At 47.0% G+C, this 141123-nt stretch overlaps 29 protein-coding genes across 29 annotated transcripts in view; 18 read left to right on the top strand and 11 right to left on the bottom strand.

Annotated features, from left to right (window-relative positions):
- The window catches only part of H6S33_008233 (uncharacterized protein), a gene marked incomplete at both ends in the record, with an annotated part of 4340 nt that extends 1209 nt beyond the window's left edge, over positions 1-3131 (top strand). Inside the window, 3 exons of the mRNA XM_044839597.1 lie at positions 2-1708; positions 1775-2530; positions 2592-3131. Of these exons, the coding sequence (XP_044688424.1) occupies positions 2-1708; positions 1775-2530; positions 2592-3131 (3003 nt within the window). The remainder of the gene's footprint in view (position 1; positions 1709-1774; positions 2531-2591) is intronic.
- Positions 3132-14714: 11583 nt separating this feature from the next.
- On the bottom strand, positions 14715-17901 carry H6S33_008232 (uncharacterized protein; the record flags this gene model as incomplete). Its single annotated transcript, XM_044839596.1, has 7 exons — positions 14715-15297; positions 15376-15668; positions 15786-16370; positions 16429-16537; positions 16611-17151; positions 17208-17558; positions 17661-17901. 7 exons carry the CDS (start codon positions 17899-17901, stop codon positions 14715-14717), a joined length of 2703 nt encoding a protein of 900 aa, XP_044688423.1.
- A 5904-nt stretch (positions 17902-23805) lies between these two features.
- Positions 23806-24564, bottom strand: H6S33_008231 (uncharacterized protein; the record flags this gene model as incomplete). The annotated part of the gene is made up of 1 exon (XM_044839595.1): positions 23806-24564. One exon carries the CDS (start codon positions 24562-24564, stop codon positions 23806-23808), a length of 759 nt encoding a protein of 252 aa, XP_044688422.1.
- Positions 24565-26674: 2110 nt separating this feature from the next.
- On the bottom strand, positions 26675-27103 carry H6S33_008230 (uncharacterized protein; the record flags this gene model as incomplete). The annotated part of the gene is made up of 1 exon (XM_044839594.1): positions 26675-27103. The coding sequence occupies one exon, from the start codon at positions 27101-27103 to the stop codon at positions 26675-26677; it is 429 nt and encodes a 142-aa protein (XP_044688421.1).
- A 623-nt stretch (positions 27104-27726) lies between these two features.
- On the top strand, positions 27727-28170 carry H6S33_008229 (uncharacterized protein; the record flags this gene model as incomplete). The annotated part of the gene is made up of 1 exon (XM_044839593.1): positions 27727-28170. The coding sequence occupies one exon, from the start codon at positions 27727-27729 to the stop codon at positions 28168-28170; it is 444 nt and encodes a 147-aa protein (XP_044688420.1).
- Positions 28171-31209: 3039 nt separating this feature from the next.
- On the bottom strand, positions 31210-31755 carry H6S33_008228 (uncharacterized protein; the record flags this gene model as incomplete). Its single annotated transcript, XM_044839592.1, has 1 exon — positions 31210-31755. One exon carries the CDS (start codon positions 31753-31755, stop codon positions 31210-31212), a length of 546 nt encoding a protein of 181 aa, XP_044688419.1.
- A 3916-nt stretch (positions 31756-35671) lies between these two features.
- On the top strand, positions 35672-37064 carry H6S33_008227 (uncharacterized protein; the record flags this gene model as incomplete). The annotated part of the gene is made up of 3 exons (XM_044839590.1): positions 35672-36154; positions 36227-36691; positions 36792-37064. 3 exons carry the CDS (start codon positions 35672-35674, stop codon positions 37062-37064), a joined length of 1221 nt encoding a protein of 406 aa, XP_044688418.1.
- Positions 37065-41719: 4655 nt separating this feature from the next.
- On the top strand, positions 41720-41905 carry H6S33_008226 (uncharacterized protein; the record flags this gene model as incomplete). Its single annotated transcript, XM_044839589.1, has 1 exon — positions 41720-41905. The coding sequence occupies one exon, from the start codon at positions 41720-41722 to the stop codon at positions 41903-41905; it is 186 nt and encodes a 61-aa protein (XP_044688417.1).
- Positions 41906-45917: 4012 nt separating this feature from the next.
- H6S33_008225 (uncharacterized protein) lies at positions 45918-52115 on the top strand (the record flags this gene model as incomplete). The annotated part of the gene is made up of 4 exons (XM_044839588.1): positions 45918-45924; positions 45981-46064; positions 46166-48889; positions 49258-52115. 4 exons carry the CDS (start codon positions 45918-45920, stop codon positions 52113-52115), a joined length of 5673 nt encoding a protein of 1890 aa, XP_044688416.1.
- Positions 52116-59570: 7455 nt separating this feature from the next.
- Positions 59571-62210, bottom strand: H6S33_008224 (uncharacterized protein; the record flags this gene model as incomplete). The annotated part of the gene is made up of 9 exons (XM_044839587.1): positions 59571-59751; positions 59841-60214; positions 60275-60369; positions 60456-60604; positions 60675-60918; positions 60997-61166; positions 61243-61667; positions 61728-61781; positions 61836-62210. The coding sequence occupies 9 exons, from the start codon at positions 62208-62210 to the stop codon at positions 59571-59573; spliced, it is 2067 nt and encodes a 688-aa protein (XP_044688415.1).
- A 3236-nt stretch (positions 62211-65446) lies between these two features.
- H6S33_008223 (uncharacterized protein) lies at positions 65447-68117 on the bottom strand (the record flags this gene model as incomplete). Its single annotated transcript, XM_044839586.1, has 7 exons — positions 65447-66111; positions 66171-66572; positions 66638-66956; positions 67030-67302; positions 67355-67414; positions 67493-67727; positions 67795-68117. 7 exons carry the CDS (start codon positions 68115-68117, stop codon positions 65447-65449), a joined length of 2277 nt encoding a protein of 758 aa, XP_044688414.1.
- Positions 68118-73236: 5119 nt separating this feature from the next.
- H6S33_008222 (uncharacterized protein) lies at positions 73237-74477 on the top strand (the record flags this gene model as incomplete). Its single annotated transcript, XM_044839585.1, has 2 exons — positions 73237-73441; positions 73507-74477. 2 exons carry the CDS (start codon positions 73237-73239, stop codon positions 74475-74477), a joined length of 1176 nt encoding a protein of 391 aa, XP_044688413.1.
- Positions 74478-79698: 5221 nt separating this feature from the next.
- Positions 79699-79980, top strand: H6S33_008221 (uncharacterized protein; the record flags this gene model as incomplete). The annotated part of the gene is made up of 2 exons (XM_044839584.1): positions 79699-79758; positions 79813-79980. The coding sequence occupies 2 exons, from the start codon at positions 79699-79701 to the stop codon at positions 79978-79980; spliced, it is 228 nt and encodes a 75-aa protein (XP_044688412.1).
- Positions 79981-84988: 5008 nt separating this feature from the next.
- Positions 84989-86218, top strand: H6S33_008220 (uncharacterized protein; the record flags this gene model as incomplete). The annotated part of the gene is made up of 1 exon (XM_044839583.1): positions 84989-86218. The coding sequence occupies one exon, from the start codon at positions 84989-84991 to the stop codon at positions 86216-86218; it is 1230 nt and encodes a 409-aa protein (XP_044688411.1).
- Positions 86219-86292: 74 nt separating this feature from the next.
- H6S33_008219 (uncharacterized protein) lies at positions 86293-89775 on the top strand (the record flags this gene model as incomplete). The annotated part of the gene is made up of 1 exon (XM_044839582.1): positions 86293-89775. One exon carries the CDS (start codon positions 86293-86295, stop codon positions 89773-89775), a length of 3483 nt encoding a protein of 1160 aa, XP_044688410.1.
- Positions 89776-91022: 1247 nt separating this feature from the next.
- On the top strand, positions 91023-93458 carry H6S33_008218 (uncharacterized protein; the record flags this gene model as incomplete). The annotated part of the gene is made up of 1 exon (XM_044839581.1): positions 91023-93458. The coding sequence occupies one exon, from the start codon at positions 91023-91025 to the stop codon at positions 93456-93458; it is 2436 nt and encodes an 811-aa protein (XP_044688409.1).
- A 565-nt stretch (positions 93459-94023) lies between these two features.
- Positions 94024-94587, bottom strand: H6S33_008217 (uncharacterized protein; the record flags this gene model as incomplete). The annotated part of the gene is made up of 1 exon (XM_044839578.1): positions 94024-94587. A coding segment is annotated over one exon (564 nt), but the record flags the coding sequence as incomplete, so codon positions are not given.
- A 146-nt stretch (positions 94588-94733) lies between these two features.
- On the bottom strand, positions 94734-95729 carry H6S33_008216 (uncharacterized protein; the record flags this gene model as incomplete). The annotated part of the gene is made up of 1 exon (XM_044839577.1): positions 94734-95729. A coding segment is annotated over one exon (996 nt), but the record flags the coding sequence as incomplete, so codon positions are not given.
- A 1216-nt stretch (positions 95730-96945) lies between these two features.
- H6S33_008215 (uncharacterized protein) lies at positions 96946-98175 on the top strand (the record flags this gene model as incomplete). The annotated part of the gene is made up of 1 exon (XM_044839576.1): positions 96946-98175. One exon carries the CDS (start codon positions 96946-96948, stop codon positions 98173-98175), a length of 1230 nt encoding a protein of 409 aa, XP_044688406.1.
- Positions 98176-98249: 74 nt separating this feature from the next.
- H6S33_008214 (uncharacterized protein) lies at positions 98250-101732 on the top strand (the record flags this gene model as incomplete). The annotated part of the gene is made up of 1 exon (XM_044839575.1): positions 98250-101732. The coding sequence occupies one exon, from the start codon at positions 98250-98252 to the stop codon at positions 101730-101732; it is 3483 nt and encodes a 1160-aa protein (XP_044688405.1).
- Positions 101733-102726: 994 nt separating this feature from the next.
- H6S33_008213 (uncharacterized protein) lies at positions 102727-106242 on the bottom strand (the record flags this gene model as incomplete). The annotated part of the gene is made up of 1 exon (XM_044839574.1): positions 102727-106242. One exon carries the CDS (start codon positions 106240-106242, stop codon positions 102727-102729), a length of 3516 nt encoding a protein of 1171 aa, XP_044688404.1.
- A 297-nt stretch (positions 106243-106539) lies between these two features.
- Positions 106540-108660, bottom strand: H6S33_008212 (uncharacterized protein; the record flags this gene model as incomplete). The annotated part of the gene is made up of 1 exon (XM_044839573.1): positions 106540-108660. The coding sequence occupies one exon, from the start codon at positions 108658-108660 to the stop codon at positions 106540-106542; it is 2121 nt and encodes a 706-aa protein (XP_044688403.1).
- Positions 108661-113054: 4394 nt separating this feature from the next.
- On the top strand, positions 113055-114228 carry H6S33_008211 (uncharacterized protein; the record flags this gene model as incomplete). Its single annotated transcript, XM_044839572.1, has 1 exon — positions 113055-114228. A coding segment is annotated over one exon (1174 nt), but the record flags the coding sequence as incomplete, so codon positions are not given.
- Positions 114229-115141: 913 nt separating this feature from the next.
- On the top strand, positions 115142-115353 carry H6S33_008210 (uncharacterized protein; the record flags this gene model as incomplete). Its single annotated transcript, XM_044839571.1, has 1 exon — positions 115142-115353. A coding segment is annotated over one exon (212 nt), but the record flags the coding sequence as incomplete, so codon positions are not given.
- A 56-nt stretch (positions 115354-115409) lies between these two features.
- Positions 115410-117755, top strand: H6S33_008209 (uncharacterized protein; the record flags this gene model as incomplete). The annotated part of the gene is made up of 2 exons (XM_044839570.1): positions 115410-115821; positions 115855-117755. 2 exons carry the CDS (start codon positions 115410-115412, stop codon positions 117753-117755), a joined length of 2313 nt encoding a protein of 770 aa, XP_044688400.1.
- A 2617-nt stretch (positions 117756-120372) lies between these two features.
- Positions 120373-122240, bottom strand: H6S33_008208 (uncharacterized protein; the record flags this gene model as incomplete). The annotated part of the gene is made up of 3 exons (XM_044839569.1): positions 120373-120507; positions 120575-120990; positions 121925-122240. The coding sequence occupies 3 exons, from the start codon at positions 122238-122240 to the stop codon at positions 120373-120375; spliced, it is 867 nt and encodes a 288-aa protein (XP_044688399.1).
- A 3242-nt stretch (positions 122241-125482) lies between these two features.
- Positions 125483-127222, top strand: H6S33_008207 (uncharacterized protein; the record flags this gene model as incomplete). The annotated part of the gene is made up of 11 exons (XM_044839567.1): positions 125483-125492; positions 125553-125559; positions 125622-125741; positions 125795-125891; positions 125947-126079; positions 126142-126223; positions 126282-126461; positions 126553-126634; positions 126690-126750; positions 126813-126901; positions 126962-127222. 11 exons carry the CDS (start codon positions 125483-125485, stop codon positions 127220-127222), a joined length of 1122 nt encoding a protein of 373 aa, XP_044688398.1.
- Positions 127223-132601: 5379 nt separating this feature from the next.
- H6S33_008206 (uncharacterized protein) lies at positions 132602-133474 on the top strand (the record flags this gene model as incomplete). Its single annotated transcript, XM_044839566.1, has 1 exon — positions 132602-133474. The coding sequence occupies one exon, from the start codon at positions 132602-132604 to the stop codon at positions 133472-133474; it is 873 nt and encodes a 290-aa protein (XP_044688397.1).
- Positions 133475-133995: 521 nt separating this feature from the next.
- H6S33_008205 (uncharacterized protein) lies at positions 133996-138401 on the top strand (the record flags this gene model as incomplete). The annotated part of the gene is made up of 3 exons (XM_044839565.1): positions 133996-134061; positions 134483-134509; positions 134571-138401. The coding sequence occupies 3 exons, from the start codon at positions 133996-133998 to the stop codon at positions 138399-138401; spliced, it is 3924 nt and encodes a 1307-aa protein (XP_044688396.1).
- Positions 138402-141123: the final 2722 nt, after the last annotated feature.

Raw genomic sequence — 141123 nt, 5'->3', positions numbered from 1 at the left:
GGCGGCGGTGGAGGAAGCGGAAACAGATTCTAACATATTTTTTCTACTATTACAAGAACCATGGATCTCAACAGAGGGATACCCACCAGAATCAAACCTCTTTTACCTTTTTACAGCCAGCAATACCAATACAAAATGCGCAACATACGTCCGCAAACATTCCAACCTCAAACCAAAACACCACTACACATATGATAACTTCATAGTATCGATTACGGTAGAAATCCAGAACAAGAAAACCCAAATCCTAAACATATACTCCCCAGGCCGAAGTGGCCCCTTCGCCCAAATAGCAAGTACAATCCAAACCCTTGACAATTGCCTAGTAATGGGAGACTTCAACTGCCACCATCAAATGTGGTACGGAGTAAATTCACATGAATACAGAAACAACATTCGAGCAGACCGCGTCAATGGTGCTCGGCTAAAACAATGGATAACGCGACAGAAATTGACCCTCCTGAATGAACCAGGAGTCTACACGCATTTCCCCAGAGACAGAGGGAAAAGGCCCACAATCATCGACCTCACGTTCGTAAAAGGCCCGATACTTGACCACAACCTACGATGGAGCACTGAACCCTACGGAGCGGGCTCAGACCACGGGAGAACCTCTGTCCATCTACACTTGGAAAAACCACCCTTTGTACCAAGACGAATGTGGCGACAAACAGACTGGAAGCTATTGGATAACCACATATCAAACCTTTCCCTCCCCGCAGAGGCATGGGAGACCAAGGAACACACGGAACAAACGGTTGAATTCTTCCTAGAGCTGGTCAAGTCAACAATCAACATAGTTACGCCACTCTCGAAGGAGGGGGTAAGAGCTAACTCCTGGTGGTCAGACAAACTGAAACAAATGAAGGCAAAAGTAAACTCGGCAGGAAGGAAGGCGAGAAATACAAAGAACCCAAACCATGTGGAGGAACACCGGAAGGCATGCAGAGAATGGACAGTCATGATCCGGAAGGCAAAAGCAGACCAGCGGGAAAAGACGATGAACGAAGCGAAAGGTAGTGAGGTCTGGAGAGTCCTTAATGCAGGAAGGAGAAGAGACACAATCATACCAACCATACAAGGTGAAGAAACGTTTGCGGGGAAGTGCCAAGCTCTAAGAGCCCAACTTTTCCCCTCAAAACGGACGCCCCCCGATCATCCCCCCCTAAACATTAGACCCCCCTCTTTTGACCTAAGCAACACTTTCGACATAGTTACCCCTGAAGAACTCAAGAAAGCAATCGACTCCTGCCCAGCGCATTCGGTGACCGGCCCGGATGGCATTCCCTACACCTTTATCAAAGCAATAGTTAAAGCGAACACAACTCTAATCCAAGACATGGTCTCCGCTATGCTTCGGCACGGAGTACATCCAGCGGAATGGAAAATAGCAAAGTGCATCCCGATCCCGAAACCCGGCAAGGCAAACTATCACGAAGCAAAAGCATATCGGCCCATCTCCCTCCTACAATGCTTCAGCAAAATCCTGGAGAAAATAGTGGCTCAAAGACTCTGCATCTCCGGAGAAATCCTATGCACACTCTCAGCGAATCAATTTGGAGGAAGACCAACCATCTCAGCAGTCGACGCCCTCTTAAGAACCCAAACACCAATCCAACAAAACCTATTACTGAAAAACAGCACCGGAGTCGCCCGGCGGGACAGACCAGCGATCCTAACCAACGACATCCAGGGAGCATTTAACTGTGTAGATCACCTACTCCTCGCAGAAATCATGCACCAGCAAAAATTCCCCACCTACCTAACAGAATAGTGCAAGGAATTCAACACCGGCAGAAAACTACAGTTCCAATTCAACCAGGAGCTAGAGGAACCACAGCCCTATGATTCCGGAGTGCCGCAAGGTAGCCCCATGTCCCCGGTACTATTCATGATTTATGCCGGAGTAATCCTGGACCCAACACACAGCCCGAAAGAGATGGACACTACATACATCGATGATGATGCGCTGGTGCAAATATCCAAAACACCAGGCTTCATAATTAAAAGAATGGAGAAACGTATGAGAGAAAGACTAATAAAAGCCGAGCCACTCCAAATTAAATACGATCTGGATAAATCCGACCTGATCTTCTTCCGCCCCACCACATCATCCATACAACAACCACGACTTCCAGTCAAAATCAATAATACCGCTATATACCCCAAAGAGAGGCTGAAATATGTAGGAGTCTGGATAGATCCGACCCTCTCCTTCCGGCCCCATGTCGAAGCAGCGATTGCTAAAGGCCTGAAAGCCCTCCACCAAATCCGAAACACTGCCCGCCTGCCAGGCATAACAGTTAAGACAGTGCACCACCTAATAACACAAGGCTTCCTTCCAAGCCTGCTCTACGGATCCGAGGCTTGGTGGACTGGCGCAGACCACATTATAAGATCCCTCGAACCACTATACAATGAAGCGGCCCGGGTCATCACCGGCCTACCACGATGGACCAAGAGAGCTAAACTCCTCCGAGAAGCAGGCCTACCCCCCCCTAGAACATCTCCTGACATATCGCTCAAGAAAGTACGGAACCAGAATACTCTGCACCGACGCAACCCACCCCAACAATGAATCCCTGATCGAGCTCCTCCCATACAGAGAAGCAAATATCAAAGGAACAGGCCTACACCGAATCGCCTCCCTCTTACTCCCATATCAAACCCCCGGAAATGCGAGAGACAAGTGGAATCAAAATAAACTACTACGCGACCACCTATTGGAAGAATGGAATACACAACCAATACCGAAATATCACCACCGGGGGGAATTCCGCCCCCCTCCCAAGATTGCGAAACTCACCCTTACGGAAGCAAAAAAAGTATTTCGAATCCGGTGCCAAACCACCCGAATCGACAAACACGCAATATATACAGACCCCGAACCATGCCAGTGTGGTATGGAAAACTCAGCGAAACATACACTTATGGAATGCCCAGCATGGGCTCGAATCCGCGCCTCTTTGATAGAGAAGATCCCAGGAGCGATGACCTGGGGAAACTGGATGTTTACAAACCTGAGAACGGATCTTATCCTACAATTTGCAAAAAAATCTCAACTCTCGAAATGGTACGAGTCGGCGGAGGCGGAGGCGGACCTGGAAGAGGGGATGGAAGAAAATGATTAGGGACGGGATTAGGAAGGGCAGTTTTCTCTTACCTTTTAATTTTGGTTTTATTTTTTTTTTTTTTTTTTTTTACTTTGTTTTGATGGATCTAGCGCCCGAGTCCGCTGAGATAAGTTATTTCTCCTTGTCGTTGGGTTTTCTGGTTGAGTGTCGTTCCGGAATCTCCTTATTTTTGCTTGCGTTTGTTTGTGTTTGTTTTGTTTTTGTTTGTTTGTGTTTGTTGTTTTTTTTCCCTTTCTTTTTGTTTTTGTCCGGTTCGTGTTTTAGGCGGTTGGTTCGGCGTGCGATAAGTCTTGTACTTCAAAGCAATATAAGCTTCTTCTTCTTCTTCTGTATTCTACTCCACGAATATTATTCTTGTTCTACGCTACGTCATAGGGTTCAGTTTGGTTATCAGACCCAAACAGAGCCGCCCCATAGTCCATAGTCACGAACATCTTCTACTACGTCTTCGTCTCGGTTGTATTCCTTGGCACTATAGTCCATCATCCATAGACCCACGTTATAGTGAGGTTGAGGTTGCAGTTACCCTACTGCTAAGCCTGTTCCACTTTGTGATTGCTTGGCGCATTTTACAAATTAAAATAACGAATTTCAACCTTGAATAATTTTTAACCAGGTGAGATATCAAAAATCTGGTTGGTAAAATTCTCCTTCATTACTAATACTTCAATTTTACCAACCGGATTTTTCATAATTTGTTTTGTCGGAATGTTATTCAATCTCGACCTCGCCCCAATTTTTTGACTACCTTTATGATTGGATGCACCATAGAAGGAAAAAGATTAAAGTTGCTGAGAAAAGTCGAACTGCATCTATTTTAATCCATGTCATGCTCTTTAAATTCATATACCTGTTGATGGGCCACTTAGGCCCAGCCCAGGCGTTTGTTAAATGGCTGGGCTAGGCTAGGCCGCGGCTTTGATGTGCTAGACAAGGCTGGGCTGGGGTATTTTGCGGGCCAGATGAGCCCATTGGCAGGCCTCCTGTCGATCAAGCTTCAGTATAAGCAAAGCGTGAATGGCGTGGCAGGTGCGGGCGAGAAATGCTATTCTTCAGATGGTTAAGTAGTCGGAAATGAGATAGATGATGTCAGGGGGTAGTGACAATAGCGGGCAAGGTGGTGAGGATGACATATTGGTCGTTAACTTTGAACGGATGATATATCTGGTTCAACGGGGCTCTGAAGTGGATGTTTCTAGTGCCAACGCAACACGATGACTAATCTAATATGTTCTCAAGGGGGCGAGTAGCGAGTATTCCGCAGGGTACGAAGGGTGTAGTAGGGGTCGGTGTGGGAACTCGCAATATGGGTCCGAAGGCACTCTGGCATCGGTAAGGGTCAACGGAACAAGGGGAAGCGAAGCGGTGGTCTTCTTGAGTAAAGAAGAGGAAGATAATATTGTATAGTAATAGACAGCGTAGATACAGAAGACGTTGCGTAATAAAAGAAAGAAAAGAAGAAGAACAAGAAACGAAGACGAAACCTCCTTAATATACCCAAGGAAATCCTAGCGATGACAAATACAAAGTGACTCACACGCTTACAACCCACAGAACTCGATAGAATCAAATAGAACCCTTCTGACTAATCAAACTCCTCGTAACCCAATGTATTCACCAGTCGATCCATGAAATATATACTGGGGTATAGCGAAAAGTGATCAGAATCTGATAAGACAAATACACGTATTCACCGCAACATTCACTTATCAGTTTCTGATCTCTTACCCTCAAAACCCGGTACTGTCATACCCATGTCTCAAAAGTATGTGAGACATTTAGAGGCGGATTGATTGGTTGGTTTGCACTATTTGAGACACTGTTCGAGACATTATCAGGGTTAGGGATTTTGAATAAGCATCACCCATCCTGAGCAGCCAGCGCGACTAAAGGATACATCTAACGGGGACTATGGGCGTAGGGACTATGAAGCCAAGGAATACAACCGAGGCGAAGACGTGGACGTAGGAAGTTCGTGGACTATGGACTATGGGGCCGAAGGGTACACCTAAGGCAAGAACGGAGACTGTGGACTATGGACTATGGATGGTTGTACCTGGTCTAGTATACCGGGTAAACCCTATGACGTAGCGCGAACCAAATAGTATTCGTGACTGTAAAGTACAGAGGTTGCATAAAGAGAAAAGAGAAAGAAAGAGAAACAAGAAATCACGAGACAACGCCCCCCTTATATATCCATACCCTATCCCAATGCTGACTCATACCCTCGCGTAACAGAAACAAATAGAACATAATAGAAACCCACTTCACTAAACCCAACCACACTGCATAATCCTTCTCCCTTGTACCCAGACAACTCACATAGCCAATCCGTCTAGCTGCCGTTACAGACCACTCCCCCCTCTACGGCCTACCTCCTGGTAGGCTTAGGCTTCCGTGGATATCGTTCGTGAAATCGTTTGACAATATCAGGCGAGTGTTCGACATCCGACAATGGCTGCCACGAAGCTTCGTCATAACCGGCATACTTAACCAAGTATTCAAATCTTCCTCGACGATCCCTGGAATCCAAAATATTCTCGACTTCCCACTCCTCCTGTCCTTCAACTTCGACCGGTGGTGGTGGTAACTGTTGTTGTCCTGGTAGGGGATCAATGGCTTCCGGCGACAGTAACGAAACATGAAATACAGGGTGGACCTTCATAGAACGAGGAAGTTCTAATTCATAGGCATAGGGATTGACAATTCGTTTAATAACATATGGCCCAATACGCTTCCAATCGAGTTTCTTCGAGGGTCGTTTGGTAAGGACATGGCGGGTGGATAGGAAAACCTTATCTCCCACACGATAGTGAGGAGCGGGAGCCCGACTGGTATTGGCCGACTCTTCTTGAATCCTTTGCGCTCGGAACAACTCATCTCGTAGAAAATCTAATACCTCCTTCATCTCCCGTGCGATACCATTAGCCTGATCCTCTGCTGTCGTCCTACCATGTTCCAAAGGACCGAACGTCATTCTTGGATTTCGTCCTGAATTGGCAAAGAAAGGAGATATCTTTGTTGTTTCTGAAGTGTGATTGTTGGTCGCAAATTCAGCCATTGGTAACCATCGAGTCCAGTCATCTTGTTGATAGGAAACATAACTCCGAAGGTACTGTTCCATCACGGCATTAATCCTTTCCGTCTGCCCATCCGTCTGAGGGTGGAACGCAGTAGAAAACTTTGGTGATATTTCCAGACGGTCGCAAAGAGACCTCCAGAATTCCGCAACGAATTGTGTCCCTCGATCGGATACCATAGTGTCGGGTAACCCATGTAATTTCCAAACATTGTCAATATACAGTCTCGCTACTTCCCTTGAATCCGCCTCCTTTGTTGTTGGTATTAGGTGTCGCATCTTAGTTAACCTATCCACCACGACCAAGATTGCATTGTATCCATCGCTCTCTGGGAGGTCGGTAACAAAATCCATTGACACATCTGTCCATGGTCCATCGGGTATTGGCATAGGTCGAAGTACCCCATAAGGTGCATTGCGTGGTGCCTTGCTCCGGGCACACACACTGCAATTCCTAACGTACTGGTCGACATATTTTCGCATCTGTGGCCAGTAGTACTCTCGATTCAGGAGTTCCAAAGTCTTCGCTCTACCTGGATGGCCTGCCGATGGTTTGTCATGATGTTCCTTTAGGAGTCTTAGCCGAAGGTCGTCGACATCCGGTACATAGAGTGCGCCACGGTAAAGTAGCCGACCGTTATTATCTTCCGTACATTCGGCAAGCGAGATCTTATTCGAGTGACGGACGCCGTTCCGAAGCATCGCGAGTACTTTGTTCGGGAAACTGTCAACTTGGTAAGCATTTAAAAACAACTCTTCTACAGTGGACATTCCTTCAGCGGATTCATTTGAAAAAGAACCCGCGAACAAACTTAGCTTTGCATCTAAATTTTTTCGCTTCAACACCACTTGACTCTGATGGGTCAACCGCTCATCCCCTTCTTTAGGCAGGTCACGCGACCTCCTAGTCAATGCATCTGGTTTCGCCCCTTGTTTTCCTGGTCTAAATTGAATGACGAAATCGAAACGTGAAAGAAATTCCGACCAACGGGCTTGTCGACGGTTTAATAACTTTGTTGACATGAAATATTCAAGGTTCCGATGGTCGCTCAGAACTTCAATTGGGAATTGTGCCCCCTCTAAATGATGTCGCCATTCCTCAAAACATCGTACGATCGCCAGGAGTTCTTTGTCATAGATCTCATAGTTACATTCCGCAGGGGAATGTTTCTTAGAGAAGAAAGCGACTGGATGTAGAATTCCTTCGTTGTCACGTTGGGACAGGATTCCAGCAGAAACATAGTCGGATGCATCGGTTTCTACCACGATTTTCCGATCCGGATCAAAATGCATTAGTATGGGTGCCGTTATGAACATCTTCTTCAATATCTGGAATGCCTCCTCCCTCTCATCCGTCCATTCAAATTTAATATTTTTCTTGGTCAAAGCCGTAAGCGGAGCAACAATCCTTGAATATCCTAAAATAAACCGTCGATAGAAATTCGCAAATCCCAAAAATACTTGAACATCATGAAGGTTCCTTGGTGTAGACCACTCCAAAACATCGACAACTTTCTTCGGATCCATTCGATTCCCATCCGGGGTGAGAATCAAACCAAGATACTTTGTTTCTTGAACCATAAACTCACACTTCTCAGGTTTAAGATGGACATGATTCTCATCAAGTACCTTCAAAACCTTTTGAATGTGTTCCTTGTGTTCCGATAGAGTTTCGGAATAAATCAGGATATCGTCCAAATACGCCGTTACAAATTGGTCGAGGTAGGGGCGTAGAATATCATTAATCCAATGTTGAAAGGTGGCGGGGGCGTTGGCTAATCCAAACGGCATTACTGTATACTCGAAATGTCCATATCGAGTTCTAAATGCCGTTTTCCATTCGTCTCCCTCCGCTACCCTGATCTGATTGTATCCCCAACGTAGATCCAACTTGGTATAGTACTGTGCCTTCGAAAGTTTAGCCAAAGTTTCCTTTAACAGTGGTAACGGGTACCGATTTTTGACTGTGATCGCATTGAGACCTCGGTAATCCACACATAGCCGGAGAGTCCCATCACTTTTCTTTACGAATAGTATAGGTGCTCCTGCCGGTGATTCACTAGCTCTGATAAATCCCTTTGGTAGATTTTCATCGAGGTATTCCCGTAGCGCTTTTAATTCAATCTGGGACAGGCCGTATATTGGCCCATATGGAGGTCGTTTACCTTCCTCCAATACGATCTCAATATCATGGGACTGTCGATGTGGCGGCAGGACAGAAGCATCATATTCTTGGAACATGTGGAGACGATGGTGGAACTCCTTTGGTACTAGTTGCTTGACGTTGACGGTGGATTTCTCAACTGCTGAAACGACAATAGTATGATGTTCTGGTAGAGGGATCGATATTCCATGGACAGTGACTGCAGTTTCATTGAGTGAACAGTGTTTAATACAGTCCCGAGAATCAAAAACAAGTAGATTATCCTTTGGCCGAATGGTGACATCGTGCCGTCGCATCCACGGTATTCCCATCACGATCGGATAATGTCCCAACTTTGTAACGAAACATGAAGCAATTTCTCGGTGGCCATGAATATCTAGTGAAACATCGACAATGTGGGTAATTTCTCCTGACTGGATAGGTCTTCCATCCATAACATCTACCTGGCGAGGTTTCCTAAGAGGGGTCATTGCAAGATTATTGTAACGTACGAAAGATTCATCGATAAAAGCATATCCTGATGCTCCAGTATCAATGAGAGCGTAGGTGGGAATGAAGGAGTCGGAATTCTGAGAGACCGAACAGGTAACAACAAGAGAGTCTTCGGACATCTTATCCTCAGACACAGCAGCAGCAGGGAGAACAGAAACAGGTGGCGGGGCTGGCCCCTTTGGTTTGCCATTTTTTACCAAAGGGGCTGACCTTTTAGCGCCGGCTTTGGGGACACATTTTCAATTGGCCTTTCTCGCCAATTACTAATGGTACGGGGATCCTGAGAGCGAGGGGACAGATAGCGAGACTTGGAGACATGGCGAGGTTTAACTGTAGCGGCAGAGACGGAGATACGAGAACGAAGACCGGCAATAGTGGCATTGGCTTGGGCTTCCCAGGCTTTTGCAGCAGAGATGATGTGAAGAATTTCGTCTTCAGCATCGGCGAGGTTCTCGTCGGCAATGGCGAGACTTTCCTGGTGTAGGGCGAGACGATACCGAAGTTCTTCTTCTTCGGCCTTTGATTCTTCGAGCTCGCCCTTGAGAGCAACGATAACTTCATCGCGGCCCTGGATAGTCTCGGTAAAGTCTTCCTGGCATTCGGACAAGGTTTGCAATAGATCGGCAGCCTTTTCGTCAGCTGCTTCGAGTTCCTTGGTGAGATCGATAATGACCTCTTCTTGAGCCGTGTTGATAACGGGTTCGGGGATTTCGGAAGGCTTGGTGAAAGCCTCCAAACATTCAGCAATGAGATTATGGGCCTCGGTAAGTTCATCACCGAAGTCTATATCCGCTGGGAGAGGACCATATATGGTCAAAAATTCTGAAAGACGCTGCAACAACGTATCTTGAGTGATGTCGGACATGGTCGCGACCAGAGCTAAGCGAGGCGGTGTTGTATTGGTTGGCTGTAGAGGATGCAACCTAAGTCTAACGGGGACTATGGGCGTAGGGACTATGAAGCCAAGGAATACAACCGAGGCGAAGACGTGGACGTAGGAAGTTCGTGGACTATGGACTATGGGGCCGAAGGGTACACCTAAGGCAAGAACGGAGACTGTGGACTATGGACTATGGATGGTTGTACCTGGTCTAGTATACCGGGTAAACCCTATGACGTAGCGCGAACCAAATAGTATTCGTGACTGTAAAGTACAGAGGTTGCATAAAGAGAAAAGAGAAAGAAAGAGAAACAAGAAATCACGAGACAACGCCCCCCTTATATATCCATACCCTATCCCAATGCTGACTCATACCCTCGCGTAACAGAAACAAATAGAACATAATAGAAACCCACTTCACTAAACCCAACCACACTGCATAATCCTTCTCCCTTGTACCCAGACAACTCACATAGCCAATCCGTCTAGCTGCCGTTACAATACATTATTGAGTATATTATGAATATTAAGAAAGAGTGCAGTGGCTGGGAGGAGGTGAAACCTCCCAAAAAACTGGGGCGGATTGAAGAATTCTTGGAAAATTGAATATCAAGCAGAAGAGTGAATTGGCTGGGAGGAGGGGAATTCTCCCAAAACTATGGGAGACCGAAGCACTTACCTCCCTACAGAAATCTACAACTCGTGATCGTGAGGTGGCCTACTGCTAGTATATATATGTACTTGTACAAGCCTTTTCTACACCGCCACCTCTACAGCAGCCCCACCATCTCCACATCCCCCGCTTCATACCTCATTTTTATAATACCTTTTTACCTCTTTCCAGCTCAATAAGTACCTCTAGCAGGCCAGCAGTCATGATGTTATAGGAATTACGGGATGCTGTGCAAAAAGTAAGCACAGTGAGGAAAACGAGTTACGGGCAGTGATGGAAGTACAGTCGGGTAATGAAGGGATGAGCATAGAAAGGTATCGAGTACTGGAGAAGCACGTGTTGCGACCAAACTAGTATTAGGCTATTGTGACAGCACGCTTACTATTAGAGTGACTTACCTAGAATAGAGTAGGAGTGGGGCTTACAGCTATTGGCTATTCTACTTCGGGAAGTAGGTATAGGACTATTTTGGTCCGACCGCCCCCACTGGCATGCCTTCGAGAACTCAGCGAAATCGTTTCATTGGGTGAAGGGAAGATGGATCAGGATTAGTTATAGGATTTCATTATGTTCGCTTGATATTTCTTTAATTGTGGTTGCTGGGGTTAGTCATCAGGTTTCTTTTTGGGATTTATATCTGGAGCTTCGTCCCATCTCTCTGTACTTCTCTTTCTTTCTTCTTCACGCAACGTCTTCATTCTGTTTGTTAGCACTATATTCTATTTTCGATCGGTACTCAGTCCGGTCCCCCGTCCAAGTCCATAAACGTATCCGAGTCCATACTAGCCTCGATACTTACCCTAGAATCCCGTCGGAGAACCCTGCCTCTTTAGAAGGACAATAGTAAGATACAGCTCGGTTACTAGCATTTGCAAGTTCAAGGTTACATGTCAGAATGTAACGGCGTAGTGCGAGTAAGGAAGAAGTTCGGGAAGGAGAGTGATTAGTAATCGGGAGTTCGTTTGTTGTTTCTCTTTTAGGATTTCGATAGTATTTGGGTTTTCCTTCTATGAGTTTCTATTACACGAATTAGTCATCAGGTTTTGGAAGCTATATATTGTTGTAGTTTCTCTTTGTACTTTCTTTCTTTTCTCCTTATCCGAACTTCCTGTTATATAGGAATATATTGTATTTTCTGTCTTCGAACCTTTACGAATCCAAGTCGTTTAACCGCTCGGTTGTGCCCCTTGGTCCCAGTCCTAGTCTTGCTCTCACTTAACGTAACGTGAAGCGTTTGATCCTGTTCTTGTTCATTTTCTTCGATATTCTATCATTAGGAAACTTCGTCTAGTATCAATCGGTATCAAGCCCGATAACTCCGAACCCTGAACCTCGTCATAGTCTTCCCGAGTCGGCCCATAATACGGAATTAGGCGTGAGAACAGGACTATTCGGGGGCGCTTTTCTGTCCGGTTTATCTTTAGGTCGATTGCATTATTCTACTAGCATTATCTTGTTAGTACTAGAAAGCGGGGCTTCGCAAAGGTTCCAACATGTATAAATAGGAGACAGTTCTGCCTCGACTTAGTGGTATCATCAGCCATCAAGCAAGTGGAATCCGGTCTACAATATTAAACCGTTTGAAAGCTACAGAACTATCGCTTTGCATGGGCATTTCCCCAAACACATGATGGTTGGAGCAAAAGAAGCTTTCCCAGTAGAGCTCCTTGATGTTTCGCCGAGAAATCGTGTTTCGAAACAGTTGTGATGATTTTCCCTATTCGAAGATGTTAGAGCTAATCAATTCAACAGAAATGTGAGGGGTTGTGACAATTTGTTGATGAATTCATTTCACAGCTATAAATAATGAAGTACTTGTAACCAACAGCAAAGAAGACTGAGCTCGAGGGAATACGCAATCTCTTGGCATGTTGTTTGCAATATGGTTTTTTACAATCGTAGTTGCCAAGCTCAAAACGATTGCAATTGAGTCACAACACGAATCAAAACGAGCGGTTACCTGATCACATGATTTGGTAAGTTGATATAGGGGTATTACTTTAGACACTGTCTGATAGCTTAATCCAAATAGTCCAGATTTATTAAATTTCGACCGCCCACTGTTAGGGGTGGTAGCACTCGAGTGTGCAAGGAGAAGTGTCGATCCATGTTCATCCCGCTGGTTATGTGCCAATGCGTAATATCTGCTTGACGCCTGTGACATAGGCGGCTATGGGCATGGGGCCACGGGAGGATATATAAGGCCTAAATGTTTCGGTAGTAAAGCAATTAAATAAGCAGTTCGTTTTCTATTTTATCAATCACCACTAGGTCAAAGCACAGATTGAAAAGTACTCTCAGCCTTTTACATTATTATAGTTTCATATGATACTTACTGCAAAACTGCTCCGGTTCAAGGCGTCCTCAGCCACAGGCGTCCCCAGCCATACGCGAGGGGGATATTGATAACGTCTTGGCGTCTTGGCAGTCGTCGTTCTTTCATTCCCATGAGTACCGAGAATCTGATAAGATAAACATCCATCCAATTTTTTCCAATGCAAGACCTATCTTATCAGATCTCCTTAGCCCTGGCACCCAAGTGCTTCGCCTATCCTAGCAGCGCCCTTGACCCTACTGGATGCCGTCGCAGGACATGTAACAGGCACTAACATGTATGAGTATTAACTGGTAGTGTAGAGTGGGTAGAGCGGCGAGACATGGTGCACCCTCCTGTCTTTTTTGTTAATTCGTACACGAGTTCTCGGCAAAGGTACTAGAGCAAACATACTAGTGGGAGATGACGTCGGGGCAATATCAAAACCTTAGCGAGTGATAAGCATTGCGAGTGGGAAACTGAAAGTAGAGCTTAATTGTACATTGGGGCTTGGTAGTTGAAATTTATTCACAGTATGAACAAATACACCCGCAAGGTCTTAACGGATGATGTTCTAGCCTGTACCAGCAACCTCGGAATACTAATTGGCTACCTTCCTCTTTCAGTATTCTTGAAACTATCACTGTCCGCCATTCAAGACCAGATTCAATTACTTACCCGGACCATTCCCTTTCCCGACGGAATATAAAAGTAGCAAGGTTGACACCTCCATTGTGGTAGTTAGCCCCCTGAATAACTAAATCCTCAAGCGTCTTCCTTGGATTCCTGACCTTACTGTTCAAAAATCCATAAACACAACTTGCTTCTTACGGGTTTTATCTTGCCCAATTAGACTCTTGCGCTTAGATTCAAGGCATAGCCGATTATCAAGTAATGTATCTGCTACACCATCATCGGAAAATTACAGAGAAAAAAGTACTCCCCCGGACCTAAGATAATACGTTTCAGGTTTAAATTCGTGTGAAGCACAGGAGGTAAAGGCCATCGCTGAATTGTTTGCTGAGGGTACTTGCGTTCCGAAAATCCATATATGAAACCCCATCTGTTAATATATCTTTAGGAACCAGGCCTTGACAAGAGTTTCCCCGAACCTCCAAGATTTTACCTCCCCCCAACTCTATCAAGAAAAATCTGGGTTGGGCCTAGCTTGTAATTAACTTAGTCCAATAACCCGGAGGAGAGAACGCCAAATCTTTCTAGAGTATAGCTTCAGTACGTTCCTTGTATCAAATCTGAAATGGAAACTGCTAATCTCGGGCCAGAGACAGTTTTCCGTGCTTCAAAAGACATTTCTTTAACATTGGTCTCGCTGTATTAGAATTCACTAGCCAGTAATCCGGTTCTTTAACTTTGGGCTCTATATGCCGAATGATTCTTGCAATCACAAACCTTTCACTTCTGGCCGTTTACCAGATTTTTGGTCCTCAAGCGAGGTCCATCCCAGAGAACAGACTCCTCCTATCTACTTCTATTTGTCTTGATGGGGCACTTCTACCCAATCAGATTTCGACTCAACAGAGTATTAACACTGATTTACACTCCTGCTTCTGTCCTTTCTCTCCCCATAGACTGCGACACGATGGCCCCTGACGAATTTTGTAGGGCTCACACCAACTACACTGCAGAGTCAATAATAGCACCAAAAGATGTGGCGCCGACCGATTTGGCCTTCACAAGGGTCACTGATATATATACCTATCACTAGGCGTGGTTTTGGACAGGTCATATGTGGCTTGGTTATATATTTTTACATCGTGTTGGTTTATGAAATTTAAACACGTCAATTCATTCTCTCTTATTTATATCAAGAGGTATTGCAAGAAATGTTAGATCCCAATATTGATATCTTCCAAGCCAGAAATGAAAAGGGAAGATAGTATAAAGTAAAGAGAAAATAGTACAGACTATTCATTCTCTTGGAAATCATAGAATCGCTGGCCAGTCCAGTATCTGGGCATCAATAAACCCGACTTTGAGCAATACACTCCTTGAGATACTCGCGCCGCGTCTGCTTTTCCGGCTCACCGGGGTAGCTGAACGGCCGGATATCAGGTTCGGGAACAGGAGTTTGATTCACCCTCAGATCAAAGAAAACGCTTCCCCCAAGAATCATGTTTCCTTCGGCAATTGGTTTTGCATCGCCGACTTGGGCAAGCCCAGGGCCCTCCGCGTTCACCTCGTTGGGATCAATGTAAATCAACACTTTGAAGCAATTTCGACTGTTGAAGAACTCTTTGTTCAGGTCCAGATCCATTGTCCTTCGAGCATTCAAAACAAATGCCAGCAGACCTCTTTCGAGGAGGTCTTTATCAAGCGTTTTCCCTACCTCCTCGAAAGACACACGATTTACAGATATCTGAGTGCTTGGTGAGGAGAGAAGCATGTGGTCTGCATGCATCTGGGCCGGAGTACCGTAGAGGTAAAAGGGTGTAAAGGCCAACTCGAAGCTTGCATCAAGAAACTTGTGATTTAGAGGACGCCGCTTGATAACCCTTGTCAGCGTGACTTGGACACCCTTAGCGATGATCAGTGTCTCGTCCCTAACACATGTATTATCGTCAGTCGGGAGTGCAGCTTGTTATATATCACCATCATCCGAGAGCATAGCGTTCGATTACCTTTCTTTACCGAGCCACTGAACTGTTGCCATAAAAGACTTTCCTTCTGCAACATTTATCATAGCCACTGGTTCATCACTGACGAGAATGATTGTTCGGTTCTCAGTATCTTCATTTCTGGCCTTGACATAGCTATCCATGTGCCCAGATGGGATATCCGCAGTTACAATGAGCTGTTCGCGGTGGCCGGCCATGTGGAAGAGATGTTGGTGCACAAGATGCAATATATCCGTGCCTTGCATGATGAATCGTTGAATATCAGGAAGGTCTGGTCGGTTGCGTTCTTGACGGACCTATGTATAGGCAAACAGTCAGCTCAGACTGGAATCCGCGTGGAAGATGGCAAATAAAAGGCTTTCCGAATCTTGAAGAGTATGATTGAAGTTTTTATTAAATACAAAGATTCTTACCTTCGCCTGCTCCTCCGCGACTCTCTCAAACTCCGCCATTACCTCCTTGAGAATAGTTCTCTGAAAGGTCAGGAACGGCGATGTCAAAACATTTCTCAAGATGTACAGGTCCTGAGGAAGCTCCCGTCGGGACTTGAAGTCGAGGCCAAGACGAGTCTTATAGTCCTCGGCGCATTTTCCATACTGAGAGTGATAGAACTCGGTGGATGAGATGAAGAACTTCGTCTCGTTAATTGGTGGAGCTGTCTCTCCCCCTACTCGGAGCCTGTCGACGATACATGCATTGTAAAAGTTTGCTTCTTCGACATCCTCGTTCCATTTTCCATCCTTATCTTTGAAGTTGCAAGCAAAGGAATTGATGACCATTTCGGACCCAATTTCCCTGAGAAGCTCCATTGCCTTTTCATCTTTGGAGAGATCCCAGTTCTCTTTATCGAGGATATTTTTGGAGATGTATTCCCTCTGTGCTTTGACAGCCTCACTACTTCCGTATCTCTTGACCGCTTTGCGATCCTCTGTCGGTAGCATGTTGAAGGGTACAACAACGAAGGTACCAGTTTCCATTGTGGCGAAATAGGCAGATATCTATCAACGGGTCCTCACGTTAGTCCCTCTTAAAAAGAAATGATAGTTAGTGAATTACCCTGGCGCTTGAGAAAACGGCTTCGCTTAGCAAGCTTCCATATCCGCTTTCATTCAGCTGAATAGAGCAATGCGCGACGTATGTAGCTGAGGCTGCAGCCCCGGGCTTGCTGTATTCATACGAGATAATCTTAGCGAGAGGTTTGGGCATCTTTCAGAATCGGAGCGATGTTGAGGACATACCTTCCTTCAATGCCATAGATACCAATATCTCCCATTCCGGCCCCCGAGATGTAAGGACTCGACCACGTGACTAAGAACCTCATTCTTTCATCACGATAGCATAGGGCTCCGGCTGGATAGGGAATGTAGCCAGTTTTGTGTGGGTCCAAGGTGACAGAGTTAACATGAGCCATTGCTCTCAAGTGTGTTTCAGTGTGATCCCTGAGTCTGAGAGCACCAACGTATTCTTGCTCATCGATAGGGCCTTTGTATGGTACACCCAACGGGGGTACCATAGTCTTGAAGTATCCACCCCAGTCAGCATCAACATGGATCAAGAATGACATACCCTCTGCCTGCAGGGTTTCACGCAGCTTCACAATGTCTTCCACTGGATCTACCGAGCCTTCCTCCGTTGAGCCGGTGACTGCAACTACAGTGTAGACAGCCTGCTGATCCTTCAAGCAGTCTCGAAGCTGCTTCTCGAGTGCGACCATATCAATCCGCGCTTGATTATCAATCGGGATGTTTTTCAGATTTCCGGATCCAATCCCGAGGACAGCTGTTATTAAATTAGCAAATGCTATCTCAGAAGGAAAGAGAAGTTAAATTACTAACCGGAGCCCTTAGGCCAACAGTAATGTCTTGTACTTGATACCATAACCTGAGCAGGTTTAATGATATTGAATTTAGCTTCAAGCGCCCCTCTCCCAATGGTTTGAATGCTGTATCGATCCATCACGTTATCGAGGAATGTTGATGTTATGAAAAACTCATCTCTAAATCTTTTGGGAATATCTAGAATTGTTTCCGGTTTGAGATTCTGAAGCTCCCAGGGCGTGAGAGACTGGAAAAGCTTCTTTTCACCGTCACAGGTTTCCACCTGAAAATTGGTAGCAACCTCGGTAGGGAGAGCATTCTCATCGATAGCCCATCGCAAGGAAAGTGGATAGAACTTGAGGTTACGAGCTAGAAGGACAAGAGGTAAGTAAGTTTGTTATAGTATTCGACGAATGTTCCTACTGACCAACCCTAGAGTAGATATCTGTTAATAAAGCTAAATATTATAACCTTCTGCACTTATGGAATCTTCGAGAACGTACCAAAGTGACTCAAGATTTGCTACAGTTCCGCCGGAAGTAATATGACCCCAAGCTACATTCTCCTGGGTTTGAGGGCCATCTCCGAGAGTTTGAAACCCAACTAGCCTGCAGAGATCCATCCCAACCTCCGACTCGAGCAAAGTTGTGAATGGGCTAGCCTCTGCAATGATGTTGTTCTGGTTACAGAGCATTCCGGTCAGGTAGCCCATGATGGCGGGCATGCAGGGCTCATGAACCATATGCGAAGTATATCTGGGTGACCAAAAAGGCCGCCTACACTGTCATTGGGCTGGAATAACTGTCTTCGGGATATATGCCCATCGATGACATAGTTGATGAGGTCTTTGAATTGACTGGCGTTCTCTGCCCTTGGTCCTAGAAACAATCCGCTGATGGCTTGATGCCGCGCGTTTACATTTGTATCCGAAGACATACTTGATGGCGGATTGCCGATGTGAAATCGATCAAGATACTTCTAATGACAGGTTACACTAGGTAAGGTAGCGAGGCGAGAAAATGAAGGGCACAATGGCAACTCTACTTGCGAGGAGAGTGAGAAGACTGATGAACGAAAGTTTCAGAGGTAGTCTGTTTGGGCGCATCGTGCTTTAAGGAGCCCAGCTTCGTAGAATAAAACATGGGGGTCGTGGGGTCCTCAATTCTGAGATCAATGTGCGGAATGCCTATTGCAGTAATGATTCTGCTCATTTTCACGTGTACTAAGAGTGGGTTAATTTTCAGGTCTACTCTACTCACCGGTTACACGACAGAACTTACGTAAATAGACGATTGTGTATGTAGGTTGTGGACCATGCACTCCCCGACCACATCCTCTATTAATAGCAGAATCCGGAAGGAGAAGCAAACCTTTAGATAGAAATATTACTTAGCTGCAGGCTTGGCAACGAGTAATTGCTTTTAAAGATCGCTCCACTCCGCAGAGAAACGGAGTATTAGCTGATCGAGCGGTGATTGAAGAAGAAAGTTCATGCAGAAGAAAAAACTTCATGCAGAAGAAAGGTTCATGCAAGCTCTGATGACAGCTTCAGTGGCCGAGGCATATTCCGGATAGCGCTTGATAGATTCCGAGCATCGGATTCACCTAAATATGATATATTAATACTTACATTCCGTGCTATTAGCAGAGGAGCTATGGCGCCAATTCTCATGTGATAATTATCAGATATATCTCAAGATCGATTTCGGCTGAGAATCAATCTCTTTCAAGGCGTCCGAACTTGGGACGAGTTTCTTTCCTAGACTCAGTATGTCTTTAGAAGGTTAAGTCTTCGTAGTCTTTTGGCGTTTCGGACACAACTGCTATTGCATGCCCTACAAAAAGATAGCCTTGGCGAGTTTTTTCTGTGTATGCAATAGCAGTTGCGTCCGGAAACGCCAAAAAACTACGAGTAGAGACATAATTGGTGTGCATGAGGTAATTGAGACAGAAGAGATCTTGCAGATGGGTACTCATATCGGGAGTTCTCCTCTATAAAACCTTTCGCATTGGCGGGGTATCTCTCTTTCACATGTTATTACTATCATATCAATTGTCAATCCAGGTCCTTATATCTGTGATCGACAATGTTTCTTTCGGTTCCAGCTTTCTTTCACAGATGGAAATCTAATTAGTATATACCTATCCCTTGGACGGATGAAAGTGGTCAAATTCGCGACCTGGACCGTGCACCATTTAGTAAGGGAATTGCCTTGCTTTTTACGGTTTATAACAACAACAGAGCCAATCAAGAATGAGCAACATTTACCACAGAAAGCTAGTGATAGCTGAAAGAGGTAGGTCGCGAATTTGACCACTTTCATCCGTCCAAGGGATACCGGGCCCTATGCCGAGTCCTGTGCCGAGTATGTCATGTGTATTTTAAAAGTTTTGATTGCATGGCTGTGTTTAATTTGGATGTTTGTTTTTATCGAGCTATTGATTATGGTGAGTCGACTGAGAGGCAAGGTTATGTTGGAGGTTATGTTAGATACCGTTTCTTTTAGTTGTTATTGAATTCTTCTGTTCGGCGATTGTGATTTTGATATGGTTTGGGTTTTTTTTATGATACTGTGATTGTGATATATCAACGGTATCCCAGTTTAGCAGAGCAGCGCAGAGGCAGTACACCTCTCTGGTGACACTCTTCATTATTCTTTACTTCACTACCCTCACTAGCTAAAGGCCGGAACCGGCTTGTATATCCAGTAGTCACGATGCTTATATATATAAATTTGAGTTATTACAGCTCAAATTCCTGACCCGTCATCGACATCCAGAGGCGTATAGGGTGTGAACAATTGTGATAAATTCCTTTTGATAACGAACGGCTAAGATAATTGGGCATGACTTGATTGACTTGGGCTGCGCGTTCCAAGGATCGGCCTGAGAGAATGATATTGATCAGTAATACACAATAACGACTGATCATGAGTATGAGACATAATTCTACGGAACAGATGATCATATAAAAGGTGATTAGAGTGTTTTAGTCCTCCCATATTTCGGTCATTTTTCAGACTCGCAGCCTGTAAAGGTGCAAAACCAGAAATGATCTCCATCACCTTGAGCTTGATATTGGTCTATTTTTCACTCTTACAGGACTCGGCGCAGGTCTTGGCGCAGAGAGTCTGAATTATGGTTGTGAAATGGAGAACCAAAACCCTCTACCTATTGTCTTCGCACCTTGGATGCAGTGTTACCACCATCGGTAAAACTACGAAAGTGCCTACTGTAACATCGACGCTGCGCATACCCGCTGACACAGAATCTAGGTCAGGTCACGGGTATTGTGATACCTAATGAAATTGTGGGACAGGAGGTTGAGGGTGACCCTGTCAGCCTGGTGTGCCCGGGGGTGCCGGAAAGTGATGCAGCGATCAAATAGTCCATATTCCTCAACAACCAAACTAGCTAACAGAATGTGGAGCGAACTTATGGTACTTTAGAAGCTGGAGATTGTTGTTATGGTAAGAGGTAATATGAATAGCCATTGCTTCTCCTTTTATTACTGTCTCTTGTCACAAGTTTTCCTTTTGCAGGCTCAAAACCCCAAATCAATATGCAATCACTTGAAAAAAATGCAGATTCTATTCTAGAAACTCGTGTATCATGGGTATGACTAAAATATCCATCCTGTTCAAGCATTGTGTTGTGTTAAAAATTGAAATTCTGAGTGTCTTTCCACGTTGCTAAGTCAAACGTTGGATCACTTTCCGGCACCCCTGGGTACACCATTTCCGCGAATTACCGGACTGTCTCTGGCAAGCAAACATTGACGAGCCCCAGCTTTATCTGGACTTCATTCAGACTGTCAGAAGCATTCGGAGAACTTGCCGTAGTGGTGTGCACGGTTGCCAACCTTGCGCTCTACAGAAACAGAAATATGTATATGCCGACTTAGTATGTATGTCATGAAGCTTTCTTTCACGTGATTATGATGATATTGATGGGCACGGCTCCGGTTGTGTGACGAGAGAGGGAAATGTGTTATGTAAGTATGTACATACCCCACACTTCGTGATGCAAGCAAGCTGCGGGAGTGAGACATGCAGGGATGAAAGCCTATTTTGACACCACTGGACTGGCCGTGCTGACCGATCTACTGCTGCATGCTTTTTCCACAGGCAAGGAATTTTGTGCAACTTGCGCTTTCTCATACGTCGTCTAATATAAGCGAAAACTAAAATGTACCAGATCATAGATGGGGTAAATCAAAACTCGTACCTTACTAACCTCTACAAAAGGAAGCACCATTGCATACCATACAAATACGCCCGCGCCAAGTCCATATGCAAGCTAATCTATGTGCGCGGCAGTGATGATATGGAAGGGATCACGTGATCTTGGGCGCAATGGTGGTGGTTACATCAACATCAGCTGCAGTCTGGGCTCAAAGTATACATAGACTCGAGAGACATACGAGTCCGCTTATACCCACTCAGATCTCGAATTCAAGGGAGTTGAACTTTCCCGAGATTTTATAAATTCTTACTTAGGTAGTATAAGCTCTCGATCCTAATTTTGTGTAATCAGTAAATAAATCGTAACCAGAACCCCATGTAGAAATCCGTTATAACGTCATGATATTATTAGGCGCTGAAAGGGCAATCTTTTTCCACACCTACATTAATTTCAGCCCATACACGGGATATTGCTCTGAGAGGCAACCCATCAATTTATTGGTAAAAGCACGACCCATTGGCGGAACGTTTAGTGGATAGGTATGTCCGTTGTATACATCAGCAAGATTGTACATTTTAAGCAGCCTCCCAACAGTCTCCTGAGTCTCCTGAGATTCTCCTGAGACAACAAAACGGTTTTTGATTCTCTGGAGGCTCAGGAGATGCTTTTCGGAAATTGTTCAGTTTCCTGATGTAGCACAGAACATGTGACAGGCTAGGTGGGCCGGGTCGAGGCCCTTTCTCTCCCCGGGTATACCTATTGCGCGCGGGGCCTGACTTTTCACTAAAGGTACAGATATAAACCGAAACACCAACTCAGGGCTAGGGTTAGTTAGGGTTAGAAACCCCAAATTCAGCACATTTGTTGATTGCGGAATGGTTGCATAACCGGCAACATATCGAAAATTGTTACATCAATAACTACCGTTTGAGTGGTTCAAAGTTTTCTAGTATTTCTCGAGACCAAGCTGAGCCTTATCTTGAAATACTTTTCCATCAAAGTTATCCGTCTTGTGTGATCTTGCAAGAAAAACCTCTTTAGTGAGGGGCACGAAATAGGTTATCTAAAGACTAAGTCCTCAAACCTTTTAGCACAACAAGGTAAAACTGGGGGCTGACAAAACCAGATTATCCAAGACTAGGGCAGGGGGTTTCGAGACAAGTCTCGAAACCGTTTTAGCTTTTTTTTCCGCATCTAAATATCACCTCCATGTCTACTTCCAAAGAGTTAGAACTTTTGATCTCCAGTAATTGGCATTATTTCAGAGTTATCCTAGCCCTATGATCAAATGACAGAAATTCTCCAGGCTTTGACGAAACTAGACCATTATCTCGAGACTTACGAGACTAATTTTAGATAATACAAGGCGAGGCGAGACCTTCCTAAAGCTCTTCTCGTCTTATCTCGTGCCCAACACAAATCGAGAGAGTAAGTAGCTTGACACATCTTGTCTAGTAGCATCACTTTGCAGCAGCTTCTTCATTGCCCTTTATATTTTGACCTAACGCATATCTGGGGTAACCTAAAATATTGGCATCCCTTTTCAATTTCGGGGAAGGACTTGATGTTCCCGATTAGTCTCATTGGAGTGAGTTACTTGACCGGTGGTGTAGAGAATCAATTTTAGCTTCAACCTATCCGTCTTAACGTGGGCCTCTCGGGGGTCGTCTTATCCATCAAGGTTCATGAACTGGTCGCGTACTTCACCATTGGACAGGTTAGTAAACAGAGTTGAGCAACCTGACAAGGCACAAAAAAAAAACTAATTTCCTTTGCCGTCAAAAGTAACCCTTGCCAGCACACTACGTATCAACGAGGCGACCCAGCCCTAGCCCTATCCATGTCTTGCCAGCCTTAACCCTTACTTTGAGACTTTAGTGAGATGACATGACCTAGCTATGGTGGACCTGTGGTTTGCGTCACTAAACTTGGTTGATTTAATCTAAATACAAAAATAGACCCTTTCAAACGCGGGCAGAGAAATTGGATATGGACTGTGGGTGCGTGCGGGTGACGGTTTGTGATCGCACCCGCATGTAGAGTAAACCCTAGGCCCTACCACAGATCACGTGCGGTGCTAGCGAATGATCACAGCGCCAATGATAGAAATAGAAATCTGTTCTGGATCCACCAGAAGAGTCAGGTACCCACAGCTTGGCTGATTAGGCCACAGCCCTCCAGGACTCGGTGAGTCCTTCAAAGGACCTTGCCAAAGTGACATTCTCGCCAGGTCTATCAGTTGGGTTGATTGGGATGATCCAGGTATCACGACGAACAGGTCTAGGCTCTTGTATCCTTTTACAATTGTGGACGAAACCTAACCAATGAGTTAAACAAAAAGAAAATTCGAAACCTAGCCCTAGCCCTAACGGCACAAAAGGATACACGCCTAAATACTCCCCCGGTCTGCTGAATTCCATAACAGATGAACTCATTTACCCCACCGCGGGTAATGATTGTCAAATCCCGTTTCCTCAGTGCGACAAACCTTCCAAACCTGGTACGATATCTCATACATCTTCCTCTTTTTCTCTATGTTCTCCACAACCGGTACGTAATGCTCACTCAGCAGCTCGACAATCTCCTTCCTATTCTCCCCCATACACTTCTCTATATCCCACTTCTGGACCCTCGCCCCGTTCTCCAACAGGGCCCGCACTACCTCCGTCCGCCCATGGTTGACTGCCTGCATCAGCGGCGTCTGGCCATACATGTCGTTGCAGTTCATATTAAACATCCATTTCTGCGACAGCAGGGCGTGCATCATCTCCGCATCTCCACCCGCGGCTGCCCAGATCAGTAGTTGATTGCAGTGGTAGGTTGTTTCCGGGTACACATGCATGCCGGGAGCGATGCAGCGGCGTACGGTGAAGCCCAGGCCCCGTTTGCAGGCAGAAGCAAAGATGAGTTGGGGGTAGCGCTGGAAGTAGGCATCGACAAATGGAGAGAGGAGGCTGTGGAGCGTGCGGCATATCCGGGAGAGGGCGGAGAAGGTTCTGATGTCAGTTTCGAGGTAGTGGGAGATTTGGAGGAGGAGCTCGAGGGGGAGCGTCGGGGGGGGGGGCGGGTAGGAGGACATGGGGAGCAGCGGAGTGGGGTTGCGACGGGAGACCACTGGTGGTGTGATGTTTGTGAAGTGGATGATTAATCGTGCATATAATATAATTGCTTCTTCAGCAATCAATTCCATGATGAGGTCGAAATGGTCAGGACCGGTCCAGAAAATAGCTTCGAAGTGGACCAAATCACTTTGAAAAATCCAGGACCGGACTGGACTGGACCGAATCATGATGGACCGGTCAGGACCGCATAACCTAACCTTAGACAAATGATAGTAACCAAATCCATTTATTTATTTTTTCAACCCTGTTCTAGTCGAAACTTTCTTAGACTCACTGTTTATCCCCCAAACCACCTTGATATTTTAGGCAGAAAAGGGCCTTCTGAATGGACCAAATATTACTGGGTGTACCAGTCCGTTTTCAGGCATGGACTGGACCGACTATTTACAGAAACTATTGATTCCGGACCGGAACGACCATTTATTGAACCGGTCCGGACCGTATAACTCGCGGACCATATCAACCTCTTAAATTTTAATCCCACCTCTGTATGTGCGTTATGTCTAACTACATACCAAGGTCTCTGGAGACTTGGTTAGGTTAGCTGTGTCTGCATCATTCCAGCTAGAAGTCGGTAATGTTAAGCAAATAACTTCGCAAGCTCAGAAGATGTCAAATTCTAGCTAATATGGTGTGAGATTGAATACAATACTTATCATAGTGCGTTTATAAAGGATAACTGAATAACTAGTGCCCTATTTGGCACGGTATTTTCGTCCCGTTGCATGCCCCTTTGGAATTTCATGCAAGGTCGATTATCTCACCCAAGCCTATTTCGACATATCTGTATCAAAATTGGTCCATAAAGGCGAGTATCCAATACCTATCCGTTCACTCAACCAGCAACGATTACGCTTCCCTATCTCATAATCCACCCACTTCTCAAGAAGGAGTTTTCAACCTATCCTCTTCTTGCTCGCATCGTTGATACCTGATTCAATTTTCACCTGAAAGGACCCACATCGTGTCCGAGGAGGACCACAATAGCCTACTCACAACCCTTCAACGCAAGGATACTAGGAGGCTTTACACGCTCATAAGACGGATTCACCAGTGGATGCATGGCTTCACAGGTGGGTCAGAGGTATTGGACACCGCCAAGTGCATGACCCTACGGTACAATTTTCGAAAGATAGTTTACCTGTACCGGAAGGTGACGCGCGGGGACTGGGCTATCCCGATATCTTACTCTTTTATCCTCTATAGGAGATGGCTACAAAAGAATAGTGTGCCAGGAGGGATGAATTATCACAGGTAATATTTTACCCTCCCACAGAGGTAATATTCAATTGTTGAAGAATAAAAAAGAAGCATGAAGTATGGGTTGAGCCTGCATGCATATATGCGCTTATACAGGACCTATCCACTACACTACAATTCGAGATATAGCTACTATTAGAGGAGATAACTTGTAAGAGTAGAGGGGAAAGTTACCTCTGGGCGGAGATAATCATAGCTTTATTCTAACCAAATTTGGAAGCTTGAGCCGGCATCAGATTTACCTTCCTCTGGGGATAGATGAACAGGAAATATTCAAAGAGGCCCATACTACCCCGTTTCACCCCCGGTTAACCGGCGGGGCAGATGATTTACCTGTCTATACCCGAATAGTTGTACTGTAGGGATGAGGCGGTAGCTGGTGGGGCTGCAGGTTGGGGGCACTTAAGTGGTGTCGAGGCTAGTTGTCGATTAATGAATAAGGGTGATATGAAGTGCTGGAAGAAACGGGTAAGGAGAGCGTTCGAGACATCAAGCGGTTCTACCAGGATCTTGTAGATCTGTTAATCTCAGTATTCAACTATTTGAGGCTCCAACTCAGCTAAAGGTATTTCATGAGAAGGGTCAAATGGAGATATACTAATACAACTACTCAAGCATTTTCCTACGCCCTTACTCTAAATAGGATGGAATAATACATTGAACGCACTTCCAAGTCAAGTACCCAACCGCATAAGTAGGAGGAGTGCTATATATGATATAACTCTTGATGTATTGAGATACGAGCTATGTTACAACTTGAGTAGGGATACCATATCCTGGTAGTTCGATTAGATATCTCAGGTCAAACACGACATAAAGTTATCAATATCTGTTCTTGTACAATTTATGCTTCTTCAACAGTTCTTTCATCTCATCATCCCGCGTCTCATGTAGGACACGATGCACGGTATAATTGGCCTATGCCCCCTTCTCCACCAACATCGACGCCATCTCCAACCGCCCATATGCCACTGCATAATATAGAGGTGTTTTGCCGCGAGAATCGACGCAATTCGGATCGGCCCCCACGTCCAGCAAAAGCCCCAAAACCTCAGAGGACCCCCAATTCGCGACAGCACTGAATAGGTCCGCACCAACTTCAGAATGATCGAGATTGACGCCCTTCTTCAGGCAGTGGTAAATGATGTGCGGGCGGTTAGAGATTGCTGCGCAGTGGACGATGCTATCTTTGTATTCGAAGAGATAGTCCGTGAGTATAGTATCACAAACGGAGTTGTAGTAGCGGCATGTCCGGGACATCGCAGAGAGGGCACGCAGTGGGAGGTATTCTGCTACCACTAGCAGCAGCTCGGGAGGTAAATATGCTATCGGGCGTGGTGAGGGCATAGTAGTGACAATTTGCAAGCGTTGGGCTGCTGGGAGGCGGGGAACTGAGGAGCGGGGTTATTTATCACTGCGCACGGATCAGTTGCCCAATCATATGGCTCCGCGTGGCTTTCAGCATAGGACTAAAATTGGCGGGAGCAGCAGGTCACATGATCGTTCTTGAGCTCGTGATTGGGGTTTTGTGATTTGTGTGATCCCCATCCTATTGCAGATTTAAAGAAGCCTAAATAAAAGTCTTTTGTTGAATCTACCAATGAAAGATGAAAAATGCCACTATAGGATTGTTTGATGGTAGTCCTGTTATATAATTATTATGTCATCCATAAGAGTAATAGGGTTATCAGAACGTGATTTTCAAATGCTAACAAGGAATATTTGAGTGAGATGGATATCAATTTTTGGGCTTTATGAGGTACTCAACTGTGGCATCTTCATATCCTTATAGCTGTCTCCCAAGAATGCGGACTTGCACATACAATACGGCTTCTGTGTGTTTGGACCACAAGGTTATGGAATCCAAATCCGCATACGAACTTTGAATACTCGCTCCATACATCACTCATCCATCGTCACGTCCATAGTTCAGCCCTATATTTTTCCTTTCCCTTTGTATTCTCATCTTAATGTTTAACAATAGCTCCTCCATCTCCCGATCTCCTCTCAGCCGTACAATCCTCGCCAGCCCATACTTACCACCCAACGGTGTCAGCCCGCACCAACCTGCCCCCGCAGCTAGCAACACCCTCGCACCCTCCACGTTGCCACATCTCACAGCCCTCCCCAGAGAGCTATACCCAAAGGGATCGACCTCTTTCACCGAGGCCCCATACTCTAAGGCGACCTTCAACGTTTTACTGCACCCATTCTGCACCAGTAGTGCGAGGATATCCTTCGGCATAGAGCAGTTGATTTTGAGACACCGGCGCATAGTCTCAGCGGAGTCTGACAGGGCGGCCCAGACGAGGAGTTCGCGGTCATTGGAGACGATGAAGTCGTCGATCGCACAGGTGATGAATTTGTTGTTATTCAGCGAGCGGCAGGTACAGGTCAGGGAGCAGAGGGAGTAGATCGGAAGGTCCTTAATGATGATATTTAGGATTTCTAAGGGGAGGAGATTGGGGGCTGTTATACCCCAGCGACGAACGCTCTCCATTCAGGAACGCAATTCTATACCGGAGCGTTCGCCGATAGAACCCCCAGCCAGGAACGCCACACCCGCGCCTACCAACTTAAACCTTGTGTTCCAGCCTTGGATGCATGTATATTGGGTCCAAACCAGTAGAAGAGGTTCCTCAAGCACCATTATGTATTTGAGTATATATGTAGTGTATTTATTTGGATAATTCCTCAGTGACTTGAGATTCAACAAGCGGCTGCCAAAGACAATACCGACATTCACGCTGACACCAGCATTTACATGACCGAAACTCGAGCTGGTGCTACCTCTCAGTACCAGTGTTGTCCGATATAACAATGCGTTCATGATTGGGGGGCTAAATTGATACCCCATTCGTGAATAGGATATCCCATTCACGACCGTTCCTGACTGGGGAGCGTTCGTCGCTGGAACATAACAGGGCCATGATGCGATGCCTTGGTCGTAGGTGTGCCAGGCGGGGTTTGACTTGCGACGGTATATATCCGTGCGTGCCAAGCCGCTGAATGAACCCAAGCCGAGACATGACCGGCAAGATATGCACCCCGTTCGTGATGGGCGTTCAGAAGTAAAAACATTAACGACGGTAAACTTAGCTTGATCATAGTAATACCTGAAAATAGAACTCTGTGCCTTCTAAACAGTGGTCGAAATGTTGTGTTCTAGTCAACCTGACGATTCAGCTGATCGGAGGAGATAAGCCAGTTGACCGGTCAAAACAAGAATATTCTCCGATAAAATGAAGCATCCCCGGGTTGACTATCTTCCTGGGTTAAGGGTCAATCAAGGAATATCACAACTTCAAATACAGCCCGTATATCCCCGACCCGACCAGTACGGGCGTGAGTTAGTGGATATATTCTGGAATGAATTGTCTTTATATTTTTGCGGTAGCGTACTCGGCCCTGCAAATCTCAAACGGTATTTCCGGAGATGGTATGTCATCAAATCCCACGGATAAAAGGTCGCTACTGTCAGTCAACGTTCATGTACAGGTCACGTCAGAGTGCGTCTCAGTAAATTGGCGCATAAGAGGGGTTGAATTGTGAGACCAGTGCATCAACCTTATTCCAGTACCCAAACGTTGAGAACTATTTGAGTCATCCAGGAATATGTTAGACAATTTGGCGACCCCCCTGAGTTGACTCCGGGGATAATACAGTTTATCGGAAAATATTCCTGACTTGACCGGTCAACTGGCTTATCTCCCCCAATAGACCATATCCCCAGGTTGACTAGAACATTGACCTTAAACCTCACGCCTCCGACGCCGCCACCGAGACCCAGGAAAGTCCTTTGGCTATCATGCTCACCGCTGCAACCCCACTCTTGCCTCCATCAGCAACCCACCAATCCCCACATTAATGCAACTCGAGAGCTTGATCCCAAGTTGCTTGTATTAATGATGGGGAGATCGGCCGGAAGTTAGTCCTTCCTTCACTGATGAAATCGAGAGTCTTCTCTAATGACGACTCAACTAGAGTGTTCTCCTACATGTAATACATATCAAATTCATTATCTGGTAACTCCGCCGAATGATTCCTACCTAACCCTTAGTGTATCATTATCTGAATACCACATTCATGCTGCAAACACACCACAATCTGTACCGGCGATATTCTCTCAGCCTGCTGTCATTCGCATCGACCCGGCCATTACCGAAGTGGAGGGCGTGCTAGCTGGCGGGGCGCGCACGTTACGAGATGGGATTAGGTGAGGCCGGTGGAGGTGGAGAACGTGAGAAATATAAACTTGACCGCAAGAGGAATCCTCCCATGTCTTTTTTTTCTTTCTCAATTCTGATCTATCAAGCTATTTTACAGAAACCGGGCACTCTTATATACTACTATTGTCTTGGCATAGTAATGACATAATAAATACTCACTACTCGGAAGCGTGGAGTTCGCTCCGAAAGAGAGAAACCGCGGGAAGGGTTAGGGCTTCACATACGCTCGCTGTAAATGATACGAACCTTTTGCTGTCACGTCATTGGTCACGTGCGGAAGGCTATCTCTTCTCCTTCTGGCCCGGCTTTTAGTCGGTGACTGGCCGACAACTGAACCGACCGTATCCTGCAGGCCTCTAGATCTTCTGAGGTCTTGGCACTGGTCCCGCAGGAACTCCAAATAGGTTCAGGGTCAGGGTTGCTTCTAAATGGGTGTTCGTACTCAACACAATTTGTATCTTTAGTCCTTCAGATGTCGGAGTGCGAACTCGGGAAGTGGGGGATCAGACAATGTACGATATGGACGGATCCTTCCCATGCCGGCTAGGGATCTGGGATCCCGGCAAAGCATAGCCTCCCACCAAGGCGAAATGAAGTAGTTCTTTCGAGCACCAATGCCTCTGGGTTGTTCTCAGTGTTTGCAATGGGACATCGGTTTGGCGGTACAAACCGGTACAGAACTAAATAATAATGAAACCTTAGTACAGTTTGAGCTTCAGGCGATAGTGCCGGTTATACGGAGACATGCAACCCACTAAACCGGTACAAACCAACTAACTAAACGGTACGCAACATTGTTTTTCCGCCGCCTTCGGTAGAACCTTTGCCCCTCCGGAGCTCTAGCACTGGTTGTTCTCAGGCAACTTGCACATACGGAATCTCCTATGTCTGGGTGATTTCTATAAACGGCCTTTACAGCATTAAAATTCGTATCTGCTGAACATCAAGTTCACAAGACAACCAATACCTAGGGCTTCTTCCCTAAGGGTTGCGCAATTATCAGTGGAACCCAACAGAGTTTATTGCCATTTCCTTAAGGAGGAGGGAATAAACTAAACTAGGCTCGGAAACCATATCGTTCAAACTCCAGGCCCGTCATGTGACCAGTTAATCCACAGCCATATATCATAATACATTCCAGAGACATTGTCGTTAATCATTTCGTAGAAGGTTCATCTCGGCGTTCATCCTCTGCAGCGGGTATTCACACCCCAAGCCCGCGCCCTACATAAGACCCATCTTCGGTTTCTGCAGCCCCTCATCGTTTCCCCATCCTGCCCAACCCCTCATCACCATCCTGAACCATCGCCGCCGGCGGATCGCTGCCGGTGGACCCCCGGCCCACACACTCGCCCCTGAATATATCAGAACCTCCATTGCCTCAAAATCGCGCCCCAACATTGCCTCCACCAGGGGCGTAGGACCCAGGCCGCCGTTGGTACCGTTAGGATTAACATCTCTTCGCTCTAGGAGTTTCCGCATGAGCTCTATCTCACCTGCTCGCACGAGGTCGCTCAGGAGGCCCCTCTGGTCGGCCGGCGAGATGGTGTAGCGTCCAGGAGCATATGGGAGCGCGGCTTTGAGGAGGTCATATCTGCGGGTGCGCGCTGCGCATGGGAGGACGCGTGAGGCCCGGGCGGGGACGTGGAAGATGAGGCGGGGGGCAAGGAGATGGTGAAGGGAGTGGCAGGTGAGGGAGAGGGAGAAGAGGCTCGGAAGGGGGACGTAATCCGCGATGAAGATGAGGAGCTCGATTGGGAGGGTGTCCATGGTGTTTGTATCTGTACTTTAATTATTAGAGTACTGGGGAAATGGCGGGGGAATATATATTGTCTGAGGTAATGTGGCGCTGTTGTGTGGCGTATTTGCGGGCAGTGGGATTCCCATTACCGATAAAGACAATCAAGTCGGGCGTGTTACAAACATGGGGAATTATGAATAAACAGTTGTTTGTGGGACTGCATATATACAAGTAGTAGGGGAGCCCCCGGGTGTTACCTCCCCCCAGGTCACTCTTTGCCCACAGGTGTACCCGCGCGTGTATTCTAGAATTTAAATTCCCTCTACTACCTATGATTGATCTCTCCGATCGGCCGAGACTACATGACATTGATACCTGCTGTATTCCATTTAATGGTGTGAGCGCCAGGTATAGGGTTAGGGTTTCCCAAAGGTTTTTACCCGACCTATTCTTTTACATTATAGTAGATTTATATTACAGTAGATACAAGTACATACATATCGATTAGCGCCAAAGAGAATGGAACTCATGAATGCCCCGGCCCTACATTGAACGCGCCCCCGTAGAGAGTAGGAGCATGTTCAATGAATGGTGTGTGCCGCAATTGCAAGAGAATTGATGATATTCACTGTTCCTGCAGCTGTACGTAGATAATAGTATATCTTTACTCCAAGTGCAGAGCCTATCATCACCGGAAGGGGCCAGCCCAGCTGAGCCCCAGGATCACCACATAGATTGTGCTAGAAGTATGAGACTCCTCCACTCCTCCTGACAACCGATACGATTAGCTATCCGCTTCATGACACATCACCTTCTTAATTAGATACGTCAGGTTAAGGCTCCGAAGATCATAGAAACCATGCTCGATTAACAATATGATGAAATGAAGAGACAACGTGGGGCACAGCGTCCTGTTAGGACTAGCTAGTCTTGGCCCTGGACAGTCCATCAGCTAGTTGTCCCCTTCGGATCCAGTCACCCCACTTCCCCCCTCGATACAACTCCTCCGGTACAGAACGTCCATGAGCTTAAATAGCTATAGTCCCCTCCCCCTCCCGTCCTAGACTCCTTTGCATGCTCTAATGCGCTCTTACCATCCTTCAAAGGAGCCTTGTTGTCGTAGTATCATCGATGTCGAACAGGAGGAAAGGGGCTTCGTCCAGACAGGGGTTCGGGTCGTGGTAGAACAAAGGGGGTTCTTGTACTCCTGTCTTTCCTTTTATCTGTCAACCTGTTCTCTTTTTCCTTCCCCCTCTTCTTCTCCTTCTTCTGCTTCTTCTCCTTCTCTTTCTCATCACCACCGCCGAGTACGACTGTGAACTTATCTATCATCAATACAAGTCAACAAGACTAAGCATAGGGTCTCGTTTCTGTCATCAACACCACCATAGCCCTACCTCCGCCCCCAATCCCACAACACGACACGGTGATGGTACTCAAAACGTCCCGGCACAAGCTTCGCAGACACCACAGACACCTAAAGCATAAGGGTTAGGATTCCGCGCCCCATGGGACATCAGATATTCCGCTGTTTTCCTGGCAAGCTACCCTGCCAATACCATCTGGTGCTTGCGATTAATCCGGCGTAGCCAGCTTACGGCGTTTTCTACAGCTATAGAATCATCTCTCACGAAAGAAACCGTCCTGGAATGGACCGGCGCAGCCTCAGTTGACTGTCCCATTGGTTCTCATATATACTCTATCCCATTCGTGGATGCCCCTTGATTTCGCTGGGCGTGAGCTGAATATAAATGGCCGACAACTGAACTGGCCGAATAGAAACCGATTTATACTGCAGACCCATCCTGAGTTTGGTAGGAACTCTACTAGCGGTGCCGACAACTCTATGGGCCATGTGACCTTATTTGGAGCAAAAGCTCTCGGAATAAGCAGAAGAGCCAGCAACATGACCCATTGAATTGTCGGCATCTCAAGTACAACATATGCGTTTAGGGTTAGGGTTCCTTCTACAGAGGTTTTCGTACCTTGTATGAGGAGTTCTACTTGCATACAAAATCAGTTTCGCCCAAGCCACGAACTGAGCTGGATCAACTAGTGAGAGAATAAAACCGAACTGGATTGTTTTGTCAGACTGTTCAAGAAACCCGGTCAGAATCGGTAAACCGAAGAACCGTTAGAAACAATGAACTCACAGCACCCTCCCGAACACACTCTTCGCCCTGACCAATCAAGTATCTTACATGTTTTGTCTTCCCTGGTGGTTTCCCTGACTCCGCTGTGGATGGGGATTCCTTGCCGGCAACCACGACTATTGGGGCCAAGCTGAATGCTCCACGACTACGGCGCACGCATATATCAGTTTATCTAGGCTTTTGTTTTCTTCTTTTTTATTTAATTCATTAATTGCATTCAGACTCAGGCGATAGATAGGAATATCCCATGGAACATCGAGACATGAGGACTTATTGATATTACTATTGACGTTAACGTTATATTACTACTATATGGTCTACCTGCCTTAATCTATTCACGACTATGTTACCTAGTCTTCTCCAGGCCTTTGATTCTGTCTCCTCACGCCCCTCATCATGCCATCATATCTCAGATATTTTCTGGCATAGCTTGCACCTACGGGACCATGTTGCCACATCTTCATCCCGCGGTCTAAAAAATGATTAGAGTAACCTTCGTTTCATAACATCTCCGGAGCTGGACTGGGTAGTAATATAAGCCCGATGAGTGCTTGGAAACCAGATTATGGTGGTATCGAGACCCAGTCCAGTTCGGGAACATTATGAAAGAAAGGGTCACAGTTATGTGTGGGGGGCTTGAACAGCTGTTTCTATGATATTAGGCCAGCAGAGCTTCATAACGAATAGGGCAAACCCTCAGGCCATCAACTCCCAGGTCATTGGTGTTCTGACCAAACGAGAAAGACATCCTAGCCACCATATTTATACCTCGGACGACCGAACCGGCAGGGTAGCTGGTTCGGGTGCCTCAGGACTGAATGGGATGGTGTTTTTCACTTCTGTCCGATACAGTTCACGCAAATAGTAAAACACAAAAGTCACGTATCGTTCTAGAAGATGAACAACACCCATCATGCGGATGTTCACCTGCCAAGACATAGAACCACGGTTGAACGGTTAAACCGGTTCAAACTCTCCAGATAAATAGTTGGTCCAGTTAGTACAGTTTGACCTTGAGGATCGAGTAGTCGGTGCGGTTTTGTCTTGTACCAGAACCGGTTTGTGCCGTTGGAAACCCCGGCATTGCTGTATTCAAAAATCATGGGACCACGCCCAAAGCACACCAAAATATCGAATTTTTGCAGCTCCACCCTGGCATCACCACGAATGGATATACTTTGAAATTAATGCCATAGGTTATGGAGTGTCTATATTGCCCATACTCAGACTTTTGTCCAAGAATCTCGAATTGCCTGTGCTGTAGCAAGTCGGAAGGTTAATTTAGGGACACCCAAATTCCAACCACCACTGCACGAGATTCTTTACTACCGACACACCAATTATATATTTTTTGATAAAAGCACGCATTTGGATTCTCTCAAAGATTCTAGAGGTCGTTTAGGTAGCATGCCTTTGAACAAGAAACACTGATACTAGCAAGATTTCGGCTACCAAAAAAGGTTGGATATATAGAGAGCTGTATCTAACTAACGAATTCCCACTTTCCCCGACGACACGCGGGTACAACGCCACTACCGATCTCGCGTAACCTGCATGCGCACACCCGCATTCGGAGGAGGGTGTGTGACAGCAGGATTGATATAGTTAAGGCAACCAACGAAAGGTAAGTACTCCAGCTCCAGTTCTTCCCCACAACACCGCGGCGTAATTAGTTAGCCTTCCCACTCCACCTGGCAGCTCTTTGGCCTGGCGAATATATACATATATATATATACTGGACGAAAGGAAAATAAAGAATAATTTACTCTCGACCCAACTAACCGACTCGAAGATGTACACACTCCGGTTCCACGAAACACTGGAGGGGGGCTCATCGATGTATCCCCCTACAACCCCGCCTACCGCCCACGGGCAGGCGCTGGGCCCTGAAGCTGAGCTTAACACACACTCATACATGGGCGGCTGGGGCTACGCTGCAGGGGGTGCGGCTTCCATATTCAGCACCCGCAACACTAACCCACTATTTACCTCCGGGCATCCGTTCCTCGGCCCCCTGGCTCAGCACTCGGCCGTCGCGAGATCTGCCATCACCTGGGGAGTACCGATGCAGCAGCAGCCGAGCCAGCTCCTCTCTGGGACAGCTATGGCAACCGTCTCGTGGCCCCATACCACGGTCTTGTATGTCCAAGATATCCATACTGCAGTTCGTGAGCTCAGGCATGCCCAGGCGAACACTGCCCCCGATTTCCTCAAAGTGTTCAACCGGGGGTGCCCTTCACCGTTGGCTTCTATTCACTGGGTTGACGGAAACACGGTCAGTTGGCCCCTCCCCCCCTCCTCCCTGTAGATACCATCTCCTCCAGGCTCCCGGCGCTCACGAAACCAGAGACACCTCCGAATCTACACTATAGACAGCCAGAACACGATTCGAGAGGCCGGCCACAGCAGCAGCAACCCCACATGGTCCGCCTGGGAGCTAGATCAGATGAGGATCCGACCACTCCCCGAATCCAAACTGGCCAGCGTCATGGTCCCGGGCGCCATCCATCTCTACTACCAAGACGACAATGACCGCATGGTGTACTACCAGCGACTCAGAAGCAACCAATGGAGATGGAGCGAGGGTCTCACCCTCCCCGTCTTCACCAACGCCGCCCCCGGGACGCCCATCGCCGCCGTCGCATGGGGGGATCTCAACGTCCGGCTGTTCTGCCTCGACTCTGGCTGTCGCATATTCCACTGCAGCTTCGCGGGGAGCATTCTGGGGTCTGGTCGGTGGACGATGGAGTTGGTGTGCGTAAGTGTCCGGGAGGACTCGCCGTTGGCGGCTATACAGTGGACCGATAACCAGGTGATTACACCCTTAATTCCACACCTTCGTCCATGGGCAGGGAGGGGTAGTAGGTACTGACTGTGGCGCCCCCGGGAGGGGGGGGGGGGGCCGACACTAGAACGTATCCCATGTGCGCGTATATTATATCGACCGCTTCGACGGTATCCAGGAACTCTGCTGGGACAACTCGCGGTATCGCGTGGGCTTTCTGAGCCGTTACCGGGTGCTGGCCGCGCCGGGGAGCTCGCTGGCCGCCACAAGGGACGGTAACTCGATACGTGTTTTCTACCAGGCGCCGGGAGACGAGGCTACGATTTGCCAGCACGTCAGTAGCCATATCAATCCCAATTCGTGGAGCCCTGGTCCTGCGCTGACACCGCGCGCCGACTGATGAGGGTGTCGTGGTTTTCGAAATGGAGTAGTAGGGACAGAGTGGCGGACTTATGTAATGGCCACAGTTGCCACTAGTTAAGTGGAGTATATTACATTAGGCGAGGAGCTTCTCTCCTTGAGATCATCATCAATGGCAATAGTTATTTACACACACTTCACCCACCCACTAACGGAGGGTGGTTGGGGCGTTGTTTTCTACTGAGGCCAGCTCCAAAACGGGCCTTTAACTTAATTAGTAGTTAGTACAGTTCTTATATATGAGGGCGGTGGCATTACCGGTAAGCTCGCGTGAAAAAGGTTATTTAAACACGACCACCTTTGACTGACCGTGCTGAGTGGATCGTAGTAAGTTCTCTATCCAATCGTTCATCATGATGGAATACGGTAGAGAAACTCTTGTCCTTTCCTTTCATGCAATAAACCCATCATGCAGCGGATATGTCATGCAGCGGACCTCTTGATAGTGTATTTCCTCTATCTCCTTTGTCCGCATTTTCTATTTCGTCTCATGTCTTCGTCCTGTTCAGCTTAGGTATTAGCAGCGTACTTTCAATCAAGCAATATCATTTCTATCACATCATGCTCTTAGGATGATTGAGCGGCCCCGGTACAAGCATTACTCCTTTTCAATAAAAATCCGTTCATGGGAGTGCATCTATATTTAGAAGTAGCGATTGGCACTGAATAAGTTTAGAAGAGACTTGTTTCCATGGTCCATGGACCATCCAAACAGGTCACAGGGGTTGACGCCGAAGAAGATCAGCTTTAGGTTTAGAAGAGCGCATCGGAGCAAGGGAATACTTCACTAGTATTTTGTGTTCTGGCCCATGCACGGAACGCGCCCCGTAGAGAATATGTTCGATGAATAACGCATGTCACCCACCTTATAAGCAAATGATAATTCTACAGCTGCAGGAGAACCGAGGGTGAAAACGTCATATATGGAGTCCCTGCTAGTCATAAGATCTTTACTTCAAGTCCGGAGATATAGCCGGTTCTAAGTAACAATAATGATGATAAATGTTCTCGGTCATATCTAGATTTGGTCTAGCTAATATGTCCTCGAACCAAGACGTGTGACTAAGCTACTCTAGACTAGGGTCCGACAGGAGATCTACCCCTAACCCTAGTTAAGCACTTGTTATCTTAAGAAGAGGCTAGTCTGGCTTTAGGACCACCGCATGTTGTCGTTATGACAAGTGGCATGCGTTGATTGTACTTAAGAACGGAGAGGGGCCAGATTTCTCCTCTTCCCCTGACCATCAATACAATTAGCTATTCGCCCAACTTCGTCTTCTACATCAAGTCTCATTCTGACATCTCGAGAGCAACCTTGAATTTTCATACCGCCTGTTATGTTTGGTGTTCGCTCTCCCAATGTTCGCTTACCTTACCCCCGGCGCATCAGTTATGGTGGGCTTTAGTTATGTTCTTCTATCTATTACGGTCATTGGCAGTGTTGCTCAGTAAAAGAGCCGTGCGTTTAAGCAAGTCCCTTGAAGTACATACATAGTACGTGGAGATAAACTGATGTATTTATTTTGATGAAGGAGAGGTGGATCTTCCTCTCTACCCCTTTGCGAAGCAACTTCTAAAGACACATCTGTACTGACAAGTCTGAGCGGGGGACCCGATGACGTTCGCTGTCCGGGGCTAAGCGATCAGATCACAGCTAAGCCTTTACCCTTCTCCTATCCTATCTATCTCATTCTCTCCTATCTTCTTCTGTTTATCTTCTTTTTATCATATCTGATCAACGGTTTGGGGCGAAGAAGGAGTACAATAGATTTGTTCTGTCCTACGTGGTTCTCGGAGACAAAGGCTCAGGCTCCAAAGATAGAAAGAAACCAAGCTTGATCGATGATGGGATGATGAAATCAGGAGAGAAGAGTCGAGGCATGAGGAAAATAAGTCTGACTACATCGCATACGGTTTCCTGCTGTGACCTATCCCAACCTACACTGCATCTAGCCGCCGTCTCCCTACCCCCGCCACCCGGCCTGCGCCACAGGGGTTAACGTACGACTACATACCTCATCAATAGTACAAAACCTCCGATTACAGAACGACCATCATCCAAAATCGCTATAAACTCCCCGTCCCCAAGCCCCTCCGCGTAATCTAGTGCACTCCTCCCCTCCTCAATAAGAGACTGAATATCCGCTCTTTTTTCTCTTTTTAACGCCACAAGGGCCTTACCACTGCCCTCAACAGCACAAAACGGCAAATTCCTGAGGTCAATAGTTTTCCGGCGCAGTCTTCGTTAATGGGACGTGTCTGGGGGCTTGAGGTTCTGCGCGTATGTGACCTCACATGCTCCGGGCGCTCACCTAGCAGGCTACGTCCAGCCTATGCGATCGGGGGATTTCAATTAATTCGTCGTTACCAGGTTAAGGCACGTTGTGCCGTTCAGCAATCATCTCTCAGAAATTAAGCCATCCCTTAGTCAATTGCGTCTCCCAGTGGTCGGCATTGTATTTATTCTATCCCGCTCGCGGATGCTGCCCTGCCACCGAATGTTGTTTTGGTCGATATTCACAGGTCGCCTGTCGATCCAGGGGGATCAGTCAATAGGCTAATCCATTGGAGAATCTCTCCCAGCGGACTGATACGTTTACCAGGATTGCGACTTGCCGGTTTGACTGAAAGTTCAGCGAGATTACATATGTATTATTTCGCAAAGTGGGGGCGCAAAGTGGGCCTGAACTGGATCCAAAGAGTGAATAAGGCCAATGCTTCCTTCTGCCAAAGGGATATAGGCAATTGAAGTGTGAGTTTGGAGAGCACTTTTCTCTACGAGGTACTTTACTACGACAATCTTTGAGTAACCGCGTAACTGCACTGGGAAGGAAACCTTAAAATGGATTATATTCTGTATGCACCTTCTTTGATGCAGACCTTGACTGCTCAGTAGTTACTCATCATCAGTGGATAAGCACCTCCCGAGGTCTACAACAAAGAAGGACATAGGGAAAAAATCACCGAAATGTCGGATCCCTCCGGATTGTCAGTCTACTGCGGAAGTCACGATTCCTCTGAATTGTCATGACAGGTGGGTGAGATCTCTCAGTGGACCAGTCCACTGAGAAATCTCCCCGGATAAGCGACGTCTCTATTTGGCCCAGAGAATTGATATCCCATCTAAAGGACACTTTGGATATTATATTTTCGATGTCTGCTGAATCAGTACCCTCCTCTCAGGATATTTTGGAGGATAACAGAACTCGTCGTACATCTTACAGATATGAGGGCCAGCACTCCGAGATTTGGGGATCGTTCGGTAATAGCCTAAAATGACGTTTAAAGGGTAAAACCCCGCCCCAATGACCTGTTTGCTCGCGTTGTCCGCTGAAAACGGACCCTTAATTGCGAGTGATCGGGCGTTGCAACGTATGCAGGCTCAATCCAGTTCAAACACCTCAACAATTAAAGACTACACTGTGGAGTAACATCCCCACCCTGACCAATATATCACAGCAAAACCCACCACAACTGTACCACCGCAGGGGCCGGGTCTTGCTGGAATTATTGGAGAGGTGTGAGCGGGAGATGTTAGCAAACCACAGATATTGAGAGCCGTTTCGCCAACTAGCGTGAGAGGTGTTAATACTAAATGGAAATAGCGAAGAGCGCCCTGCACGCATTATGGGGACCTTGGCCTGCATTGTATGAGGAATACTTGTAACTAATCGTTCCAAGTATTGGTATTCAATGTTCTTAAGGACATATTCTTAAGCACGGCATTCAAAAGGTCATATGTCATACTCATATGACCATGAGGTCTTAATATCGCTCCGAAACAATTACTATGCGGCCAAGCTCCCTCACCACGTGCACCTAGTCCTCTCCAAGCCTTTCTGTTACCGACTTGTGCAATCCAGTACATGATAGATTTCATAACGTTTTCGAACTGGACAGGGCCTGCATATGGGGCCAATTCCTGCTTGACAACCAGATCAAGGTGGTATCCAGACCCAGCACATTTCGGGAAACGTTCAGAAGTAAAGGTCAATTACAAGTCGGAATTGTGTATGGTGATATCTACAGCTGTTTGCATAATATTAGGCCCAGCCGAGTGCAATAGCACAAGGTTTATATCATCGGACTGTTGCCTCTCTAGACAACTCAGATAGCGTCATTAAGCAATCTCGCTGAAACTATAATTTAAGATACCCGAACGCGTATCTCCATTTGCTTATTTGCTTCTCCTCCTTGACTTTGCAAGATTTGTTCTATGTGTATATATTGGTGTTTGGTTGAAACTAATTTCAGCTTGGTCCATTACTGCGCAGCTTACAAACCCATCGTCGATTTGGCATGCTGTTGTGTGGGTGGGATGCAATAACTTTCCACACCATGCGACGCCACAATGCGCAATATTTCGCATTGAGAGGAAGGCCTGTGACACAAGGAGAGATCGAGATATAGGTTACCAAGCTGGATAGCTCTCCTACCATAATCTCGCGGCGCAGCACCCATCCACATCTGTTTCCTGAGGATGTTTGAGTGATAATCACAGGAAGGGCTCTTTTTTCGTCAGAGTATATAAACCCCGCCTGTTATTCTCCACTTCCCCTATATCTGGAAGCTCTTTGACCTAACGAACAATTGGAAGAAAAACAGTTCATTTAATTCGACCCAATCCACTCCATAATGTCTACACATCAGTCCAACGAAAACCCCTACGGCACCAAAAATGACGATGAGATGTCCTCTGACCCATCCATGTATCCTCCTACCGACGATGAGGGGGAGCTAGACACTCTTTCCGACCCAGCAGTAAACCCATCTGACGCTGACCCCGACGTCGAGACACTCCCATACCCGCGGGGTAGGTAGTACTTGAAGCGGGGTACTTAGAGAACTCACCACCCTACGCCACTTGTATATGCATATATGAGATTAACCAAGTCATGGAATACCGCAAAATCTCGAGTTATTCGGGGGGTTGACAAAGCCACCTGCTAAACTACATTTAGTTTAGATCCTGTAAAAGAGGGCTGTTTTCTTGAAGATCGCTTCCTCTAAAGGTGAAGATCCTCAGCCCTTTGCCTTGGCAACCCCCCGAATAACTCGAGATTTAGCGGGTTTTCGTTATAGCCGGCCATCTGGACAGAAGCTCTTGAAATTCTTATTGGTTATACGACGTGCAAGGTTTTCTGTTCAAACTGCGGTTAGTGTTCTACCAAGTGTGATGCGAGTATAAGTATATGCAAATTTATGCAAATGCTGCCCTCCCACACCTACTCTCCGCGCTCGATGCGTCTCTTGGCTTTGGTGTTGGGAATTAAAAACGGGGGTGGTGAGGCTTGGCACGCGAATACAGGTTTTATCCCATACTCCGGCAATGCTGCCCCCCCTATAATACAGGAATTGAATTTGTATGGGAGATCTATTATTACAAGAGAGATAACATGCAGGATCTGCTAGTAAAGCCACAAACAATGTGCTTTTTCTGGGGGGGGACAGCATTTTGCGCGCCGGTCCACTCTAACGCCAGAATGGGTTTTTGAGCCTTATGTTAGGCTTATATAAGTATGATATTAGCCTTTTTTTGACATTTCGGCCTTATGTCTTTTTACAGTCCTTATTAGGCTTATATAACGTATTTTTGTAAAATAAGGCTTAATTATCTTTATTCGTTGGATGAGAATGATGGCCAGATACAAGTAGGTATATTTTTACACTTATTCGCCATAGTAAATTTCGGAAATAAAGTTTTTATTAATACTGTATTGAATATATACATCGGTTAAGACAATCTATTTAACCATCTAGCAGGTTTGCTTCTGTATGGGATAGCTCGGTGTTGATAAATACGTAGAGCGCGGTGTTACCGGCCCAGAAAGATGTTTACGCCAATCTGTTTTATCGTGATTTTCGACTATGCGCGACGGTTTCTGCTTTTATCTGTGCTTGGAATGCTGTGAGCGGTGTCAAGAGGTGCTGTCTTGTCGGCTTCTGTGCTGTCGATCGTGGTGATATGAGGTGCAGACGGTTAGATTGGGAAGACGAGTGATTGCTCATGATCGGATGTTTGTACGGACGTAGGCTGGTGGCGAATGTCGCTAGACAATCACTCGGTCCGACCCCGACCTTAAACCCCCGACATGCAGAGGAGATAATACCAACAACCGGCAGCGCGACCCTCCTATTTTTGTCGCGAAACCTTCTTATTTTGGTTGCGCAACCTTAATGAATTATCAATCAATCAATCATTGGTTACATAACCTCAGTCCGGATCATAGAATATCACTCGACCGACCCACTTACTACGCTCCGATTTTAATTCATTTGCTACGGTCCGACACCAACCGACGTCGACCTTACTGTCAGACAGCGCGCCTTCTCTACTTTCTATTATCCCCGATCAGCCACACTGCGCACTCTCCTCCTTCAATCCACCCCGAACTCACCATTGTGAACCAACAGATCAACGAGTAGTGCGGAAATACCTTGAAAGTGGAAACTGATCAATGAGAGAAGATGTCACCGAGAATTCGGGAATCTAATTAGGCTACAGTTACGCGTAAGAGCTATCGGCCTCCTTGAACAGGGGAGTGCCACCTCGCCAGCGCGGGTGCCATCTCGCCAGCGCGGGGTACTGCTTCTGCTTGGGAGTTGATGTAATTATATTAATGAAGTATCTGCAGAACTGTGAATACTTCTATCATTGGTGGTTGATCAAGAGAGGAGTGCCTATCTCGACTTATTAGAATTCCCAACGTACTCCACACCTAGCCTCTCGCTTAGCCTCCTATCTCAGCCACGCCTCTAGCCACAACATACTCGTGTCTACTATTATGAGAATACTACAATCAACTTGATTACCTACATCTAGTACATGCATTTATCCAGCCTCCACCCTCTCAATACTTTCTCCCAGAGGTACCCACCTCTTTAGTAGATTTCCACCTCCCCCATAGACGTCCAAGTTGGTTATCACTTCCCATAGGTGCTCATACTCCCACTCCTTCTTAATCAAGTTACCCACATCTCTCCGTAGATGTTCGCCTCCCCCGTAGCTAGCCAAACATGCAGTGTTTACTTCTTGTGGGTTTTCATTGCTTATTTAGCCGGTGTATAGCGAAACGTAATGTTTCTATACTGTGGTTCACATTTCGTTCGGAGGGATATATATATATTTTTTTATCCATCGGCAGCTGTAGTTTAAACACCTGGAACATTCTGTATCACCAACCATGCAAGAGCCGCTTATGTGAACGCAGAGAGAGATATATGAGCTGATTATTAATCAGCGCGGAGAGTGACGCTGAGAAGCGACGTGTATTAATCGAAGAACGCGGCTCTGTTGTTACATCTGAACAGTACTAGCACTTACCCTCAACACCCGGTACACTGGATCAGGCCAGTATGTGGGCGCACTGGTATTTACTCCCCACGGTCTTACATAAGTGTATAATGGATTTTGGAGACCTGCCTGAGTTCGGTTGATATGATCATTTTTTAATTTTTCCCCCTATGCCCCGGTCCCTACAATTGTATCGGTGCGCTTTCCAGTATTTAAGCTCTCCCCAATCTTTGGTGGGGTGGGCTGGTTGCAATCCCCGCCTTCCCTACTCACTTGCCCACTTCCATGGTATCGGAGCCTTCTTAAAGCTAGATGTTGTGTGGGGAGGTGGTGGCAACGTATCTTAAGCGACGGGATGATGTCACTTTGTATAATTAGGTGGCACTACGCGAGGAGGATAAACTGGGAGGAAAGGAGACAGGATCTTCTCTTCTCTTCAAGACTCGAACAAAGACTACAGTTCCATTAGAATCATGCAGAGCATTCAAAACCAACTGGCAGCTGTTTGTTACCGCCCCCTTCGCGCATGCATAAGGTCTGACCCCCTTTACCCGCCCACAAAGTGCCTTGTACTTGTTGTTTGAAAGAAACATATTCTTTTCCTACTAATACTTCATCAGAATCATCATGCGCATCCTAGGGAACCTGTCTGCTAGGTGATGGTTGGTATCCCGACTCGTATCGCTTGAGTTCAACACTTCGCGTAACGATAAAGAAGACTGGGGCCGGAGCGCAGTAATAGGCGGGAACTGTGGAACTGGGCCCAATTAAAGCTTGGTGTTGAAGGACCCTCTAGCGGAGTTACTTCATAAGGATTCGCACCAATTGGAGTTGCATTTGCAGCTACCCCAACCAGCGGTTATCAAGGTTTTGCAGAAACCTGTCTTCAATGCCGGTAGAGCCCAGAAAGGGAACAGAATTTATCTCAAAAAGATTTCGCGTAACGATGGCCTTCAGAAAGCCTTCAAATCGAGGAGATGGTCAAAGGTATCCGTGTAACGAAAAGCTTGCAGCTCGAGAAACCGTTCCGCACAACGTTCAGGTTCCAAACGGACCCGTCGCTAAACCGTTGATCTCATTGGAGCCTCAGCCTTCCTGGATCCCTGTAAGGTGCCGCCGACCACCTGCAGCATGACATCCCGGGAACGAACAACTCCCCGCCCGTTGCATTCAGCTCTGTGGCGAGAACTCACTATTGGCCGAACCTATTCGGAAGGGCGCGTCGCGACTAGAGTAGATACCCGCGCGGGTAACCCTGATCATATTTTAAAATGTCTATTTATCGGGCGATCCTGTGCATGGAATCTACTTCTTGGCTTCCTCACTTCTCTCCTGTCTCCTGTGTTTTCGAGTGCTGCTTCCTTCCACGTATACTTCTTTGCAACTCAATCACACGGTAACACTGCATTGTTTTATCAATTATTTCCAGCTACGCAGAAATTGAAAACATTCGTAATAACAACAACGACTCACGGCTGAACATCACTCGACTTAACGATCCTTCAGCAGAAGGAAGGAAGTAAATACTCCGAAGCAGCCATGGCAGGTTTGTATTAACTCTTGTACACGTGAGCTTCTTAGCCTTTACTCACGTCTCGATAGGATACATGGATCCTGATGATACTTATTCGAAGGTTGGGGGAGAATCGGGGATGACTTTGAAGAATGAAAATTACGGTGTTCAAGGTACTTTCCCTCGGCCCATAGGCGCTGGTGCTTCGAGCCGGTAGCCGTCACGCGTCTGTAATAGAACTGCGTAACTCACCATATGAACACTGAACATCTAGGACATGATCCGGGTGGACCTCGAAACGCGGCGAATAAACTACCCCCGCCTGGTATGATCTCCGGAGGACGTAACGCGCTTATAAATGGGAGAACCGGCATCCATGGCCAAGGGGGGCGGACAGTTGCCAAGGAATGTCTTATCGACAGCAGGGATGGTCTTATTAACTCAAAGCAATGTAAGCCTTCATTTGACATGTTCAGACTTTACCACCATCCTGACGAAGATCTACAATATCGCATAGACTTGATCGAAAAGCCCGCGTCTACACGCCCTACATCTCAGTCCTCATTGCAATACACTTCAAGAGGGAACATGTTTGCAACGATTGCGGTACCGGTCTTCCTCCTCTCATCCATACCCGTTGCACGCGCCGCTGATAGCGGCGACGACTTTACGAACAACCTATTCAGTGACCTCGCGCCGGTTCTTGCCTTATTTGGAGAACAGGTAGTTAAGCAGTTCATGAGCGAGTCCTCTGGCTGGGCGGACAACGTTCTTTTCGCCATGGCTCCTTTAGGTGTCATTACCGGTGTCGTGAGCGCGATCAGGGTAGCGGGGCATCCATGGCTAAAGGCACTCGTTGGACGGGCAAAGGAAGGTCTAGCTCAAGCAGAGCTTGAGTTGATGTCGTCAAATTCGCCAGATGTGGGCGAGATGTGGAATGGCCAAGCCGTCGTTCGGGTGCTGGGTAAACCGTCGATTTTCCAGTTCATATATAGTCCGGATACTATCGCTTCGGGCACCGCATCACCAAGCACCGTTGCCTCCGACCCGCCACCACAGACTCCACCGCAGACACCACCGGGAATACCACTACAGACGCTACAGGGAACACCACCACAGACACCACCGGGAACACAGCCACAAGACACCTCATCGCCAAGCGTGCCAACCGTATTGGATAGCCCTGAAGCAGGAGGCACTGCGGAATTAGACCTTACCTCAAAAATCGATATCTTGAGCGATAGTAATGCATTTTTCGAACGCCGAAGAGCGGAACCAGCTCCCGAACAGCCGAGTGATCGAGGTCACGAATGGCACGACAATATTGATATCGAGATGCGTCCACTCCTCCGTCTCGCTGGGGAACTAGCTGATCCACAAGAAATAAGTAACGAGGACAATCCACCAAATATCTCCCTTAATGCAAGAGGGAGGCTTATCGGTGACCGCGAGAAGTGGTCAATGGCCGCTCTTGCAGTCGCAGCCCAGCTCGCAGTACTCATTTTTGACTACTTGATTTCCTATCATCCGCGCTTAAAGACTCGATTTTTGAAAGACGGCGTAAGTCCATCTCCGCAATCCTTTCCATGTACGATATTTGGAACTGTATGTCTCAGTCTGGGCATGCTTGTCTGTTCCTACGTCGTCGACTCTGCCTCCACGGAGGAAACCTGGGTTCTCAAGGACAAAACCTCCAACTGTAAGGTGGCATGGATACAAATGGGAGGGACCGTAAATGATCAAGAGTTTTCCCCCTATCTGATCTTTGGGCATCAAGGCCAGCAGAAAATCAGAACGTCCCATCGTTGCCATCCTAGAGGCCAGTCTAAGCTACGGTTCTGGGTCCTGGTATCCACGTGTGCCAGCATAGTCGGCTTTGTTACGCAATTCATAGGCCTAAGAGGGATGAATTGGGCAGCTACCATTGCGCAGCTAGCAGCTACTGCCTTTGTGACTGCCCTAAGGTCTTTTGCCCGCCGGCGGATGTCAAAGGAGCCTATCGTCTCAAGAGCTGTGAAAGGCTACGAGCTGGACTGTATGGCTCGTAAAGTGAGCGATTGCCTTGGTTGGAAGGTCATTTCCGAAATTCCCTATAGTATTCCGGCGGAACAGCGTGATAGCTTTGCACATAGTGTGGTGTTGACGCGCAAGCGTCTGGGTCGTCTCTCGGGTTGGCCTGCAGATGTCCAGGACGTTGCAAATGCCCTTTGCGCTTCAATGGAACAAACTCTCAACTACGTCCACCAAACGAAGAACATGAAACTACGAAAAAGTGCAAGCGAATCCCTGGAGTTCCGGTTTACATTGGCAGCGCTCGCATTGAAGGAGGAACATCCCCCACGCTCTTCTCATGCTTCCACCTCCCCTCCGCTTCCTACCTCATCTGCTCCACCTGCAACCACGTCTCACCATTATACCTACTTGCCATTTCAGTTTACAAGGCCAAGCCTTGTGGAACAGTGGAGAATGAGCGACGATATGAGAGAGGAGATTTCCGCTGTTCTCTCGTTATGGAAACTGCACTCTGTCGAAGAGGAAAGCTTCTACAATAAAGGATATATTTCACCTGATGGAAAGGATTTAGATGATATCCAAAGAATAGCACAAGTCCTTCCATGGCCGAGTCTTGCTGTGCATCGAAGGGCATTCGGGCTATGGATGGGCAGGCACGATATAGAAGTAGTAAGGAAACATCCTCAAGATATTTCTAGGGACGCAGCTTCCCCGATCCCGATACACCGCATCATTGGTACATCTAGAACTGGGGAAGACCCACATGTGGCCATACATCCAAGCGAGTCAGTAAAGAAACTGTTTGCCCAGCAAATATTCTCGACGTTTCTTTCAGAACTTTTAACTTTCGTCAGCGAAACCACCGGGCCAGCAGGGCGAAATCTCGATCAGTGGAAGCTACAGGGGCTGCACCATGGCGCGACATCGCAGCTTGCGGGATTAATAAGCGAGACTGGTCTTGGAACCCGGGAAGAAATCCATATGCGTAAGTTTGATTTATTTCGTTTTATGCTCCCAGGTCCGACAATTGGGTTGAGCACACAAAATGCACTGTAAAGAGTGATTGAGAAGCGACAACAGGTGTCGCAGAGGCCGCATTCGGGTGTAATTCGAAAATATTCCAAATAGATGTGTTCGTTGGCGCTCTGTGGCGAATGTATCTCATAGTAGTTCAATTTACGGATAATATTCCCCCCCAATATACTACTATATCGTTTCCCCCTTTGGGAGGATTCAGATAGCTCTAATCCTTCCACTACCTTTCCCCCGCTATTTTCCCTTCTGGAACCGTTCATTTACTTGTTAATTGTTATATACAACAGTAAGGGCACTATCTAATTCCTCTTGCTATAGTTTTGATTACTCATTTCGGGGATCACAAACTTCTACCGCCACAAAGCCATCACGAAAGAGCACGCGAGGCGCATTTTCGTATTGAACGCGCCCTCAGAAAGTCTCGTCTTGATAATAAGTGGGATCTCACTGCTTCACATATCCTGAACCTACTCAGTGCTTACTCGGCACCCCAACATTCCTTGACTACCATAAAACGCGACAATTCAGTATTACTTACAATACTTGACGATTCTCCAACATCGCATATGAAAGTTGACGAACCTGATGTCGCGTGTATGGCGCGACGATTCATCACAAGATTAGCGTCTTTTCTCGATCCGGCGGAAGGAAACCATCTTAAACGACCCAACCACTCAAAGGCTTTATTCTTGCAATGGTTGAGGGATATTGACCTCAATACCTTAAACTCACTTCCCTCACCCGCTCCTGTAAAAGAATGGGAGCTTGAAGATACTCCTATAATCGATGCGCTGATTGGTAACGCCAATAAATACCTGGATCCTAAAGATTCCGAGAAAGCTACCATTTTACTAGAGAAATTTATCAACTTTGAGAAAAAGGGCGATTTGGCAGATCCCCATTGTTTGACGTGGGAGGAGTTGAAACCCTTAAGGAGGCTTATGGATTCTCAGGATGAGGCGGAAAGAGTGGCGATTATGAAGGAAGCAACCAAATGTGGATATGTCTCAGTGCTTGAAGCATTGTTGGACTTTAGCCCAAGCCTACAACATCCAGAAAGTAATTCGTTGGTCATAGCATCCGCAAGAGACGGCCCCACCATTTACCACTTCTTGACCCAGCTTTTCTGGTATTTTCCACCTGAGTACCGCCAGTTCCAGACAACGCAACAACCGATGCTACTATTTAAGGCCGTGGAGATCGGTGACCGACACCTCACGAGAGAACTAGCAAAGCACAGTATGCCCGAGTCAGCAGATCAATATCGACAAACATGTTTGATTCTAGCCGCGTGGAATAATCACCAGATAATTGTAGAGGATTTATTGGAAGACGGTGCCAAAGTTGACGGCTGTGTGTTTGGCCGTTATAACAAGGCTCTGCTGTTAACCAGGTTCAACCACCGAGATGAATGGTTGCGGCACGAGTGGATCACTGATAGCTTTACGAGCTACGTTAATAGCAGTCCGAAATCGACAGAAGTAGTAAAAGGGCCACGACCGGGGAGCGGGGCTAAGGGAGATTATCGTGGCGTCGTTGAGGAGTTTCTGGGAACGGGAAATATTCCTATGGCAATTGCTGCAATCTCAGTCCGAACAGCACTACAAGCGGCAGCAGAAAGGGGTCATCTTTCCATGGTTAGATATCTCGTCGAAAAAAAGGAAGCCAATGTTAACACAGGACACTATGGGCAATCCTGGCGTTCGGCCCTGCAGGCAGCGGCAGGGGGAGGCCACCTTCAAGTCGTGGAGATGTTGATCAAGGCCGGGGCTCAAGTTAACAAGCCAGCATGGGGATATTCGGGGCGAACAGCATTGCAAGCAGCCGCTGAATACGGTGATCTCAAGGTGGTAGACCTATTACTTGGGCACAACGCGAAAATCATTCCAACACCTACGTTTTCTCCCGACGGTGGGCTATCCGCATTAGCAGCAGCTGCAAAAGGCGGCCATCTAGCGGTAGTGGACCGACTACTCGAGCGCATCCTCGTGAATGGCAGTTTAAATCCAGAAGAGTGGGATCTGGGCTCAGCGTTGATTGCAGCTGCGCAAGGCGGCCATCTAGCTGTGGTGAACGGACTAATCGAGCGTAACGCACCTGTCGGGGGGAGCGCCTCCATGTCCTTTGGACGAACTGCGTTGCAAGCAGCTGCTGCGGGTGGAAATCTACAAGTCCTGGACCGCCTACTCGCGCTCGACTCAGATATCAATGCAGCGGGTTCTGGCTACGGCGGTCGAACAGCATTGCAGGCGGCGGCTGGCGGTGGCCATTTAGCAGCAACGAATTGGCTACTCGAGCGCAATGCAGATGTCGACGCACCGGCCTCTGACTCTGACGGTAGAACAGCCTTGCAAGCGGCGGCTGAAGGTGGTCATTTAGCAGTAGTGGAGCGGCTATTGGAGCGCAGTGCAGATGTAAATGCAGCCCCCGCCAAGGATAATGGAAGAACCGCACTACAAGCAGCTGCTGGCGGTGGCTATCCAGAAGACGTGGACCGAGTACTCAAAGTTGTGGACCTACTACTCGACCGCAATGCAGACGTCAACGCACCGGCTTCTGATTCCGGCGGTCGAACAGCCTTGCAAGCGGCGGCGGCAAGTGGTCATTTAGCAATAGTGGAGCGGCTACTGGAGCGCAGTGCAGATGTCAATGCAGCTCCCGCAAAGATTCGGGGACGAACTGCTTTGCAGGCTGCGGCAGAAGGCGGCCATCTCGCAGTCGTGGAGCTACTACTGGCGCGCGGTGCAGATGTAAATGCAACTCCCGCCGAGCATAGTGGGCGGACTGCTTTGCAGGCGGCGGCTGGAAACTGTCATTTGGCAATAGTGAATCTGCTACTGGAGCGCGGTGCAGATGTTAATGCAACCCCCGCCAAGGACAATGGGCGAACTGCTTTGCAAGCTGCTGCGCAGGGCGGCCATCTGGGAGTCGTGGACCTCCTGCTGGAACACAATGCGGATGTCAATGCACCGGCCAATAAGTTCATGGGTCGAACAGCCTTGCAAGAGGCTGCTGAAAATGGTCATCTGGCAATAGCGAAGCGACTACTGATCGAACACAACGCAGACATCAACGCGGCTCGTGCAGAGATAGAGGGGGTATCTGCCCTAAACGCTGCTCAAAAAGGGCGTTACGAGGACATTTATAATGTATTCACGTCGTTTGGTGCGCTTTAGTGCCCATGTCTTATCCCAATTATTTGACTATCCTAGTAGTAAGTTCAGCATTCCACTGATGGTTCAATCTCCGTTTTGTATCTCTAGGGCTGCCCTCCACTCCAGCCGAATTATTACTGATAGTAATTGGATTGGTAGGTTATATTGCATTTTACAAGATGGGGATGGGATAGCTAGATTATAGATAGTACTTGGCTCTATACGTGGCGCGCAGTGTTCCGATAATCTGCGTTATCCGTCATGTTTCTCTCTACCTGTAGCATTCTGCCTACATCTCCTAATTTGTCCACAGGCGAGAAACTACAACTGTTTTATTGAGAAACATTCGTTTACCGTGTCGAATATTTGTTGCATGTATCGGTAAAGCTATTTGGCTGTTTTGTCTTTTTCTATCGGTTAGCGTTTTTAGCAAGTTTGCAGTCACCTTATGTAATGTTTCTTATGTTCTGTCAATGAATGATGATGTATTCAATGCGTTAGAATAGACCTGGGAAATAGAACTAAACATGAGGCCCATTGATATTTATGCAACTCTTACAGTAACTAAGAACTGAAGAGGTCATCCTTGACCTGGACCGATATCTACGAACCGTTAATGCGCAGGATTTCTGTTGAAACATCAAGCGGCGCGGTAGCTGCCAAACGAACTAGGTCAATGTCTTGAAACTACATGTAGAACCAGTGAATCCAACGGCGTATCAATCTAGCGGTGTAAACCGGTTTAGATATTAATGATAGTGAGATAGTTGGCTGGGACGGGCTTGAACCCAAACCGGCCCAAACCATATCCGGATATATCCAGGGGCTGATCACCATATATCACTCGGAACCATTAACTCTTGGCGACACCCAATATTCTGATTGGCGAGATCATGTCAAAGCGATTATTAACATTACATAGCATGTAAACCGTGCAAACAGTAGAAGAACTTGTATTACCCAAATGGTAATGGTACGGTTCTCTGATAAACACGAATCGGTTTGTATCATTGGACTGTTGGTGTAACAGTAGAACCGGGGTTTCCATGCCATGCCTGCAGGGTATAGTTGTACCTGCGTCGTTACGTCATCGCGATCTCGCTTATCGCTTATCGGTTATCCCTTATCGCTCATGCACGTGCTGAAGCAGCTTGAGCCGCACTGCAGATCTTGAACATCCTTCAGCCGCATGTCTTGTATTAGTGTTTTGGCCACAATGTGCGGGATCGAATAGGGTATCCCATCACTGGGGACGTTCGAACCACGATACTCGCGCTGAATGTATGATCATAGGGTTACGGTTCCATGCGCAACATTATAAAAAATAAATTACCAAAGATACCGCCAGCATCTTTATTATGATTAAGATATTACCTTAAGAGCTGGGCTTTCTCAATTCAAGCAGAGGAAGGAGATATGGCCAACTCGACTCATCGGCCTCACTAGCTATTTATTTGTTTCCGTTGGTATTAAGGACTAAGAGGCCTCCGCGCCTGACTGCCTTCCTGCGCATGCCTGACTGCCTGCTTGCCTACCTCCGCGCGCTGCCTACATGCTAATTCGACGTGGATTTGGTGCACCGTCACGTCAGGCTTCGACTTGGGCGTAGATTTAGTACAACTAGTTGACGATTTGGTATTATATGACGATTTGGTATTATATGACGATTTGGTGCTTATTTGGTTTCGATTCGGGCATTGATTTCCGTCGCTTAGGAGTCTGTAGCAGCGTCAGTACAGGCGTCAAATACAGAGGTAGGTAAATACGTATCTAGGCGTCGATGTAGGTAGGAGGTAGGTGTCGAGAGGTAGGTAGGCAGCTAGGTAGGCGGGTGGACAGGCAGATTGCCAGCCGGGTGTCGAGGTAGGAAGCTATGTAGGGCTCGTACTATATAGGTTAATATATACCGGTTCAACATAAAAGGGTGTTCTGCTCCGTTGACTAAGATGCTGATTTTGTCAAGTAGGCGCCCTATCCGTCAAGAAGAGGAACAGATCGACACTTTGTCCAAATCCGTGGGGTCACGAAAAGGATAAGCAGCTGGCGTAAGTCGATGCAGTTTTTTTTTAAATGAACCGAGTGATATATATTATGATGCACTCGGACCAAGTTTGCAGTCTTTTTTTTTTTTTTTTTGGTTTAATTCATTAATTGCATGCAACCTTACAATTATGGCAATATCGCACTAAGCCCCTGAACTTCCCATATGCCTCCGCCTCCTCTCGCAAAAACCCAAAAACCAAACCCCCCAAGTTTGCAGTACTCTGGCACACCTACAGGTGCTGTGACACGAGCTGTTATAGCACTTAGTGCCATTTCTGTATTTGGAATCGACTGTAGTTCTCTCAAAAAGCTATAACAGCTCTGCCACGTCCCCAATAGCTAGCTGTACCAGAGCCTATGCTCGCCCTTGATGCTGTACCATGACACCAGGCGCTCTACCACACCTCCAGGAGCTCCGGGACCGCCTCTAGAAACGAATCATCCCATCTCCCGCCAATCAGGCTCTGGGAAACGAAATAACTGATTGATTTCTAGAGGATGTTGTCGAAAGTAAATATTTTTAGTTCATTTCTGTTGAAAACGATGACAGGCTTCGGTTGATTGCTTTCAGATAGTCGAGTGATATTCCACGATGCACCCCCGACCAGCTCGGATATCTCCGGGGTTGCGCTGGGAGGATTCCTGCGTTAGGTTAAGTGGTATGACCGTTCCCACATCAATGGATCCCTCAACCCTTCAATAATTGAGAGGTTCATATGTTGAGACCTTTTGCGATAGTACAACTTAAGACTCAAGGGTTCGCCAAATAACGAAGAGTTTCAAGGAGCATCAGATCAACGATGTTGGTTAGGGGAGCGATAGTTATTGATCCGCGAACTATCCTTTCGGAAAGTGTTCAGCCGCCGGTACTCCGACTTATAATGTACGAGTGACATTATAAGCTTGGCATAAATTATAGAGGCCTGCAACTAGACTATGGTAAGCCTTGGGAGTATGGTTGCGGATGCCAGTGCAGGAATAAATCTAGTTACTAGACTATTGTTAAAAGAGAGGCTTCATAACGACCACATTCCCTTAACCTCTTAAACAAACAAAAAAGAAAAAGTCAGTGAGGCGATAGTATCGAGTGATAGTTCATGAACGACCGCATCGTACATGTATTCCCATTTTGGAGGCAGTTGACGACCACCGGTAACCGACGAGCCACACTAACCCCCCCGTTAGATGAATAGGCACGCGACAAAGAGACATCTTTACCGTTATAATATTCCTTGACAGGAATGGGGTTCTGGAACTCATAAGGATCTGAGTGCACTATCGCTACCGTGATTAAGGTGTTCCCAGGGCAACAGGAAATGATTGATTATCAACAAAAGCGGAATTCTAATGACGGCACTGGAGCGACAGGGCAGTAAACGAAAAAGGAAAGGGAGAGGGTGATGGAGAAGACAAAAGAAGAATTTCGCGCTATCGGTGATCGTCGATCTATACTTTATACCTACTTAACTGACAAGTACGACTTCTCTCAAACCAAACCCAAACCGGCTTGGTGGGGTTTTATTAAATCGGAAACAACAAGGCCTTTGTTGGGCACTTCGTGATACCAGCTTTTGTGTTAGGGCCTAGGGTTCACCTCCAGAACTACCAGCGGGTGCGGTCACAAACCGTCACCCGCACGCACCCACAGTCCCTATCCTATTTTCCCGCCCGCCTATTACCTGTACTGCCCGCCTATAAAAAGGTCCGATTTTTGTATGTTGTAATACAGGCAAGCAAGTTTATTGACGCTCACCACACTTTATTAATTAATCTTTCACGTGACAGACAACGTCTGGTTCTGTGGTGTGCATCAATAAACTTGCTTGATTTAATCTAAATACAAAAATAGACCCTTTATATAGGCGGGCAGTACAGGCAGTAGGGCGGGCAGGAAAATAGGGTAGGGACTGTTTGTGCGTGCGGGTGACGGTTTGTGACCGCACCGGCTAATTTATCAGGAGTACGAACCCTAGGCCCTACCACAGTTCGAGACAAGACATATCACTGTCAATGCCGGAAGGAAAAAAAGATGAATGATTTTGTTTTAGCTATGGTTAAAAGAAGAACTACATGTAGATAAGGGTAATGCGCTATTAAAGCCGGTTATACATATGGTTAAGCGCACCGACGAGCTATCAAACCTAAACAATGTTAGCGTTAAGAATCGGGATTGAAGAGAGGATCAGCCGATGATTATCAAACCAGAAGCTTCAGGCCTGAGGCAGCTCCGAGTGCATGGGTGAATCCAAAACCCCTAATGATATATGTGTGCCTCGCTTAGCAGATAACTAATCGCTTTCCCATAGTCCAACAATAAAGTGATCGCAATTCATGTGAGTATCCCTTGGGCCTGTGAGACACGCAGATTCCAGGACTTCCTACTTATGCGTGGTTTAGTGATTAAGCATCGGGCTCAGTGACTTTGCCACTGAAAATCAATACTGAGACAGAAAGTCCTGGAATCTGTGTGTCTCACCGGCCCAAGGGATAAGGGTGAATCCCGGCAATCGGGCTTGTATTCAGCTACATTCACTTTGAATCCACGAAAGATCTAAAACAGATATGAGCCCCGAACGCCCTAGAGGGTGTACTCGGCATCCTGTATAAAGATAATGATGGTTTTGTCCAATTCCGAGATGTCAAGTAATGAGGATACCAATTCCGTACGAATTTACCCATATAAAAAAATGATGTATTAAGAGATGCATTTACATAATTGTACCTGCGTCGATACGTCATCGCGATCTCGCTTATCGCTTATCGCTTCTCCCTTATCGCTTATGCACGATCGCGATAGGTACCGCCATAACTCGAAAAATTGGCTAGATCAAAATTACTTGTACGGGAAACTTCTGGTGCAGATCGATGCCATTCAACCAATCACTCAAGTGGCAATCCCTGGACGGAGATAGCCAATTTTTCGAGTTTTGGCGGTACAGCGACTGGTAGAATTAATGCGGAGACAGGGGGAAGCGAGCGCCGTGGTGGGCCCTGGTGGCAACAGTGGAGTGAACGATCCGATTGGTTGGTTCTGACAACGTAGTAAGTTCTGGCGAGGCCGTAGACGTAAAGGTTAAGCAACAAGATGGTGACCGTCAGAACAGCTGACATTAGCTATGGGAAACGCTGCTACATCCAAGGCCTTCGAAGGGCTGGATGGACGTATGAGAAAATCGCAAGAGATCAATCAATACCTTATGGGACTGTGGCCCAAATATGTACCACTCCTTCTGCTCCTCAAAGAAAGAACAGATGCGGTCGCAAAGTCAAACTTGATACTCCTACCCGTCGTCGCCTAGTATTTACAGCAACCTTAAACGCCGAGAACCGCTGGAAATCCCTATCAGAAATAGCACAATTAAATGGTCTAAATGTATCGGAAAAGACCGTGAGGTAAGCCTTTGCAAAAGAGGGTTACCACCGTCGGTCTGCTCGCAAAAAGCCATTTTTGAAAGCAGAGCAAAAAGAAAAGAGACTGCGGTTCGTACTTGCACATCAACATTCGACTAAGCATGACTGGAGACGTGTAATTTGTACTGATGAGTGCTACATTTGGCTCGGAGGTATCCATAATAGTGGAAGGGTATATGTTACACGTGCAGAAGGGGAGGAGTAGTTGGACGACTGTCTTATACCAAAATTTAAAAAAGAGAACTCAATCATGATTTGGGGGGGTGTTCTGGGTTGAGGAGTTAAAAAATCAATTGTGGTTTGGAAACGGGAAAATTGGGGTACTATTACCGCAGAGACATATATCAATTACATTTTGCGTCCAGTCATTTGGCCCATGTGGTATTGGCAATGTCAATGGCAAAATAATGGCCATTCACTTTGGCTTATGGAGGATGGCGCAACAGCTCATACAGCTACCATAACAAAAGTAAGTATCCCATACTCATTTTACAGAAATATATACTAAAACTAGATAGGAACACCGGAAATATTACAGAATACCATCATTGTTATGGCCACCATCGTCTCCATATTTAAATCCTATTGAAAATATATGCAATGTTCTCAAAAACAGGATTCATCACCGGAATCCAAGGCCCAAAGGTAAAACTGGGTTTTTTTTTTCCTTTTTTCTCGTTCAACTCATTAATTGCATGCAGGTAAAACAGAGATGAAGGCGGCTGTTCTAGAAGAATGGGAGAAAATTACTGAGGAAGAAATCTTAAGATATGTAGATAGTATGCCACAGAGGATACAAGATGTAATAAATGCGGCTGGGGGTCATACTCGTTGGTAGAATTGGTATTCGACCTCCACCGTCAATTTTTTTTGATATTCGCCACCCTATGTCACACCCCTGCTCGCTCCCCCCTGTCTCCGCATTAATTCTACCAGTCGCTGTACTAGATTGTTTTGGCCACACCCGATTGCCACAGTGCAAGATCTAATAGTGTATCCCACGAAAGTGATAAAGCAAAATCAAATCAGATACTGGACACACTAAAACCCCCCACAAACACAAAACCAACTATCCATTAACGCAAATACAAAAGAAAAAAAAAAGCAAGGGAAAAGGCCGGCGCCGGCATTACAACTTTCCTTTCCAACTCCACTCTGGTCGCTCGTCCTATTTTTCTCTATTCCCCTCCTGCAACCCCCCCCCCCCCCCCCTCTTTTTTTTTTTTATTTTCCTCCTCCGGCTTCCGCTAATATCCAGCCCAAAAACACATATCACTCTCTTCACCCCGACATACGACGTTTCGTTGTGGGTGTACAGTAATTTCACAAGTGTGTCACTGCGCTTTCTCCTTACCTCAACGCTCCGCAGCGGCAGCTACGCCATGCCTTTCGGTCATCAGCTATCACTCACATTACCACCAGAAAGAAACTCAAGATTCAGCCATGGGAATTGAAAGATATCCGGTCACAAAAATAAAAAGGTTATGGCAGTGAACACTGTACGGTGTATATTGTCCTACACCCCGCCCCATCTAAGCTGCGAGAAAGGTCTTCGTCACGCACTTTTACCGTATTTATATATGCGAACCGTATATACCGTGTGATAACCACACCGGGAACATGTCACCAGCTCAGAACAGCCAAGCCCATAACAAGTACCATACCTACTCTGTCTATTGACAGGTTCCACAGACGTTCCGTAGCTCCCCCGATAACATAGGCCTAGGTAATTATCTTACAAGCTAATACGCCACTCATACAACTGCTTGGCCACAGCTCGCAATGCTGGGTAATGCCCTCGGAATTCCAGAAGTACTCCTTGCAACATGCATGCACTTCATCAAAACCTTATTTTCCGGAGGTTGTACACCCGGGTATGGCAGGTTTGAAACATGGAAGACAGGTTTACTAATTGCGGGGTCCCCCGGAAAATACGGATATCATAGATCTCTCCAGATTCAATTGCGCGTGTGAGTAACATGCACAAACTAGCTATGTGTCACTATACAAAACAAGACCAGGCTATTCGAAGTACAGGTAGTCCAAGAGGGGGTTTGAGAATGTCTTGCGGAGATCATCAAGTCCCCATCCTTGCGCAGTTCCAATTGTCGTAAGGACCTCCTTGAATTGCGGGATTTGAGTGTCATAAGCCACCTCCTTTAGGTGCTGCTTCATTTCCATACCACCGATGGTAGTGTCCTCCCTGAGATGAGATTGCGTATAAGTAACTGTGTCTATACCCCTCCGGCCACATATACATGACGGAGGAAGGAAGGAAGTGAAGCTACTTACCATTCTTTGGCCCAATGTGGTCTAACGTTAAGCGGTTTACCATCAGGTGTTTTGTACGCGCTCCAAGCATCAGCGAGCTTTTGGATAAACGGCTCCCAACTGCCGTCGTTCCCGGCTGCAAGATTGCTAATGACCTCGATGCATGCCGTCCACCTATTCCCGCCCTGCGGGGCCATGATAATCTCGCTGGAGCGCATAATACGTAGCTCGAGGACGATACGTAGCGCGCCGGTTTGCAACTTGTCCTCCTGTGTAACGGTCAACGCATCCCACCAGGCGCGCTGGACAATGCTCCAGTCAGGCTCCTCGGGATCGGTCGAGGAAGCGGGGATCGGGATGCTCAGTTCGAAACATCGGACGTGGAAGTTTTGGATCTAAGAAGGAAATTTTAGTATGCGTAATGTCTGAGAATATCCATTGATAAGGTACCGTACCCCGCGTCTGAAGTGGAGACCGTTAATGAGAGCTGTTTTAAGCGTCTTCTTGAAGAGACCGAAGGGTGGTGGCATGAGGGCCATGGCGCTTCCACCTATTCAAGGACAGTCAGTACATACTTCTGTAATTGAGCCCCAGGGTAATCGCTCGTATGAATCTGTGAGCAATGACACAGCTTACCATTGAGTACTCCTTGCTGCCATCCGGGCTGGCTCGTGAACCACGGCATCGAGTTAAGAACATCTGCAGCCGAGCTCTCCAACCACTGCAGAATGGTACCAGCCGGACTCGGGTATTCCACCGAACCCTTCGTCTCCGTAGTATTGTTCCTTCCAAGCAAGTTATTTCAGCTCAAAGCAAGATTCAATCACAAGGCGGATCCAAGGAGCGATGACATACCAGCAATTAACCCATACACGGGGATTGTACGGATACCAGAACCACTCAGAATAGAAAGACTTAGCCTTCTCGATAAAAGCAGACTCAGCGGTCTCTCTTTGGTCTTCTGAGAGATTGTAGCTGATGCCCTCGGGGATCTTGTAACCCAGCGGAGGAGGGATGGCAGATTGAACCGCCACCTTCTCGGGCGCAAGATTTGCGTAGGTCATTTTGTCAAGCTCGAGGGTGATGTGAGTAACAATTCCTTGCTCTTAATGTCAACTCAAGTGTGAAGGACAGGAAAGAATTCGGGGTGGTTGTTTCAAAAGGAAGTGGTGCATACCTAGAAGACCAAACGCGCCAGCTGCAGCCTTAAGCTGCTGTGGATCAGAAATAGCTTGAACGTCCCCATTGGCGTCCACGTATTCAATCTGCCGAACAAGGTCGCTGAGTGTATCGTGTGTAATTCCGGCACCGTGGCAGATGGGGGCATTGGCGCCACCGGCCGTAATTCTGTTCAATCCAGGATTAGCCAACTATACCCTTTCGACTGGTGCGATGATGCTTGGTATAGTTATTATATACGTACTCTACCATGATGACATTAATGGGCAATGACCATCCACTCTTCAATGACCACCTCCGGAACGCTTCATTACTGACAGCGGCGCCAACTCGCACCAGCATCTTATCGCCATCTGATGCTGCTGTATATGTCTGAGGTATCTCAATCTGGTTGAAGTCGGTCGGCTTTCCATCGATCGCGTCCGCAGTGATCTCCGCAGATGAACCCGTCGCAATTTCGAGGCTAAGCAAGGAAACGAGTATGTCGCCATTATCAGAGTACATATTCGACCATGTGTGTCGGAACCCGGCAGCTCGGACACGCTTGCACTGCTGTTTGGCCATCTTGACGATTTGCTGCACCTCGGTGACTTTGGTGGGGATGCAGGTGATGCTCGGAATGTTGCTGACGGTGCTGCCCCAGTTGTCGAAATCCACATCGGTAAGAATCTAAGTGTTGAGTTAGTAATTGTCTGCATACGATGTGGGTCCACTAGAAGTCAAGCATACTGTCATCTTCTCCCCTCCATCCTCGACTCCTATCACCGTCATGGATCCCGATTTCTGGGTACGTGCTTCCATATCAGCAAAGCTCACAAATCATAGAAGAGTACTAACCTGGGCTTCCCTCAGCACCTCCGCAGAGAACAAAGGACGCGTAGCTCCCAAAGGCGGGATAAAGTCATCCCCCGCTACCTCCTCGGCCGACTTCCCGGCCATGAAGTCCTTCACCTTATTGCGCAGTGTTGGGTTCAGACGTTCAAGGAAGTCAAGAAACTCCGGAGTATCCTTGATCGAGAGCAGCATGTTGCGGACATATTCTTCACCCTCGATCTTCGACCGCTCGAGACGCTCTAGCGAGTCGAGAAGACCAGGGAGGTGACGATCCCAGGGATCCTCTCCGACAACATTGTTCCCGTCCCGGAGAAGCTCTCCTGTAGTAGGAAACTCTGTATCCTGGTCATGTCCACCAGTGATATTGGAAGAAGACATGATATGATATGCTTAGTCTACTATTGTTATTGATATTGAGGGTAATTTGGATTGAAGCGAATATGTTAGTGGGAGTACCTTTGACTCGTAAGGTTTCCTGCGGGCTATCGATTCGTTTTAACTAAATATTAGCACACAGCTACACTCTCGCTGCTTCTCGCCGAAGAATGGCTGCGGGGAACCCACCTCGTCGTCCATCTGATTGATTTCAGCTCTTGAATCATACTTCAGCTCTTCAGCTCTTGAAGTCCCATCGTTCAGCATTCATCGAGATGCAGGAGGCCAGCCGATAATCATTGCTGCACTGCGATTATGGGGTGCCCTAGACTCGTGTATTGCGGGGTAATGTGCATTAGGCGATATGCATGCTGCGGCTGAGTCCATGCGATTCAGAACACGACCGGATCTGCATATGCAAATGTGGGCATCCATCCCAGCTTCGGAAGGACAGATGTTCTAGATTCGCGGTCTGCCAGATCGATCTGTAGCACGTCCGAATTAAGGCGAGTCTTCCCAGTCCAGTTCCAATGTTTATTATTCCTGTCGCGGCTTTGCGGTATTATCTTCTGGATGTATATATGAAACATTCGCAAAATCTCTCTCATGCATTAGCGTGATCAATCCAGGAAGTGAATGACTGGAGCATACAAGGCAGCGACCTGCGAAGTTTTGGAACTTCAAGTACTGAAAAACGCAGCAGAGAGCTTACCCTAATGTTTTCACACCTCAATTTCGATATCACATCCATTTTTATGAGCGAGAGAGATTTCGCAAATGTCTCATACATCCAGGGGATACATGGGTACGAATCGCCTGTGGTTTATATAGCTCAGTGCGTTAACCTTAACTGAAATACTAGCTATTGTATCTTGAAATTGACGATTCCAATCACAGCTGAGTTACTGCCACCCCCCACTTTTGCTCCCACCTCTATGCAGCAACCATAAGCTGGTCGTGTCGTTAAGCTTTTCAATCTCAGCCTAACTATGCTCATCGCCTATTTCGTATCATTATCACTCTATGCGGTCTTCGACATAGAGTAGCTACGTACTCATACACAGATGCCGAGTTGCCCCCGCAGAAGTCAAGGGTCAACCACGTACATGTATGTGTATTAGGACATGCTACTAGTCCAAGAATGCGGCATGTGAGCCCTATGATGGAGTCGGTAATAGAATCTGCTGCTCCCTCTCGATCACTCCCCCAACCGTTTCTTTCTCACTACTCTACCATATATCAATATACGCTTAGCTAGATACATAATTGAACTCGTAACACTCCCCCCGATGCCGCCAAAGAAGCCCAGGCCAGACCCTGCACGAGACACGTGCATGTCTCGGCGGTACGTACTGTACTCTAGAGCCGCCCCATGCAGAAACGTTCTCAACACACCCCAGAGAGGGGAAAGGGACGAACACAAGGAGGGAGAAACCATTTGCAGAGAAATGGAAATTGGATAGGACGAGCTGAGAGATAGCCCATAGGATCAGACGAGCAGAAGGAAGGTGTTTGAAGGAAACACTCCGCGTTTTTCACAAGTTACCACTTTCATATTTTCTTAAGTTACTATTTCGTTATTTTCTCTGTTGCTACCATGTGCGAGGCGGAGGAAGTGATTGGGAAGTTCTGGGGTAGTGCGATATTGTCGTAGACTACGGTCTGCATACAATTATTGAGTTACAGTCAACTGCAAAAGTCTTGATTTTCCTTTTTCGACTTGCGTCAACCTTTTTTCAGAAAAATCAAAAACTTAAAAAAACCAAATCATGCCCCTGAAGGTTAGTTCAAGCCAAATCTTTCATATTTAAAAGGTAATTGAAACAAGAACAGTCCATGAAAAGATTAGATCATTTCAAAACACAATAGCTCCCATTTGGCACGTTGTCAAAAAAGTAATTTGAAATATTTCTCACAGTCTTGGCATTTCATGGGCGAAAATGGCTAAAATTCGGCTGGGTAAGCCATAAAAAAAATCAAAACCTTTGCAGTTGACTGTAAATTAAAAAAAAAAAAAAAAAGTTCTCTGCACGAAGTCGCACTCGGTACCGGTACCGAAAACCCTAACCCTGGGCTATCAACACAGTAGAATCCCGAATAAATTCACTTTTATCATCTAAACTATATAGTCTTCCTTATAGTCTTCCTCATCGTCACCAGGAATGTTTTCTATTGGTTGCGTACTATTTCTAATATTGGTTGCATATCATTAGACAAAGAACTACTCCCGAGATGCAAGGGAACTGGCATTATTTTAAAAGGCGTGTAGCTATTGCAATTGATGGATATAAAAGAACAAACACTGACAGAACTATAGCTATATTTTATAATACCAACGTCGAATTTCCCGGATACCATTTTATCATGAACTACATGTACATACTAAAGCTACTCATTGAATGACTTAGAGTGCATACTGGAGCTAATATATCACAAATTACCTATAAGGAGAGATGGAGGTGAGGTTTATAATTTAGTGCGTGCCTGTACGTTTGGATGACCCAATAATCCAGAATGACAGCAATAATCTAAGAAATTGCTATCGCAGTACTGCCCACACCTTCATTTCCTCACCACATTTGGGCGACCGGAGGCCGCACTCCGCTTGTAATATATAATCCGGCCCAGGATCCCGCATGCGTATGTCAGCTTCACATTCCCACCGCCCGCCGGCTCCTCTTTCAGTCCATAGAATGAGATGTCCGACCCGGCTCTTCACAATCAAACAGTGCCAGTCTATTATACTCGAAGAGTATAACTCAGATGTTTCCCCATCGCTCAAACCACCTCCGAGAAGCTATATGTACTCACATATCCACCTAAAACACGCTCCGCACCGTACATACTGTACTACGGCGGCACGAAATTGCGTAACCAGGTAACCTCAGTCGTGCCATATCGGCATCGACGATATATCTCCGCACCCACACCCGTACCCGCACCGGTTACACCGGCTGGGAACACCGCATCATACGAAATGGTATCGCTAAATAACGTGGCACTCGATCAAAGCGATGAGACTGAGCTTGTAACATACAAGTACATATACAATTAATCATCGTTCGTAAGAAAAAAACAAGAAATAAGGACGACAATCGCAGACATGCTCGTCTTAATACTTTAGCAATCGTACCTGGAAGATCCTGGATCACTCTAAAGCGGAAAATCTCTACGTATCTACATTCTCGCCCAACCCCGGACCAAACACAAGACCTCCCATCATCTCGAAGTTGGTATCATCAACGGTAGGGCCAATGCGGTGAAGGTTGGGGGCCATATGGATGACCGTATCCATAGCGTTGGGCTTGAGCCATACTCACAGCTTGTGCTCGCATCATCTGTGCTTGCTGAATTGATGCTTGGACTCGCTGGGCCCTGACCCTTAGGAGTAACTCCACTACTCTGCCATGCCCCCCTGTTGTTGCATAAAACAATGCCGATTGGTTATAGATATCAACGCGGTCGATATATGCTCCTTTGGCTAATAGGGCCTCCACCACCTCAAAAAATCCACCTTTAGCAGCCCAGGCTAATGGTGCCATTCCCTGCCTATCCACCGCAGCTACATCCGCACCTCGTGCTAAAAGGACCAAAACCACCCCCTTCTGACCATGACCGGATGCAGTAATCAGTGGAGTATTTCCGCCTTGGCACCTTTCTTCAATACCCGCGCCATTCTGAATAAGGGTTTCAGCGATGGCTTTATACCCTTTCCGGGCAGCGACGTGGAGTGGTGACTGTCCAGCGTTCTCTTTGATATCTACGGGTATGCGCATTCTCGTGTGCTCCTGGACAAGGACCGCAACAACATCCTGCTTGCCCCCAATCACAGCGCGGTGCAGTGCACTCATGCCATTGTGTGCTCTGGCCTGGAGGTTTGCTCCATACTGGAGGAGTAACTTCACTACCGCGACATGTCCCATTCTGGCTGCAACAAGTAATGCCGTGACCCCTTTCCAATACGTGACGTTCCTTCAAGACCGATTCCCGATCCTAGGAGAACCTCAACCGTTCCCAAATGCCCAGCGGATGATGCCCCTATCAATGAGGACGCCTTTTCCTGGGTGTTCGCTGTCCCCAGGCGCGCCAAAAGTATCTTTACTATCCCTGAAAGACCTTCGATGGCTGCCACATTTAGCGCGGTGAGATTATCCTTATCTTCTACGGCCAAGTTGACGGGATAATCCAACAGAACGAGTACCATGGATTCATCCCTTTGACCGATGGCAATGTGAAGGAGTGTGGTTTCGTTGTCCCACTGCCGTTCATTTACAGCCCCCGGAGTCTTCTTTAGGATACGCCTTAAGGCGGGTACATCTTTAGAGAGTAGTGCGCCGAGTGCCGTCACCTGGCTTGATTCTGGTACTACTTCCATGGTTAACCACAAGAGCCCGAGAGCACATTTATGAATCAGATCAGTGTTGACAAACCTGGGATACCCCTCCCCTGCCGGAGATCTCGTGTAGGCAGTGGCGTTAAATGTGGCGTTAAACGTGGCGTTAAAAGTGGTGTTGAAGCTAGCGGAGTAGGCGCCTGGCTCTCCACATTCTGGCTAAAGCTGAAGTTCCTGAAATGGTCAAGGAAACTCTGATATGATCGCTCTTTGTTATGCTTGAACTTGACCATATCAGAGTGGTCCCCATCGGCTACATGAACCTGCTCAGTCCTGCTCGGGAGGCGTAGAATGGCGGATCGTCGGTCGACTCTTAGGAAGCGATCGCCAGTAGCTGTAGAAACGCCCTTTGGAGTCTAACTAAAGGTCAGCAGAAGCTACTACATAACTATGGACGGGATACGAGTTGGAATGTATAATCCCACATACCGTTACTACTCTCCTAGTTTGTATGGCCTCGTAGAATGTAATAATTTTGATATCATCGCAGCAGTTGACGAATCTATCCAGCTCCGCCTCGAGCTGTGAGTTTCCCGACCGCAGAGATTGAACGAGTTGTGTTCTCGGGGATCCCTCTTTGAGCATGCCAAGTAGATCATCTACTGAAAGGCCTTGGTGTGGCGTTCCGAAAAATGCAATAGCATGAGTGTTCTTGAAAATGGTGCCATGTATTCTATCGTTCTCTTTGGCTTTGACAATGGCCTAGCAAGTCTTAGTTTTGCTTGATGATGAGAAAGAGCGAAGCCATAACTACCTGAGCAATAATGACTCCTCCGAAACTATGTCCGATAAACACGATGGGTCTTGCTTTCTCCTGAAGCGTTCCAACGAATTTAGGTGTTAGCTGCAAGTGTCTGGATAGGGTCAACGGACCACACTACGGCCTGCTCACTTCCTGTGTCCTTCTAGCTTTTCTTAACTCATCTAACAACGTCAGAGCATAGTCCGATATTGTATGCGTACCACTGTCGGTCAAGTTCGTATTGCATCCAAAGATCATCGTCCTGCAGGATGGGAGGTCATCGCATAGAAAGTCCCGAAGCCACATGCTCTGAACACTTCCGGAGCCCCGTTTCCTTCGCCACGAACCATATGCGTGGCCATTCAACCCAGAAACCGCCACAATGCTAGATAACAGAACAGTTTCAGCATTCCGACAGACCATTGGGCGAAACGGGGGAAGGGAGGAGGTACTCTGCAGTAATAGGCAATTCTTCAGGCTTGTAGAGCTGGGTCAACTCATAGAAGTCTTTATCAATGATTATGTTAACCTTTTTCGGTCTAAATCTGTATGTGAGGACGATGGAGCCGTTATGGCCTAGATTTGCCAGGGTTTCCGGAGGAAAGTTAAAGAACTGGATAAAGGCCGTCTGAGTATTGTCGTAAGGCGATGGGGCAATGCTGGACTCGTCGGGGTCGATATGGTTGTTTAGAAACTTTTCCCGGAGTATGGATAAAACTTCGCTTATATCGGCATCCGGGGGAATACTTCTCACGCGAAATACTTGGCTTGACATCGTGACCGTGTTTCACGAGTAACACCGTATTATCAACAGGCTTTTGAGGGAGCGGCTGTTTCTTTGTGAAGTAGGCCAAGCCGAGGTCAACCAGGGAGCTGGGGCTTGCACGCCAGTCTAATATTCCCTAGAAGAACGAGTGAGACTGAATTCCGACCAAAGCTCAAGGAGCGGATTGGTATATATATGTACTCCGCACTTAGAAGGCTTTAACTCAGAGGTAAGACAATTGGCTGCATGAAAAATCGACTGGGCTTTGAAATTCCATGAGATACGAGGCGATCTCGGCCTCGTCTTTTCACCTCTCTTGTGTAACCGGCCACCGTTCATTAATGACCTGTCAAGTAATTTTGATGTACTCCGCCTCCACCAAACAGAGACTAGCCATCAAGTCTGCAGTCAAATGAACTGAGTGATAGGCTCGGTACGCTTGGGGGTATGAAGTCTTTCTGACCCCGGTGAGATTATGGGTTGAATTTGTATAGAAGATCTATTATTTGATAAGAAAGATAAGAAGATCTGTTAGTAGAGCCACACCAAATTTGCTTTTTTTTTTGGTGGGTCAGCACTTTGGTGACGGTTAAAGGGATTGGCCCAATTGGGCATTATTTTACCTACCTGAATATCTTCTTTCAGCGCATGAGAAACGATAGAACGCACTTCGCACTCGAATAAGTGGGTGGAGTGGTGTGTATAGGGTTCTTAAGATTGCCCTCTACACCCTCTTAGTCGTATCTTCTGTGCGATTGCTGGTGCCTTCTACCCCGCCCATGCGGAGGATGTATCCCAACGATGCTGCGCAGCAAAACAGCGAACTCTTAGTGATTGCCAGATCACTCTGCGCATGAGTAAGCACTGCGTAGAAACCAGCGACCGTATTTCTTCGGCGATTAGTTAGCATGTACTTGCTTTTGAGCATTTACGGCGGTGTAGCTGGGGGAGAAGTGCATGGAACGATAGGTTCCCCACGCATTATACGACCTTTCAAACACGACTGGGTGTGCATATGGAGACGAGGGAGTCTCCGGGTTCGGATGGAACCTCGAACTTTGATTTGACAGAGGAAAAAAGTGTTCCAGATTCGCGGTCTGCGTCTGAGGCTGAGGCTGAGGGCGCCAAACTATTACTGGGCCATCTCAGCTCCCCGGGCCGGGACTGGCCAGCATTTTATCCCCTGGATTGGGCCGGGCTGGATCCGAATACCTATGCCGGTCCTGAGACTGGTCTATGAAGAGCTCGGAAGTCTTGTGAAGGAACAAGTTTTCGTAGGAACGAGCGTCTTGGTGAGAAGAGATATGTTCCTAAAGGAGAGGGTGTCCAGAACCGATTATTGGGTGAGAAAGATGATAACAGAAAGACTGTAAGTTAAGAATAGCATACTTCCTGAAATTCAATAAAACTTTTCAATTCTACACATAGCCCTAGAACCCCTCTAAGAGGATGCTCGTAGTCCTGTTTTGTTATCTAGGCTGGGCAGTAGTTTCCTGGTACCTGAAGTCCTACTGGAAAGTTTAGATAAAGCAGCGTTAATTTGATTTCTTCCTGGGCCAGTGTGGGGCCCATTGTGCCCGGATATAATTGAACTGGGCTACCTAATGATCGGAAATATTCCACTCACGTTCATGGTCAAGTGGAGAGCAAGGACGGAATTGGCCTCGCGCTGGGCCTGCAGGCCCGGGCCCTTCGTTGGGCCTCTGGGCCAGGCCATCGATTTTTGAAGTCGGGCCGGGCCGGGCCGGGCCTCTGGTATTTTCAGGCCCGGGTCTTTTGAGTAGGCCCGGGCCATTGGAACATATCACCCACACGCTTCATTCATGAATAAAGAGGCGACTAGGTGGGGGCAGATGGGATCGAGGCAACTCAGTGTTTGAGATCATCGGACACTAAGGCGTTCAAAAGGGAATAGACAGGAAACCTGCATCGACTTCATCTATACACACTTAATAAACCTTTATTTTCTTCGTGCAACCTCGTTCTTTATCAGGCCCGGGGCCTGCCCGGGTCTTTCTTGTTGGGCCAGGCCTCAGCTTTCGAGACTCGGGCCGGGCCAGGCCAGAGGCAGTTTGAGGCCCGGGCCGGCCCATTGCCGTCCTTGGTGGAGAGAAGGTTACGTTTCCTGTTTGCGAGAATCGAATGAGGCTCAACTGCACGTGGTGGATCGACAAATCTGAAGGCCAGTTCAAGGTCTAATTCCACAGATCCGACCGAGATTTGTGATTACTAAATGATTTAGATGAACGCGTTAACCTTAGCTGAAGTAGCTTATAATTGATGACCACTCCAATTCGTCATGACAGAGACGGAGAGCCTTAAGCATCTCTAGCCACATCATGCAGCATAGTCGATGCCAACCATTACGAAGGTGGCCCGTATACACCGCAGCGCTGCAATTCTAACACCCTCCCTGTCTACATCCACACAAGCATCAATACCCCCATAACACGAACCCATAACCAGTGGCAACCCCCTGATCATTACCACCGAGTGATCCGCCATGACGCGAGTGATCGAAGATGACTCGGGTATATAAGCTCCCCGATACGTACTATACAGGAACCGAAAGTACAGGCAGGCATGAACGCAGTTGCCATATATGTCTCCGCGAGCTGTTTCATCGCTGTAGACGTGGACGTGTGGTGTCGGTCTGTAGGCATGTCGCTCGGTATCAGGGGATCTATTTGGGGGGGGGGGGGGGCGTGTCTGTCTACGGCTTGCAGAGGGTACATACTACTGGCATATCGGGAATTGCTGTTATGTAGTTTCCCGATGGAGGGGACGTAACCGGAGTGCAGATTGAATACATACCGGCAGGTCCTAAGCTATTATATTAGTGACGCGCCCACAGACCGACCCGCCAGTCCTGTTGGAAAGCTAAAGCAGCGATGCTCTATCGATCAAGGCAATACTCAATTCTCCCAGTCATGGTACCCTCTATTAGATACTCGCCGTAGAAGGAGCCCGTATATATCATTCTTTCATGTGTGGCGGCAAGGGTAAATGTGAATAGTGTTGTTGCTAGTGATGCATACGAGCCAAAAAGTCTCGAGACTTTGTTTTTTTAGACGATACGCGAGAAGACAAGACCTGTAGGTGGGCAAGACAATCAATCTCAAGAGGTCTCGAAACATCATGAGGTGTTAAAAAAGGGAGCATTTTCGAGGCGGAGGGTCTAGCTAGTGCTTTGATTAATACGTGCATAAATTCAAGAATTATCTAAACCCTAACCCTAATGCTGATTCTCATACATGGCCTCTGGTGCTCGAGCTGCGGTCTCGATACTTTGTGCGATACTTACCCTATAGTAGATCTCGTTAACCACAAGACCCCGCTCTTCTCAAATGCAAGACATGACAAGATTAATGGAAGTCTCGTCTTGTTTTGTGTTGTGTGTGCATCACTACATATATACATCCCCCGCGCGCGCGGACAGAGGCCTCCAGGATTCTATAATATATCAGATATAAAAGAAAAAGCCGCAGGTGCTTATGTATGTACCGACAGCAAACGCACTTTCCATGAGGAATCATAGTCCGTTGAGCGGGCGGGCAGAATGACAGACCGCCAGATGTTTCAGCGATAGAGATGGCCGCTCACAGACTAATGCTTTCACTAGCCGGACAAGCAGTCTATGCCAACGTACCAATTTACAAAGCCTCAGTACTCCCAATCATCTCCATGAGCCGCTGCTCTTTAACTCAGAGAAACGTGTTCGCCAGCAATTAATTGCATAAACTAGCAGTACCGGCGGCATCTCATGCTCAATCATAACCTATAATGTGTGGCTTCCGGCACTGCAGCGGTATTGGGGGTGTTCAACGCCGACATTCATTCTGCTCCTGCGAGACTGGTTTCCATCAGGTCCGGCCATCTAGATATTGAGTGAACGGTAACTAGTACTCGACATGCGCTTCAGCGCACGTTCTTTCCCGTGTTTATACCACATTTTACACAACACTACCTCCAGCGTGGCCCTTTATCGATTCCCGTGCTATAACATAACCTCTTTCCTAGCACGAGCTGGTGGGGTTTAAATAAACCCTAAACAAATTTACCGTGCAGTATTTAGCTTAAACACTGAACTGCTGATGCTAAACACTCCAAAGGTTGAATTCGAAGTAAACGGCAAACACTTCATAATAAACTTCACAACAGTTCATGTTAAACGCTCAAGAGGTTTCAATAAACCTCAAACAAACAGCACAGAGCTTATGTCAAACATTCTGAGGCTTGACTACCACCTCTACAGAGTTTATCACCCGCATGCCTCATGTTTATCCAAATGGGCTCTGTTTAAAGTAAAAAGACGATTTTTGTACCGTACTAGACATATGCATCGCGCGCTAACGGAGTCATAATGCAGGTTGTGCGACAGCGATAGCGACACCCCTGCCCGTTTGGCGGGGGGGTAGGCGGGACCATGGCGCTGAGAAGCTTAGTTCAATAGCCTACAACAATTAACCAAACCCAATTTAATTTTGAAAATTAAAACCTCATACTTGAGCCCTGATTAATACGCTAAAACACCACGCAGAGCCGAAACCCTGGTCTTATCCCTCCCATCGTTGTGGTGTAAGGTGATCCTGAGGTCGCACGATCTTTGATATAACTATGGCTACAAGTAGTCATCGATCTTAAACCCCGGTGTGTCGTTTACAACGTTCTCAGCGGGAACAAGTCTTTTTTTTTCAAATCCCTATCCTGCGAGATACCTATATATATACACTTTGGATACTTTGAAGAAAGCTGTTAGCACCCCCGAGGTGAAGCGCAACCAACCCAACTCCAGTGAGTACATGTAGTTGCGAAAAACTCTCCAATGAACGCGCCGTACAATGTAGAGCTGTACTGAAATTTCCACAAAAAGTAGTACATGCATGCTAGATATTATTGTACTGCGTTCCATATCTGACACTACATGTATGTACATACTTGCCATGGTGTAACATGCTGAGTCATTCAACATCGTTCTTTTCTGGGGGGCCTAACCGAGTAAGTCGCCCCACCCTAGCTAGCTAGCTAGCTAGCACTCTACTTGAATCCACCCACTACTTCCTACATCGACGGCCATCACCACCCCACCCCACCCCACCAGGAATATATAGCGCCGCTATATATCAGCATGTCTCACGCCGACCCAACCCCGGAAGCCCCAAGCGCAGCAAGCGCAGCAAGCCCGGATTTCGTTCCCCCGCCGGCGGCCTTCCTTGCCGAACTCCAATCGGTCACCTCCCAGGAAACACTCATGCTCAAGCTCCAGTCGGACAAACTCGATTGCCTCCGGACCGTCTCGAGCTATGTGGACCGACTCTTGCATGATTTCGAAGGTGTGTATCCCCCCACGGGTATACGTAGACAGCGCGGAGCGCTATCCGCAGCTAACCATTGGTAGGATCGGCGGGGAATGTGTGGGCCATGTACTCGAGACGGCTGGCCGACTGCGAGCGTTCTATCAGGCAGGAGTCTGCGCAGTATGATACGATGACGAAGCTTGTCGCGGATTCGCGGCGGCTGAGGGCGGAGATGCTGCGGAGCCAGAGCGAACAGCGGCAGCGCGCGGAGCAGACAGTGATGCTGAAGGAGATGGATCAGCTGCGTGATGATGTGCGGAGGGGGGCTCTGGCCGAGGTGGAAGCCCTCCGGAGGCAGCTGAGTGAGGAGAAGAGGCTCCATGAGGAGGTGCGACTAGCAAGAGATCAGCAGAGCTCTGAGCGGACTGATAGGGAGAAGGAACTTGGCAAAGTGACATTGGAGGTTGAGCGGCTCCGGGAAGACCTCACTGAGGAGAAGAAGCTGCACGAGGAGACACGATTGATGAGAGACCGGCACATTTCTGAGCGGGATGAGAAGGAGAAGGAACTCCGCAAGGTGACTTGGGAGGTCTTGAAACTCCAGGCGCAGCTGAGTGAGGAGAAGAGGCTCCATGAGGAGGTGCGACTAGCAAGAGACCAGCAGAGCTCTGAGCGGAATGATAGGGAGAAGGAACTTGGCGAAAGGACTTTGGAGGTTGAGCGGCTCCGGGAACACCTGACTGAGGAGAAGAAGCTGCACGAGGAGACACGATTGAGGAGGGACTGGTTTTCTGAGCAGAATAATAAACAGAAGGAAGTCTGTGAGGAGTTGCACAAGGAGAATAAAGCGTTACTTGAGGAAATATCCCAGGGGAGGGAGGTGCGCGAAGAGACGAAGAGCGAGATCGAGAAGCTCCGTGCGGAGCTTCTGGAGGAGAGAGAACATGTTCGTGAAGAGATAAAGGTCGAAATGAAGCTACAACAGGCAGAGCAGGAACGATCGAGACGGGCGCTACTGGAGCAGCAGGCGAAGCAAAGCCGAAGAGCCGAGCAGACAACCGCGCGAGATTGATGAGGGCGATAAGACACTTTGGTTGTTTTGGATCGAGCGGCGAGTGGGTCTCTTTGTTGACATGACTCGGCGGGAGTGTCACGCTGCGGGTTAAGAAGGGAGCGAGGCCTTGCGCGTTATGACCTGGATAGGTGTAGCTGAGGTATGAAGAAAGTAGGGAGGCAGGAAATGATGCGCTATATATGTAATCCTGTGGCTTAGCCGCTTGTTCTTCGCCGGCCATGGTCTCTTTCAGTAACTCGTTTCCCCTCTAACACTTCCCGTACTAGCTTTGCTCTCCATATACCTGCGTGTAGTATTTAAAGGAACCAATTAATTTCGGTCCTCGAAAAGCAAAGTACCTCTACGCCAACTCATAGGGTAACCTACTATACTGGTCGTGAGTACATGTGCGGTAGTAAAGTGTTGGGAGATTGAGATCTTTATATCTTCGTCTGGGTTTAACAAGTGCGAGACAGCTGCTGGAGCACACCCCCCCCCCCCCCCCACACGCACATCAACATAGCTCCCGCTCGGGCAAAACCTGCAAGATGCTCTAGTGTAGGGGCTCGGGCAGCGGGCAGTTATGTTGGTGCAAACGGACCGAGAATGGTGGTCATGAGTGTAACGAGTACTAGTATGCAGTTCGCATGATGCCAACAGGACACGAGGTCACATGTTTTGAAGGTGGTCTGTATTTAGAGTAGACCAGAAGGGAGCAGCCAGGAGGCCTTCCCTCTTACAATCCTCATCGTTATCATCAATAACGAATCAAGTTGATTACATCTATCCAGCATACTTCATGTGATATTAGATTTCAAAGAGGATCCGCAACAAACGCAATTTCCGGTAGTAGTAGTAGTAGTCGAAATTGCATACCGGGAGCTAGATAGACATGTACTCCGTTCATAGACTAATTCTTTCTGCCGGACAATTAAGCGGCCTATGCCCATCCATCCACAGTACAGTCCCAGTAACTACCCCCAAGTTTCCGCAACCGCTGCTACTACCAACTCGGTAATGCACCCGCCGGCGTACACCTATATTACATGACCTAGCACCGACATCTCAATTACAACGAATTTGAGGCTTCCACTGGAGAGTTGTGGGCGGTGTTTAACGCCGAGATTCATTGTGCTCCTAGCGCGATCGAAACTGATTTCCATCAGGTAGACTAAATTATAAAGGTCCGGCCATCTATATATCCAATGAACGTTAACTAGCACTCGAGCCCTAGTCCTACAGCGCACGCTCTTTTCTGTCTTTAGTATCAATCTTCTACTCTACCCCCCCCCCCCCCCCCAAGGCTCTTTATCAATTATGTTTCTAGAACAACCGATTTCCCAACACAAACTGGCGGTTCTATATATGGTCAACTCCATGACCAACAGCCCCCTCGCGGAATGACCCCCCGAATCTGTGGACTCGCCTCCCTTCGATCGGAGATCAGCTCGCGCGCGGCTGTTTGGTCCCTGTTTGGCACCGTCAGTAGTGAACACATGGACAGCTGACTAAATCAAGCTATCACTGTTTGTGCGGGCTGGGAGAGGGGCGGGGATAGTCTCGTGCCCAGCCTGTGTTTGCTTGATTGTGTCTGCACGCGGTGCGACAACAAAACAGTCTGGGAACGAGACTAGGGTGGGGATGGAAAGCGGGTGATATGGACGGCTTGCGTCGTCATCAGAGATCAAACACATTGATCACTCAGCGCTACATAGCTGGGGTTGACCCGTCCTCTGTAGTACACTAAAGCCTCCGTGAGTAAATAAGTAACTTTCAACTAACTGACATTTAGATTGTAATATTTGGTACCCCCCCCCCCCCCTTTTTTCTTCCCCCATCCTCACGACATCTAAATACCTGATTCTGATCCCGACCCCCGATTCTGCTTCCACAGCGCTTTTTCCCGCGCGGGTGGTAGAACCGGTCACGAGCTATCACTCGCAGTATAGTAGCAATAACCACCCACCAACCCTCACGCCCACTTGCGCCAGCTAACCCGCAACTCTAACTCTACCACCCCGCGCCAAAGCGCAAATTAAAGTCAGCACCATATCATCTGCAATCAGGCAGGCAGGAATGCAGCCGCGGAGATAAAGATGTAAAAAAGAAAACCTGAGACATCGGCGGGTATATTACCTATCTAGCGCGGAACGGTTCGAGGGGTGCATGATTAATTCAGGCTGGGGGTGGCGCGTGGGGTTGGGGTGGCTTCTGACGTGTAGGATTGATGATTGAGGAGCTGGGGGGGGGGGGTTGGTCTCTTGGCTATCGTGGACAAGCTGTGCGTACTGGTGTGTGCGTGGCAAACGCGAACGTGTTTATCTCCTCGCTTGATAGCCGCGCTTCCAACCATGTATGTAGCCGCATCATAACTACAGCATATATACTCGAGGTCGACCATCACAACATTGCTGCGCTTCAATTTGAAATTAAACCACTCCTTGCCTGCCTACCTACCTATCCACACAAAGCAGTAACAGCCACCTTAATCCGAGTCCTTATCCCCGTCGCGTCGCGGCACCCAGGAGGCTGGAGCGCTGATTATTATTACCAAACCGAGTGATCGATGATGACGCGAGTGATCGAACATGATTACGTTTTTTTTTTTTTTCCTTATATTTCTGTTTGCTTTGATTCAACTAAGTGCATGCATGCAGCCCTTACGGCTATGTATCGGCAATAAACGATCCCTACAAGGCGCACGTGGTGATGCATCCCCGATACGTACGGGAATGGAAAGGACAGGCAGACGGACATGACTGCTTGTGATGTATACATATGTCTTTGCGAGTCTCTATATATGTATCCCGGTGGGTAGCGGTGTCGAGTGATAACTGTATACGGAGACCTCTCATGCATGACAGCCAAGCTCCCACCATCCCGAAACACCACCGCACAGACGACAGCGCCCCGAACACGTCAACCAGAATCGCAACGCACCTACGTACAATGCGCCAGTCATCGAGCCGAGCGCCATCACTTCCTACAACAGCCGTCCATGGGCACAACGACAACAGGCTACTTGGTACGTGCGGCGGGACGGAATCGCGTGAGCAGATCGATAGGCTACCTGGGTGAGAGGTGCCGAGTGATGGTGTATGACGCGAGTGATGACCTATGATCCGGCTTGGCTGCGGGCGGGGGGGCTAGCTTTTTTTTTTTTTTTTTTTTTTTTTTTTTTTTTTGTTTAATTCATTACTTGCATGCAACATTACAGATAATTATGGCAATGTCGCACTAGACCGCTAGCTAGACTACCCATCGATCTTCCTCCCCCGCCTCTCACTATCAAGCTGAAAAACAGAAGACAGAAATACATTATGAAGCTCGTTACTCCCGGTCTCTTACTAGCTAGCTAGCTAGGTAGCTAGCTGGTACACCGTCTGTGTACTAGCCAGGGTATTGTGCGTGGTACTAGTACTGGTTGTGGAGGACCTGTGTTTGCTGTTGAGGTGTGTATATATATGGGGGGGGGGGGAATCCGCCGCGCCGCTCGACGGGATCGGAATGAACAGGGCTGAATTACCACAGGCGCTGTGCCTGCATGCAAGCGGGGTTTCGATCGGTTTCAGCTCGCATCTAGCTGCTCCCGGGTTGGTTGGTTGGGTGCCATATCTCTGTCTGTCAATCAATAGCTTAATTACACCCGGCGTCACACCGGGCTGCCACCAGGGGGAGGAGGGGTGGGTTTGCGGGTTGGAGGTAGCTAGCTAGCTAGCTATTGATCCCCCATGCATGGCCGGTTGTGGACCCACCAGCTAGCTGCAGTTTGTGTTGGGAAATAGGTTACGGTATAGCACCGTAATGATAAAGGGCCCCGCGGGGGGGGGGGAGTAAAAGGCCTAGGTGATATAAACACAGGAAAGAGCGTGCGCTGCACGAGAGTCGAGTGCTAGTTAATTCGTTCATTCAACCTGATCGAAGTCAGTATCGCAGGGGCACAATTGATATCGGCATTAAACACCCTACCATATCTACCGCTGCAGTGCCGGAAGCCTCGATCGGATTGGTTATTGTTGAGATGCCGCCGGTGCTAGTTCACGCGAGTTGGCGGGGAATGCGTTCCTCCGAGGTTCAATAGCAGCGGCTGCAGGAGCTTGGGGGGGGGGTACTGAGGCTTTGCGGATGGATAGGGGCTGGGCGTACACTGCATGCTTGTGCGCAGATCTGGAAAGAACTAGTCTGTGAACGGACATGTCTATCTCACGATACGAAATCTCGATTGTCGATGCACTACTGGGAGTGCGTCTGTTGTGGGTGAGCAGCCCTACCAGCGGCACCTCTTTGAATCTAGCATTACAGCATCTTGCAGGCTTTACTGATCATGATACCTGGAACCACTGAAATATTCTAGCACACACAAGCCGCGCGAATCGAGTTGAGTAAGGTGTTTTTACAGGTCGATTCGAGATTTTCCTCGGTCTTGCTTGCAAGTCCCGAGCCGAGCCGGCTCGTCGGCCGCATAGTAAATAGCTGCTGACCCTTCAAGCGGTTACTCAGTCGGAACTATGCAAGATGCCGTGCGCGTGAGGATCATGCTCTTTTATTATAGTGCTCAATCCACATTATTCTTCTATGAATTCACTCCATTATCGTTATGGGCCATGTCCCTTGCTTGACGCCCAACGGTACCGGCGGGGGTCGTTGTAGTCGACGGGATGATCGTATATATGTTCACGATTAGGATTGTGAAGAGTAGCCGGTGATGAACGAAACGAAAACCGCCGAGTGAACTAAACATAAGGGGCGCGACCGACTATCTCAGCACTACAAACCCTCTGTTTGACCTTTAACATCGAACAGTACGTCCGCGAGAGAAATCCTTGCCGCCGCGCGCCAAAACCCTTAAAGCCGATGGATGGCCTTTTCCACAGAATTCCCGTTATACACAGTGGCTTGATTCGCCCAGTGCTACCTACCTCACGCAGTTATTTGAGTCAAAATACCGTTTCTTGACCTGGTTCAGTTGGTACTTCGTCTGCTTTCAAAATTGGATGTGGATAATCAGCACCACCGAGTGATGAAGCAAGACGCGAGTGAGAGATGGTGATTAAACTCACCTGGCACAGCTTCCGGGGAAGCGAGCGCGCTGGGGGGGAACAGCAAAGTGAACGATCCAATTGGTCGGTTTTTACCACATAGTAAGTTCTAGAAATAAGCTTTGGGTGTTAGATGGTGAGGCCGTAGACATAGAGGTTCTGCAACACAATGGTGACGGTCAGAACAGCAGATGTCAGCTATGGCAAGCGCTGCTGCATCCGAGCATGGCGCATCAGCTCATACAGCTACTTTAACAAAGGTAGATATCTCTTACCGGCCTCAAAACCAATACAATTATACCAAAACTACTTAGGAGTACTGGAGTTATTACAGAATACCATCACTCCCTTGGCCACCATCATCTCCAGATCTGAATCGTATTGAGAATGTCTTGAATGTTCTCAAAAATAGACTTAATCAGAGGAAGCCGAGGCCAGAGGGTGAGGCAGAGGTCAAGGTTGCGGTTCTAGTACAGGAATGAGAGAAAATTACAGGGGAAGAGATCTTAAAACGTGTAGATAACATGCCAGAGCGGATACAGGATAGAATAAAAGCGGCTGGGGGTCATTCCCGCTGGTAGAACTGGTTATTCGCCACCGTGTCTCACACCCCTGCTCGCTAACGCTGGTTTCCACAATAATTTTCCAGGAAGCTGCAGCAAGTGTCTTTGCTTGCATGTGATGTTTGCGAACATGCCCAGGCCAGATCTTGCATGTGACACCTCGCCTCGGTGGTACGTAGAATCATTTGCGAGTATCCTCTACCCTACTGCACCCCCATGTAGAGAATTTTCAGTGTGAAGTCGCAATCGGCACCGACATCCCTAGCCAGCCCTGACCTATCGTCAACACCCCACGCGATGCGCACGGGAATGCCGCAAATCCGATCCGAATCACAGAATGCGCTTGTGCAACCTACACTGTAGAGATGATAAATCTCCGAACTTATCAACTCTTATCGCAGGACATGCAACGGGATAGTCCTCTAGCAGTATTGAATATTCTCGTGATGCCTGGCCGCGACGATTCCCACCTCCTAGCAGCAGCATCGGTCTGTCAAAGCCCGCCTAGCACATCAAGCCAGAACTCTAGATGCATCAACCGCACGCTCCCACAGCTGGCTCCTCATTCCAGACCATGAACTCCTCCCGGGTTCTCCACGAGTGAAGCCCTCCAGCGTGCGGGGGAATGAAAGCGACCCCTAGCAACAGGAGTACACGCAGAGCCAGCTACCACCGTCACCCGGCGCTATGTTGCGTCTCTAATAGAACTCCGGGACAGAGGCCTCTACCGCCAATACAGCCCGAAGGCGTCGGCCCGTGCTTTGTGACACCGGTTGCTAGTGTGCGAGGCGGGGCATTTAGTCATGGTCTATCACTCGCTCAGTTGTGTTGATCATGAGCGATAATGGCCTAGCGCCACGCAGAATAGTCAGTCAGCATCGTTCTACCCCCAGATGAGCGGTCTCGGCGGTTAAGAAATTGAGGTGGCAGCTTTTACATCAAGTATTCAGACTCGGAATGGTCGCGGTTGGCCGGATGTGACGGGGAAAACTGCATGCGCTCGCAACTTAAACCATCACCGGCATCACATCACCTCCGCCCGCAATGGGACACACAACGACACGTCCGGTCGCCGCGCTCTGTGGAGAGAGAGCGTACACGTCTGGGATAGATCAAAAAAAAAAAAAGTGAAAAAAAAAGAAAGAAAAAAAAAGGAACTCGTCCTTACCACCGAGTGATCTTGTATGACGCGAGTGAGGAGGTATGATTCGGCTGGGCTGCGATGATTAATCAACCAAGATGGCGCTAGTACACCGCGCGTCCGGAGCATTGTGGCGCGCGCTGGTGGTGAAAGACTTGTGTTTGCTATAGCCCGTTGCAGCCACTATGTCCATATCTGTCAATACCTTGCACAGTGTCCTTGGTTTGAATAGTCGTACGTTTTCGGATGGAAGCGAGGCGAGTCTATAGATTCGAGGTCATTTCGCGAGGTAGCTGCTGATCATGTAGTCATATAACCGCCTATTTCGGTTAGGAAAGGGGTTACGGTATATTAAAGTACCGGATAAAAGAAGTGGAGTAAAGGTACGTGATATCGTGGGTTGGGCTGGTGGTGCTATATAGGCGCTAAACCGACCCGTGCGCGTGTTGACGCATTTCGGTGTCTGATGAAAAGGTAATTCGACTTGGCGGACTGTCACCCAAGAGGTCGAAATCGCGTTTGGCAGGTAGTTTCGATGCGCTCTGTCTTTAAATCAAGATCTAATATCATTGTCCGCCTCCTCACCCAACGAAGCCCCATGATCCTCAAAATCCTGCCACACGGCGGTGTGGTGGCATCATACTGCGCAGCCTGGCGAGGAAGGAAATAAGCGGAAGGAACAAGGGTTAGGTTTATCCTCCAATGACCGCAAAGGTACATGTATTAATATCGATCGGTACCGTATTATGTAGTTTATACTTATCGTAATAAAAGATGATAGTCTAGTTATAGGACTACTATGTACTTATTTCTATCATGATAGATCGTCTCTTAGACCGTACTTTTTACCTACTACTCGTCTGAGAACAGTGAGAGAATTCCCCTTTCCCCATCATCATCAATACAATGTATATATATTTCAATACGGTTAATCAGGTTGCACAATATACAACCCACCGCCCGTTACGGCGTCTTCTCCTCTCAGGCCGGTTCCTAGTCCGGCCAGTCCTCTAGTCCCGGATCAACGAAGTACTACTTTTTAACGACGCAGGATTTTGGAATTAGTGGGGTTAGGGCTTCTAGCAGCTGCAGACTTAGCATGAACACAGCACTATCAACCGGGCCAAGTTGCCTCAGCGGACGGGAACACAGCACGTGCAATCTCTCAACCTGCTCGTTTATCTTGAAAACGCCCCCAATACTCCTCATACTCGCTGGGATTTTGGCCCACCCTCACCTCACTTGGCGTAATCCGATGTGGTGTAACAGTTAGCATCGCTCGCTTTCAAGTCCTTCTAATAAGAGGGAAGCTGGTCCGAGCAGAGCGGGGTTCGATTCCCCGCATCGGAGTAAATTGTATTTTATTAGAACCAGTCGCCAGCAACCCTAACCCTTGTATAGACACCTAACCCTAAAATGTTACCCCTCTTAAAATAGTATGCTCAGCACGTTTCATAGTATTGGAGGATTCTCATTTGTCATCATGAGTCACGGGTTCTGACTCATTCTTTCTCTGGTATTTATTAGTCATGTTTTTCTATTACTCATACGGCTATGATTTCTTATGTTTTGTGTTACCTTTCTTTAGTATAAATACGGGCCATTCCCCCCTCTAGTTAGTTGGAATAACACGCTCAATTACTACATTTCTCTACATACATTTTCTCTAACTCCAACCCTAGATTTTATCAATTTGGGGTCAACACTTCTACAAGTTTTAAATGGAGCACACCAGATATAAAGTAGCTGGAAGATGATAGAGATAGACAGTTGATAGTGAATCACTGCTTGTATAATTTATATATTTTAAAACCTCTACCAATTGAATTATATTGAGGAATATAGATCTTCTCTTTAGTAAGTCGGGAAATGAATCAAACGATATCTTTCCTGTGAAGAAAATTTTGGAAACGAACCACCTGATCCACCTCTCGAGGTTATTGGTTGGAAATGGGACTGGATATGCATTTCCAGGGCCGTTTGATGCATTTCCATGATGCATTTCTATGATGCATTTCTATGATGCATTTCTATGATGCATTTCCGGAATGCATTTCCAGGATGCATTAATCTGGACTTAGTGAAATTCAGTGGAATTCTGAAGAAATCGCATGAGTTCAGTCTATATAAGTATAAGTAGGTAGGAACTATAATTATTCATAGCTCAAGTGATAGATTCTAGATTTTGTTAGCTGAATAGCATAGGTTCGGTTCCCTTATTTTTCGTTTTGTTTACACCAAGTAGTACCGCATATGGCTACCACTTCTGGCAGTAGGAGACGGTTTTTGTATCAAGAATGGTACCTAACGAGACTATCGATCCATTTCTTGGATACCTTTCTTCAGGTAAATCGGATTCATTTCTTCGGGATATAGCCTATGGCCCAGATAATCACTCTCCTGGCACACATATCCCACACAAACATAAGGTGGTAAAAACGATTCATTATCCGATTCATTACCCAGCCCGACTAGTGTCTGAGAATGCGCATCTAAGTTTCATGGATCGATTAGTTAATACACTGGGTTACGAGGAGTTGGATTAGTCAGAAAGGTTCTATTGGGTTCTAACGGATTCTGTCTGTCGTAAGTGTATGAGTCACTTTGGATTTGTCATCACTGGGATTTCCTTGGGTATATTAGGAGGTTTCGCCCTTGTTTCTGTTCTCTTTCTCTTCTTTCTTTTGATACACAATGTCTTCTGTACCTACGCTATCTATTACTATATAATATTATTTCCTCTTCTTTACTCAAAAAGATCACCATGCCGCTGCTTCCCTTATTCCGTTGACCCTTACCAACGCTAGAGTCCCTCAAGACCCCTATTGCAGGCTCCTACACCGACCTCTACTACCCCTTTCGTACCCTGCGTAATACTCGCTACTCGTCCCCTTGAGACTAGGAAGGATATTGTTCTTTCCTATTAGCATCACAAATTCAAGATGTAGTGGTAGGTACTCTCGTATGCATATGTCATATCCACGTGATAGTCTATATTTCCTGTCGCTCGCTCACCAGTGATGTCAAATCAACTTATAGGTCGAGTAGACGCTAGCAATTATCTACCCGCTAAAGATATTAAAATATAATGAAAAGGGCTTATATGCAAGATATATTGGCATTCTGACCTCTTGACTGGCTTCAGTTGTGCATATGTATACTATACTTGTCCGTCAAAATCACTAGTTCCTGTACATGTGCAGACTTGTCCATCGTGAGAAATCACTCGATGGACAATGATATACTTTGAAAGGAGGATATGTAACTACTGGAAAGTAGGTGTGTTTGTGGATAAGCAGCGCTGCACTTTTGCTGTATTGTTCGAATTTGTAACGGCAGCTATATGTTTCGGTTATATGAAGTGTTAGAGTATGTTAAGGAAGGATTGTGTAGTGTGTGTGGGATTTGTTAAGCGAGTTTCTATTATGTTCTTTTTGTTTCTGTTATGTGAGAAGATGAGTCATCGTGGGTTGGGGTTTGGATATATAAAGGGGCGTTGTTTTGGCTTTCTTCTGTTTTCTTTTCTTTCCTTTCTTCTTTATGCAACCTCTGTATTTATTCTACGAATACTATTCTTTGTCTGCACTACGTCATAGGGCTCCAATCGGTTTACCATACCAGGTAGAGCCACCCATAGTCTATAGTCAAAGTATACCTTTACGTCTACGTCCACGTCTACGTCACTACCGAGGTTGTATTCCTTGGCACCACAGTCTATCGCCTACGGTCCCCGTGATACGTAGGTTGCATCCTCTATCGCCAACCAATACAACATCATAGTTTACAATGTCGGAACATGCATCTATTGATTATCAACAACTCAGCGATAGTCTCCAAGCCCTTTTTCAAGCGCATCCACAGGTCGATGATATTGTTGGAACTGAAGCCTATGCACTTCTCCAACAGTGCCAACATGGTCTTGCTCAATACGCAACGGATTTACAAGAGGTAGAAGCGGAGGCCGAGAGGGCGAGGAGAAGGTTCGAGCAAGATCTTGCTGCTGCCCGAGCTCAACAGGCTCCTGTTGAAGCTGTCGCCCCTGTGCAAGCACCCAACGAAGACAATGTTCCACCTGCACCCCCAGTACCACCCGTTACAGATACTACCTATCGGTCGGAGAAGCTTCCAGACCCTGAGGTGTTCAAGGGGGATCGTGATCGAGAAAGGTTACACCTGTTTAAGCAACAAATGAAGATTAAGCTATTGGGAAATGCCGATCGCTATCCTACACTACAGTCTAAACTATCCTATGCATTCAGTAGATTGGAAGGCGTTGCCGCCAATCAGTTTTTACAATATGTTGGCGAAGAAGGTATTGCTTTACCCTCTATGCTACGATTTTATGAGGTTTTAGATACTGCTTTCGGAGATCCCGATCGGATGCGTACGGCTAGGAGGAATCTTAGGAATATCCGTCAACGAAACCGAACGTTCGCCGATTATTTTGCTGAGTTCCAACGATATGCTGCTGAGTCGGGTATGGATGAAGTCTCTCGGATTGAAGCTTTGATGGAAGGTATTAATGCGGAACTCGATGAATCAATGATACACCATGATACTCCTGCAACGGTAAATGCTTGTGCGACACTTCTGCAACGGTTGGATAACCGTCGCCGAGCGGCAGAAGCTAAACGAGGAGGTAAAAAACCTTGGACTACTACTACTACTCAGGCCTCTCGTCCTTCACCAGCAAGTCCTGTTTCTGCTCCCCGCGCTGCCGCCCCAGTCGCCAATGCACCTATTACTGAAAGTCACCCCTCATCCCGCCCGGGAGGTGATGTACCAATGGATCTATCTGGAGGGCGTCGTCGCCCCTCCCCTACCGAAAGAAACACCCGCTTAGTTGAGGGCCGATGTTTTTATTGCGGAGGTGTTGGACATATGGTTAAGGATTGCCCCCAAGCGAGGGCAACTGGAAATCAACCAAGGAGGCCTGTGATGAGAGGAGCAGCGTTGACAGTGGAAGAAAATGATGGAAGCGATAATGAGTCGGCAAAAGATTTGTCCCTGCACTAAGTGGCTTAGCCCAGGGACCGTTTAAGGATTTTTCTAGGATGTGTATTTCTGGTTTTTCGGTATCAGAGGAGGAAATGGATGGAAATCAACTTGTAGTAACTTGTTCGATTTCACAGAATAAAAATTCTTTCATACCTACCTACGCCCTTATTGATACCGGAGCATCAGGATATGCTTTTATTGATGAATCTTTTGCACGCCACAACAATCTTACAATGACCCCCCTCAAAATACCCCGCCATGTAGATGTTATAGATGGAAGGCCTATTAAGTCAGGAAAAATTACCCACATTGTCGACGTTTCGCTAGACATTCACGGTCACCGGGAAATTGCGCCATGTTTTGTAACAAAGTTAGGACATTATCCGATTGTGATGGGGATACCTTGGATGCGACGACATGATATTACGATTCGACCAAAGGAAAATCTACTTGTTTTCGACTCTCGAAGCTGTTGCCAACACTGTTCACTCAGTGGAACTGCAGTAATTGTTCACGGTATTTCAATCCCCTTACCAGAACACCATACAGTCATCGTTTCAGCAACTGAAAAGTCCACTGTCGACATTAAACAACTAGTACCGAAAGAGTTTTACCATCGTCTCCATATGTTTAAAGAATACGATGCTTCAATTCTCCCACCACACCGACCATCCCATGACATCGAGATAGTACTAGAAAAAGGCAAACGACCACCATATGGACCTATATATGGATTATCTCAAGTTGAGTTAAAAGCACTACGAGAATATCTTGACGAAAATTTACCCAAAGGATTTATTCGAGCCAGTGAATCACCAGCAGGAGCACCCATACTATTCGTAAAGAAAAGCGATGGAACTCTGCGACTCTGTGTTGACTATCGAGGCCTAAATGCGATTACAATTAAAAATCGATATCCATTACCATTGTTGAAAGAAACCCTGGCTAAGTTGTCAAGAGCACAATATTATACTAAGTTGGATTTACGATGGGGATATAATCAAATCAGGATAGCGGAGGGAGATGAATGGAAAACAGCATTCCGGACTCGATACGGACATTTCGAATATACCGTAATGCCATTTGGATTAGCTAATGCCCCTGCCACGTTTCAACATTGGATCAATGATATTCTACGTCCCTACCTCGATCAATTCGTAACGGCATACTTAGACGATATCCTTATCTATTCCGAGACACTATCAGAACATAAAGAACATATTCAAAAGGTTCTAAAGGTACTTGATGAGAATCATGTTCACCTTAAACCCGAAAAATGTGAATTTATGGTTCAAGAAACAAAATACCTTGGTCTAATCCTTGCTCCGAATGGGAATAGAATGGACCCAAAGAAAGTTGTCGATGTTTTGGAATGGACCACACCGACAAACCTTCATGATGTTCAAGTATTTCTAGGATTTGCAAATTTCTATCGACGATTTATTCTAGGATATTCAAAAATTGTTGCTCCGCTTACAGCTTTGACAAAGAAAAACGTTAAATTTGAATGGACGGATGAAAGGGAGGAAGCATTTCAAACTTTGAAAAAGATGTTTACAACAGCACCGATACTAGCTCATTTCAATCCAGATCGAAAAATTGTGATAGAAACCGATGCATCCGACTATGTTTCAGCAGGAATCCTATCTCAACGTGATAACGAAGGAATCCTACATCCAGTTGCTTTCTTTTCCAAGAAACATTCTCCTGCAGAATGTAACTACGAAATCTATGACAAAGAACTATTAGCAATTATACGATGCTTCGAAGAATGGCGACATCACCTGGAGGGAGCTCAATTCCCAATTGAAGTTCTTAGCGACCATCGGAATCTTGAGTATTTTATGACAACAAAATTGTTAAATCGTCGACAAGCCCGTTGGTCCGAATTTCTTTCACGCTTCGATTTCATTATACAATTTCGGCCAGGAAAACAAGGAACAAAACCAGATGCATTGACTAGAAGGTCAGGTGACCTACCTAAAGAGGGGGATGAACGGTTGACGCATCAGAGTCAAGTGATTCTGAAGCGAAAAAATTTGGATACCAAGCTAAGTTTGTTCGCGGGTTCTTTGTCAAATGAATCCGCTGAAGGAGCGTCCACTGTAGAGGAGTTATTTTCAAAAGCTTACCAAGTGGATAGTTTCCCAAACAAGGTCCTCAATATGCTTCGGAATGGCATACGCCACTCAAACAAAATCTCGCTTGCCGAATGTACGGAAGATAACAACGGTCGGCTGCTTTATCGAGGCATGCTATATGTACCAGACGACGATGACCTTCGACTAAGGCTTTTAAAAGAATACCATAATAAACCATCTGCAGGACATCCGGGTAGAGCGAAGACTCTGGAACTCCTAAGTCGAGAATATTATTGGCCACAGATGCGGAAGTTCGTCGATCAGTATATTAGAAATTGCAATGTGTGCACACGTAGCAAGGCATCACACAATGCACCTTATGGAGTACTTCGCCCCATGCCAATTCCCGATGGACCCTGGACAGACGTCTCGATGGATTTTGTGACTGATCTTCCTGAGAGTGATGGATATAATGCGATTTTGGTCGTGGTGGATAGACTAACCAAAATGCGGCATCTGATACCAACGACTAAAGAGGCGGATTCAAGGGAAGTAGCGAGGCTATATATCGATAACGTTTGGAAGCTGCATGGATTACCAGATACCATTGTATCCGATCGAGGGACACAGTTCGTTGCAGAATTCTGGAGGTCGCTTTGTGATCGGTTGGAAATATCACCAAAATTCTCTACCGCATTTCACCCCCAAACAGATGGACAAACGGAAAGAATCAATGCCGTAATGGAACAGTACCTCCGAAGTTATGTTTCCTACCAACAAGATGATTGGGCTCGAATGTTACCAATGGCTGAATTTGCGACGAACAACCATGCTTCCGAAACAACAAAGGTCTCCCCGTTCTATGCCAATTCGGGAAGAAATCCAAGAATGAGTTTTGGCCCTTTGGAACATGGTCGAATGACGGCGGAAGATCAAGCGAATCGTATTGCAAGGGAAATGAAAGATGTAGTAGATTTCCTAAGAGAAGAGATGTTTCGAGCGCAAAGGATACAAGAAGAATCAGCCAATAGAAATCGGACTCCAGCTCCTCGATACTATTTAGGAGATAAAGTTTTCCTATCAACCCGTCATATCCTAACCAAGCGACCTTCCAAGAAATTTGACTGGAAACGTATTGGACCCTATAACGTTAAGCGTATTGTCAACCCCTATGCTTACGAGTTGGAACTTCCCCGATCAATGAAAATACATCCAGTATTCCATGTTTCGTTATTGTCGCCCACAGCCAATGATCCCTTGCCTGGTCAGGAACAACTACCTCCACCCCCAGTCGAAATCGAAGGACAGGAGGAGTGGGAGGTTGAAGATATTTTGGATTCGAGGAAGCGCCGGGGCAGATTTGAATATCTAGTGAAGTATGTCGGGTACGATGAAGCTTCTTGGCAACCATTGTCGGACGTCGAACATTCGCCCAATATTATTAAACGATTCCATGAACGTTACCCACGGAAGCCTAAGCCTACCAGGAGGTAGGCCTTAGAGGGGGGAGTGGTCTGTAACGGCAGCTATATGTTTCGGTTATATGAAGTGTTAGAGTATGTTAAGGAAGGATTGTGTAGTGTGTGTGGGATTTGTTAAGCGAGTTTCTATTATGTTCTTTTTGTTTCTGTTATGTGAGAAGATGAGTCATCGTGGGTTGGGGTTTGGATATATAAAGGGGCGTTGTTTTGGCTTTCTTCTGTTTTCTTTTCTTTCCTTTCTTCTTTATGCAACCTCTGTATTTATTCTACGAATACTATTCTTTGTCTGCACTACGTCATAGGGCTCCAATCGGTTTACCATACCAGGTAGAGCCACCCATAGTCTATAGTCAAAGTATACCTTTACGTCTACGTCCACGTCTACGTCACTACCGAGGTTGTATTCCTTGGCACCACAGTCTATCGCCTACGGTCCCCGTGATAGAATTCCATAGGTATTATCACTGTACCCTGCAAGTCCTGTTCGATTGGGGCTTATTATTGGAAGTAGATGCGTTTTTGATCGAACCTTAATTAAAATGCAAACCAAAGTAAAGAACAAGGATAAAAGAAAGAACAGAGTGAAGAGGGAAAGAGGTACAGGAACCATTCACTATGAGCCTAGTGTTGTCGATGAGATGAGTTGGCTCGAACTCAGAGCTCGAGCAGCCACAAGCAGCCGCCTTCATAAATTGAATTGGCTCTTCTCACTGTTACACTTGAAAAGCTCACCCCTTTTATCTGTTATTTCAGTCATATTAAAGATACCAACAATATCTTTTGTCATTCATTTTATAAACTGATAGAGTAGTAAACCCTAACCCTAGGAACATATGTTCCAATAGAGAGCGCAATTTGGAATGACTTCAAGGACTGACATCCAAGACCACTGGAAAGCGCAAGTATACACAAATTAGGTCCGCTTGAACAGCTTTTATCACTGGAGATTCCTGTTTTTCCTATTGCTCAGCTCGAGCCCATCGTCGATCACAGTACAGGCTCCACAATAGGTAGCGTGTAACTTAAGTAATATTCAGGTAGAGAATAGGTGAGTTGGGTTGGGTAGAGGGTGTTTTGTTGCTGGTTGGGTTGTGTATAAGGTCATTTTTTACCTAGGTAATTCAGCTAACGTAAATCACGGGGAACTCGGATATGACAGGGAAGTCGGATATCTCAGATTATTCATTCACTGTGGTGTCCGTCCGGTTTTCATAGGGTGAACCGCAACATGATCCAAACATACTCACCCTTATCACGGACATGGTTAAGCAACACACACCCCCAAAAACCATCTCAAAATGGTCAAAGAAATGGTGGACCCCGGACCTTTCCCAGCTCCGAACCATCTTCCACTCAGTACATAGGGCGTTTAGAAAAGGCAGAGCCCCCCCCTCAGAGATGAAAGCAACGCGCAACGCCTACTTCAACGCCATAAAGAAAGCAAAACAAGACCACTGGAATGCATTCATCGCCAACGCCGATACAAAGGACGTGTGGAGACTGAAGAAAATGGCCAACAGGACAGAAGACAAGATTCCCACCCTCCCCAACTCACCCACCCCAACCCTCCTCAACAACAACCTCATCAACGCTTTCTTCCCCCCCCGACCAGAAGGCCCCTCACCCCCCCCCATCCACTTCCCAAACACCCCACCCATAACGCCCAATGAAGTTCAAACCGCACTGGGCCCCACCTCTAACCTCTCTGCACCCGGCCCGGACACCATCCCATACTCAGTCTGGAAGGGTATCCACAGAGTCAACCCCCGCATAATACCCGCCCTTCTCAACCCGCTCATCCAACATGGATATCACCCACTCTCCCTGAAAACCGCCAATGGAGTAATCCTCGCCAAACCAAACAAACCGGACTACTCCTCCCCCGCCGCATACCGCATAATCGTTCTCCTCCAGACCTTCTCCAAGATCCTGGAAAAAATAATAACACTCCGCCTGGCCGTGATAGCTAAGGCCGTAGGACTCCTCCACAATCACCAATGTGGGTCAGTCAGCGGCTTGTCAACAGGAGATGCAGTCACCACACTCATACACGAAACCAGAGCCATGCAACTCGCCAAACTCAAAGTCTCCACCCTCTTCCTAGATATCAAAGGGGGCTTTGACCACGTCCTCAAACAACATCTAGCCTCCACCCTCTCGGAAAAACACACCCCTCCCTACATCACGAACTGGGTCCTCTCCTTCCTGTCCGACCGCTACATCACACTGTTGTTTAAAGGATCCCCCAAAATCCCCACAGCCGTCCAGGTAGGAGTCCCACAAGGATCCCCAATATCACCACTCCTCTTCCTTATCTATATCAATTTCCTCCACCAACACGACCCCGCCCCCGGCATCTCACTCTCCTATGTAGACGACCTGACCATTACAGTGGCCTCCCCATCATACGAGAAAAATACCAATATGCTCCAGACCCATTATAACAAGCTTACAGCCCTGGCCTCCCCCAAGAATGTCACATTCTCGGTGGGAAAGACGGAACTAATGCACTGGAGAACCCCACGCGACAAATCACCCACCTCACACCTCCCAATACTCCTGGACGGCCAAGCCTTCCAACCCAGCCCTATAGTACGATGGGTCGGGTATTGGCTCTCCCCCAACTTTAACCCCAATGCCCACTTCATCAGAAGAACAGCCGCCGCAAGAGCAGCCTTCGGTATCCTCAACCGTTTCTCCTCAGCAGGTAAAGGCCTATCACCCGCAAACTGCAGGAAAGTGGCCCTTCTTGCCATTCGCCCTATGTTCACCTACGGAGCCAATGTATTTACCCCAACATCGGCGCTCCGAGAAATGAATACCTTCTGGAATGCAGTCCTCAGATGGACAACAGGCTGCTTCAGAGCCACCAATAACCGCGTCCTATGGGCAGAAGCAAAAGCCCCCCCTCTAATACTATACCTCCACTTCCTGAAGTGCAAATTCGCCATCAGGATCCTTCAAGCCTCCCCACTAGCAAACCCGGTAACGGGAAGGACAGACCGCCACTTCCCCACCACCCTACGAGACCGAACCTATTCACATACCGCCCTCCTTAGAGGCCAGCCCAACCTACCAAAGAAATGGAACTCCAAAGCGAAGAAAGGTGTAGCACACACACCTATTGAACACCTCTGCTCCTTGCTCCTCCCCTTAATCGAGGAAGGCGTGGATCAGAGCAAGATGGCTCACAGAGCCAAGCAACAATTGCTGGATAACTGGCGCACCCATTTCCCAACCCCGACCTACTACACACACAGACTAGACACGTCCCCCCTACCCTTTACACACCTTCACAAGTTCATCGCCACAAGAATCCACCAAATAAGATCAGGGAAGAGCTACCTACGAGCACAGCAATCCTGGATCAACCTACACTCCTCGCCGAAATGCCGGAAATGTGGCCTCGAAGACGAGACCCCCGACCATGCCATACTACAATGCAACGCCACCGCGCTCACCCGCTCCCAAACCTTAGATGGAGTTACATCCCTTGGGGAAATCTGGGATAACCACACCCTCACCCTCCTACTAGGAGCCTACATCACCAAAACCAGAACAGGCTACCCGGTTAGCCGGGGACCCTCACCACTCGAATCAGGCTCGGGAATCTCTTCCCCCCTCAGCTCAGTCTCTTCCTCCTCTACGTCATCAACACCAATCGTGGGCCCAATGCCCACAGTCTACGCGTCCTAGCAAAGTCTCACTGAGAGCACGAGGCCAATGGCCAGAAGGATTTCACAGGGAAGGGTACTTAGCCCCCCCTCTAAATTGTTCATTGTTATTTTATATGCGTTTACCTTTCTTTTGTTATATTTTTATTTTGGAATTTTGTTTTTTGCTTTTTATCAGGGGACGAGTTATATGATGGTTAGGGGATAGGTTTCTTTACGCCATAGTTTTTACTTTACGCGATCATTGTGTACCTAGAAACAGAAATTGAAATGATTTAAAAAAAAAAAAAAAAAAAAAAAACATGATCCAAACATAATTAAGGGTTGTGAACGCCAACATGATCTACACATAAAGGTGGTGAACGGTAACATGATTTGTAATTTAGATATGAGTTGAGTTCCCCGTACTATGATCCTAACAACTGCTATCACCCGCACTACAATCCCAACTAATAACTACTGTACAGAAATAATATTATATCAATACGATACCACACTTCAAGTTTCCCCTTATGTTGAGATGATAATTAAAGATATTAGTAGGAGTTCTGGACGAGATTTGAATGCGACAAAGGAATGTGTATAGGTTAGGGTACAAGATACTGACCTTCACTTTTGGTTTTTCCGGTCTTTGTTTTTGATGTGCGCTTTCCCTTCTTCAACTTGTCCGCCTCTTTCTTTTCTAACAGTGCCTTCAGTCTCATTATATCCGCCCCTGTAATCACCTGCGCTTTAGAGATCACTCTTCTGTCGGTTCTTACTGACCTTTTCCCCTCATATTTGACCCTAATGTCCCGGAGTTGAATTTTGGCAATTTCCGCTTGAGTGAGGGACTCTTCTGCTAAATGTGACATTCGAAGGATAATTGCTTTATATTCATTTTGAGTGAGCCCCGGTACTGGCCCTTGGTTGATATTTGATACTTGAACTGATCCAGATTGCTCCGTTTTAGAATAGATTCCGGGATTTAAAGCAAATTGAGTTTGATGGCGCAGGTCACGTCTGTTCTTTGGTGTTTGAAGGCATGGGTGATGTAGAATTTGGAGATTGGACTTCCAGGGAGTTGCAGGACCGGGTTTTTGGTTCGATTTGAGTTTGGTTAATACTTTATCGGAGTTGAATGGGAAAATACCAGTGGTCCGGAAAGCCGCCTGATTGAGGATTTGGTGTATGTTTTTTTCCGAGCATCGACAAAGAATGACCAAAAAGTGCTTTTATTTATACCGGTTCGGGTTTCTCGAAGGTGTGTGTCTGCTGCTTTACCATAATAATGTTGAAGGGGGCCGAATAGACCTACATCTAGAGGTTGAAGTAGGTGAGTTGAATGGGCAGGGAGGCACATGATATGAATGTTCTGAGAGGAGGCATAAGAGCAAAACTCATAGGTTAGGTGTGAACCATGACCATCTAAAATCAATAGGCGTGGTTGGGCTCCACTGATCTTTTTGGAGTGAATGTCGAAGTGTTCTTTCAACCATCGCAACCCCATATCATTGTTTGTCCAACCATTGTCGCTAAAACAAAAGACCGCTTCCGCATCATCTGTCGATTGTTGCCAACCCATGTAATGACTCTTCCCTTTATAGATTACCCAAGCTGGAAGAACACAACCTGCTACAGAGACCGCTTCAATGACTGTGATCAACTCCCGGGAACCATCCTGGGCAACGTTTGGATTTCTTTTCCCTGACCGGCAGATCACTTTCGCTTTTGATGAGTAACCAAGTATAAACCCTTTCTCGTCAAAATTGTACGTATCCTGGTTGGGGCGAAACCTTTTAGAGATTAGGGTGTGGATAAGCCGGTTTAGGTTATTGTAGTAGTCTCTTAACGTGATGGGATTATTTGCTAGCTGCCTTTGACGATCCAGTTGGGTGCTGTATTTGGCTGAAAGATCTGGATGCCTATCAAGGAAACGTGTTATCCAGTTTCGTCCAATATGTGCTGCATCGGGCCCAAGATGTTCCTCTTCCGCGATCTTCTGCGCTAAAGCTGTCGCCATACCCCGCAGTAGATCAATCCTGGGTGGAAAACCTGCATCGTCCATGTCCTGGCACCATTTCTTAAGTGCCCTTTCCACGCTTGGTGGTAGCTTCTGCTGGTCTTGATGTGCTTCCCGTCTATTTTTTCTGCCATTGAATCGATCGTTCAATGTAGCTGCGGCAATACCAAATTCTAGTGCGAGAACTGACCAAGGAGTGTTGTATTCCGCCCTCTTTGACAGTGCTCGATGTATACGATCCTCTCTTTCCTGCTCTGATAAAGCACCAGGTCGCGACTTCACTCTCACCATTTTCGGTTGTGGTTTTGTTATCACGGCGTTGATATTTTTCACAGGAGCAAACGATGATTAATGGCAAGGGTCAACTTGAATGAGTAATCTGAGACATCCGACTTCACAGGGATATCCGACTTCGCCTTGATTTACGTTATATCTTGGGTAAAGAAATCACAACTATTTCTTATAAATGAGACATTATTCTTGGGAAAATACTAATTTGACATAAAGGTTTTCAGAGTAGATACTTCAATTATACTGTTATTTCATGCTCAACACCAAAATCTCTACCTGTCAAAAGGCACCTTTTACCCGGGTAATATTCAACGGGTTGGGTTGGGTCGGGTCGGGTACTCAAATCTGACAGGTTGGGTGGGCCGGGTCAAAGCCCTTTTTCTACTCGAGTATACCCATTGTGGGCTTTCCACAGTATGAGCCCTGTTATATGGTGACCTATGAGCTGCCTAGTTCCTATCTCGCCCCACCGCTCCCGCCTTCGCTCACAATTCTAATAGCTATGAGGATAGTTCAACAGCGACATTGGACTTATTAAATAAAGACTAAGAAGTATCGCTCGGGTGGATGAATTTTGTCAAATTCGCGACCTGGACCGCGCACCACTTAGTAAGGAAATTGCTTTGCTTTTTCCAGTTGCTAACATCATGTTTGGGGAAATGCCAATGCTAAGCGGTAGTTCTGTAGCTTTTAAACTTGTAATATTGTAAACCGGATTCCGCTCGCTGAGTGACTGATGATGCCACTAAGACGAGGCTGTAACGGCAGCTATGTATTTCGGCTAGGTGATGAACTGGGATGAGGGAAGGAGGTATCGTGCAGTGGAATTAGGATTTGTAATGGGGATTTCTGTTATGTTCTTTGGGTTTCTGTTACGCGAAGGTATTAGTCATCGTTGGATTATGGATGGATATATAAGGGGGCGTTGTTTTGTGCTTTTGTCTGTTTTCCTTCTTCTCTTTCTTCCTTACGCAACCTCTGTATTTATTCCACGAATACTATTCTCTGTCTGCACTACGTCATAGGGCTCCAACCGGTTTATCATACCAGGCAGAGCCACCCCATAGTCCATAGTCAAAGCATACCTTTACATCTACGTTCACGTCTACGTCACTACCGAGGTTGTATTCCTTGGCACCACAGTCTATTGCCTACAGTCCCCGTGATACGTAGGTTGCGTCCTCTATCGCCAACCAATACAACACCATAGCCTACAATGTCGGAACATGTCCATGTCGATTATCAACAACTCAACGATAACCTCCAAAGATTTTTTGAAGCGCATCCACAGGTCGATCATGTTGTCGGAGCTGAAGCTTATGCGCTTCTTCAACAGTGTCAAAATGGTCTTACTCAATATGCAACGGATTTACAAGAGATAGAAGCGGAGGCTGAGAGGGCAAGAAGAATGTTTGAACGAGATCTTACTGCTGCCCGAGCTCAACAAACTGCTGTTCAGATTGTGGCCCCTGACGAAGAACCTATTGGAAATAATGCTCCACCTGTACCCCCAGCACCACCAGTTACCGGTACCACCTATCGGTCGGAGAAACTCCCAGACCCCGACGTGTTCAGGGGGGATCGTGACCGGGAAAGGCTACACTTATTCAAGCAACAAATGAAACTTAAGCTATTAGGAAATGCCGATCGCTATCCTACACTACAGTCTAAGTTATCGTACGCGTTCAGCAGATTGGAAGGTGCTGCTGCCAATCAGTTTTTACAGTACATGGGAGAAGAAGGTATTGCCTTACCTTCTATGACACGGTTTTATGAGATTCTAGATACAGCTTTTGGAGACCCCGATCGAATGCGTACAGCTAGAAGAAATCTTCGGAACATCAGACAACGCACTCGAACCTTTGCCGATTATTTTGCTGAGTTTCAACGGTATGCTGCTGAGTCGGGTATGGATGAAGTCTCTCGGATTGAGGCTTTGATGGAAGGAATTAATGGGGAACTGGACGAATCGATGATACACCATGAGACTCCTGCAACGGTAGATGGTTGTGCAACACTCTTGCAACGATTGGATAACCGACGACGGGCGGCGGAAGCTAAGCGAGGTAGTAAAAAACCTTGGTCTACTACTGCGACCCCGGCTCCGCGTCCTCCACCAACAAATCCTGTTCCTGCTTCCCGTCCTGCTGCCCCTGCTGCCAACCCACCTGCCACTGAGAATCACCCCTCGTTCCGTCCTGGAGGTGATGTACCCATGGACCTGTCTGGAGGACGTCGTCGCCCTACCCCTGCCGAAAGAAACGCCCGATTAGCTGAGGGCCGATGTTTCTATTGCGGAGGTGTCGGGCATATGGTTAGAAATTGCCCCCAAGCGAGGGCAACTGGAAATCAACCAAGGAGACCTGTGATGAGAGGAGCGGCATTGACAGTGGAAGAAAATGATGGAAGCGATAATGAGTCGGCAAAAGATTTGTCCCTGCACTAAGTGGCTTAGCCCAGGGACCGTTTAAGGATTTTTCTAAGATGTGTATTTCTGGTTTTTCGGTATCAGAGGAGGAAATGGATGGAAATCAACTTGTAGTAACTTGTTCGATTTCACAGAATAAAAATTCGTTTATACCTACCTACGCCCTTATTGATACCGGAGCATCAGGATATGCTTTCATTGATGAATCCTTTGCACGCCACAACAATCTTACAATGACCCCCCTTAAAATACCTCGCCATGTAGACGTTATAGACGGAAGGCCTATTAAGTCAGGAAAAATTACCCATATTGTCGATGTCTCGCTAGACATTCATGGTCATCGGGAGACGGCGCCATGTTTTGTAACGAAGTTAGGACACTATCCGATTGTGATGGGGACACCTTGGATGCGACGACATGATGTTACGATTCGACCAAAAGAAAATCTACTTGTTTTTGACTCTCGAAGCTGTTGTCAACACTGTTCACTCAGTGGAACTGCAGTTATTGTTCATGGTATCTCGATCCCCTTACCGGAACACCATACAGTCATCGTTTCAGCAACCGAGAAATCCACTATCGATATCGAACAATTAGTACCGAAAGAATTTCACCATCGTCTTCATATGTTCAAAGAATATGATGCTTCAATTCTCCCACCACATCGACCATCCCATGACATCGAGATAGTATTAGAGGAAGGCAAACGACCACCATATGGACCTATATATGGATTATCTCAAATTGAGTTAAAAGCACTACGAGAATATCTTGATGAAAATTTACCCAAAGGATTTATTCGAGCCAGTGAATCACCAGCGGGAGCACCCATACTGTTTGTGAAGAAAAGCGATGGAACCCTTCGACTTTGTGTTGACTATCGAGGCCTAAATGCGATTACAATCAAAAATCGATATCCATTACCATTGTTAAAAGAAACCCTGGCTAAGTTATCAAGAGCACGATACTATACTAAGTTGGATTTACGATGGGGATATAATCAAATCAGGATAGCGGAGGGAGATGAATGGAAAACAGCATTCCGGACTCGATATGGACATTTCGAATATACAGTAATGCCGTTTGGATTAGCTAATGCACCTGCTACATTTCAGCATTGGATCAATGATATTCTACGTCCCTACCTCGATCAATTCGTAACAGCATACTTAGACGATATCCTTATCTACTCCGAGACCCTATCAGAACATAAAGAACATATTCAAAAGGTTCTAAAGGTACTTGATGAAAATCATGTTCACCTTAAACCTGAAAAATGTGAATTTATGGTTCAGGAAACAAAATATCTTGGTTTAATCCTTACTCCGAATGGGAATAGAATGGATCCAAAGAAAGTTATCGATGTTTTGGAATGGACTACACCGACAAACCTTCGTGATGTTCAAGTATTCCTAGGATTTGCAAATTTCTACCGACGGTTTATTTTGGGATATTCGAAAATTGTTGCCCCGCTTACAGCCTTGACAAAGAAAAACGTTAAATTTGAATGGACGGATGAAAGGGAGGAAGCATTTCAGACTTTGAAAAAGATGTTTACAACGGCACCGATACTAGCTCATTTTAATCCAGATCGAAAAATTGTGATAGAAACTGATGCATCCGACTATGTTTCAGCAGGAATTCTATCTCAACGTGACAACGAAGGAATTCTACATCCAGTTGCTTTCTTTTCTAAGAAACACTCTCCCGCAGAATGCAACTACGAAATCTATGACAAAGAGCTTTTAGCAATTATACGATGTTTTGAAGAATGGCGACATCATCTGGAGGGAGCTCAATTTCCAATTGAAGTTCTTAGCGACCATCGGAATCTTGAGTATTTTATGACAACAAAATTGTTAAATCGTCGACAAGCCCGTTGGTCCGAATTTCTTTCACGCTTCGATTTCGTTATACAATTTCGGCCAGGAAAACAAGGAACAAAACCAGATGCATTGACTAGGAGGTCAGGTGACCTACCTAAAGAGGGGGATGAACGGTTAACGCATCAGAGTCAAGTGATTCTGAAGCGAAAAAATTTGGATACCAAGCTAAGTTTGTTCGCGGGTTCTTTGTCAAATGAATCCGCTGAAGGAGCGTCCACTGTAGAGGAGTTATTTTCAAAAGCTTACCAAGTGGATAGTTTCCCAAACAAGGTTCTCAATATGCTTCGGAATGGCATACGCCACTCAAACAAAATCTCACTTGCCGAATGTATGGAAGATAACAACGGTCGGCTGCTTTATCGAGGCATGCTATATGTACCAGACGATGATGACCTTCGACTAAGGCTTTTAAAAGAATATCATGACAAACCATCTGCAGGACATCCGGGTAGAGCGAAGACTCTGGAGCTCCTAAGTCGAGAATATTACTGGCCACAGATGCGGAAGTTTGTCGATCAGTATATTAGAAATTGCAATGTGTGCACCCGTAGCAAGGCATCACACAATGCACCTTATGGAGTACTTCGCCCCATGCCAATTCCCGATGGACCCTGGACAGATGTCTCGATGGACTTTGTAACTGATCTTCCTGAGAGTGATGGGTATAATGCGATTTTGGTCGTGGTGGATAGACTAACCAAAATGCGGCATCTGATACCAACGACAAAGGAGGCGGACTCACAGGAAGTAGCAAGGCTATATATTGATAACGTCTGGAAGCTACATGGATTACCCGACACTATGGTATCCGATCGAGGAACACAGTTCGTCGCGGAATTCTGGAGGTCCCTTTGTGATCGATTGGAAATCTCGCCAAAGTTCTCTACTGCATTCCACCCCCAAACAGATGGACAGACAGAAAGAATTAATGCCATAATGGAACAATACCTCCGAAGCTATGTTTCCTATCAACAAGATGACTGGGTCCGATGGCTACCGATGGCTGAATTTGCAACCAACAACCACGTTTCCGAAACAACAAAAGTTTCCCCCTTTTATGCTAATTCGGGAAGGAATCCTAGGATAACATTTGGGCCTTTGGAACATGGTCGAACGACGGCGGAGGATCAAGCGAACCGTATTGCAAGGGAAATGAAGGATGTGGTGGACTTCCTAAGAGAAGAAATGTTCCGGGCGCAAAGGATACAAGAAGAATCAGCCAATAGGAATCGAACTCCAGCTCCTCGATATTATTTAGGAGATAAGGTTTTTCTCTCGACCCGTCATATTCTAACAAAGCGACCCTCTAAGAAATTCGATTGGAAACGTATTGGACCTTATAGCATTAAACGAATCGTTAATCCCTATGCTTACGAGTTGGAACTTCCCCGGTCGATGAAAATTCATCCAGTATTTCATGTTTCGTTATTGTCACCTGAAGCGAATGATCCTTTACCAGGACAACAACGATTATCACCACCTCCGGTTGAAATCGAAGGGGAGGAAGAATGGGAAGTCGAAGATATTTTGGATTCGAGGAAACGAAGAGGAAGATTTGAATATTTAGTACGATATATGGGATATGACGAAGCCTCCTGGCAACCGCTATCGGACCTTGAACATTCACCTGAAATTATCAGACGATTCCATAAGCGTTATCCAGAGAAGCCTAAGCCTACCAGGAGGTAGGCCTTAGAGGGGGGCGTGGTCTGTAACGGCAGCTATGTATTTCGGCTAGGTGATGAACTGGGATGAGGGAAGGAGGTATCGTGCAGTGGAATTAGGATTTGTAATGGGGATTTCTGTTATGTTCTTTGGGTTTCTGTTACGCGAAGGTATTAGTCATCGTTGGATTATGGATGGATATATAAGGGGGCGTTGTTTTGTGCTTTTGTCTGTTTTCCTTCTTCTCTTTCTTCCTTACGCAACCTCTGTATTTATTCCACGAATACTATTCTCTGTCTGCACTACGTCATAGGGCTCCAACCGGTTTATCATACCAGGCAGAGCCACCCCATAGTCCATAGTCAAAGCATACCTTTACATCTACGTTCACGTCTACGTCACTACCGAGGTTGTATTCCTTGGCACCACAGTCTATTGCCTACAGTCCCCGTGATAGAGGCGGAATCCTTCCCTATTTATACATATTGGAACCTATGCCAAGGCCCGCTTTCTAATACTAATGAGATAACGATAATAGAATAAGACAATCAACCCGAAGATAACCCCAATAGAAAAGCGCCCCCGCATAGTCCCGGTCATCTATTCTAATTCCGACACGTAACCATAAACCCCGCAATTGCCAGTAACCGAGCTGTATCATGCTATTGTCCTAGAGCTACTTCCCTAAGTAGAATGGCCTGCAGCCATAAGCCCCGCTTCTATTCCGTTCCGGGTGAGACACCCAATAGTAAGCGTGCCCTCACAACAGCCTAATACTAGTGTGGTTGCACCCGGTGCCCCCACACCCCTCGGTACCTTTCTATGCTTGTTCCCCTGTTACCCGACCGTACTCGCATCACAACCCATCACTCATATTATCCTTGTTCCTTGACTTTAGGAGCAGTGTTCGTGTTTCCTGTAACACTACTCCCCCTTCCTAGACGTCGCCCTCGACCGTTAAAACCTCTCTATGATAAAAACCCTTTGGGAAAAGTCATAGAGTAGGAAAGGTATCGAGCTAGTCTTCCCTAGTCCGCTGTCGTTTCAGAGGTCGTCTCGAGTCGATGACTGGCCCTTGACTTCGCGTATGGGGCCGAGTGTTGGTGACCGGTTTGAAGTTCTCATCTAAGAGTGCCTCTTGAGGGTCGGGTGTTGCTAGTCGTTTTCGTGTATTCTGTTGCCTGCCCGGATTGGGGTCCTCTCGATAAGGTCTCAGCAACATCTCGTGGAATACGTCATGAACCTTCCATTCTGCCGGAAGATTCAATCTATAAGCCCTATTTCCTACAGCCGCGACGATCTCGAAGGGGCCTGTAAACTTATCCGACCATTTATTGTAACCGCCGAGGTTCCGAGTATCCAGCAAGACCTTTTGACCGATTGTGAACCGCTGAACTGCTGGCCCTGGCCTTGACGCCATCCTGTCAAAAGTCTTCTGCAGTGTGTCTCTCGCTGACTCATGGGCTAGGAGAAGGTCTTCCAGGTAGGTGTTTCCCTTGGCATCTAGCTGTCCGATTTTCGCATCCGTTGGCCAATCTGTTCGGGGGTGGAAACCATAGTTACAGTAGAACGGCGATTGTCCTGTCGACGAGTGTTTCGCATTATTATATGCATACTCACAAATCGGTAGTAGGTCCTTCCATTTCTTTCCTGTTCCTGCGGTATAGGCCCGGATGTAGGATTCGAGGTGCTGGTTGGTCTTTTCTGTTTGTCCATCCGTCTGTGGGTGGAACGAGGTCGAGAGTCTTCTACGAATCCCTAGTCGCTCTGTGACCGCAGCCCAGAATGCCGATACGAACTGTGTTCCCCTGTCAGAGACAATGCTCCTAGGAAGTCCGTGAAAGCGCCAAATGTCCTTGACAAAGGCATTAGCGGTTTGTTCCGCGTTGATTCCCGTCATTGGGATGAAGTGAGCCATTTTCGTAAAACGGTCCACGACTACCAATACGTTACGGAATCCTGATTTCTCCTTTGGCATTTCTACTACGAAATCCATTGAGATATCAGTCCAAGGTGTGGTGGCTAACTCTAGGGGTTGAGGGAGTGACAAGTGTCTCCGACGTTGCTTGGCTCTCTGGCACACGTCGCAAGTCTTGACGAAGTTGGCTACATCCGTGGACATTCCTGGCCACCAGTAGTTCCTATCGATCAACTCAAGGGTTTTATCCCTTCCTAGATGCCCCGCTACGGGTCTGTCATGATGATCCTCAATGACTTGTCTGACCGCGTATCCTGGCACTACCCAACGACCATCGTGGGTGGCCTCATTCGATCCCGGGGTCCATTCAGTGGCAAGCTCCGTTATTACGGCATCAGCTTCCTCTGTCCCGAAGACTTCAAGGTTTGCGTCAGGGAGAGGTTCATCCCGGAACACTCTCCGAACCCATTGTCTGTCCTGTTCATACCAGTCTTGTAACGGCTGAGGCAGCTCAGTACCTGGTATGTCGTACCACTGATCCAACGGAGTCCATTCTCCTTCGGGGTTGCCAATGATTTCAGGGCCAGTTTCTACACTGGTCCGTGATTTTCTGACAAATTGTTCTGCGCTGAGCAACTGTTTTACGGGTTGTTCACGCATTACTCCCCCTTCCATAGCGAACTCTGGGCGCCTTGTAAGTGCATCTGGCTTGCCATTCTTTTCGCCTGGTCGGTAATGAATCCTGAAGCGAAAAGGTGCTATCTTTTCGGCCCATCTGGCTTGTCTTCTCGACAACTTCTTGGTCGTTGTGAAGTACTGTAGGTTCTGATGATCCGAATGTATCTGGATAGGAATGTCCGTCCCTTCCAGCCAATGTCTCCAAGTCAAGAGAGCAGAAACTATAGCGAGCATCTCCTTGTCATAGATCTCGTAGTTTACCTCTGCCTCGTTGAACTTGCGAGAGTGGTAAGCTACCGGGTGTAGAATACCGTCCTCGAACACCTGAGAGAGTACTGCGGCCTCAGCCCAGTCACTCGCGTCAGTTTCTATGATCGCTTCACGGTGTTCGTCGTAGTGTCGTAGTATTGGAGCAGACGTAAATCTCTCCTTGAGTTCGTCGAAAGCGCTTTGCTGTTCACTGCTCCATCGCCATATGGACCCTTTCTTCAAGAAATCGGTCATCGGTCGGCAAACTTCGGAGTACCTGTGGATGAACCGTCGTAGGAAGTTGGCGAATCCGAGGAAACATTGAAGTTCCTTGACCTTGGTGGGTGGTAACCATTCCGTGATTGCCTTTACCTTCTTAGGCGAGACCTGGTTCCCTTTCCCTGATAGTACAAATCCCAGGAATTCTACCTCCTGTTTGTACCATTCCGTTTTCTCGAGGTTCCCGTATAGATGGTTTTGTTGCAGTCGCTCCAATATCTTCTTCACAAGAGTCGTATGCTCTTCCTTAGTCTTTGAATATATTAGAATATCATCCAAGTAGACTACTACGCCTTGATCTAGAAGGTCCTTGAATATGGTATTGACCATGACCTGGAACGACGCCGGTGCATTGGTTAAGCCAAAAGGCATTACCCTATATTCAAAATGGCCGTACTTCGTTCTAAAAGCTGTTTTCCATTCCTCGCCAGCAGCAATCCTAATCAAGTTATAGCCATTTTTCAGGTCTATCTTGGTGAAGAACTCTGCCCCTTTCGTCGAATCGGCCAACTCTGTCATGAGTGGAAGGGGGTAGCGATTCTTGACCGTGATAGCATTTAAGCCACGAAAGTCTACGCATAACCTCAGTTTTCCATTGGCTTTCTTCACGAACAGGATCGGTGCTGCTGCCGGGCTGGTGGAGGGGACTATTTTGCCAGAGGCTAGCATTTCGTCCAAGTACTCCCGGAGTGCCTTTTGTTCCACTGGGGAGAGCGCATAGATCGGTCCCCATGGAGGCTGCTTTCCTTCCATAAGGGGAATGGTATGGTCCCATTCAGAGTGATCAGGTAGTCGGTCGGCTCCCTCCTTAGAGAAGACGTCGACGAAGTCCTGGTACTCCATCGGTATAGCACTAGCGAGAGCCTCGCCTACCAATGCCCTTGCCCAGAAGGGGTGTTGCTCGATCGTCGTCTGTGTCTCGGGTGATGACCTCAACAGCCTGATGACCAGCTCTTCTGGGTCTTCTTCGTATATGTCATACATGGTCCTGAAGCATCCCTTCACTTGACAATTGATGTTGTCGAAGGTGACCTTGTTCTGACCCCAATGTATGGTAGGTTGATGCTCCTTGAGCCATCGATGTGGTATGACGAGGTCTTCTCCTGCGAATGACCCAACCTCACAGACGATGTCTCTGTCTAGATGGTTGCCGACGCGGAGGGTAAGGGATTGGGTGATGTAAGTGCCGGAGTTAGGCATAGGGGTACCGTCAGCCTGTCTGATGATGAGGGGCTTGGATCGAGGTTGAGTTGGGATCTTGAGACGGTGGACACAGTTCCAGGACATAACCCAGTCCTCTGTTCCGCTGTCTAGGAGTGCGTTGACTGTTTCTGCATGTTGGGTACTAGTTGCGGGGTGGTTCCAAGAGATCTCAATCTCAAGGCGGGTTTCTTGATTGTATAAAGACATGTTCGTATGTTTTGAAAGTGTAGGGTAAGGTAGATTGTTCTTGGGTATGAGTGGGTTTATATAGAAAATTCGAGCGTTGATCAAATCATAGTACAACACTTATACGCCAGGCGTTTTCGGAATGTGACCCCGCTTCTCGAAATGTGTGTAGAGAGAATTTAAATTGCGCAAAATAACAAAACCGATAGAACATAACATAACCCGATCCCTTAGAAAAGTCCTTCTTCCAAAACAGAATAGAAAAGCCGTAACACAACATAGAATAAAACACCGCATAAATAGAGATACCCAATCAATTTAGTCCTCCAAATTCGTAATCCTTGCCCTGAATGCCTCATTTTGTGGCCCCAATTTTCGTTTCTTATCACCCTCCCTTCCGTGGTCCTTTCTCCCGGAAGGATATTCTTTTCTCTTCAGGTTCGTCAACCTGACCTTACTCGTCGCCACGCAATCCTTTACGAAGTGGTTATCTCTACCACAACGGAAACACTTTCCTTCCTTCTGCCATTTCTCCTTTTCTTCTTTGGTGACACCTAAGTCATCCGAGGTCTTGGAGTTGTTGGCTGATGCGGGAAAAGTTTTCCGAGGATTTGCGTTGTTGCGCGATTTCCGCCGTTCCGTTTTTTCCTCGCGAGGTTTCACAGTGTCTTTACCTCGCAGGATTTCTTTCCGAGCCTTCACCTCATGGTCCTTGCGTCCGACTTTTCGTACCCAGACTAACCAGTCCACGAAATCATTCGGTTCCTCAATCGCATTGGAGAGCCGTTGTTCCAGCGAGGAGTTTATTCCTGTTAGGATCATGGATCTCATGACAACTGGTCCAACTCGTGCGTCCCATTCTAGGTTCTGCATCTCGTTGATGTAGTCGTCGATTGGGCCAGTTTGCCGGAGTCTGTCCATCTTCTGCTTGGCCTGTTCCTGACTTGTACGGTTGCCATATTGAGTGCGGAGCTCTTGCTTGAACCGTTCCCAGGTTCCGATACTTCTGTCCACAGCCAACCTCTCCGTAAAATTCCGCCAGAAGTTTGCCGCACTACCGGTAAACTCGAGGGATGCCCACATAATCTTAGTGCCATCATCCCATTGGACTTTCTTCTGGAGACTGATTAGGATTTCCATCTGATCGATCCAGAGTCTTACGTCTTGATCGGCTCTTCCGGAGAAGGGAATGTTGGCCTTTTTGGGTGCATCGCCTACGGTGGCGCGAGGGGGGTGCGAGAGTTCTTGTTCTCGTTGGCGCCTCCTTTCCTGTCTTCGTTTCTTACGTTCCAGCCGCCTGCGGCGTTCGCCTTCCGAATCTGAGGAATCCGATGGGGATGATCCGGGTGCTTCCGGAGCGTTACCTCCCTTATTGCCATTCCCATTTCCTCCACCTTGTGCTCCCTGACCTCCTTGCTGCCCTTGTTGGCTTTGTTCTTCGAGGTCTTTACTGGATTCGGAGCCAGCTGGAGGGACGACTGGTTGTTGGGGAGGTGGTTTGGGAGGTGGGCCTGATCCGCCGCCACCTGTTTCTGGGGCCAGTGGTTTTTCCGCAGCCGCTTTACGGGCTGTTTCCTTCATCTGCTCCACCATTTCTTCTAAGGCCGTCTTTGTTCCAGAGAACCCATCTACCAAGGAGACCTGCTGCTGCATGGTCTTTTCCAATTGTGCTAGTGTGGCTGCTACGCCTTCTGGGACTTGGGCTGGACCATCTTTTGGCAGTCTTTGAATCCAGTCAGCCAGCATGGTTATGTGCTGGGCCTGCTCTTCCTGCCGCTGTTGGTGGGCCCTAGTAGTGGTGACGATCTGTTCCAAGACTTGACCGAGGTTCGTAGTGGTTGCGGCTGTCTCTGCCCGCACTTGCGCGAGGATGTACCCCTCTCGGCGCTCCCGTTCTTCTTGGTCCTGGTTGAACTTCATCTGCAATTCGCGGATGAGTTTGGTCTGCTCCTCGTGCTGCTGGGTAAGCTGTGCCGCGTGTTGCCGAGTAATTTCCCTGATTGCGGGTAGGTCTTGGACGCTCACAGTGAGGTCTCCAAGTCCGCGACTCAGTTGCTGAACCACTGGGGCTCCTCTCCGTTCGATTTCTTGCCCGATGATTTCTCCAAAGGGGTGCTCGATCCGGCGTTCCTCTACGTCCATATCCGTATCCTCGTCTTCGTCCGTTTCCCTGGGGACCGAGGGCCTCGGAATAGAAGATCGTTCTCTGATTGGCGTTTTGTATGGGGAAAAATCTCGATAGTCCCCTTGCCTGCGGGAGCGGGGTTGGCCATAGGATGCGGCCGGCTGAGTCGATCTGAAGAGGTCGCTGATCGGCATGTCCAGATCCCTCCTGTGGCGCTGTCTCGCCTGGGTTTCGACTATACCTCGATCTCTCACGGTGATCGAGCTCTCCATGTTGTAGTCTTCCTCTATTTGTTGCTGATGACCCCTTGACATCGCTAAGTTGCTCAATTCTGAGTTGTGGCTGTCTTTTGCACCAGGGTTGAGCGACGAACCAAGGGACGGAATGAGCTAATCCGTAGGATTGCTGACTGAGGGTGACTTTGATGGGGAAAAGTTCGGGATAGTTGAGGATCTCCGGGTCGTGTTCTTCGAACGTGCAAGTAGTACCTGCTTCGGCAAAAAACCCGGCGTATTCAAGGTATCCGCAATAGAGGTGTTCGGCACTGCCTCTGCGAACGACAAAAGAGGTGGTGCAAGTAAAGTTGTTGATAGCTGCTGTTGCTTCTCGGGGATGCATATGGTATCAAAGAATCCTTCTAATAGACTACTTTCTTATTCTTTTACTTGAGCGCACGGTGACTATCCGCCACAAACAAAATACTCTCAAGTATTGGTCTAAGCAAGTAGTTGTCTTATCGGGACGTTGATGATATGCGATCGGTAAAATAATAGCGTAGTGGATAAGGTACAATATAGTGTTTGGGGAAATGCCAATGCTAAGCGGTAGTTCTGTAGCTTTTAAACTTGTAATATTGTAAACCGGATTCCGCTCGCTGAGTGACTGATGATGCCACTAAGACGAGGCGGAATCCTTCCCTATTTATACATATTGGAACCTATGCCAAGGCCCGCTTTCTAATACTAATGAGATAACGATAATAGAATAAGACAATCAACCCGAAGATAACCCCAATAGAAAAGCGCCCCCGCATAGTCCCGGTCATCTATTCTAATTCCGACACGTAACCATAAACCCCGCAATTGCCAGTAACCGAGCTGTATCATGCTATTGTCCTAGAGCTACTTCCCTAAGTAGAATGGCCTGCAGCCATAAGCCCCGCTTCTATTCCGTTCCGGGTGAGACACCCAATAGTAAGCGTGCCCTCACAACAGCCTAATACTAGTGTGGTTGCACCCGGTGCCCCCACACCCCTCGGTACCTTTCTATGCTTGTTCCCCTGTTACCCGACCGTACTCGCATCACAACCCATCACTCATATTATCCTTGTTCCTTGACTTTAGGAGCAGTGTTCGTGTTTCCTGTAACACATCAACAGAGACAATCACGAATTTACAATAATGACGACTGAAGGCTAGTGACAGCTGAACGCAGGAAGTCACGAGTTTAACAAAAGTAATATGCCCGAGCGCTATCAATAGGTACTGTCGAAATAGGGCATTGCGACATCGATTATATATAGTAATTACTCATGTATAAGGGATTACTTATTGTAGGAAGAAGGTTTTCAAATTAGGCTTAATGTTAAGGATTATGTAATATGTCGATCAAGTGGTATTTGAACTATCTTTATATAAGGAGCGACAAAATCCAACAGTTGTCTCAGCGGCGCAATAGTATATTTTCTCAACTACAAAACGTATTCTTTCACAAGGTCACGTATTCAAAACCAAACTCAAGTCATATTCTCGCAAACTCCAAACTTCAGGTACTAATTTTCTCATTCTTGCAATGGCATAGCGCAAGTAAGGAAGAAGTTGAGGAACGAGAGTGATTAGTAAGCAAAATTTCATTTTTTCTATCTCTGTAGGTTTTCGGTTATATTTAACTCTTTTCTTTGTATGGATTTCCATCACGCGAATTAGTTATCGGGTTCTGAAGGATATATATGTAGCTGTGATTTCCCTTTGTCCTTTCTTTCTTTTCTCCTTATCCAAACTTCCTGTTATATAGGAATTTATTCTATTTTCTGTCTTCGAACCTCTATGAATTCAAGTTGTATTGTAATGGAGCAATTTAAATGCCTGGTGTATGAGTATACACAGGGCCCGGTTACATGCTGAGAGTTATTATTAGAAGCCAGTTGCATGGTGATATGCAAGTACCGGCAGTGTGGTTAGCTACCAGCTGTTAGAGTAACTACATTCCAGGCGCTAGGAAGGGGATCTATTCATGGGAGCAATGACTGACGAGTTTATGCCTTGCCAGTGACTAGAAGACCAGCCAGAGTGAAGCTCTGATTGCCCGGTGATCTTCTGTTTCCTCTAAGCATTGTAAGTCCGGCGGAGGGCAGGGACTGTGCTAGGGAAGTCTACAATAAGCGAAAGCTCTACAGCAATGATTCAGCTTACATATGAGCGGCAGCTCATTTATGCAGGCCCCGGTTGTATGACAACCAAGGCTGCAGGTGTCACAGAGGCTTTGACTAAGAGTGGTTGCCTTGGGTATCGGAAACACCTGCTGACACTTAGAGAAAAGCGGGGTAGTGGTGGTATTGTTTCCGGCACCGAGGAAAGGCCCCGCCGGAATTTAGTAAGGAGTTAGGAGCAGAGAATAGAGGCCTTCGCAGTATAAGCACTCGGTTCATTCTCACCCTTCAGTCCTGTTCTCTCCAGTCTTCATCAGAAAGAAATATCAAGTTCTTATCGGTAGCAGAGCCCTTAAAGATTATTGAGTTCTAGCAATAGTATCTTTGAATAATCTGCAACCTGATTGTCTATCTTGCACGGCCGTCTTTATTCCATCTTATTCTATTTCTCTTAGAAGAGATCCCCGTTACACGTATAACCTCTCGGTTGTGCCCCTTTGTCCCAGTCCTAGTCTTGATTTCATTTCGCATAACATGAAGCGTTGGATTTCGTTCTCGTTCGTTTCATTCAATATTCTATCGTTAGGAAACTTCGTCTAATCACTATTGGTATCAAGTCCGATAACCCTGAACCCTGACCTTGACCCCGCACAAGGTGAAGAGTTTTCACCCATTTGACCCTGAATCAGCTTTTACCGTTCTCTATCGAGACCCCCCGAACCTCGTTCCAGTTTCCCCGATTCGGCCCATAACAATTCTCCTGCATGGACTGAGATACCTCACACAATTATATCATGTGATCAGCTGATCAATATACGATGAAGTTTTGAATGTGCGAGAATATGATTTGAGTATGGTTTTGAACATATAACCTTGTGAAAGAATATGTTCCGTAGTTGAGGAGATATATTATTACACCGCTAAGGTTCCAGCGAGAACTGTGGGAGTTTATCGATCATTATATACAGATAGTTCTAATATTGTAATGGAGTATCACAGCCCGACCACCCTCACCTGCTCTGCCGATGAGAACGCTACGGAATCTGGTTGTTGGGTAAAGGATCAGGGTGGCTTCGGTGAGGTTGGATATGTTAGTAAGGTGCTCGGAGGATACAATAAGCGCTAGGCGCTTCAGGTTAGGTTGTAGAGAGAAGAATCGTGATTGGTTGTGGGATGTTATTATGTTTGTTTGATATTTCCTTAGGTATGGTTACGAGGATTAGTTATTGGATTATTCTTTGAGGTTTATATTCGAAGCTTCGTTCTCACTATCTGTACTTCTCTTTCTTTCTTCTTTACGCAACATCTTCATTCTGTTGGCTAGAAAACCCTATTCTGTTTCGATCAGTATTCAGCCCGGTCCCCTGTCCTCGTCCGAGAACATATCCGAATAGATCCTTGCCTCGGTACCTACCCGCGTCTTTGTCCTAGAACCCCTCCCCGCTAGACGGAGCCATTTCAACTGTCTGGTATATGAGTACACACAAATCCCGGTTACATGTTGAGAGTTATTGTTAGAAGCCAGTTACACGGTGTTATGCAAGTACCGGGAGTGTGGTTAGCTACCAGCTGTTTCAGTAACTACATTCCGGGCCCTAGTAAGGGGATCTATTTATGGGAGCAATGACTGACGAGTCTATGCCCTGCCAGTGACTAGAAGACCAGCCAGAGTGAAGCTCTGATTGCCCGGTGATCCTCTATATCTTTTGAGCATTGTAAGTCCGCCGATAGTGGCAGGGAATAGGCCAGAGAAGTCTACAATAAGCGAAGACTCTATAGCAATAATTAAGCTTACATCTGAGTGGCAGCTTATTCATGCAGGCTCCAGTTGTGTGGCAATCAAGGCTGCAGGTGTTACAAAGGCTTTGACTAAGGATGGTTGCCTTGGTTTCATGGATCGATTAGTTAATTTTCATGGATCGACTAGTGGATATACGGGGTTACGAAGAGTCGGATTAGTCAGAAAGGTTCTATTGGGTTCTACCGGGTTCTGTTGGTTGTTAATGTATGAGTCATGTTGGATTTGTCATCGCTGGGATTTCCTTGGGTATATTAAGGGGGGTTGTTTGTACTTCTCGTTCTTTTTCTTCTTCTTTCTTTACGCAACGTCTTCTGTATCTACGCTGTCTATTGCTATACAATATTATCGTCCTCTTCTTTCTTTAAGAAGACCAGTGCCTCGGTTCCTCCTTGTCCCGTCGAACCTTACCAACGCTAGAATCCCGTAGTACCCCTATTGCAAGTTCCCATACTGTCCACTATTACACTCTTCGTACCCTGCGGAATACTCGCTACTCACCCCCTTGAGATTACGTTGCGTCGTCATCCGCACCATACGACATGTCCACCCCCGACCCACCCGTATGGGCTCCACCCAACGATGTAGAAGGATTCAGGCAGATGTATGAGGCCGACTCTGCTGAATTATTCAACAACATCGCCACCCTCGTCCAGTGCGTCCGCTTCCAAAGGGACACTCTTCACACACAACTCACCGCCGCCAATGAAACCATCGATAACCTCGAGGAGCAGATAACCCAGCTCAACCTCAACCTCAACGTCGCCCGTTCTGCCCCCGCCCCTACCGTCGCTGCCCCCATTGCCGCTGCTCCCCCACCTGCTCCCGTCCCCGCCTTCAGGTCTGAAAAGTTTCCAGACCCTGAAAGATTCGATGGCACCCGCACCAAGCTCTCCGGATTCACCACCCAACTTCGAATGAAACTTGAAGTCAACCACGATCGGTTCCGAAACGAGGCAGCAAAGGTTATTCATGCCATCAGCCGCCTGGAAGGAAGGGCCCTTGACCAGGTCGTTCCACTCGTTAACGCTAATCCTGCCGCCCCCTTCTCCTCCGTCACTGCCTTCGTTGCCTACCTGGAAGCCTCGTTTGGAGACCCAGACCCCTGGGTTACCTCCCGTCACCAACTCATTGCCCTGAAGCAAGACAAAGGGGACTTCGCCACCTATTACTCGCAGTTCCTCCGTATCGTGGCATACCTGGACTACAACGAAGGAGCCAAGATCGATGCCCTGGCCGAAGGACTGTCAGAAGACCTGAAGTACGCCATGACATACCGGACAGACAGGCCTACCACCGTCGAGGCCTATGCCACCATTTCGATGACAATTGATAACCAGGTTCGGGGCTGCAAAGCTGAAGAACGGGCCATTTGGAATACGATGGGACAATTCACCACCCCCGCTGCTGTCGCACACCCATCTCATACCGCCGGGGTCCGCGCTCCAATGGACCTCTCTGTTCTCCAAAGCCGTCCCACTCAACGCCCTGCCGTCAAACAACGATACACTTTCGTCAATGGACAACGCAAGACCTCTGCCGCCGAAAAACAATGGCGAAGGGACAACAATCTCTGTATGTACTGCGCTAACCCCGGTCATGTCTTTGCCAACTGCCCCTCTGCCAATCGCCTGCGCGGTAACCAACCGGTTATGAGAGGCGCTCTCCTCGCACCCGGTCATATGGCCGTCGACCCAGCTGTTCCACTGGTCGCTAGTCCCGCCTCCTCCGAGTCGGGTTTTCAGTAGTCCTGGGTTTGATTAATGGCCCCTGCCCGGGACCTTCCAATGTTTCTCCTTTATCTGCGTTTTCTATCTCTGGCTTCTCGGTATCGTCTGTGGAGGATAAATTGGATGGGGATCATTTTGTTGCTTCTTGTAAAATTATAAACAATAAAATATCCATTCAAACTCACGCATCGATTGATACCGGTTGCTCCGGATTCGCATTCATTGATGAAACATTCGCGCGCCATAACAACTTCCCATTTCTCCCCCTTAAATCACCCCGCACTCTTGAAGTCATTGACGGACGGCCCATATCTTCTGGACAAATTACCCACCTCTGCTACCTACCGCTATCAATTGACTCCCACCATGAAACTACCCCCTTCTTTGTTATCAAACTCGGCTCATACCCACTCGTCCTCGGAATCCCCTGGCTTCAATTGCACGATGCCACATTACGGTTTAAGGACAACAGTATACTGTTCGACTCTGAACACTGTAAATGCAAGTGCAACTCTTCCGCGATACCCGTTCCCATTAGGGGGGTTGCACCACCGCCCCGTTTCCACTTCGTCAGTTCAGCCGCTCTTTGTCGCTTTGCTCGAAGGGACAAACTCCAAATCTTTAGTACAACTATTGAGGAAATAGATCAAACAATGGGCGAGGCCCCTAAGGAAGACTGGAGAACCCGAGTCCCAGCCCAGTATAAGAGGTTTCACGAAATGATGGACGAGAAATTCGCTAATGAGATGCCTCCTCGCCGCCCCTACGATCATAAGATACCGCTTAAGGAAGGGAAAGAGCCCCCTTTTTGGGCCACTTTATGGTATGTCCCGTGAGTAACTCATTGTGCTTAAACGATACATACAGAACAACCTCCAAAAAGGCTTTATTCAGGCCAGCTCTTCGCCTGCCGGTGCCCCTGTCCTATTTGTTACAAAGGCCGATGGAACACTCCGCCTCTGTGTCGAGTATCGTGGCCTCAATGAACTCACTGTCAAAAACCGCTACCCGCTGCCACTCATACGGGAGACTCTCGATCGCCTTTCCAAAGCCAAGTGGTACACCAAACTCGACCTTCGCCAAGGGTACAATCAGATCCGAATGGCTGAGGGTAAAGAATAGAAAACAGCCTTTCGAACACGTTACGGGCATTTCGAATATACGGTGATGCCCTTCGGCCTTACCAATGCATCAGCCAACTTTCAACATTTCATCAATGATTGCGTCCGCGACTACCTTGATATGTTCTGTACAGCCTACCTTGACGATATTCTTATTTACAGTGACACCTTCGAGGAACATCAAGTACACGTCGAAAAAGTCCTGGAAGCCCTACAAAGAAATGGAGTACTGTTGAAACCGGAGAAATGCAAATTTCATACACAAAGCACCACCTATCTCGGCCTTATTATCGAACCCAATGGTATTAGAATGGACCCAAGAAAAGTGGAGACAGTGAAGAATTGGACCGTCCCCAAAACAGTTAAGGATGTGCAAGCATTTCTAGGGTTTGCTAACTTTTACCGCCGATTTATACGCGGATTCTCGGAACTGGCTTCTCCCCTTACCAGACTGACATGTAAGGACATATCATTTGGATGAACACCCGAAGCCCAAATCGCCTTCAACGCCCTGAAAGAAGCCTTCACCACGGCTCCCATTCTTACTCATTTTAACCCCGAGAAAGAAATTACTGTGGAAACCGATGCATCTGACTATGTCTCTGCCGGTGTACTCTCCCAATACGATGACAATGGTACCCTTCGACCTGTCGCGTACTTCTCAAAAAAGCACTCCCCCGCTGAATGCAACGACGAGATTTACGACAAGGAACTACTGGCAATTATTCGGTCTTTTGAGGAGTGGCGACCGGAACTTGAAGGGGCTGCATACCCAATCGCCGTCATATCCGGTCATAAGAATCTCGAGTACTTTATGAGTACCAAACAACTCAACCGGAGACAAGCACGGTGGGCAGAATATCTGTCACGGTTTAATTTTGTTATTAAGTACCGACCAGGGAAACAAGGAGGGAAACCGAACGCGTTGACAAGAAGATCAGGAGATCTCCCTGGAGAGGGGGATGAAAGACAATTGCATCAGAGTCAAGTGGTATTAAAGAAGGAGAATCTTGATGCAAAGCTAAGTTTGTTGGCGGGTTCTTTCTCAAATGAGCCCGCTGAAAAGAACGCCTCACTGTATGGACTATTCGATGAAGGATATAGCGCTGACCCGTTTCCACAAAAGATACTGGATATGTGGAACAAAGGTGAACGACAATCAAAGGATATATCACTCGCCGAATGCACCGAGGTTGAAGGCCGATTGCTTTACCGAGGCAGTATATATGTCCCTGATTATGACCCTCTTAAGCTCCGAATCCTCCAACTTTACCATGAGGCTGCCTCTGCTGGACACCCGGGATGCGAAAAAATATTCGAACTCATCAGTCGAGATTACTACTGGCCCCTGATGCGGAATTATATTGCCCGCTACGTTCAGAACTGCCACACCGGTCAACGAAGCAAGCCCAATACCCATGGAAAACTCGGCGTACTTCGACCTCTACCGATTCCCGAACAACCATGGGAGGAGGTATCAATGGACTTCGTTACTGGCCTACCGGAGAGTGAAGGGCACGATGCAATTGTGGTAGTTGTTGACCGGTTAACAAAGATGCGACATCTCCTACCCTATAATACAACTGTCAACTCCGAAGACGTTGCTCAACAATACCTGCGAAACATATGGAAGCTCCACGGACTACCAACACACGTCACCTCCGACCGCGGTACGCAATTTACAGCCAAGTTTTGGAAGGCTCTTTGTAAACACCTCGACATCGAAGCAAGGATGTCTACCGCCTTCCACCCGGAGATCGACAGCCAAACCGAAAGGCTGAATACTGTAATGGAGCAATATCTACGTGGGTATGTCTCTTATCAACAGGACGATTGGGTAAAATGGCTTCCTATGGCAGAATTTTCCGTCAACAACCAGGTCTCCGCATCCACTAAAGCTACACCATTCTTCGTGAACTATGGATTCCATCCCCGATTCACAGTGACGATTAAATCGCTTGACAGGACCCTACCGAGCCTCAATGCTAAAGACTTCACCTCGAAGATGAACGAACTCCATGAGTATCTACGTTCCAATATCCGAACGTCGCAAGATCAACAAGAGCAGGCCGTCAACGCCAAAAGAACGCCGGCTCCACGGTACGATATCGGCGATATGGTGTTTGTTTCAGCAAAAAACGACCGAACCATGCGTAACTCCTGGAAGCTGGACTGGAAGAAACTGGGACCGTTCCCCGTTAAAGAAATTATATCGCCATATACGTATCGGGTCGACCTGCCTAGGAGTATGAAGATGCACCCCGTCTTCCATTTATCATTGCTAGACCCCGCTGCAAACGATCCTGTACTGGGGCAAATTCAACCACCATCCCCACCTATTATCGTCGAGCAGGAGGAGGAGTATGCAGTTGAGGAAATCTTGGACTCGTGAGAAACACGGAATGGTGGTCTGTAATACTTTGTTAAATGGACAGGCTATACCGACCCTACCTGGGAACCCGCCGGATACCACGATGATACCGCCACCGTTGATATCTTCCATACACGTTACCCCGAGAAACCTGGACCGTTGGAAGGCAAGATTAAGGTTAAGGCTAGCAGGAGCTCGCGCTTGAAGGGAGGGGCTACTTTCATGGATCGACTAGTGGATATACGGGGTTACGAAGGGTCGGATTAGTCAGAAAGGTTCTATTGGGTTCTACCGGGTTCTGTTGGTTGTTAATGTATGAGTCACTTTGGATTTGTCATCACTGGGATTTCCTTGGGTATATTAGGAGAGTTCGCCTTCGTTTCTTGTTCCTTTTTCTTTTCTTTCTTTCTTTACGCAACGTCTTCTGTACCTGCATTGTCTATTACTATACAATATTATTTCCCTCTTCTTTACTCAAGAAGAATACCGTTTGCTGCCCTCTTGTCCCGTTGACCCTTAACGACGCTAGAGTCCCTCAGAAAACCTTTTGCAAGTCCCCACACCGACCTCTACTACCCCTTCGTACCCTGCGGAAAACTCGCTACTCGCCCCCTTGAGACTTGGGTATCGGAAACACCTGCTGACACTTAGAGAAAAAGCAGGGTAGTGGTGGTATTGTTTCATGGACCGAGGAAAGGCTTCACCGGAACTTACTAAAGAGTTAGGAGCAGAGAATAGAGGCCTTCGGAGTATAAGTACTCAGGCTCATTCTCACCCTTCAGTCCTGTTCTCTCCAATCTTGATCAAAAAGACATATCACGTTCCTCTCAGGAGCGGGGCCCTTAAAGATTATTGAGTTCTAGCGATAGTATTTTTGAATAATCTGCAACCTAATTGTCTATCTTGCATGGCCGACTCTATTCTACCCTATTCTATTTCTCTTAGAAGATACCCGCGTTACAAATCTCACGTAATCCCTGTATTACATAATCCTTAGCACTAAGCCTAATCTGAAACCCTTCTTCCTACAATGAGTAATCCCTTATACATGAGTAATTGGCATATATAACCGATGTCGCGATGCCCTATTTCCACATTTTTTTTTTTTGTTCCATTGTTTCTATTGTTTCTGGGTACATGAATATTGTGTGTAGCCTAAGCTATGGCGTGAACAAAACCCCTCCTATCCCCCACCCGGTCTCTTGTTATAGTAAATATGGTCTGATACAAACCGCAAATCTTTTTACAAAGCAGATGACAAGAAACTTCCCCTGACTTCCCCAAAACGAAAAACACAACAAAAGAAAGGTAAAAGAGTAACCAAATGGCTAATATAGCTGTACCGTCCGATGGGTCCACGATCGAATACAGTGTAAGATCGAAAGGGAAACTCCTCCCCGTACGGCTGAGCCGGTGTCAAGAATTTAGCCGCTACCTGACCGGTAGAAGGAGATTAGCCCAACTTAGCTTAGGCTTGGTTCGGTTGTTGAGAGTGGGGAAACTGCCATATCTAGTGTTTTCGACAGTCTCGTAGGCTGCACTATCTTCATCTTTCTGGCGAAGATGCGTTACCCGAGGAGAGAAAAGAGGTGGAGTTCTTCGGTGAGGAGGAGGCTCCAGAAAGAGGAGGAGAGTTAAACCCAGAGAGGAAATGGCCAAGAGGGTACATTGTACCTGAGAAGGAGGCTATTCCCAGAGGGAAGAAGGAGGGAGAGGAAGGACTGGCGTTGACAATAAAGCTTAAGCAAAGTCTTTAGCGGAGGTGTGACTCCGCTCTTCGTCAAGTCTTGGTGGAGTTGAGGAAGGGTGTTGACGGAACAAGAAGGGATGGCCCTATTTCTACATACACTACATACATATATAGCACATCCTTTCCTGCCTCTCTACTTCACTTCTCGCTCAGCTGAGTATTCGACTACCGCCATAACTCGAAAAATTGGCTAGATCAAAATTACTTGTACGGGAAACTTCTGGTGCAGATCGATGCCATTCAACCAATCACTCAAGTGGTAATCCCTGGATGGAGATAGCCAATTTTTCGAGTTTTGGCGGTATTGATATATGCGCAAAGCCCCGCTTACTTCCAAAATCGCCTCGCAGAACTAGCGGCGGCTCAACAAAAAGATGTACCCCCTTGTCTGCCGCCACGTAGGAGCCGAAGTCCACACACCCAGTCACCAACCCCCGCAGCTCCGTCTAGCAGGTGCCCAAGATCGAGGTTGTGGGTCATGGAAATAACACCCCACGATGGGGGAGCTCAGGTTTGACGAAGGTCTCACCCAACCCAACCCACCTTCTGAATAGGCTTACTCAAACCCTGCCATATAACCCGAATTACCCATTGCAAGTATTGTTCTAGTATACTAACGAGTAACGTATTTCACCTAGCTACCGACCGTCACCTAGCAACCAACCGTCGCCTAGCAACGGGCAAATATGATGTCGCGATGATCATTGAACTCGCGCCGGCGACCCAGGAACGGTCGTCCGTACGCAACGAAGGATATTAGATATATTACTTGCACGCAACGAAGGATATAGATATATTATTTGCGCGATCTCAGCACTCTACTACTAGAACTAGGACACTTTCCGCTTTTGCCTATATAAGGAGATGTAGGTACAGGAATAAACTCTTCTATCTCTTCCCATTCGCTCTCTGAAGGTGAGGATTCCCTAGATACACACCCGGATGTAGAAGGTAGAGCTTTTTGTTTCGTAGATCTTTCTGAGGAATTGGATCCCTTGGCTTCCAACTTTGCCGCTGCTCTGGCTGTTCTTTGTTCAGACTTTAAGGTAGCGGCACTTTGTTTTTCTTCCCATTGGGTCCGGAGTCGTACTACCTCCTCTGTTGTGACTACCAACGCCTTTGAGAGTACTGCCTTACTCTTTACCTTTGATGAGTCCACCGCAGCCTTTTTTTTCTTGCGCAAGTACTCCAGTTCTTGCTTTAAGATAATCACTTCAGCGGCATTTTCAGCAGCTGCGAGGGAAAGTTTCTCCACCATAATTTTTGCAAGAACTCTATAAGGAGTGGCCGCTGCACCCATAAGAGCAAGAGTCCACTTTGTATGTGTAGCTATTGTCTTTCCATGGCGGGGGGTACGGGGTATAAGGAGTTCCGCTTTTTCTGCCGCATGGGTTTTTGCTTTTGTGAGGCTAGAACCCAGTACTTGACGCGGGTTGAGAGGGTAGATGCCCGTACTTTTGAAGGTGCTTGCAATGGTTTGTTGGCTATAGGTACGTCTTCTGGCTTCTATCAAGAGTCTATTAATATTCTAGTAAGTATGTATATTCAAAGGTTGAATTTTGCGATGCAGGGTTCGGATTAGAACATACGGGAAGAATGTTCCTTTGTGTATGCCCACATTACCATCCTGTGCCCAATCATCAATCACGTTACCATAATGTCTTTGTAGAGGACCAAATATTCCGACGTCCAAAGGTTGCAGCAGATGAGTATAGTGTGCCGGAAGGCAAAGGGGTATAATGTTGTGAGCGAGACAGTAGGAGAAAAACTGCCAGGTACAATGAGAGACATGTCCATCTAATAATAATAGCCGTGTTCTCCCGCCAGCCCTATGTACAAGTAAGTATATATTTTCAAGGAATGACTGACGTGACTCTGATTTCATACCTCTCAGCCGTATTTGGCTCAAAGTTTTTCATTATATACTCGAGCCCAATCTCGCTGTTCGTCCAGCCTTTTTTAGAATAACTAAAATAAGCTTTCTCTCCTGCCTTGATACTGTGCTTCTCCTTTATATATGACGGTCGGAGGAATTACGAATTGGCCTACAGATATCGTCTCGATCACCGTTATGAGTTCTCGCATTCCATCTTGCGTTTTGAAATTCCGCTTTTTGCCCCGTCGACAGATGACTTTAATACGAGATGAACGTCCCATCAAAAATCCCTTTTCATCCATATTATATGTGTCATCCGGCAAAACATTATGTGTTTGCGCTACCTGTCGTAGCTTATCTGATGTCAACGCTATCCTATTGAGGGGCTAGTCTGAAATTGGACGGGTGTCGCTTAACTCCTTACCTTAACAAAAAAATCCGCTGAAATCCGTGGGTTACTAGCATAAGACCTCTGCTTATCCAGTCTCGTACAAAACTTTGACGCCAGATCGGGATGTCGATTTAAAAACCTTGTAATCCAATTTTTCCCGAGTTTGGGCTTACGGATACCGTGACTGCGCAGGAAATCACAAGCCATATCCTTAACATATTGATGCTTAGGAGGGAATCCCCAATCATCCAATTTCAATATCCATTTCTTAATCGCATTTTCTTCGACTGGCGTGAGATTCTGCTGTTCCACATGTGCCTCCTGCCTATTCTTCGCACCCGCCAATCTATCCCTTAGCAAAGAGTATGCAATGCCATGCACCTCTGCAGCCTCTCGGATGTTCTTGATTGTGCCCGCATTCAGATCATTTTTGGCATCATCTACCCTCTTATTGAATTTGGCCTGCTGTTGAGCTCGACTTCGACCCATTTTGTACCGTGATTGATTGCAACTGGCGAGGCGAGTACACATGAAAAATCTTCACTACTATTTTGACATTATAGTTACACAGGTTGGTTACCCGGGGAAGGTCGGCTTCCCGGTGAAATACGTTACCGCTCAGCCAGGAACGAGCCTCTATTCCGGAAGCTAGTAACGTTTACAGCATCGACGGCCCTAATAACAGTTGAATAGTAGGTAGTATTCCGTGAGCAGATTAATGCTTAATGGTTCTCATATATATGCTGGTTTAAGACTGACACTGCAGAGACTGGAGGACACTTACTCATCGATGGAGTACTGGAGCAACCAGCAAATGTCAGCTGTATCTTCTCCTTGTCCTACTTTAGATGTGTGAGACCCGCAAGGTAGTTCTGTGATCCACTCGAAACTCGTTTATTAGTCACGGCATATTGATATGCACAGTACTACGAAGTTAGTAATACTGAGACCCAATTATGTTATCCTGACAACGTAGAGTTCTTAGCTGGACTACTAACGTTCTGGAATGAACCGCTGCTATAAAGCGAAGCCTTTCGACATGACCAGAAGGTTTCCGACTGATCACGTGAGCTATTGATTGAAGGACCGCGAACTTTCTATGAGTGAACTGAGTTCGTGGTTAACCTGGAACGGTAATATGATCATGAGTAATATTTATCACTCGATCCCTAGATGGTTCATTGGGCAAATACTCGCATTCGCCCAACCCAACCCAAGCTAATATAACCCTGTTGACTCAAGTGCAAGTACCCAACCTTCACCCGCTGCGGGGTCTCGGTGTGCGCACACAGTAGCGTATAAAACCGTTACTCGTTCGGATCGGGATGGGAACAGCTATCCAATTCATAATTCCAAGAACGCCCTGATACAATGAACAAGCACGTGCGCAGGAGAGACATTGCATATATAATTATAAAAGACTGTTGAACCTATAAAAATGGCAAAGCTTTAAGCATACATAGATTAGATCTCGTAGGAGGTTGGTGTTACGACTACTGATCACGAGATATGTGCTCGGTGGGCCGTAGCAACAGAAGACGAAACAAAGCAAAACAAGAAAAGGTCTAGTCTTGAGACATCGCAAAATATCCCAGTCATTGATTTGGCAGAGTGTATTGTCCTTACTCTACCAGCGTAAAAAACGCATCGCTTGATGCAGAATCTGTTGAGGCCTGATCTATAATATCGTCCGACTGGGGGTTTGCGATCTTATTTATGACTTTACTGACAACTTCACTGATGAGATTCAACCCAACATGATTAAACCTACAGATTTCCTGGCGTCCCCTACGACTTTTACTATCAACGATTTTCCTAACGAAAATGGGAGGGAAATTCATAGTTAAAGTCGTAGTTAAAGTCATCACCGGGTACGCTTTTTAGACCTGCTGCTAAGCGGTGTATTTTGTATCACTGGGGATTCTGAATTTCGTGATATTTCAACCACTAATATCAACAAAACAGGGCGCTTAACACGATATTATAGGAAATCAACTCATGGCTTAGGCGACGAGGCGAGGGTAGTGTGGTCCTTGAGCCCACCTGGCTCGAGCTTTAGGCTCGAGCTTTCGGCTCGAGCCTAGCGAGCCTTACCCTCCAGCGAGCCTGAGCCGGCTTGAACCGTTTTCTCTAAGGCTCGAGATTAGGCTCGAGCTTAATCAATTTGCTTGAACTACAAGTAGGCTCTAGAATCCATAAGAGAAGCAAAAAGGAGATTTATATCGACTTGAATGCTTAGTTAAACTATTAATTCCTTCTCACGATATTACTACATGAAATGAAGCCTATATGTAGCCCGCGCCTGCTCATTTATTACATTAGTTTCGAGGATAACCTTTTTTTTGTATCATTGACCAGCGGCTCGAGCCAGTTTATGAGCCTGCCACCAAAGCTCGAGCCTTGTGAGCCTCTGTCTCCCACGAGCCGAGCCAGCTCGAGCTTATACGTCGGCTCGAGTCGAGCCGGCTCATGGACCAGACTAGGTGAGGGGGTGACAAGCTTAAGAGCGCAGGTTCAATCCCGAAATCTTTTGTAATTTTAACCTGTTCACATTTACTGACCCATTTACTGATCCCTTTATGGATCCATTGACTTGTTCATATTCTAGTGGAATCCAATTCGAACTCTTGGGGAAATGAGACTGTGACTTATTATTGATGTATTATTGATGCATATGGGATGCGTTATTGATGAATTATGGTCGATGCATGATAGTTTTTGGTCATGATGCATTTACGGATACAATTACTGATGCAGTTCTTCCGGCACAGGGTGGTCCATGATGGCGAAGCACTTCGTGCCTCGCCTCGAAGCAAATTCCTCGAGTAACACGATGCGTACCTTCAACGAGGCCAATGTACCTCGATACATAGCATATTGCTCGACTCGAGTGGACTCGATATATACTCTTCAGACTGCCAGAACAGAGATACTCGTGTAAATAATATCCCGGGTGATCGAACCAGACAAGAACTATTGAGAACTCCCTGCCAAGACCTGCCTCAAGGAGCATTGAGACAGCTCGAGGAATAGGTGTATATGGCTCGAGGCAACCAGAAGCAGATCTCCCCAGAGACAGAGGCAACTCGATATACCCCATCTTCCTCGTCTCGAGGCGCTTCGTGGACCACACTGTTCAGGCACTAGAGTTAGCACTCCTAACTTTGTACTCTAGAAAGTGGATCTCCACTCGTAATAAATTATGTTGGTTGTGGGTTACACCGATGTTCTGATCCCAAGTTGTACTCGGGACCAGCAAGTTGCTATCCTACGATATCTATCTCGTAATGGTTTCAGTGGCCACATTGCTGAAGTTCAATGCCATGCGGAGTCGACCAATCTTTTCATTACCTTTCGTTTTCGTCGCTACTACCGTGTTTTAGATTGACTCCGCCAGACAGCGCCATGCATGAATAATGCTTCGGGTTTATCCCTTAGACGGATGATATGGTTAAGTTCACAGCTTGTCTCTTTGAGTTGATATTAGCCCTGTTTGGAAATTAACAATGAACTTGATTGGCTCTCTAGTGGCTATTGTTATTCGGAAAAGAAAAGAAGGTTACCCAACAAGGTGCGTGTACGGATCAAGCTGTGAATCTGACTGTGTCATCCGTCTAAATGATATATCTTGGACTTTTTCCAATTGAACAGAGGTTTCGAAAAGCTACTGGTAGTCTGCAGATCACCACATCCGATATCACTATGGCAGAATACGTCCCTATTTCGACGGAATGAAACTTGGTAATGCTAAAATCTCATCCTGGAATTGTAATCAATTTCACTAACCACTCACCCCTATAGGCCAAGGGTTTGCACACAATTGTTTCCCTGTGCAGATACTGCTCTCTAATACATGTGTGAGAACTGCAGCTACAACACATATGTCCAACAAACATGCGTAGAAGATGCGGTCACTATTACCCCTCAGGAACCTGGTGGCAGTGAAGGTGTAAAAAAGAGCTATGATGCGGTCCTGATTGAAGATTATAAGTAAGCCGATGACAATGATAATCTGGACGTGTGTTATTCTAACCTGGTTTTAGCCAGCTCACGAGATCTCTCCAGATATCTGGCTCTGCGGCTATCAGTGGCTGGGGAGCAAGTTTAGAGATAGACACCACCTTCCTGAATCGTACCGAGGTTTGTTACTGCCTGTTCCTTTTACCTGTGTATATTGCTGACCTTTCACGGCCAGTTTGAAACGAGCGATATCACCTATCAAGTGTTGGTTCAGGGAAAAAAGCAGACAGACGCATCTAGCAAGGTGGAATTTAACTGGTATGAGCCCAGCGATGCGCACGAAAAGTATGGGGACAGATATATAGCCGGTACGTACAAAGGACACCAAACCTACTATTTGATACGTGCTCATAATGAATTAAAATGTTAGACTTCATTACTGGAGGTACCTTTTTTGCTAGGATTTCAATCAAGGCCGGAAAGAAGCATAAGACTGAAGAGATCAAAGCATCGTAAGCAAATAATCCGCCACTTACCTAGGAAATGTATCATTACTGAGCTCGTCTGTAGAGCCAAACTTGCTTTCTCCTGCTTTAAGGTAGGAGCGTCAGTTACTACCGAAGTCGAGAGCGCCATGAAAACGATAAGTCAGCACAGCGGGACAAACATTACTATGCACAGTGAAGGAAGTAGGAAGCATATTAGGGGCACCCCGGAAAATCTTCTAGCACTAAAACGGAAAGCGGATGAGTTTTATGATCAGATGAGCCAGCAGAGTTATCGAAGATTATGTGTGCCTCTTCCCCCATCCCTACAGCGAGATATGCTAAGAAACCCCTAGTGCTCTGCTCGGCCAGTACGAGAAGTTACCAAACTTCAAGGATCAGTTCAAGCCGATGAACTACTCTTATGCAACGCAGAAGGCGGGTTCATTTCGAAACGAACTCATGGTATGAGGTCTGACCGGTGCAACCTTAGAGTTGGGAAATCTTCGATACATTCTCTAGATATGTATTTTTCGAGGACATGATAGAAAAAGGTAATTACTCGACCAGGAAAGATTCCTTGCGCCGTAAATGGTGCTGATGAATTCTCTTTCAGTCCCAATCAATAAGTTTGTAAACGGAGCCGAAACAAGGAGAGCCCTTCTCAATTCCCGGATAGATGAAATGGTTAAGATACAGGCCAAAGTAGTAGCCTTATCGACCAATTGAAGACTGCGGTAATAGGTACCTGACCAGGATTTCTAGGTTCTGAGTGTAAAGGCAGACCCCACCACCGTGAACGAGCCCGGGGAGTTTCAGGATGCGGATAGTTTCCGTCTACGAATTCTTGTATATATATTCCCCGTGCAATGTTTGAATTCTGCTACATATACTCGATTCTCTTTGAAAGTATTCGACTTTTCTGCTATGTTGGGCACAACACTCATCTCTTTTGGCCTTCTGTCGGGATTTGAGGAAACCGGCCCCATTCAATTTTCTACTTCTGGAGAACACGTATCCAATTGATTACCTGGCTTCATCACCGAGGAGCGTTATTTTTGGGCATTCTTTAACCGGGGCGGCGACCGAGATGGCGAGATTCTTGTTAAAGTGATTGCTCCACAAATAATGATCTCCTTACTATCATCACGTGTGGAGATGAGTAGGTCCGTTCTCTGATGGTCTCAATTGAACTCTACACAAAACACTGACATTTCTCTTCAATTAGCTCGGACCAGAATCAGGAACCGATCGGTAATGTGGAAGATCCGAATTTCAATGAGTCGAGGGAATATCTACCAGACGACTGGCGGGAGCGAAGCTTTCTTTTTTACAGTCATTCTGTGTCCTGATGAGTACGATAGCCAGTTCTTTTGGGTCCTTGCTAGCGATGATACCAGGCCGCTGCCTGTTCCTCAGTATGTAGAACACATAAGAATATATAAGAAAATATGCATACCTGTGCAATCAAAGCAAAAGCTACATTTAAAATAGGAGTACACCATCGTCTTCACCTCTTACGTGCGAGAACAAACCAAGGTATCTGATATAAGTCCTTTCGCGATCGGAGCACTTCCTAAATTATAAAGATGATGATTTGATATTCTCTGTGTTAGGCCGGAGTACTAATGATGGACACGACACAAGACATGACCGAATTACTGCAGCTATGTCTTAGTTGGGTTGTGGTTGTGAGGGTAAATTATTGCCATCGCCAGGCCTGAGGCGGTGAGCATGAGGTGGTCCTGTTCATATTCTCGCGCTCGTATCCCCATCGTTTCTGATATAAATGTTTACCTATGTAAGCAGGTAAGAAATTATCATAAAATCCTGATCATGGAATACTATAGTTGGTATGTTAAGAGCCTTACTCATGCGTTACTTGAGTCTTGATGATTCTTGGCCATGAAATTGCTCAGCTCTTAAGTTAGTTAATGCACGATGAATGTGCCCGGCGGGATACATCTGGATGAGACTTCGGATACCTATTTGTCTAATTAGGTCTCAAAGCCAAATCAAAGTCCTTCCACCTTTCTAGGTTCTTCTTGTCTCGAGATCACGATTCAAGACAAGTCTCAAGTTGTCAGCTTGTCTTGTGCCTATAATTAATAGGCCGAAGAAAACCATCCAATGGTTTAAGCCGGCTCTCTCCGGAAGTAACGCTCTGACAAACGAACTAATAGTTGGCCTCATTTGGACTCGCCTCTTAGTCCTTAACACCCTTTAGGTAATATCTTAATCATAATAAATATGCTGGCGGTATCTTTGGGAATATATTTTTTATAATGATGCGCATGAAACCCTAACCCTATGATCACATGTTCTAATAAAGAGATTTTGGATGACTTCAAGGGCTAATATCTGAAGCCACTGGAAGGCTCCAGTATTCACAAGTCGAGTCGAGTTGAGCAGCTGTTATCACGAGCCTGTTCGGGCTTTTCCTCTTGCTTGTCTCGAGCCGGCTCGTCGGCCGCGCAATATATAGCTGACCTTCAAGCGGTTAGTCGGTTGGGTCTATGCAAAGATCGTGGGGGTCATGTTCTTTTATTATCATATTGCTACATTTTTTCGATCGACCCTATTATCGTTATAGGCTCTGTCCCTTGCTTGATCCCTACGGTACCGGCCGGAGTACGAGTGACCAGTGAAGCGAAACCTCCGAGAATGTAAAAAGCTTTATGAAATAAAATAATGGGATCAAATGAGTATTGCAAAGAACAGTGGGATAGCCAGGGTACATATGGTGTCAAGTACAGCCCAAAGCTCGATTCTATCCCCAATATTTGCCCCCAAAACCTTGGAACTATGGCATCTCTAACAAAAATCCGGTTATAGCTGTTGATAGTGATTCAATCATCCGATACTTATTTCTTGAACAATTATATTGAGCTACAATACTTCGATTCTATGTGCGGCGGAGGATATAGTTGTCATGTATGACTCGCACGGTCCCATGGGCTACAACAAGAACGATTATCGATTGCTTTAAGCCAGTACGCGCGTACCACGTCAAAGTCCGATTGCAAGTCAGCATTATTCGACGCCTAAACGCGCGGTCGCGGGGGTTAAGAACTCGAGATGTGAATCTTGCGCATCGAGTATCAAGCGTAAGCGTCGGAACGGTTGCGGCTAGCCAAGTATAGCCCATAAATACTACACCTGCAAATCGCCACCAATCCAACCTTAATCTGCGATACGTGACACGAGCACACACCCGGCCGCCGCGAGCGCTAGAGATGAGGGCTACAATCAATGGATTATCAATCAGCTGGAAGTGAGGACCTGGTTGATTTCATGAATTAAACAAAAATAAAAAATAAAAAATACAAAATGGACCTGGTTATTAACACCGAGTGATCTTGTATGACGCGAGTGAGACAGTATGATTCTGTTGAGATGATGATTAATCAACCAGGGGCCGCTGCACCGTCCGGAGTACTGCGGCGCTGGTTGTGGAGACTTTGTAGTAGTTACATTCTGCTGAAGGCACATACCCAGGGAAATAATGCAATGAAAGATGTCGGTTGAGAGAAATGTTTTTACAGTACGCTTTCATATCTCTCACGATCAACACGGGAAAGAACAGGCCAAATCTAGTTACTGTGCCTCCACAAGATTCGGTTCCTGCTTACATATCCGTTCGTACCTTCTTCTAGACCCCTTGTATGGAAGAGTACAAAGCTGTCAGTGGCTTGTAGACGGTGTGTTGGGTTTAAATAGCCGTTAGTTTTCGGACCGACGAGCTCGAGAGGTGGGTTCATAGGTTGGATATCGTTGGGCGAGGTAGCTGTTGGTCGTGCAGTCATAGAATTAACCGCCAGTTTGTGTTGGGAAAGAGGTTGTGTTATATTAAAGTAATAGGAGATGGTATTTGTAAGACGGTGGGGTAAAAGGTAAAGATAGGAAAGTGGGTGCGCTGCGGGGTCGAGTGCTACTTCATGCAAAGCGGGGAGATGCAATCATCCGAGCTACTAGCAGAGGCTGTAGAATAGTACTGATAGTTCCCGAATGAATAAGTAAACAGTTCTTGTCCGGTGGAAAACCAATTTTGAACAGGTAGGTTCTATCGCGGGAAGTCTCTCTCTCGATAATTATATCCGTCCATTGGGCTATAACTAACGGAAAATTCGTCTGTTGTGGATACTTTCAAGCAGTCCTGCGCTGATGTAATACCGCACTCTACTGGCTAATATCACCCAGTTCTGCTAGATCAGGAGTTATGAGGGTACTCCAACAGCCGCCTAGCTAGCTCGCACCTAGTACCGCAGATGAAGCTGTGCAGGTACTAATTTCGTAATACTACCGCACAGGTCACTCACCCGCTTATCCCACATGCCCATACTACCAGTCATTTACTAGAAAATTAGGCGTACAGTTACCTGATCTTTCCCGGAACTCCTTTAAATACTACATGCTAAGCTTAAGCAAAAGAGAGAATATCACGGAGGGGAGTAGAAAGGGAACGAAGGAAATGAGTGCCATGCGCATGAAGAAAGAAAATAATTAGTAAAGAAGAAGCCTGCTAGACCATGGCTACATGACAAGATATATATAGCGCATCATTTTCTGCCTCTTTACCTTCCTTCTACCTCAGCTATCCGGGTATCGATTCGCAAGGCCCAGTTCCTTTTAAAAATTAAAACAGAGCCACGCACCCCCACTAAGTCAACAAAAAGACCCATTCGCCCCTATCCGCCGCTTCACAGGAACCGAAGTCCACACCCCAATCACCGCGCACTACTACCGTGTGGTCGACGTCATGAGTTGGCTCGAGTCCCAAACTCGACCACCAAGCCCCAGCAGCCACGAGTAGACACCCCCACAAGTAGAGCTGGCTCGAGCTTTTTCCACTGCGCAGCTGCTCGACTCGAATACCGCCAAAATCAGAAAATTTGGCTAACTCCGTCTAGGGATTATAACTCGAGTTTCCCGTACAAGTAGTTTTGGTCTCGGGAGAGCTGGCCAAAGTTTCCAGTTATGACCGTAGCTCGAGATCTTTGGGTGCTATTGGAATCATACTAAAGATTCGGGGAGCATTCTTGCGGTAGCAAACCCTAACCCTGATAAGGAGGTATGGAACGACTTCACGGGCTAATACCTCTCCCACTCCCACTGCTGTTACCTACAGAGCTACCACCACCACCGCGATCCACAACAACCCCGTAAAATACATATCTGTCAATTAAATGGTATACTCGGTGCATAGGGAACGTTCGAACTCGCTCGACAAGGAACGAGAGTACTGAGCTACACTTCACCAAAGGGTCCAGCAAAATCGAAACGGGGTATACTTGGCTCCGGAACAGTGTGGAACCATATCAATGAAAGCTCAGTTGTGTCACCGGCACAGTTCTGGGCAGGGCATATATATATTACCGTGGGCTGCGGTCGTGGTTTGATTCAAGTTTCTGTCGCTGTATGGAGTCCTACTTACAGTAGTTCAATCACCCAAAGCAAACTGCCTACCAGGCAGGCATCTTCAATTAGATGCACCCGTATACACGACCCACCATCCCCCATACCCGTTAGACATCTGTCCGCCCACGACACTCAAAACCCGCCAACTAATCATCACCTACACCACATCTGCTACCACAGCCGCAACAACCGCAGCCTTAATCGCATGTAGGTACCCCCCTAGCCCCTGAAGAATTCACAGGCCTAATCCCAGAACTAGCTTCCAGCGGCGCGGTTCTCATGAGAGCAAGGCGTTGTGGCATTCCTGAACGGTGCTTCCTAGCATAAAACTCCAAGCAGCCCGTAATCACATTGTCTGTATTACCGGACTTCCGAACAGATTTGGTAGCCTTTCATAACGTCACAAAGTTACGGTTATCCAATCCGACAGTAGCGAATCACACAGAATCCACAAACCCTAACCCATATGCAAAGGTGCATGACATAGGAGGCTTGGCTATGTTGCAGCCTTGCAGGGTAGGAGACCCGCAATTTGAGATCTAGACTATGAGTTATCTTTTGCAAGACCGCCGAGCTCTCGACTTTCAAGCCTTGCGTATCCGCCAGTATATAACCGATAGGACAGTAAAACACAAGTATCGCCTGGTAGGCCGAGACCTGCCCAGAATCTGGTGCTCTATAGTCTTGGCAACTTTGGGCCAGAAAATTACTGTTTGTGGGAGTTTCTTGTTGAAATCTCAACTGTATCATCGCCCCATATGGCAAGGCAATCGCCGGGTTTGTGCAATATGCAGAGCACCAGATTCTGAGCAAGTTTCGGCCACCAAGCGATGTTATTGGGGGGTCGATCTTGAGTTTCATTGGTTGTATGATAGTCTTTCCCCATGGCCTTTGTTCAATTATCCTACCTAACCGGCCACCCCCGCCATCACCATCTCTCAGACCATATTCTAGTCCTAACTTACAAAACTCAACCACTATTCCATAATGACGTCGAGTGCCCCCCCACTTCCAAACATCCAGTCACCCGAATCACTTCGCCTTGGCTGCTTCATCCTCGACATCAAAGATATCCACCAAGACACCCACGAACCTTTCATAGACCGACCGACCGCTGGTGAGATCAGCATCAACATCCACGGAAGCTTTCACGAGACACAAATGTTGTCGAAAGGCTCCAAGTTCCGCGTTTTCCTATCAGACATCCTCTCACTCTCCAACGAAAAGCGGGGCAGCGGCGTTGCGAACCTAGTCGCTCCTCAGCTCACTATCCATAAACTCCGGAACAACAGTTCCTGGTTCGAGGAGGCGTGCGGTAATTCAGAAACACTCGAGTGGTTCCTCAAGGCATTCAAAAACCGATACGATGTTTATCTGCTTGTTGGGTTCTTCATTCTCACGGACGCAAGGCTTTCCACGATCAGGACGTCCTCGACACTCGGGGCTGCCGGTGCTGAAGCATCAGCTCTACCGACTGCGGTTGCGGCTCTGGGTGATTCTATGGCCCTGGTTGGGGGGGTAAGAAATACCAGGGACGTTAGTTACGGCCGGATTAGTGTCTTGGATGTCCCGGGTGATCAGATCTTTGGTATGTGGTACCGTAAAGTGAAATTCAATTGGTTCTTTAGCCGGGAGCCTAGTATCTCCCTTGGTAATAAGACCCGGTGGAAACCACTCTACGAGGTAAGGGGTAGCCCTGAAGTAGGTGAGGGTAATGAGGTAGATGGCGATGATGAGGAGGAGCCGGACATGCTGTGTGTAAGTCTCGAGGGTGATAGCGACTGGGAGGAGAAGGAAGAGGAAGAGGAGGGGGGGGAGGAGAAGGATGCCAGCAGGAATATACAGGAGAGGGTATTGTAAAGAGGTTTAGGAACCTGCTGGATTGGATTAGGTCAATAACATGGCAGCGGAATTCCGGAAGGAGGAAAGGACTGATGATACTTTAATTTGGATGGATTCCCAAGTTTCTGAGCAACGTATACAGTAGCAATACATGTAGTTCTCTTACAGCTTGTAGTCAGAATAATGTAAAAGTATGGGAGGAGCCCTATTGGCTTAAACAGCTATACAAACCCCTGTTTCTACAAAAATTCTACCTCTCGCTGTAGTAATACTATCATTTTTCAAGCCATCGCCAGCTCCGGCTCCCTATATATATATAGCCATGCTAGTAACAATAAGCAGTGGAGCCAATTTCCCAATGTTGCGATGGGCAGCAATAATTCAGGCGACACAGTCCAACAGGACTCCATACACTGTATTCACTCCCGCCGCGGGTTCAAGACACTGAATTAGGAACAGAACGATGCTTCATAAAAAACCCTAACCCTACTTCTCGCGATCGACGGACTACATACATGTATGCAGCTAGGCAACAGTCTATGCAACAACAAGGTCCTCGTGATTGCCATATCGCGCCAGTCATGCTCGTACTTCTGCCGGTGCATGTGAGTGTGCTAGCTCCTCACGTGGCTACCTCTTGGCAGGATAGAAGAGGATAATATTATGACATACGGGTTCTTGCCTTGGAGAAGACACCGCGGCGGACAGGATTCTTCCTAATTCACCCTGATTAAATTGTCACTCCCATTCTTTACTACTTTGTATACCTACACACTGTCTAGTTTCTCGATTAGAAAGGCAGGTTCTTGATATACGTTTCCCTGGCCGAACAGATTAGTTTGTCTCCTGCGCAGACCAAGCAGGGGTTCCGCCGAGATTACTGCACATTGATACTTGTTAGCCAGCAAGGGTTTTCTGGTTTCTGCCCACGGCGAGAAATCTTCTTCACAAAGAAAATTGAGGTCTAACTGTCCATCTTCGCATCAAGCAAGACCAGCACCCAGCAAAGCTTGCGAGTAGCTGTAGTTATTGACCTATTTCAACTCTGAGGAGGTATGGGGCCTAAATCTCTGTACCATCAACAGATGTTAAGAGCTAACATGTTCCGCAACAGATGGGAGAGCCGGCGGGTAACAGCCAAGTGCTTCCGACGGGTGAATCCGGAGATGCTATTATGGCGGTATTGCAGATCCTTGGGAAAGTTGGTACTTTCTATAATCAGTTCTTGGCCACAGGTAGTATCGACACTATCGACAAGGCCATCTCAGGGCTTGAACCTCTCTTATTGCACATGAAGCAATTGAGGTCAGACCTGGTAAACCCCCCCAACAGGATAGAGCCAGATACTGATTCTAGTGAGCGGGGACTAACGCCAACCCCACCCCATGATGATGCTACGGATCGGGAATCGCACAACTTGAATCTCATGAAAATCAGATATGATTACTTTGTGGAGGATGTTGATGCTCGCATTACCCTAGCTGAGGAGACGGTAGCAACTACGCCGAAAGGCCACCCTGATCGACCGGTAGCGCTGAACGAGCTGGGCAACTCTTTGTGCTATCGGTACGATCAATCTGGGGAGGTGGAGGACCTCAAGATGGCCATTATGCACCTCGAAGAAGCAGTGGAGACAGTTCCGATGAAACACCCCGATCGGCCAGCCATGCTGAACAACTTAGGCAATTCTGCTATGAGCCTATTCGAGCGGTTTGGATCTTTGGAAGACCTTGACAGGGCCATTGAACGAAGGCAGGAAGCAGTCGAGGGAACTCCCGTCGGTCATCCCGATCGACCAGTCATACTTAGTAACCTGAGCATCTCGTTTAACGCACGGTACGAGCGCTTGGGGTTCTTGGAAGACCTTGAGAGTGCCATCACGATCAGCGAAGAAGCAGTTGCAGCAGTTCCGGAAAGCTATCCCCGTCGAGGAACTATACTGACCACCTTGGCTAGCCATCTTTGCGATAGGCACAAGCGATTGGGGAGGTTAGACGACCTTCAAAAGGCCATTGAAAGCAGTGAGCAAGCAGTTGCGATAACACCAGCAGGACATCCCGAGCTCTCAAGCCGATTGAACAACCTTGGAAATCAACTTGCGTATAGGTATCAGCGGATGGGAACATTGGAAGACCTTGAGAACGCTATTGCGCGAAGTGAGCAGGCGGTGGAGGCAACATCACTGTCTCATCCAGAACTCGCAAGTCGGTTGAATAACTTGGGCTACCGCCTCAGGGATAGGTTCGAGCGTTTGGGGCATCTAGAGGACCTCGAAAAGGCCATTAGGTGCAGCGAGCAAGCGGTAGAGAAAACGCCATTTGATAAGCCTAGTCGAGCGGCTCTGTTGAGCGGCCTTGCGACCTGCCACAGCTTGAGATATCATCGGTTGGGGGCTTTAGCGGACCTTGAAATGGCAATCAAACTCGAGGCGGAAGTTATTGAGTTAACACCAAAAGCACATACGGACTGGCCTCTTAGGCTCATGAACCTGGCCCACCACTTGGAGGATAGGTTCTGGCCGTTGGGGAATTTGAACGATCTTGATAAGGCCATTGAACTAACTGTAAAGGCAGCGAGCGCAACTCACCCAGGCGACCCTTCTCGGGTAGTCATGTTTGGTAACCTAGGCAGTTATTTCCACAGCAGGTATCGTCAATTGGGGGAATCGGAGGACCTGAAACTGGCCATTCAGTGGGGTGAGCTGGCAGTTGGGGGAACACCAGAGAACCACCCGGGTCGGGCAGACTGGCTGAGCAACTTGGGCAACTGCATGAGTGACATGTACGAGCGGTCCGGGGTGTTTAGGGACATTCAGAGGGCCATCGAATTGTGTAGAAACGCTCTTGAGGGCACACCAAAGGATCACCCAAGGAGAGCAAGTATCTTAAGCAACTTAAGTCAACATCTTACCACCAGGTATCGTCGGATGAGGTCACTGGGAGACATCAACAGGGCTGTTGAATATAGCAAACAGGCACATGAAGCAACACCGGCCAATCACCCACTGTATGCCACAATAAAGTACAACTTTGCCGATGCACTGGGGAATAGGTTCAGCGGGACAGGGAAATCGCTGGATCTCCACAGGGCTATAAAACTGCTTGAAGAGGCAGTAGAAGCACTTTCCCCGGAGCACTTCCATCACAGTACCATGCTGCAACGGCTTGGCCACCTTTTAGCTTTAGGAGGGCCCTCTACCGTCGAAGAGCTTCGTTACGCCCTTGATATAAATCTCAGATCTTGGAATTGCAAACTCTTGGAGCCAGGTCTACGAGTCAACGCAGCCAGCTCTGCTGCCAGAATCTATTACAGCTTAGGAAAATGGAAAGAGTCATCTGCGCTCTACGATGATGCGGTCAGATTACTTCCACAAATCAGCCAACGGCGACTGGCACGAGATGATCAGCAGTATCGCCTGCTTGGCTTTAGTACACTCTCGACAGCCGCTACAGCTATAGCTCTACAGGCTGGATCAGAACCGTCTCATTGTCTTGAGTTACTTGAACTTAGCCGGGGAATCACAGCAGGTCTTTCAATTGACTACAGGAGTGGCTTTTCAGAGCTCCAGAAGCAATATCCGGATATTCACAAAAGGTTCAACATCCTCCGTAATAATATAGACTCCCCCATGGATTACTCAAGATCCGATCGGATCAACGCCTTCGTTAACAACAATGAGAGTATTGGCTGGGGTCCCAGCCGACAAAGAGAGAAAGATATTGAAGAGTTTGAGGCGTTGGTAACTTCTATTCGAAAGCTGGCTGGTTTTGGAAGATTCCTTCAGCCACCCCTTGCGGAAGACTTGATGAAGCTCGCCGATGAGGGCCCAATTATTATCCTCAACTGCACCGGTCTACGAAGCGACGCCATCCTTGTTACACCTTCCGCTACCAAGGTCCTACAACTCCCGGGGCTTCAATTCGAAGAGGCAGGCAGGCGAATGAAGCAATTCAGTCGGAAATTTACTAGAGGCAGGATCAGTACATACCCGTCAAGGAACGCTGGGTTGGAGGAGCTACTTCTGTGGCTGTGGGATGTCGCCGTAGGGCCCATTTTTGAGGAGTTACAACTTGTTCCCATCGAGGGTGATTCTATCAGCCTGCCTCGAGTGTGGTGGATTGGTGTGAGCACACTGAGTATGTGGCCTTTCCACGCAGCCGGGGACCATTCTCCAGGTTCCACACGGAATACTCTTTGCCGTGCCATCTCTTCATATACTCCAACGCTTAAAGCCCTATCCTACGCACGGGAGAAGCAATTCAGCCTGCCAAGTAGTGATTCTAGGCCTAGGCTTCTACTAATTGCCATGCCGGAAACACCCGAGCATAATCCATTGAGCACTGCGTATGAGGAGGTTACGGCAATCAATACCCTGGCAAAGGAAGTGGCTACCACAGAGGTCTTGGACATGCCGAGCGCTGCTAAAGTTCTTGAGCGACTCACCCATTGCGATGCCGTCCATTTCACCTGCCACGGTGTATCAAACAGCAGGAATCCGTTGGAGAGCCACCTAGTTCTCTGCAAAGACCGCGGCCTAGAGCCCAACTCAGGGACAGTCGACAAATTAACTGTTGGGGCCGTCTCGAGCATAACCGTCAAGACTGCACAGATAGCCTTTCTCCCAGCTTGCTCCACGGCCAGGAATGATGCACATTTGCTGGCCGACGAATCCGTACATATCTCTAGTGCTTTCCAGCTTTCCGGCTTTTCCCATGTGCTTGCAACACTATGGGAAACGGTCGATCATGCCCCTCTACAGGTTTCCTGTGATTTCTATCAGTCCTTATTTAACGGCGGGCATACTAGCAGCGGGGGCTTCCTGACAAGCAGTGACGGCGGACACCGGAAGGTCAGCGTGGCCTTCCATAAAGCTATTAAAAAGCTTCGAGATGAGAACTGGAGGCAGCCGCTACTATGGGCGTGTTTTATCCATACCGGGGCTTGATGTTGAAGACATTTGGGCGTCTTGCGACCGGGGCCTTTGTAAGGATATTTTTTTATATTTAATGATATTTTGGGGGTGCTCACACATTTATGGTGGGCTCTATTTATGCTATCTCAGTATCTTTTGTAGTAGCGTGGTCCTTTCTTTTTATTCGTTATTAGGTCTTGGATCTTTGGCTTGCGCTTCGTACCACTTTCTGCTTTTGTACGATGAGCGCAATGTTTAAACCCACCAATCAGTATGGGCTAGGATTTCGGATGGGTAAAGCCGTGTTTCATTGTTTTTGACTACTGATTTGTGGATTGGTATTTGCTTAAATTTTGCTTTGTTAGCTACTGTTTCCCGGATATTCTTTATTTCATTCCTATAGTATTCGCTTCCGCATTACATCCTAACTCGCTTTATTTTTAGGACGTATAGTACATGAGGAAGATACGGAGGCTTATCCGAGACAATCCACCATGCAAATGAAAATATAAAAATGATTTAGAGAAGAGAAGGCTGCGATGGGGGGCGACGAGTTGATTACCGCCGAGTGAAGACACTGTGTATATGAGCTATCGTTTTCGTTCCGGACGATTTAGTTCTTTCTCTACCTTATTTCCATTGAGATCAGCGAATCCAACGGTACACCAGTGGAACGGTATAAACTGGTTTAAGCCTTGACAGTGAGATGGTCGGTGCAGTTGGGCCTTTTTTGCTTGATGGTTCAACTGGGACAGAGTTCTACACCGTTGACGCACGGAATTTACCGGATGCCATATTGGACAATCACCATGGATCACTCGAAATGATCAACCTCTCTCTGGAGCGGCAACACATACTGTGGAGAGCTCTCCTAAGGTCCACTACCTCGTTTAAGGGTCCACACTCTCGATCGGATGATTTAAACAAGTCTTGGCATTAGGGTGGGGGCAATCCATGGATCCAGTGGTCCGGAGATCTTCATAAAACATATAAAGTACATTTGTAAGATCAGCAGTATAACCCGCACAGAAACCGGTCTTATACAGTTGGTGCGGTTGAGGCTTTCAACCTCACGATAACGGTGAAGTTGGTACGGTTCTTCGTCAAATCTGAAGCGGTTTGTCCCATTGGATTCACTGATTAAGACCTCATGCCTGTTCCACCAGTTCCAGCTCTGTCTCAATCGAGTGACACTCTGCTTCTTCAAATAAGACTAGATTATATTTCATTCGTCCCTCTAAACACTTGCCCGCATCCAATATTACCAGCAGGTGTGATGTACTCCCGCCACGGCTATGAGCTACGTTCTTCTCATTCTTCCCTCTCAGGGGATCTAGCTCGATCGAGCATAAAGAGGGTTCCATAACTAGAAATATAATATGTGATACCCTATTGGCTCTATTTTTGAAATAATGTGTAGCCTTAGACTATTAATTGGTACATGAGGTATCGTGACGTGTCAGCCTGCTGATACTCAACCTCGGCAGGCAGCTGGTCATCTCCTGGACGTCCTCTACTAGAGTAAGTCTCCACAGGAGGTGAATAAGTAAACCGTGTCAATAAATGATCCTCTATATAGCTTTTTTGTCCAATGTAAGCTACGAAGTTCAAGCCTTGAACATACCTCTATGGTACAAAAACGGTGTTTTTAATTTAAACAGCGAGGTTGAGCTGCTTTAAGGTAAACAACAGACATGCAGTAGAACAACTGTGGAGGCATTGTGAATGAACTTCAGAGAGTTTAGTATAAACCGTATGCTGTTTGTTTGAGGTTTATTTCAACCCTCAGAGAGTTTCACATCAACTATATGAGGTTTATAATAAACTCTGTACCGTTAACTTAAACCTTTTGAGAGTTTGAGGTTAGCTGTGCCCTGTTTAACCTAAAATCTACACCGTTTGTTTGAGGTTTATTTCAACCGCTGAGAGGTTTAACATTAGCAAAGATACCGTTTACCTTAAACATACTCCATTATATATTCTGTAAAAAAGCTTGATCTCGACAGTGGTGCCAGCATCACCGCCAGGGTATGCACCCCACCACCCCCAACCCGCCGCCAGTACCAGTGAGGCAGCCTATGAAGCGGTTTGAACCGGCGATCTTCCGAAATGAAGTCTAACACCGTTCCCACTAAGCTGCCAAATATTTGATGAAACCTTACTATATTCGCCTGATTAGTACCTGCTTACCTGTCTCCGCGCCTGACTGCCTACCTGCCTACCTCCGCGCGCTGCCTACCTGCTAGCTCTGCGCTTACATGCTATTTCGATGTCGATTTGGTGCACCGTCAGGTGATGCAGGTAGGAGGTAGGTGTCGAGAGGTGGGTAGGCATCGAGGTAGATGTCAAGGTCGGTATTCAGGTATAAAGTAGGGCTCGTACTATACTATATAGGTTAACATAAACTAATTCAACATAAAAGGGGCCAAAGTAGATATATGTAAATTATCCAAGATAGGAGTTTAAAGTCGGGTATGTTTAATATATTTAAAGGATAGGTTTAATATAAATTCAACCTTTAGAGGTTTAATACCAAAGATGCCAACTTAGATATGTTTAAGTTAGCCCATGTCAGGTTTATTATAATCTGAACAATACACGGTTCAAGTTAAACAAGCAAGTAGGATCCGGGTTTATGTTAAATAACTCTAAAAAACCTCTAAGTTTAAATTTTTTGCGAGGTTTATCTTACCCCCTTTTTGACTAAGTACAGCAAGTACCGGGTTTCGATTAAACACTCCCACGCAAGTTTTGT

This window comes from Morchella sextelata (genome assembly GCF_020137385.1).
Source record: "Morchella sextelata strain SCLS chromosome Unknown scls_25, whole genome shotgun sequence".
NCBI classification, from domain to species: Eukaryota; Fungi; Ascomycota; class Pezizomycetes; order Pezizales; family Morchellaceae; genus Morchella; species Morchella sextelata.
This window is presented reverse-complemented; position numbering and strand designations above follow the sequence as displayed.